Genomic DNA, 144,179 nt, shown 5'->3' with positions numbered 1-144,179 from the left:
CTAAGATTTAAGCACAAAAAGCAAGGAACGCATGCTCATTCGTTTGTTCGCAAGTAGGGCACAAAGCTTAATTTTCAAACACATTGAAAGAGTGACATATATGAGAGCATGACAGAGGTACAAGCATTGAAATCATATGCCGAATGATGACATATCATGCAAATGACACAGGTATAGCATGTTAGGGTCCTTAAGCATTAAAGCTAGTGAAGTACACAACACTAGGGATATACAATACAATGCTCAATGGACTAAACTAGCCCTAAACAGACCTCATGCATGCCAAGACAATGGCCAAAATGCTCTGAACTGATAGCATGAAAGGCAAGCAAATGATGTTCATGCATTGACTCATCAACAAGGCATAAGGGCACAACTCTTAAACACAATTAAAGAGTGATAAACATGAGAGTTTAACAAGGCTATATGCTCTGAAATTATGTGTTTAATGATGCCATATCACATAAACATCACAAATAAGTCATGCTAGGAGGCCTAAGGCACAAGGCTAGTAAGAGGGACTACCCAAAAGGCATGCAATACATGGCACAAATGATTAAACCAGCTATGGACAGAGCTCAATTAGGCCAAAACAAAGACCAAAACATGTTGAAATGGTAGCCCAAAAGCTTAGACAAGCATGCATACGTTTTGGCTCATAAACGAGGCATAAGGCACAACTCACAAAAGCTATGAAAAAATGAAATATGTGAGATTGTGACTATGCTATACACATTGAAATCATGTGAGAAATGAGGCTAAGGCATGCAATCACCACAAGCAAAGCATGCAAGAGGCTTTGAAACTCAAAGCTAGTCAAGGCCACTTAAACTACAACCATGCACAACAAGTCTCACATGGCCAAGACCACTCAAAACAGAGCTAAGACATGCTAAAATAGTAGCAAATACATGCTGAGATAGAGCTAATACAAGCTAGGATTAGAGGCATGAAGCATGATGCATGCTAGGCCAACAAAGAGGATTACACTACAAGTGCAAGAACCAAGCAAGAGGTGACTCCACCAACCAAAATTAGAGTTAAGGCATGTCAAAATAACACCCAAAACATGTTGGAGATGAGCCAATACATGCTAGAATAATGGACCAAAGCATTAAGCATACAAGGCTAATTTGCAAGAATTACACTACAAGAGTAAGAAGCAATCAACCAATGGCCAAACCAACCAAAAATAGAGCTAAGGTAGGCCCAATAAGCCACAAAAACAAGCTTGAGCTAGGTCACAAAAGAGTAAAAGAGCATGCTCAAGTATGAGGCCAACAATGCATACAAGCAAGACAAAAGGAGAGGGGGACCACCCCCTCCTATTTTGGACCACAAGAGCAATTTTTTACCACTAAAATTCCTCTGAGTTTTAGTGGTAAAAATGCCAAGCAAGGGAAGAACCCAAAACTTAGAGAGTTGGCCCAAGAGGCCTAGCATGCCAAAGAGCAAAAGAGAGGGACCACCCCCCTAACCCCACAGGGTTCAAACCAACACCGTAAAGTCTTAAAATCAGAGTTTTTGAGAGGCTAAATCCAGCCTTTAAATAGCATGCAAAGGTGGTAAAAGACTTAAGCAAAACAAAGCTTAAAAGGGGCTAGTCTCTTACCCTTGAAGAACAAAGGCAAGACAGCAACTTTAGCCACAATTTTTGGACCAAAACCAATCCAAAGTCCTTAAAACAAGCTCCAAAGGACCTCAGTTCCAAAGTTATGGTGTTTGACTAGATGTTTATGTGCAAAAGTGTGAAGAAATAGCACTTCTAAGCATAATAGCACAATATAGTAAGAGAGAGTGAGAATTCTTGAGAGAGGCGATATTTTCTTAGCTCTGGAAATGCTGACTCTCAAGGGGGAGGAGGCTCTCCTTATATAGGCCAAGCAAGCCAAGTGTATGGAGGATGAGTTTAGTGAGCCACAGTTGGCTCAAAAGATCTACAAATATCAAAAAAGGAGAAAAAGTGGCTGCCAGCCAGTTAAGTTTCCGGCCGGCCACTTAAAGTGGCCTACAATGGAGAAAAGTGGGCGGCAAGGCCCTCCTCTCCCCAAGGCAAGAGGCAACAAGGGTTGGCACAAAAAACAAGGCCAAAACACAAAGTGTTAAGAGGCTCAAAGACAAGGTACTTAGTCGAGACCTTCGGGCGCACGAAACAAGCACAAACATGTGCAATCATCGCGTATACAAACGATGGCGTCTGAGTCTTAAGGTCGGTCAAAAATGGGGTGTCTACAGTTGCCCCTCTTTGACAGAACTCGAAAGTCATGAAATGAAGGGAGTGAATGTCAAAGCCTAGAGACGACCCATTTTTGACAAGGCCGAAGACTTAGACAAACAGGCAAGATAACAAAATAGATGTGCCCGCAGGCAGGGGCAAAATGCAAATGACATGCACAATGCAGAACATAACTTATGATTATGCAAAGAGGGCTGTAATGAAACATCTAGATGCAAATGTTATGCAAAGAAATACTATGGAAAACTTGTACATAAGCAAGTAAGTAAACATGCCACGCGTGCGAATTACAGACCGAACTACATTTCATGCAGAAAGGATGTAAGAAAATTATACAATCTTAGCGAACGTGTGATAGATACACAAGGTGAGCATGTGTGATAGATACACTAAGCGAACATGTGCGATAGATACACAAAGTGAGCAAAGTGTGATAGATACACAAAGCGAACGTGTGATAGATACACAAAGTGAGCATGTGTGATAGATACACTAAGTGAACAAAGTGTGATAGATACACTAAACGAGCATGTGTGATAGATACACGAAGTGAACGTGTGGTAGATACACAAAGTGAGCAAAGTGTGATAGATACACTGCGTGAACAAAGTGTGACAGATACATAAGGTGAACAAAGTGTGATAGATACACTAGGTGAACAAAGTGTGATAGATACACTAGGTGAGTAAAGTGTGATAGATACACTAGGTGAACAAAGTGTGATAGATACACTAAGTGAAGAAAGTGTGATAGATACACAAAATGAAGGAAAGCGTTCTCTTACCGAGACATAAACAATCTTATCTGAAACTTCTCTGAATGAAATGTACATGCAATATCGTGCTTGTACAAGAAAGCAACTTTGATAGGTACCAAAATGCATGCTCTATGCAAGAGTGCGACGATGTTAAGGCATACTTTATGCAAACATAAGAAATGCATATTCTATGCAAGGGTAAGAGGTGCATACACTATGCGAGTGAAACATGCATAACAATGCAAGTGAAGTGGTGCATAGCAATGCGAGTGAAAAGTGCATAGCAATGCAAGTGAAAAGTGCATACACACACTGTACACAATAATCAATGCATATTCGATGCAATATGCTCAATGAAGAAATGCACGTCTTGGCAAGACCAATTCAGTTGTGACCTTCGATTTACATCTCGGAGGAGTTACAATGCACTCTAAAAGGATACACCTCGTGCATGCCAGCTAGCGATGAGTTACCCATCGAAGACATGAGTTGAAACGTCCACAGAAACATTTTGAGCTGAAAAAGTGGGCTCGTCTTGCACTTTCTTGGGAACCAGGGACTCAAAACAGTCTGAAAACACTCACAGAGAACACTGGGAACCTGCCGGCCACTTCTCAACCTTGCCGACCACTTTTCTCAACTGCCGGCCAGTTTAGTGGACGACCGGCCACAAAAACTGGATGGCCGGCCAGTTTAGGAAAATCGGGGCAGTTTTGACCTTTTGCGCACTAGTCTTTATAAACTCAAACTCGAAACACTTTTTCTCACACACCCACTACTGAAAACCTTCATTTTTCCGTCCTAGACCCATTTTCCCCCTCAGATCCACACTTTATACGCATATTCCAACGCCCTCGCGAAGTTGATTCGCGAAAAACTTTCGATTCTCTACGTTTTGAAACGAACAAAAGGCGTTTTCGGAGCCTTTTTCTCCATTTCCACCATTTGAGATTTGTTTCTCCCAAATTTAACTTGAGTTTTGCACTCTTTTCCTGGGCCTTGACTTTTTTGACTTTTTCTCTTCCTGAGGGTTGACTTTTTGTTGACTTTTTGCATTTTTGCCATTTCGCTCATTTTTGCCTATCTTTCACCCTCTTTCCAGATGTCAGATGACGTACCACACGGCAGGTGTCCTCCAGGGGTGGAGGGAGAGCCAGAGCATGTCCCGTTGTCGCCTCGAGTTCGGCCATTTGATCCAGCAGCCTACCACCCTAAGGTACACGTGCTGCCACCGAGCACGGTGCCTCACATCACTGGATTTGCGTGGTGCGCGCCCGTAGATCTCTTGCTACGGGAACCAGAGTCCCATTTATCCCATGATGCCCCAGAGGTACACACTGCACTTTTATACGTTGTACGACATACTTTACATTTCTCTCATAGTTCGCACTTTTACACTGTACTTGACCTGCTCATTCTGAACACATTTACATACTGTAATCCTGCTCATTTTGAACACTTTCACCCACTGTATTTCTGCTCATTCTGAACATTTTCACACTATACTTCTACTCATTCTGAACATTTGTACATACCGTATTTTTGCTCATCCGTGTAGGCTGACTCCCGCTTCACCTGCCGGTACGAGGCCACCACGGCGAGAGAGTGGTACCTGGAGCTCCCTGGCGGTGTCCAGCAGATCATAGACGAGGCGGGGTTCGGCCTGTTCTGTACGGGACTCTCGTATCTCTTTGGGCGCTGGACTGTCTTGGGTGGATTGGTAGAGAGATAGTGGGACACCATCAACTCCTTCTATTTCTCTACCATGGGGGATATGACTATGACCTCGTTCGATTTTGCGATGTTGACAGGCCTTGAGGTGGGAGGCCAGCCAATCCCATATGATGCCGATATGGGTGAGTGGGTGGCAGCTTGGACCTACTTATTGGGAGTATATCCGCCCATCTATCGCGCATCAGGCTCCGTTCGGTATTCTTGGTTTGTCGACCACTTCAGAAGGAGAGAGCCCACGACGATCGCAGCGACGGAGCAGTACGCTCGTGGTTTTCTCATGTTCCTTTTTGGCATGACTTTGTTCGCCGACAGGTCGAACACTGTGGGGCTGTATTTGCTGAGTGCCATAGTGGACCTGTCCCAGGTGCGACACTACGATTGGAGAGGCGCCGCCCTAGCCACTCTTTAATCCTATATGAGCTCGGTCTCCCGCAAAAGCGGGAACAGAGTAGGCGGCTGCTGGAGAGCCTGTGAGGTATGCTTTAATTTTCAGCTTACATTCCTGATGTGCCTTCTGCTTTGCACATTCTGCATACACTGCACGCGGCACATGCAGTGTCATTTTTATTCTGCACTTGTACTTTCTGCACGCTGCATCATACTCTGCTTTCTGCATTATCTGTATGCTGTATTTTCACTGCCACCCTTCTGTTTTTCACAGCTATGGGTATACGCCTACTTGTCATTGTTTGCACCTGAGCTAGAGGTCGAGACACCTCCGGAGGTACCTTACTCACGTCGCTACGACGGCTGGTGCCAGCCGAGGGCCCAGGAGACTCTTCCTTATCTGCTCTAGTTTTTTGACACAGTGAGACCAGCTGAGGTAATTCAAAACTCACGGTTTTCCCTTTGCTTTTAGCTTTACTTCATTTGTATATCTACTGGCAACTAATCCACTTGTTGTTTGCAGATTACATGGCAACCCTGGGAGGTAATGCCAGAGTTCGCCCGATTCCGTTTCGCTGGAGCCCGGGGCATCTGTCGATTTCGGATCTTGTTCGAGGGACCGGTGGGCCGAGCTTGGTTTCTTGGAGAGCACTTCAGGCGCCAAACATTGGGCTTGGAGTTTCAGTTGATCCCCTTGGCACCTCCACCATCCATGCGGAGCACAGAGAGTATCTCTCCCTAGGAGCTCACTGATGTTATGCAGGGCATGGATGCAGATCGGTTCATTGAGGAGGGGGACTACACAGCCTACATCGAGGCATACCTCATGCCTCCGTTAGCTGGTGCTCGCGCTCCCACATGGAGGACAATTACTACTGCTTCGTCGAGCAGGGCTAGAACGGCGGGTACCCCCTCGACGAGCAGATCTCTAGCACAGAGAGACAGAGCTAGGGAGATGCCTACCAATAGACAGAGTGCCGGGTGGCTAGACTTGCCTACATCACTGAGTTACCGGAGACATTCAGGGGAGACTTGCCAGATCCCCATCGAGCCTGCACCGGCCGGTCATGCACTTGCTGGAGTTCGAGGTCGGACCCCGGTATGTACCAAAGTTTACATTCTGCAGATTTACGTCATTTCAATTATGCCTTGTAGCATACTAATCTCTTCAATGCACTTGCAGGCACCGATTGAGTACACAGGGCAGGCTCTTGACTTAGTAGCTTCATTGACAGAGATGACGTAGAGGAGCCTGGATCTACTCTGCCTTTACGGGATCCGGGTAATCTTTCTTTAATTTGCATTTCATGCCCTGAAACTCTCCGCTAATGCATTAGCATTTACACAGTTCCGTACTACACTAATCTGATACTTTGCACTAAAACACTGCATTAATACACTGTTCCCATACACTGCTCACAACTTACACATACTGCAATCATTTACTGCTCACAGCACATCGACTCTTGCATCTAATATACTGCATCTGCCATATATCGCAATTAGTACCTTCTAACAAACTCTTTCTTCTTTTCAAGTTCCCTTCGAGACATCAGCTCCATCAGGTGCCCCAGCAGGAGTGGCGGCAGGACCTTCAGTACCACGTCGAGCAGCACACAGCCGAGGGAGACGCCGAAGGCCTACCAGGCGTGGTGATGATGACGAGTCCATTGAGGATGAGGAGGCAGCGAGTCCTCAGTCAAAGTCAGCCGAGGAGAGGGCTCCGAGGATAAGAGTGGAGATGGCTCTGGCTCAGATAGGGGTGCTGACGGTGACGATGCCCTAGAGTCCTCTCGAGCAAGGAAGAGGGTGAAGAAGGCCTCTCAGTCTTGAGTTGGATGGCACCGATTCAGACACTCTTGTTTTTTGCTTTATTTCTCTTTTCGCTTTAGAATTAGCACATTGTACAACCTTAGGCAGTTTTATTTTCTTTAAAACTTTGTACTTTTGTAAAGAGAAACCATGATGGAATGAAACCAGCTTTTTTGTTCAAAAAGTGTTGCATTTGTATTCTAAGCATTCGCATTGCACCATTTTACGCAAAAATGAGATTGATGGAAATTGAACATTTGTTTATTGTAAAGTCAGGTAGTGAACTGACACAACAAGAAAAACAAAACAACTTAAAGAATAACTCGATAAGCAAGACAATGATTCGATAAACAAATTACAACAACTCGATAAGCAAAGCTCAAAAACTCGGTAAGCAAAACTTAACAACTCAATAAACAAAACTCAACAACTTGATAACAACTCGATAAACCAAGATTAACAACTCGATAAACAAAAGTGATAAAATTAAAGACAAGTCGCCAAAACCACAGCAGAATGCGTCCAGAGTGGAACAAAACACAAATTTTTTAGCATTCCCAGCACATGGACAAACTAAGACAAATCTGCTAGGGACAAACAGTGTCTGCCGGCCACTTATAGCCATTGCCGGCCACTTTTTGCTGCTGTGAACCACTTAAGTGGTCGGCCGGTCAGTTAAGGTGGTCAGTCGGCTACTTAAACTGTCCGGCCGGCCAGTTTTTCTAGGAATCTCTAGATTTTTGCCATCTGTCCTCCACTCAATGCTCTATCTTCTATAAAGGTTCCAACTTCGTGGTTCTTTCATTTGAACTCCATTTCTCCCCCAAATGGAAGCATTTCTTGTCCAAAACCTCACGAATTAGATTGCAAACTTGGATGGCTCAGAAAAGTTGAACTTCTGGAGTTTTGGAATAAATGCACTATTCACGTTGAGCCGCAACCCGCTGCATTTTCTATTCCTCCATACCGCAGCAAGGTGTTGGAATCTGGCAACTCATGTTTTTAGCTTTGGCGGACAAGAGATGTGCCCCACTTTTGAAGACTTCCAAGCTTTGATGAAGTCCGAGCATGAGGAAGAGATCTTGCCCCAATTCTGCTTTGGCCACGTCCAAGCTCTAGGACGGATGTGTGGGCTTACTTCGCATGACGCTCGGTCTTTGATTTGCGACGGGGATTTGGACATCCCCAGCTTGATTCATCGGTTTTCTAACGCAGGTGACCGCGGCGACCATCACTAGCAGGATTTTCAGCAACATGCCCTTTGTCTGTGCATGTTGTCTCATTTTTTGCTTGTCCCAGGCTCCGGGGGGTCTAGCGTCCGTTTGATTGGGGTTGCCCAGGGCTTGAAAGAGGGCAAGAGCTGCATTACCATGACACTAGCTGAGACACTGATGGGTTTGGATGCGTTCCATCGCCGGGAGACGACTAGGTTCGCGGGAAGTCCACTACTACTGCAGGTAATGCTTCCCACCCTATCTAACATGTGTATTCCTCACATCACTCGGCCCTCAGGCTCTATTTTTTTATCTCAAAACCCTTTTCTTTCTTTTCTCTCCACGTACACCTCTCTATTCTTTAATCTCTCATTTTTCATTCCTCTCCAGATATGGTTGATGGACAAGTTGAGGGTGGTGGACTCATGCCCAGCATATTCATCACGCGGCTATTTCTTCCGACGACGACTAGTTGATGCCCCAGATGAGGGATGGTGGGGCGAATGGATGTGCAGTCTGTCCGTTGTCAACATTGCTTGGCGCTGCCCCTGGTTTAATTTACCGGCAATGAGCTACAACATGTCTTGCCAGCCCGGGATTCAATTGATCGGTCTGACACACTGTGTCTTTTACTTCTCGTTCTGAATCCGGTGCCAATTTGGACATGATCAGATTTGCCCGAAAGATGCGGTAGAGTACCCTGCTGCATTTCCAGTCCGAGGCTTACATCTGGCTCTGTATGCCATAGCATGGAGGACGAGAGTGCTTCTGGCCCCCGCTCCTGCTTTCAGTTGCATTCTTTCTGATGAGTGTATAGCTTGGCTCGATGAAGAGGCACAGGTTGGGCGCATTGGCATTAGAGGCTTCCACAAGCTCTAGGAGGGGGCATAGGAACACCTGACTTATCCATGTCCCGAGTTTATTGCTTTATCAGTACTTTCAAGTTTTCTTTATGAATGTAATAAAAAGTAGCTTCAATTTGTATTGAAGAGTAGGAGAACTCTGTACTAAAACCAATGTAATTGAAGGTTGTGGGTACTGAAAATTTTTCGTTTGGTCCAAAAATGGTCTAAGTCGTAAAAAGATTAATTTGAGCAAAATCAACTTTTATTAAAACTTTTCAGAACCATTTTTGATATGGATCAAAACTGGACACGCCCGAGATCTATCACTGAGATGTACAACCCCGGATCTAGCAACTGGAAAGTTGCCCCTTGTCTGAATAGCACCGCACTGGAGATCACAACCGAGCTCTTGAATGCAGAATAGACAAAGATGACCAACATGATCGCATGGACAAAGTTGATTGGGGGAATGTTTATGGCTGGACTTCAGAATGAAGTTGCTTACGTATCCCAAAGATGGAAATCAAGCCTTACATAGTTTGGTTTAGGTTCACTCGTGTATTAACCCTCTCCTTTTGCGCTCTAACTTTTGCCAAGGCCGCCCTTTCTAGGTTTTCAACCTTGCAAGCTCAATTTTTCTTATTTCAAATTTTCTATGCTCTAACTTTTGCCTAGGTCGCACTTTCGGGTTTTTGGCCTAGCGAGCCACTCAGGGATAGTATTTCTTCAACTTGTCCATGTTGATCGATTGGGAGAACTCAAGGCCATCTAAATCCATCAGAACAACAGCTCCACCCGACCAGATAGACTTGATGATGTAAGGACCAGTCCAATTAGGTTTGAACTTGCCCCTAGGGTCGTGGATGGGAGCCCGGTTGTCTTTGAGCACTAGATCCCCCTCTTTCAAATTCATGGACTTAACCTTCTTGTTGAAAGCCCTGGCAATTCTTTGTTGATAATCCTGGACGTAATACAATGATTTCAGCCTTCTTTCATCAAAGAGCATGAGTTCTTCGAACCTGCTTCGCTGGCAATCTGCCTCATCTATCTGACACTCAACCAATACCCGTAATGACGGAACCTCAACTTCGATAGGCAAAACAGCCTCCATCCCATAAACCAAGGAATACGGAGTTGCCCCAGTACAAGTTCGAATTGAAGTCCGGTAGCCCCAAAGAGCAAATGGCAGCTTATCTGGCCAGTCCCTGTAGGTTTCCACTATCTTTTGTAGAATGCGTTTGATGTTCTTATTGGCGGCCTCAACAGCTCCGTTGGTTTGTGGCCGATATGTAGATCACTTATGAAAAGCCACGTTGTATTTCTTTAACAAGTCGATCACCTCCTTCTTGAAGTGGGAACCATTATCCGAAATAGCCTCATTTGGGACCCCATAGCGACAGATAATGTTGTTCCTGATGAACTTAGCAACGTGTGATGCCTTCAACACCGCGTAAGATTGGGCCTCAACCCACTTTGTAAAATAGTCTATCGCTACCAGAATATACTCATGCCCGTTGGACCCCTTTGGAGTGACAGCCCCAATTACATCAATCCCCTAGACTGAAAGAGGCCATAGCGAAGTCATGTTGTACAGCTTCGACGGTGGAATGCTCATGCGGCTTACGAGGATCTAGCATTTGTGGCATCGCCGAACAAAGCCAATACAATCCTCCTCCACGGTTGACCAGTAATAACCCTGTCTAAGGATCTTCCGAGCTAGCATCACCCTACTCATGTGCGCTCCTCCGCACTCTCCTCCATGGATGGCCTCCATCAGGCGCTTGGACTCTTCAGCATCAACACACAACTTATGCATCTCGAGATGACCCTTCTTGTACAGTTTACCCCTGCAGACGATGAACTGAGCAACCATTCTTCGAATTGCCTTCTTATGTTTGGCATTTGCCCCTGGTGGATACGTTTCCTTTTCCAAGAAGTTCCAGATGTCGTAATACCTGGGGTTTCGATCTTGTACCTCATCTATGGTAGCAATCAGCTCATAGGCCGGCACGAACTTCTGTTCAATGATGATCGGACGCATCCGGACTCCAAAAGGGATGTCTATCATAGAAGATAGACTTGCTAATGAATCGGCGAACCTGTTGTTCTCTCTTAACAAATGGGCGAAATTCAATTTCTCAAACCGAGGAATCAGAACGTCTAAGGTCTGGTGATAGATTCTCATCTTTTCTTTTTTAACTTTCCAATCCCCTTTAGCTTGAGATACAACAAGGTTCGAGTCCCCGATGACATCCAACCGTTTTGCCCCTAGTTCTAGGGCGGCCTCCAGTCCAGCAATACATGCCTCATACTCTGCCTCATTGTTCGACACTTTGAACTAGAGTTTGAATGCTAAGGGTATACAGTAATTGTCGGGTGCTATCAGCAATACCTCTATCCCATACCCGTATTGGTTTGATGCTCCGTCAAAGTACATCATCTAAGTCTCTTCTTCGACATGCAGAATGGCCTTGTCTGGGAACAGATATTCTACTGCTTTATCCCCTTCAACTGGGTGGTCGATTAGGAACTCCGCTACCGCTCTCTGTTTCACTGACTTGCACGTCATGTACATCAGATCAAATTCAAAAAGCAGAAGCAACCAACATGCTAGCCTACCCGTAAGTGTTGGTTTCTCAAAGAGACATTTGATGGGATCTAATCTTGAAACCAGTATTACAGAGTGAGCTAACAGGTAGTGCCTCAACTTCCTGGTTGCCCATACCAAGGCCATACAAGCCTTCTCCAGCGGAGTGTAGCGGGTCTCGTAATCCAGCATTTTCTTGCTCAGGTAGTAGATAGCCTTCTCCACTTTGTCCTCAGACTCCTGTGCAAGCATGTAGCCCATTGTCATTTCAGTCACTGATAAGTACAGAATCAACAGTTTCCCCGGCTCAGGCGGTGACAACACATGTGGGTTCTGTAAATATTGCTTGATATGCTCGAAAGCAACTTGGCATCGGTTGTCCCATTGGAACTTCTTTCCTTTCTTCAGGAGACCAAACAGTGGTTCACAAGCCAAGGTTAATTTTGCAATAAACCGTCTTATGAATTGCACTTTACCCAGAAAGCCTCGCACCTCCTTTTCAGTTCTCGGTGGTGGCATTTCTAAGATGGCCTTGATTTTGGAAGGATCGACCTCGATACCCCTCTGTGTGATCAAGAACCCCAGTATTTTCCCTGCTGTAACACCAAATGTACATTTCTGAGGATTCAGCCGTAACCGATACTCTCTGATCCGTTGGAAGAATTTTTGTAAGGCAGTGTAGTGGCCCTCTCTTTCCTTGGACTTGAAAATCATGTCATCCACGTACACCTCAACCTCTTTATGGATCATATCGTGCAAAATCGTGGTCGCAGCCCATTGATACGTAGCCCTAGCGTTCTTCAAGTCGAACGGCATCACTCTATAATAATAGGTTCCCCACGGGGTGGTGAAAGTAGTCTTCTCCCTGTCTTCGGGTGCCATCAAAATCTGATTGTAGCTTGAAAAACCATCCATGAACGAGAGCAACACATGCCCAGCAGTGAAATCCACTAATTCGTCGATATGCGACAGAGGAAAGTCGTCCTTTGGATTGGCTTTGTTCAAATCCCTGAAGTCCACACATACCCGAATTCTACCGTCCTTCTTCGGCACTGGAACTATATTGGCCAACCAAGTAGGGTATTCAGATACCAATAGGAACCCTGCGTCAATTTGCTTGGTGACCTCTTCTTTGATCTTCAGAGCACAGTCCAGGCAAATCCTTTAGAGCTTCTGCTTAACAGGTCGGGCCTCTAGGTCAAGAGGGATCCGGTGCTGTACAATCGCAGGATCGATTCTAGACATGTCTTCGTAGGACCACGCGAAAACATCTTTGAAATCTTTTAATAAAGTGACTAAGCGCTCGTGCTCCTCCGAAGACAACGTGGACCCGATTTGGACCCGCCGCGGATCCTTTTCAGTACCAACGTTAATTAAGATGATTTCATCAACCAAAGGTTTTACAAACCTCTCATGCTCTTGATCAATCAAACGTTGTAAAACCAAAGGAATTTCTTCCTCATCGTTTTTATCAAAATTTTGAAAATCCTGAATAATGTAATAAATTAAAGGCACAGAAAAGTACTCGGAAGCCACAGTCGTACCATTCTCATTGATAATATCCAGTTCGTCTGATCCTTCGATTATAACAGACTCAAAGGAAAAAGAAAAAGACGACCTGGACAAGACAGTGGCATTCGGGTTATCACCCCCAAGAATACCGGACTCAGACTCAAAAGAGCTGGAATTTGATTCCGACTCCACAGACTCAGTGGAATAAGATTCCGGCTCACTACCTGACTCGGAACTGCTCGATAAAAAGCCCTCCTCGTATTGCCAGATGAGGGAGGGTGCGATGGATGCATCGAGAATGCTTGAAGATGGGCCCACAGCTGCATCATCCCTAATCGTGGAAACTGAGAAGTTATCCCCCAACCACTCCAGTACGATCTGAGGATCTGAGAGGAGACAAGCCAGCACTATCCCCATCTCAATTTCTATGCTCTCAGAATCCTCCTTCTTGCACTGCTCAGCCTCAGCTAGTGGGTTTATCTGTTCTTCGGCAACTTCATCCCCGGACAATTGAAGATCAAAAATATTTTGAAGCTGGGCAACCGCTGCCTCCCTATATTTAGACATGGCACTGAAAAGCCGCACAACGGGAAGTCTTCCCCGTCCCGGACAAAGCGTCCGTTCAGGGTCCCTTGGATAGGTCGGTGCACCAACTCATAATGCTTCCCAGCTTGGTTTGTCCTGGCTCTTCCGGCCATCTCGCTTCATTTCCTCGTCCAATCCTCTTTTAGTAGGCAGATAACTTAGGCCAAAGGTATATGGGTTGTGCGGCACTTCGGCCGATGCTACAACGCCCTTCCGGCCACTTCGCCCTAGTCTCATTCGGGCATGTGCTGAAGCTTGTTCATAAGGTAGACAGACTGTGCACTGACATATAGCCCCTCATCAATAGCTAACATATCCTGTACAACCTTGGGCTCATCGAGGGTAAATCCTGACAGAAATACATCCTCTGCACCATGCTCAATATGCAGAACTGGTGTAGAAACCTCTAGCGGCGGATGTATTGAAGAATTTCCAAAAACGATTGCTACCCCCTTCCCGTGGGGGTACTTCAACATTTGGTGTAGGGTGGAAGAAACGTCCTTCACTTGGTGCAGCCACGGCCACCCAAGGAGTAGATTGAAGGTTGCTGGTACATCCAAGACATGGAACTCAATGTCCTGTTGCCCCGGGCCAACCTAAGTCCAAATTTGTACAGTATCCATCACGTCTCGGCTGGTATTATCATAGGCCCGTATCACCTGGGCCGTAGGCACGAAATCCGCGGGCTTCAACCCGATAGCATACGCCATTCTTGACGGACATACATTGATTGCAGATCCCATGTCGACCAGGACCACCGGTATCCATTTCTCTCTACACTTCACAGAGATGTATAGTGGTTTGTTATGATCTGAGCCCTCGGGCAGGTAGTTCTTTGTCGGTGAAGATCAAGGTCGGGAAAGCTCCTCCCGGGAAAACCAGCCCTACCAACTGCTTAGGTATGGTATCAATTGAAAGTTTCGCCTTGTCCATGGCAGAAAAGACCGCTTGTCTGTGAACCCTCGAGGTCATAAGCAGTCCTCAGATGGAGATGTCTGCTTGAATTTTCTTTAGCTGTTTCAGTACAGCCTCCTCCTCCAGTAATTTTTCTTTCTGCCTCTTTGCCTCTTTGTCCTTCCCGGACACTTTTGGCTGATCCAAAAGTGGGGGCCTTAAATACCGCCCACTCCTGGTCATATGGTCGACCTTCTCAATATACCAAGTGTCATCTGGTTGGTTCCGCAGGGGCTTTGGCCTTCCTAGCCCTCTTAAGATCCTCGATCTTTTCTTACTTAAGTTGCTTCAATGTAACATGCTGTTCAGTGTTTTCCATACACAATTTGCCCACGTCCCGAGCAAAATTCTTCACATCGGTGCTCTCCAGTGATTCCTTTTGATTTTCGGCCATTCTGGCCACTACGGATATTCCGTTTCTGACGGTTCCTGTTCTGACTGAGGCACCTCAACAGCATCTAGCTCGTCGCAGAGCCACCCAGTATTTTCTGCTGACCCATCCAAGTTGAACCAGTTGATGTTCACATCCCCTGGGTCTTGTTCATTGAAGAACTGCAGATTGGCAATATCCTCTTCTAGCTCTGCTAGGTCATTTAACCCCTAGCCAGGTCCATCCTTCCGAACCACACTGATCTTTGCCCCAGCTGGCAACCCTACCCTCGGCTTAGCCTGGTCTGTTGATGTGATATAACCACTCAGGTTGTATGCAAAGCTCCCAGACCCCTCGGGCTCTGAATCAACATTCTCATCTGCCTCCAAAGTTATCCCGGATCTGTATTTGACGGTCACCACCACCGGTTCAGGTTGGGTTTGAGAGATGCTCAACATACACAAGTTCGTGCTGTCTGGGATGAACACCTCAGGCTTGGGTAGGTGGGAGGGTGTGATGTATATGCTTGGGTCATACGAAATGGTCGCGGTTTGGATCAGGTTGATGTGCTTGGGTGGTGGAGCTTGGTTATGTGGTGGGAGTGGGTTGGTGGTGACATTTGGTTTGTCGGGAGGTGCAATCACCTTGTTGTCAATGAGATCTTGAATCTCATGACGTAGCCGAAAGCAGAAGTCGGTGTTGTGACCTTGCTGTTGATGGAATGCACAATATTTAGTCGGGTCATGCTTTGAAGGAAGGGGATCGGGTAAAGGCCGTTGTTCTAATGGTTTCAGATGCCCTTTCCTGAGTAGGATCCCTAGAGATTTAGACAAAGGCATATAAAGTGGGGTAAAAACCCTCTTGCCTTGGGGTGGATAGTTTGCTGGTTAAGAGGTGGTTCTGGATATACCGGTGAAAGGTGTGGCTATTTTTGGGGTGGTGGTGGTGACCATGCCCACATCAGAAGTTTTAGCAGCTGCACTACTGCTGGTAGCTGCATTCAAACTGCGGGTAAACGCCCTCTTGGGCTGCTCTCTCTCGTGGTCAATCAGACCTTGCTTCATAGTGTCCTCAATCTGTACCCCAATCTCATGTAAGTTCGCAAAGGTGGGAAGGGGTAAGATGATCATTTTCTGCATCAGCTTGGGTTGGAGGTTGCGCACAACCATTCTTATTTGATCCTTCTCCATTGGCCGAGTTGTCATCATGGAGGCCTTGGCCCTCCATCAAGTGACAAAATCAGAAAAGCCTTCTTTTGGCTCTTGCCTGGTTGCTTCAAGATCACAGGTCGTGACCTCAATCTGGGTGTTATATAAATATTGTGCGACGAAGGCCTCAGCCATTTTCTCCTAGCTCCTTTTCACTGAGTCCTCCAGCTTGGCGTACCAAATGGCCGCAATACCCGACAGGATCCAGCCGAAGAGTGATAGTTTCTAGAGTCTTGTCAAGCCCATCGGGCACAAAATATCTGAGAACAGCCTCAGATGAACCATAGGGTGGCCCGAGCCGTCAAAACGGTCTATGTGGGGCATCTTCAATCTGTCCGGCAATGTTACTGCCGAATCAGTGTAACCATCCTCTATATTTGGGATGGAGTTGACTCCCTGAGCCCGTTTAAATAGCTTTTCAAGCTTACTGACTTTCAGGGCGGTCGGATCCACCTCAAATTCAAATGGTGTATCCACTGGATTAGTTGGTGCTTTAGACAGCTGAGGTAGGATTGGGGGTGGAACTAGCCCCGTTGGAACGTCTGTATTCTCCTGAACGTGAGTTGTTTCCCCAGGTGTTGGAACCCTAGGTGGGGGTGGAGGTGGATGCGAAGCAGATGCTCTGGCTTGTTGTGGTTGCTGCTATTGTTGGAGCCTAGCAATCAGTTCTGTCTATTGGGCTACAACCTCTGCCTGGCGGGCAGCATCCCGCTGTATGGCCTACATAGTCTTTTGGAGTTGACACATCATATCCTCCATTTCGACTGTAAAGTGTGGATCTGACTGAATTGGTGTATGTTCCCTTTCTGTGGTAGAAATAGAAATCTGATCCCTACTGTGCACATGTGGGGTAGACAAAGACCTCTGAACTGACTGTTGTACTGATACTCTCTGCCTAACTGCCCTCTACCTTGTAACTGGGGATAATGAAAAGAACATTGCTTGTCTGTCAACTAGATCCTCGGATCGATGAAGCCTTCTACCTCTAACCCATAGTGCTTTGGGGGAAATTGCCTTCTCGGAAGCAATGATGCTATACTACCTTGCAAAAATATAAATAAAACAAAATAAGGAAATAACAAGCAAAAAAATGGATAACATTTCGGCTTAAATAAACACAACACACAGTTGATAATCACAAGTTGAAAGAACTGTTCTCAAACACTGATTGCTGCCCCCAAATCACTGCATCAAATCTGATACCCCCAAATATTGATGTCCTCAGACTGATACTCAGACTTGCAAACTGATACATGTATTCCTATAGAGACACACTCTAAAAGCACATAGCAAGCAAGTAAGAGCCAAAACACCCCTATAGAGGGGTAGGGTTTCCCTGTCCTATCTTGTCAGGAGCTAGGGTTTCACTACGCATACAGCGGTTTCAAACAACCTACAATCGGGTAAACAACCTGTCCTAGTTTGGAATGGTCACTATAATTTCTGGTATGCAACTAGGTCGAATGGTCAAAAAAGGGTGCCTCAGTAAAAAAACCAAGATTTGTGTTCCCATCGTGGCAGAGCCCGTAACCGGTCAGCCTTATGGCATGTTTTTCCAAGCAAGCCTCCGGCAAACCGTTCAGGAATAGCAGATGGTAGACACAGTCTCCTAGGCGCACCAGTGCAAATGCAATGCAAAGAAACACATAAGTGTAGATAAAACAACATATCATGATGTTCGAGTCAAGTTCTCTAAGTCCCCAACAGAGTCGCCAGAAACTATAGACCGCTCGAACTCCGCTCTGCATGCGAGGGCGCGAATTGGGTTCTAGCTACTACAGTTCAGACTCCTGTCACGGTTCTGAATCTAATCTCACAAAGTGCAATGTAAGACTGATAAATCACCAAAGAGTCCAAATCCAGCAAATCGTTTTGACAAATCAATTTTAATCAAAAAGCGCCAAACATGGACTGCTTTGCCAGATTTCAGAGTAGCCACCTAAATATTTTGTTTTTGGGAAATTTAGAAAACCCTGACTCGTGCCTAAGGCCACGTGTCTATCATCACCAATGTTGCCTCGGCTCGAGAACTTGGGTACGAGAGGGGAAGGTCCTGAAATGAGCACCCCCGTGTAGACACCCCATTTTTGACCGTCCTTAAGACTTGGACGCCATCGCTCGAACACTCGGTGATTACTCATGTTTGTGTTTTGTTTTGAGTTCCCGGAGGTCTCGGCTACGCGCCTTGCCTCAGGATCTCTCAACTCGACTGTTCTGTGTTTGGTTTTGCACCAAACACTTGTGTTTGGTTTTGCACCAAACACTTGTGTTTTTGCTTCTGAGGGTAGAAAGTAGCTTGTTAGCTACCCATGACACCCACCGGCCTTGGTTTGAGGCCACCGGCCATGCTTTGAGGCTATCGGCCATTGGTGAATTATACCATTGGCCAATCGGCACTTAGTATGGCCGGCCGGCCATCTGTTTGGCCGGTGACCTCCTTTTCTGGCCGATAGCACCTTTTTACCTTTTTCAGGCATTGTGCATGCCAGCTGTGCCAGTTGGAATACACCAAACCTGCCCCGGGGCATACATGTGGCTGTTTTGCCCTTTTTGCACCCATTTGGTCAAAGCTTCTTGAGGAAGCTTGACCCTTTGTCAAAGCTTCCTCAAGAATCTTGCCAGTTGTCCTAGCTTCCTCAGGAAGCCTTGCCCCCTTGGCCCCCTTTGACCCCTTTTTTTGTTTAGCTTCTTTGAGAAGCTTCAAACCTTTCCCTTGTCTATATAAGAGACCTCCCTTCTCCTTTGATTGGGGTTCAACAAAAAACCAGAGCTATACACATATATATCTGATATATATCATCCTCTCTCTCTATATCTCCCTCTCTCTCTTCATTTTGTGTGTGTTTGAGGGCCTAAAGTGTGTGTTTGTTCTTAGTTTTGCACTAAAACACATAGCATTACACCTTACTTCGACTTTGAGAGACTTTGTGGGTTTGTTCTTGAGGTTTTGGATTGATTTTGGTCAGAAGAGAGTGGCTGGGCCTGCTGTTCTTGAAGTTTTCTTCAAGGGTAACACTTTTGCTTTATTTTCCCCAATCTTGCATTAGCTTTTGACCTATCTTGCATGCTGGTTTAAGCTTTGAGTATAACATAAAAATGTTCTATTTTTTTTTGTGTTTAAGATAGTTCATTAAGGTCACTTTTGTGTTTGGGGTCGTTTACCCCCTCTTAGGCCTTGTTTGGCCCCATTTTGTGCTATTTTTGGTGAGCTCCGAGACCACCTTGTTTGGGCCTCCTCACCACTGAAATCTTGAGGGATTTCAGTGGTGAGGATGGTGATTTAAGGTCCTAAGAAGGAGAGGGTCATCCCCTCTCCTTGTTGTCTTGTTTGCTTGCATTTTTGGCCTTACAAAGGGGCCTATATTTGCAAACTTCTTAAGCTCGGTTTAGGCATTTTTTAGTGGGTTTTAGGACCCCCATAAGCCATTTCTAGAGTTGTTTTGGTCATGTTGAGTGTCCTTCTTGCATGTGCAGAGTAACCCTCTTATTGGCCTGTCAAAGGAGCACCTTATTCTTGCATGTATTGGACACATTTCAATGGGTATTTGGTCATATTTTGGCATGCCTTAGATCTGTTTTTGCTTGGTTTAATGGTCTCTCACACGCATCATATGCTTGCTTTGCAATCCTATGTTTTGGCCTAACATGCATCATGTTGTGAGATGACATTTTAGCATGATTTTGGTTAGGTTCCAAGAGGGTTTTAGCATTGTTTTGCCATGCTTAAGGTCTGGTTATGGTTGTTTTGATCATGTTTGCCATGATTTGTATAGTCGTCTTGCATTCTAGCTTACTAGCCTTGGGTGTGTGGGTCACTAGTATGCTTTACTTGGCTTGTTCTCATGATTTGGCATCATTGGAAACCACATTTCAGTCCATGTTCCATGTTTGCATACTTGCATTTTCCATCCCTTTCATGCCTTGAAGAGTTGATGGCTTACGCTCCATGTTTAGGCCCTTGTGCATGCATGCTTGTGTGTGCGTTTTCATGCTTTTGTTGCATCATTTTGGCCATTGATTTGGGCCTATTTGAGAGCTGCCTATTTTGGTTTAAGACCATTCCCACATGTCGTTGCATGCTCATCCATCTTGAATGCTTGTTAGTTTGCATAACTTGCATGCTTGCATATTTACATTGCTTGTTCGCATGCTCATATTGCATGCTTAGCTTCCATGCCTAGGTTGCATAACATTAAGCATGCATGCTTTGCCTCTTGAATTGAGTATGATAGAGGTTGAGTTCATTGTGTGTTTGTGTGCATTATATTTGACATTAAAATGCACAACTTGATTTCTTGGGCCATCACGCATTGAAATACGCGATTGGTAGTCCGAGAATCGAGCACCATACCCCTTTGAGTCTTAAATATGATAAGGGATGTGGTGGTGCATACATTTGCTTGAAATGTATTGCCATGCCATGTTTTGCCCTCTGCTGCTGTCAAAACAAGTTCTGCAGGAATATTTGGCCGGTCGACTACATGGAGTGCCGACCGGCCAATTATTGATGGCCGAGAGCTCAACAAATGGCCGATGACCATCCGGACATGGCCGGTGGTGTTCCCACTTGGTCGGTGGTGCTCCACAGTGTCCATGGAGCATACCTTGGGAGTTATGCAATTTTCAAAAGAGCAGAGCAGGGAAAACAGAGGCAAACTTGTGCATGGCGTTGGATTTCTGAGCAAACCCGAGCACGCACGCATGGGACCCTCTTCCCGAGGCCTTTTACCACATACTTAGCTTAGTTAATTTTCTTAATTAATTAGGTGGACTGTAATATTTAATTAGCTTGTAGGTTAATTAATTTGTATTATTCTTTTGGTCCCTCCGGGCGAAGGGCAAATGTGTAATAAGTGTGCGTGAGTGTGTGCATATCTTCTAACCCCACGTCTTTCTTCCCTTTTATTTACTAGCTTTCGATGGTTAGTCTAGGGCATGTTTCAACTAGGATACAGTATGATAGCATGTTTTCATCCATTCATTCGTTTCGCATGCACCGGGCTCGGCGCATCATTCTAACTGCATTTGTATTTCAATTCCAAATTGAATACATGTTATCTGTCGCATTTCACATGTCATTGTAGATTAGCCGAGCCTATCATAGTTGCATTTTGCATGTGTTGCATTAGCCATCTTAACATGAACTAGGACCATGCATATGATTACTAACTAGTTTCTGTTTTGGCTTGGAGTACTAGGTAAGTTCTTATGCTTTAATATCCTTGCATGTGTGTGAGCGTTGCCATGACAGCATGATTACCATGAGGCTAGTTGCTTATGTGATGTAACTGCTTGAATGCCTGTGGATGGAGGTTGAATTACCTAAATTGGAATAATGCATTAAAAATGTGAGTTTTAAGCCCACTAGATAGTGGCAAAACCATCTTTTCTAAAGCCCACTTGAGGGTGGCAAAATTTGCATTTTAGCCTACTTGCGAGTAGCAAACCATTTTGAAAATAAACATGAAATGTTTTGTTCCGATTTAGGCGATTTGGTCTATACTTGTTTGCTGTGCACATAACATAGTAAATCTAGGCTAATAACCGGAATAAGAGCATATAATGTTTTCAAAACAAGATATCACGGTTAGTAGAGGCCGATCCTTGATCGGGCGAGAGGGGTTGCTCATAGCTGACCTTCCCCAATCGTACCCAAGTTCCCGAGCTGAGGCAACTTTGGTGATGATGGACACGTGGCCTTTGGCACCGAGTCAGGGATTCCTAAATCCCCCAAAATAAAATATTTAGGTGACGACTCTGTATCTAGCAAAGCAGTCCATGTTTGGCACTTCTTTCAAATATCTGTTTTTTCTCAAAGCGATTTGCCGGATTTGAACTCTTTGGTTCATATTAAGAACCGTGACAATTTGAGAGTCCTGAACCATAGCGAGCCCAAAACGAACAGAATGGGACTCGTCCTCCCGGGGTGTTCGGGAACGTCTACACCCCGCTCAGCCGATCAAAGATCGGCCTCTACTACACATGATATGTTGTTTTTATAAACACATACGTTCTTGTTCCGATTATTAATCTAACTTATTATGTGATGCGCACATCAAACAAGTATAGACTAAAACTCCTAAATTGGAACAAAACAATTCAATCTTTGTTTTCGAAAATGGTTTGAATTTGCCACCCTCAAGTGGGCTTAAAAGCATGATGATTTTGCCACTTCGCAAAGTGGGCTCAAAACACACATTTTGATGAATTGTTCCAATTCAAGCAACGAAGCCTTCATCCGCAGGCATTCAGACAGTTATAGCAATTAAGCAAATAGCCTCATGGCAAGCATGCTACCATGGCAGTCAGTTACACACATGCAAGGATGCTAAAGCATAAACACTTACAGTGTACTCCGAGCCAAAACAACAACTAGTTAGAAATCAATGTATGATCCTAACTATGTTAAGTGCCTAATGCAACACATGCAAAATGCAACTAAATGGGCTCAGCTATCTAAGATGGCATATGAATGCAACGAGTTGATATATGTATTCGAATAGGTATTGAAGTATAATGCAGTTTGAATGATGCACCGAGCTCGGCGCATGCAAGACAAATGGATGATGCACGCATGCAAGCATAAGGTATGCTAATTGAAAATATGCCCTAATCTAACCACTGAAAGCAAATAAATAAAAGGGAGAAAGACGTGGGGTTGGAAGACATTCACACACACACGCACACTTATTACAACATTTGCCCTCTCGACGGAGGGTCCGAATAAATAAGAGCTAAGCTAAGCCACTTATTACAGATCAATTAATTAACTATGCTAAGCTAATTAATTGCAAACCAAATTGAAACTAGCTATGCTAAGCTAATTAGAATATTACAATAATGAATTGAATTAGCTAAATACATTAACTAATTAATTACAAAAACTACAAACTAACTAGCCAAATAAAGTAGTTAAAATGGCCTCAAGGGGAGGGAGATATGCATGCTCGGTTTACTTCGCCCGAAAATGCATCACCTTGCCATAAGTTGTCTCCATTTGCACTCACGGTGACCTCGGAGCATCGAACACACTTTCAGGTTGCATCTGCCTCAAAATAGGAGCATTTTGGAAAAATTTGCTGCAAGTGGCCGGCCGGCCGCTACAACTGGCCGGTAGGCTAGTGCAAGTGGCCAGCGCCACTTCCTTTTCCAGAACCTCAATGCATTTACAAGGAAATGTGTGTGCAACTAGTCTCCTTATCATTTCTCAAGCTCAAAGGAGCGTAGTACTCGACTCTCAAGCCACCAATCACGCATCTCAATGCATGATGGCCAAAGAGCCAAGCTCGCACAATATTAGTGAATGTAGAAACAACACATAAGAGCCTCCACCTCTATCATGCATGATCAAGAGGGTTGGCGACCAAGAAACGCAACACGTTTCATCACTTTGAGTATGAAACGTGCAACATTCCTTGTGTTTGGATTAGTGTCAGATCCAAACACGATGCAAAGCATACAACATGATTATCTATCAATGCTAAAGTGGCATGTACAAGACTCTATCAGGCAAGCAATGCATGTAAGACATGTTTAGAAGCTAAGGCATCAAAGCTAATGAAGTGCATTACACATGAGGCATGCATTACAATGCTTAAGTGATCAAACCACATATGGACAGACCTAAGATGCTCCAAAATAGTGGCCAACACACACTAAGACTTAGGCACAAAAAGCAAGGAACGCATGCTCATTCGTTTGTTCGCAAGCAGGACACAAAGCTTAATTTTCAAACACATTGAAAGAGTGACATATATGAGAGCATGACAGAGGTACAAGCATTGAAATCATATGCCGAATGATGACATATCATGCAAACGACACAGGTATAGCATGTTAGGGTCCTTAAGCATTAAAGCTAGTGAAGTACACAACACTAGGGCTATACAATACAATGCTGAATGGACTAAACCAGCCCTAAACAGACCTCATGCATGCCAAGACAATGGCCAAAATGCTCTGAACTGATAGCATGAAAGGCAAGCAAATGATGTTCATGCATTGACTCGTCAACAAGGCATAAGGGCACAACTCTTAAACACAATTAAAGAGTGATAAACATGAGAGTTTAACAAGGCTATATGCTCTGAAATTATGTGTTTAATGATGCCATATCACATAAACATCACAAATAAGGCATACTAGGAGGCCTAAGGCACAAGGCTAGTAGGGGGGACTACACAAGAGGCATGCAATACATGGCAGAAATGATTAAACCAGCTATGGATAGAGCTCAATTAGGCCAAAACAAAGACCAAAACATGTTGAAATGGTAGCCCAAAAGCCTAGACAAGCATGCATATGTATTGGCTCATAAACAAGGCATAAGGCACAACTCACAAAAGCTATGAAAGAGTGGAATATGTGAGAGTGTGACTATGCTATACACATTGAAATCATGTGACAAATGAGGCTAAGGCATGCAATCACCACAAGTAAAGCATGCAAGAGGCTTTGAAACTCAAAGCTAGTCACGGCCACTTAAACCACAACCATGCACAACAAGTCTCACATGGCCAAGACCACTCAAAACAAAGCTAAGACATGCTAAAATAGTAGCAAATGCATGCTGAGATAGAGCTAATACAAGCTAGGATTGGAGGCATGAAGCATGGTGCATGCTAGGCCAACAAAGAGGATTACACTACAAGTGCAAGAACCAAGCAAGAGGTGACTCCACGAACCAAAATCAGAGTTAAGGCATGTCAAAATAACACCCAAAACATGTTGGAGATGAGCCAATACATGCTAGAATAATGGACCAAAGCATTAAGCATACAATGCTAATTTGCAAGAATTACACTACAAGTGTAAGAGCCAATCAACCAATGGCCAAACCAACTAAAAATAGAGGTAAGGCAGGTCTAATAAGCCACAAAAATCAGCATGAGCTAGGTCACAAAAGAGTAAAAGAGTATGCTCAAGTATGAGTCCAACAATGCATACAAGCAGGACAAAAGGAGAGTGGGACCACCCCCACCTATTTTGGACCACAAGAGCAACTTTTAGTGGTAAAAAGGCCAAGCAAGGGAAGAACCAAAAACTTAGAGAGTTGGCCCAAGAGGCCTAGCAAGCCAAAGAGCAAAAGAGAGGGAACACACCCCCTAACCCCACAGGGTTCAAACCAACACCTTAAAGTCTTAAAATCAAAGTTTTTGAGAGGCTAAAACCAGCCTTTAAATAGCATGCAAAGGTGGTAAAAGACTTAAGCAAAACAAAGCTTAAAAGGGGCTAGTCTCTTACCCTTGAAGAACAAAGGCAAGACAACAACTTCAGCCACAATTTTTGGAGTAAAACCAATCCAAAGTCCTCAAAACAAGCTCCAAGGGACCTCAGCTCCAAAGTTATGTTGTTTGACTAGGTGTTTATGTGCAAAAGTGTGAAGAAATAGCACTTCTAAGCACAATAGCACAATATAGTAAGAGAGAGTGTGAATTCTAGAGAGAGTGGATATTTTCTTAGCTTTGGAAATGTTGAACCCCTCTCAAGGGGGAGGAGGCTCCCCTTATATAGGCCAAGCAAGCCAAAAGGCTTGCTCAATCCCTCCATACACGTGTGTGGAGGATGAGTTCAGTGAGCCACAACTGGCTCAAAAGATTTACAAATATCTAAAAAGGAGAAAAAGTGGCTACCGGCCAGTTAAGTGTCCGACCGGCCACTTCCTCTAGCCAACCGGCCACTTAAAGTGGCCTACAAGGGAGAAAAGTGGCCGGAAAGGCCCTCTTCTCCCCAAGGCAAGAGGCAACAAGGGTTGGCACAAAAAACAAGGCCAAAACACAAAGTGTTAAGAGGCTTAAAGACAAGGCACTCAGCTGAGACCTTCGGGTGCTCGAAACAAGCACAAACATGCGCAATCATCGCGTGCACAAACGATGACGTTTGAGTCTTAAGGTCGGTCAAAAATGGGGTGTCTACATACCTGGTAGCTCACTGTGTAATAGTAGTTTCGAGATTAGATCCCATCAAATATCTCTCTGAGAAACCAACACTTACGGGTAGGCTAGCTTGTTGGTTGCTTCTTCTCTTCGAATTTGATTTGATGTACATGACGCGCATGTCAGTGAAAGGGAGAGCGGTAGCGGAGTTCCTAGCCAACCACCCAGTGGACGGGGATGAAGCAGTAGAATATCTGTTCCCAGATAAGGCCATTCTGCATGTTAAAGAAGAAATCTGGACTATGTACTTTGATGGAGCGTCAAACCAATACAGGTATGGTATAGGGGTGTTGCTGATGGCACCTGACAATTCCCACATACCCTTAGCCTTCAAGCTCCGGTTCAAAGTATCGAACAATGAGGCAGAGTATGAGGCATGTATTGCTAGACTGGAAGCCGCCCTGGGACTAGGGGCAAAACGGTTGGATGTTATCGGGGACTCGAACCTTGTTGTATCTCAAGCTAAAAGAGATTGGAAAGTTAAAGAAGAAAGAATAAAAATCTATCACCATGCCTTGGACGTTCTGATTCCTCGATTTGAAAAACTGAACTTCACTCATCTATTAAGAGAGAACAAAAGGTTCGCCGATTCTTTAGCAAGTCTATCTTCTATGATAGACATCCTTTTTGGAGTTCGGATGCGTCCGATCATCATTGAACAGAAATTTGTGCTGGCCTACGAGCTGATTACTACCATAAATGAGGTACAAGATAAGAACCCCTGGTATTACGACATTTGGAACTTCTTGGAAAATGAGGCTTATCCACCAGGGGCAAATGCCAAAGATAAGAGGGCAATTCGAAGAATGGCTGCTCAGTTCATCATCTGCGGGGGTAAACTGTACAAGAGGGGTTATTTGGGGATGCATAAGTTATGTGTTGATGTTGAAGAATCTAAGCGCTTGATGGAGGCCATCCATGGAGGAGAGTGCAGAGCACACATGAGAAGGGTGATGCTAGCCTGAAAGATCTTTAGACAGGGTTATTACTGGTCAACCATGGAGGAAGATTGTATTGGCTTTGTTCGGCAATGCCACAAATACCAGATCCATGCAAACTGCATGAACATTCTGCCGTCGAAGCTGTACAACATGACTTCGCCATGGCCATTTTCAGTCTGGGGGATTGATGTGATTGGGACTGTCACTCCGAAAGGGTCCAACGGGCATGAGTACATTCTGATAGCGATAGACTACTTTACGAAGTGGGTTGAGGCCCAATCTTACGCAGTGTTGAAGGCGTCGCATGTTGCTAAGTTCATCAGGAACAACATCATCTATCGCTATGGAGTCCTGAATGAGATTATTTCGGATAATGGTTCCCACTTGAAGAAGGAGGTGATCGACTTGTTGGAGAAATACAACGTGGCTTTTCATAAGTCATCTACACATCGGCCGCAAACCAACGGAGCTGTTGAGGCCGCCAACAAGAACATCAAACACATTCTACAAAAGATAGTGGAAACCTACAAGGACTAGCCAGATAAGCTGCCATTTGCTCTTTGGGGCTACCGGACTTCAATTCGAACTTCTACTGGGCCAACTCCGTATTTCTTGGTCTATGGGATGGAGGCTATTCTGCCTATCGAAGTTGAGGTTCCGTCATTGCGGGTAAAGGCTGAGTGCCAGATTGTTGAGGTAGATTGGCAACAGAGCAGATTCGAAGAACTCATGCTGTTTGACGAGAGAAGGCTGAAAGTACTGTATCACGTCCAAGGTTATCAACGAAGAATTGCCAGGGCTTTCAACATCAAAGTTAAGTCTAGGAATTTGAAAGAAGGGGACTTGATGCTGAAAGACAACCAGGCTCCCATTCACGACCCTAGGGCAAGTTCAGACCTAATTAGACTGGTCCCTACATCATCAAGTCTATCTGGTTGGGTGGTGCTGTCATTCTGATGGATTTAGATGGCCTTGAATTCTCCTAACCGATGAACATGGACAAGTTGAAGAAATACTATCCCCGAGAGGCTCGCTAGACCGAAAACCCGAAAGGGCGACCTAGGCAAAAATTATAACATGAAAAATTTGAAATAATAAAAATTGAGCTCGCAAGGTTGAAAACCCAGAAAGGGCGACCTTGGCAAAAGTTAGAGCACAAAAGGAGAGCGTTAATACACGAGTGAATCTGAACCGAACTACGTAAGGCTTGATTCCCATCTTTGGGATACGTAGGCAACTTCATTCTGAAGTCCAACCATAAACACTTCCAAATCAACTTTGTCCATGTGATCATGTTGGTCATCTTCGTCTTCTCTATCTTCAAGAGTTCGGTTGTGATCTGCAGTGCAGTGCTATTAAGGCAAGGGGCAGCTTTCCAATTGCTTGGATCCGGGATTGTACATCTTAGTGATAGATCTCGAGCATGTCTAGTTGTAATCCATATCGAAAATGGTTTTGAAAAGTTTAAATAAAAGTTGATTTTGCTCAAATTAATCTTTTTATGACTTAGACCATTTTTGGACCGTAACGGAAAATTTTCAGTACCCACAGCCTTCAATTACTTTGATTTCAGTACGGAGTTCTCCTACTCTTGAATACAAATTGAAGTTGTTTTTTTATTACATTCAGAAAGAAAACTTGAAAGTACTGATTAAAGCAAATAAACTCGGGGCATAGTCAGGTGTTCCTGCGCCCTCTCCCAGAGCTTGTGGAAACCTCTGATGCTAATGTAAGCCCAACCTGCGCCTCTTCATCGAGCCAAGATATGCACTCGTTAGAAAGGGTGAGACTGAAAGTGGGAGCGAGGGCCAAAAGCTCTCTCGTCCTCCATGCCATGGCATACCGAGCCAGATGTGAGCCTCGGACTAGAAATGCAGCAAGGTACTCTACCCCATTTTTTGGGCAAGTCTGATCATGCCCAAACTGATGCCGAAATCTGAATGGGAAGTAGAAGACACAGTGTGTCAAGCCAATCAGTTGAATTCCTGGCTGGCGAGACTTGCTGTAGCCTATTGCTGGCAGATTAAGCTAGGGGTAGTGCCAAGCAATGTTGACAGTTGATAGACTGCACATCCATTCGTACCACCATCCCTCGTCTGGGGCATCAATTAGTCGTTGTCGGAAGAAATAGCTGCGTGTTGAGTATGCTGGGCATGAGTCCACTACTTTCAACTTATCCATCAGCCATATCTAGGGAGGGATGAAAAATAAGAGAGATTAAAGAATAGAGAGGTGTACGTGGAGAGAAAAGAGAGAAAAGAGAGAAAAACTGAGCCTAAGGGTCGAGTGATGTGAGTCACACATTTGAGAAGGATGGGAAACATTACCTGCAGTAGTAGTGGACTCCCCGCGAATCTAGTTATCTCTCGGCGATGAAAGGTATCCAAACCTATCAATGCCTCAGCTAGTGTCGTGGCAATGTAGCTCTTGCCCTCCTTTAAGCCTTGGGCAACCTCAATCAAATGGATGCTGGACCCTCCAGAGCCTGGGACAAGCAAGAAGTGAGACAACATGCATAAACAGAGGGCGTGTCGCCAAAAACTCTGCCAAAGATGGTCGCCGCAGTCACCGATGTCAGAAAACCGATGAATCAGGCTGGGGATGTCCAACTCCCCGTCGCGAATCAAAGACAGAGCGTCATGCAAAGTAAGCCCACATATCCGTCCTAAGGCTTGGATGTGTCCGAAATAGAATTGGGGCAAGATCTTTTCATCGCGCTGAGATGCCATTAAAGCTTGGAAATCTTCAAAAGTGGGACACATCTCTTGTCCGCCAAAGCTAAAAACATGAGTTACCGGGTTCTAACACCTAGCCGCGGCATGGGGGAACGGAAAACGTAGCGGGATGCGGCTCAGCGTGAATAGGGCATTTATTCTGAAACTTCGGGAATTTAATTTTTTCGAGCCATCCAAGTTTGCAATCCAATTTGTGAGGTTTTGGGCAAGAAATGCTTCCATTTGGGGCAAAAATAGTGTTAAAATGGAGAAACCACGAAGCTGGAACCTTAATAGAAGATAAGGTGTTGAGTGGAAGACATGTGGCAGCATTCTGGAGGTTCCTGACATTAGTGGCCGACCGGCCAGTGATGGTGGCCGACCGGCCATGTTAGTAGCGAAACGGCTAGTGTTGGTGGCCGAGGGTCATTTCTTGTGGCCGATGTCCTCTCATTTTGCTCTCTAAGTTGTCCATGTATTGGAAGTGCTGAGAACATATGTCTGATTCTACTTTTAATACCCTTTTGTGTCTCTTTTGCTGTTATTTTCTTATCGAGTTGTTGCAATCTTGTTTATTGAGTTGTATTTACGCTGATTATTAAGTTCTTGTCGTGTTTATCGAGTTGTATTCACATTTGATTAGCTTGTCAAGTCTCAGTTTTGTTTATCGAGTTGTTTTGTTCTCTCAGTTGTTAGTCGGTTCATCACCTGATTAAGACAATGCATCATATACAGTTTTCTACAAAGTTCAATCTTATTTTCACGCCGTGCGATGTTATGCGATGCTTTGAATGCAAAATGTAACACTTTTTAAACAAAAGCTGTTTTCATTTCATCATGGTTTCTTTTGCAAAAGAGTACAAGTTTTAAAGAAAAACAAAACTGCCTAAGGCTGTATAATCTGCAAAAACTACTAGCAAAAAAAAGTGAAATAAAGAAAAAAAGAAAAAGCATCTGAATCATCCCCGGCCACCTCAAGATCGAGAGGCCGTCCTCACCCTTTTCCTGGGCATTGCCTCAGAGCTGTCACCAACAGCATCGCCGTCTGCATCTGAGTCGGAGTCGGCACCAGAACCATCTCTACTTCCCTCCGCGAAGCCATCGCCAACCTCATCTCCGCCCTAAGATGACACTAACTATGGGCTCACTGGCTCCTCGTCAAACTCATCATCATCTGGGGCAGGCTCCCAAGAACTACTCCCGGCGTGAGTACGCCTAGCTCTACTTCGGCTGTGCGCCGACGTCCCTCTTCTCTCTCTTCCTACTGCTTGGGGAGGCACTGAAGGTCCCGCTGGGGCACCCGCTGTGACTGACATCTAGAATGGGACCTGAAAAGAACAATTTGGCAAATGCATCAATTATGATACGCGAAACTGAGTATGGTATCAAATGCAGTATATGAATGTCGTGAACAGTACATGATTATAGTGTATGAATGCTGTGAGCAGTATATGAGCGCTGTGAGCGGTGAATGATTGCAGTGTATGAAGGCCGTGGCCAGTATATGGGATACAGTGTATTGGGGCCGTGAGCGGTATATGAGTGCGGTCTATAAAATGCAGTATTGATAATGTGATGCATCAGATTAGTATAGAGCAGATTATAGAGGGCTTTGGAACGGAGGTTAAAACAACTTATCGGAATACTGTAAATGCTGAGCAGATCCATGCTCGTCTGCACCATCCCTATCAGAGAAGCCGACAACTCTAAAGTCTGCCCGGTGTACTCTATGGAAGCCTGCAAAAATGTTGAGATGATTAGTAATTTGCGAAGCATAAACTAAAATGAATTGAATGTGCAGAATGCAAAGTATGGTACATACTGGGGTCGGGCCTCGAACTCTGATGAGCTCGTGATCAGCTGGGGCAGAAGCGATGGGAATCTGATAAGCCTCTCCAGCACGTCCTCGGCATGTCACAGTAGTGGGCAGGTCTGGCCACCCCGCCCTCTGTCTCCTATGGGAACCTCTCCTATCACGTGCCTGAGTCACCCTGGATCCTCCCACTCATCCTGCTGCGGCTACAAGTCTGTCTCTCTCACCTTGGCGAACACTGGCCAGAGGCGGCATAAGATATGTCTGGATAAAGACGGTATAGTTGCCGTCGAGCCTGAAGAAGTCGGTATCCCAACCTCTGGTGAAGTCGATCATCTCCTGCTCAGTGTATCTCTCTATAGTCCTCATGTAGGTGGGGGATGGCATTGGGACTATCTGCTCAGGCAAGCCGAGGCTCTGTCACAAGAAGCGCTCTCCCAAGTACCATGCCCGACAGACCGGGCCCTCGAATAACATCCGGAAGAGTGAGGCCACCCGAGCGCCAGCAAACTGATCCCTAACCGCGTCAGGCAGTACTGCCCAGGGCTACTAGGTGATCTAAAAATGACGGGTATATAGGTTGTTAGCTGCTATTGAAAGTGCAATATGAAGCAAAGCTCAGATAAACAGTAAGGTTTGAAATACCTCCGCTACGGCTACAGTGTCAAAATATCGGTGAAAAAATGAGAAAGACTCTCGGGGCCTCCGCTTACACCTCACATCGTACCTATGTGAATATGGGACCATGGGAGACGTCTTTACCTCTGGCTATGGGGCAAGCCTCGGGAAGTAGGCATATACCCATAACTACAGAATGTGAAAGGGTAATAATGAGTATGTTTATCAATAAAGCAGCATACGGATAAAGCAGAAATCAAAGAATGATGTGCAATGTCTTGTGCAGTGTGTGTAATGTACAACTGGTGTAAAGTAGATTGCGTGTTATGCAGTGTGTGTGGTGTACAGATGATGTAAAGTAGGACTGTAAAGCAGAAGGGAAAGATGTACCTCCCAGGCTCTCTAGTAGCCTCCTAATAGGTGCCCACTCCGGCGGGAAGAAGAACTCATGTATCCGTACAAGGTGGCCAAGCTTGCACCGCCCCAGTCATAGAGTCGGACGCTAGACAAGTCCACTAGCGCACTCAAGAGGTAAAGGCCAACGGTGTTCGCCCGATCGGCGAAAAGAGTGGTGCCAAGCAAGAACATGAGAAATCCTCGGGCGTAGTGCTCGGTCTCCTCGTGGGTCGTTGGCGTCTCTCCCCTGAAGTGGTCGACGAACCACGAATATTGCACCATCCCTGGTCGGGAGAGAGGTGGGCGAGTCCCTAGCTAAAAGATCTGAGCAGCATCCCATTCCCCCATATCAGTGTCGTAAGGGATCGGATCACCCCCTACTCCTATGCCGGTGGGCATGGAGAAGTCGAAGGGAGTCATCATCATCTCCCCTATTGTAGAGAGATGGAAGGAATCAGTGGTATCCCCCCACCTCTCCACCAGAGTACCTAGAAGAGACCGACTCACAGTGAGGCGCAAGAGTCCCATACAGAATGCAGCAAAACCAACCTCATCGACAATGTGTCGAACAACATCGGGCAGCTCCATGTACCAGTATCGAGCAATGGTGTTCCCATAGCCCCGGAAGGCATGAGAATCTCCCTGTGTCCAAGATAAGATGCAAGGCAGTGTCAGTAATATAGTGTATGCATGTGTTTTGAATTGATAGAGGTACAATGTGTGAATGTGCTCAGAATGAACAAGGCATGTGGTGTACAAGTGTGTTTAGGATAATCAGATAAAGAGCAGTATGACATATCCAAGACATACGACATACATTGCAGTAAGTAAAGCGGAAGAGTATACCTTAGCGGCGCCATAGGATAAGTGTAACTCCGGCTCGCGTAGCAGGAGGTCCTCTGGTGCACCTCGCGCGAATCTCCTGAACTGGCGGATGCCGTCAGGGGGCAACACGTGTACATCAAGGTCATAAGAGGCTGGATCGAAGGGTCGAATGCTGAGCGGCAAAGGCTCAAACTTGGGATCCATCTCCATCCCCGAAGGAGCCCCATAATGTGGAATGTCATTCGTCATCTCAAGATGAATGAGAAAATGGTCGAAGATGTGAAAAATGGGCGAGAATGCCAAAAGTCAACAAAAAGTCAACTCTGAGGGGTGTAAAAATGGAAGAAAAGGTCAAGGCTCGAAAGAGGGCACGGAAATCAAGGGTGATTCAGGGGAAACAAACCCCAAATGATGGAAATCAAGAAAGAGACACCGAAACCACTTTTTAATCGGTTCAAAATGTTGAGAACAATGAGGGTTTTGCGATTTGAATGTTTGTGGGATGTGTGAAAACACGTAGAAAGCACGGATCAGAAGGAAGAAATGGTCTAGAATGAGAGGAGAAATGTTTTTCGGCTTTGGGAAAGTGAAGAAATGGGGTTTCAAACCCCATACTTAAAGACCCGAGGAAAATGGACCAAACTGCCCTGAATCTACCATGTTTGACTGATCGGCCACATTGTTGGCCGATTAACTTATTTGGTGGCCGATGGCATTCTGATGGCTCCATGTGGTGGCTGATGGACCTCCCATACTCTTCTTTGAGGTTGTTTTGTTGATTTGTTCCCTCATCCCTCAAGAAAGCACACGAAAGTACACTTTTGAAGCATAAGTGGCTTCTGTGGCAGCCCCGAACTGTGTTTTCAGTGTGTGGTGCTCGATATGCACAAAATGTATCCTTTTCGTATCCTTTTGTATATCGCAAGATTCAAAAATTTCTTTTGAAAATGTTACATTCCAATGTCCTTGTCACGTTTACAATGTCGGCATTTGTCATATAGCTTTTTACTCTCGCATTGAATGCGCATCAACTCGTTTTGAGGTTGTATCTTGATATTGCGGAAAACATGCCTTTACCATGCTTGTATTGAATATGTGCATCTCTATGTCATTGCGTGGAACATGTATTTTGCATCATCGCATGGAACATGTATCATCGCGCTTACATAGCATGTGCATTTTTGTATTGAATATGTATTCATGATTATATTGCATAAAGTATGCATGTTGCGTTGAACATGCATTTTTGTTGTTTCACATAGAATATGCATCGCTCACTTTTGCATAGAATACATGTCTTAGTATGGCATGGAACATGCATTCGCCACATTTGCATAGAATTTGCATTTCTCACACTTGCGTAGACTATACACCTCTTATATTCGCATGGAACGTGCATTTGGAAGTTGGCATAGGAGATGCTGTTGATTTTGCATGGAACGTGCATTCTTATTGCATTGTACCTATGAAGCTTCTTTCATTTGCAGGCACGATATTGTATGTATGGTTCGCTTGAAGCTAGCGCAACCTGACGATATTGTATGTACAGTTCATTCGAAGCTGATACGTACGGTTCATTCAGAGAGGTTCCGTACAAGATCATTTATGTCTTGCTCATTTTGTGTATCTATCGCACGTTCACTTTGTGTGTCTATCACACACGCTCACTTTGTGTATCTATCGCACGTTCGATTTGTTTATCTATGACACATGCTCACTTTGTGTATCTATCGCGCGTTCGCTTTGTGTATATATCACACATGCTCACTTTGTGTATCTATCGCACGTTCGTTTTGTGTATCTATCACACATGCTCACTTTGTGTATCTATCGCGCGTTCGCTTTGTGTATCTATCGCGCATGCTCACTTTGTGTATCAATCGCACGTTCACTTTGTGTATCTATCACATGTTCGCTTTGTCCATCTATCACACTTTGTTCGTTTAGTGTATCTATCGCACATGTTCACTTCGTGTATCTATTGCATTGAATCTTGTATGCCCTGGGCATTGTTGTTCTTTCTCCTTACGCGCGTGGTGTGCTAGGCTATCTCTGGTTAAAAGCATTTGGAACGTATTCCAATGCTTATACCACTCCTTTTCCTTTCGCGTGGAATGCGTCGGAATCTTGTTTGAGACCTCGGGTGTGTTCGATGGTCGCTTTTAGTCTTTTCTACGCGGTACGTAGTTAGGATTACATAATGTTTTGACATCCTTTCTGCATGAGATATAGTCGGGTTTATGTTTACTTGCTTATGTACGAGTTTGTTGTAGCATTTTGTTGCATGGTGTTTGCATGTAGAAATTCCATTACAGCTCTCTTTACATAATCATAAGTTATGCTCTTGCATCGTGCATGTCGTCTGCATTTTGCCCAGGCCTGCGGGCGCATCGTTGTGTTGTTATCTTGTATGTTTGTCTAAGTCTTCGGCCTTGTCAAAAATGGGTCGTCTTTGGGCTTTGACATTCACTTTCGTCATTTCATGGGTTTCGAGTTCTGTCAAACAGGGGCAACTGTAGACACCCTATTTTTTACTGTCCTCAAGACTTGGACATCATCGTTTGAACACTTGGTGATTATCCATATTCGTGTTCGTTTTAAGTACCCAAAGGTCATGGTGGATTGCCTCGCCTTCAGACCTCTTAACTTGTCTGTTTTGTGCTTGGTTTCGTACCAAGAGCTCGTGACTTTGTTTCTGAGGGAAGAGGGTGGCCTGTTGGCCAGCCCTACAGCCCATCGGCCAGGCCTTATACCCATCGGCCAAGCTTTTTTTCCATCGGCCATCAGTTGTGGCCGGTCGGCCTCACTAATGGCCGGTAGGCCTCGTTCATGGCCGATCGGCCACATGTGTTGGCCGAAGCCTTTTTTTCTGCTTTTGCAGATATTTTTGGTGCCAGGTGTTCCAGTTGTTGGGCATTGAGGCCATCCTCTATACACGTGTATGGAGGGATTGGAACAAGCTCTAAGCTTGTCAAACAAGCTTGAGGCTTGTATTTCTATATAAGGGGAAGTCCCTCCCCCTTATTAGAGGTTCAGATGTTTTAGAAGCAAATTGGACTCTCTCTCTCTAGAACTCTCTCTCTCTCTCTATATATATATATATATATTGCTTGAAAGTGAGTGTTATTCACATATTTTGCCTACAACCCCTTAGCCAATTATCTTGACCTTGGAGCTGAGATTCCATAAGGCTTGTTTGGACATCAAAAAGCTAGTTTTGGCTCAAAAGTGGTGCTGTTGTTGCTGTGCTTCAAAGGTAATGCCTTAATCCCTCTTAAAAGCTCTATTTTGATCATTAGTTTGGCCCTCTTTGCATGCTATTTTAGGCCTAACTTGTAACTACAAAAAGTTCTATTTTTGAGTGTTAAGAATGGTTGTTTGAGGCCTTGTTTGAGTTAGGGGTGGTCTACCCCCTCTTGTTGCTTGTTTTGCTTTTCTTTGAGCTATCTTTTAAAACCTTTGAGATCACCTTTGTTTGGCCTTTTCACCACTGAATTCCAGAGAACTTTCAGTGGTGGAAAATGTGTTTTGGGACCCAAAATAGGTGGGGGTGATCCCCCCCCTTTGTACCTTGTTTACATGTGTTGATGGCCTACCAAATAAGTATGTGTTTCTACTTCTTTGTGGCTTTGTTCAAGCATATTTTTGTGACTTTTTAGACCTGCCATAACTCTGTTTTTGGCTTGTTTGATCATTGGTTACTTGCTCTTCGCACTTGTAGTGCAATCTCACTCATTAGACTTGTGTGCTTAGTGTTTTGGCCTATTGTTCTAGCTTGTTTTAGCTATATTTCAGCATGCATTTGGCCATGATTTAGCTTACTTAAACTCTATTCTAAGTGGTCTTGGTCATGTATGGTTTGTTTTGTATAGCTGTGGCATAGTTGGTTTTACTAGTCTTGAGTTTTGAGTCTATTAGCATGCTTTACTTGGGTTGTTTGTATGATATGGCATCATTTGATATATGATTTCAGAGCTTATATCTTTGTCATGCTTCCATTTAAATCACTCTTTAAGTGCTTTTTGATAGTTGAGCTTTGTGCCTTGCTTGTGAGCCATCAAATGAACATGTTTTTCTTGCTTTTGAGCTTAAGATTCAACATGATTAGGCCACTGTTTTGGCATGTTTAACCTCTGTCCAGGGTTGGTTTGATCATTTGTGTTTGGTATTGCATGCCCATAGTGTTATGCTTTTTGTTTGCTTTAGTGCTCTTGGTCTCTTAGCATGACTTGTATGTATTGCTTACATGATAGAACCTTGTGCATGCCACTTTAGCATTGGTAGATAAGCATGTTGTATGCATTGCATTGTGTTTGGATCGGACGTTAATCCAAACACAAGGAATGTGGCACGTTTCATACTCAAAGTGATGAAACGTGTTACGTTTCTTGGTCGTCGTCACTCTTGATCATGCATGATAGGGTGACGACACTTTGAGTCTTATGTGTGCATTCACTAACATTGTACAAGCTTGGCTCTTTGGCCATTATGCATTGAGATGCGTGATTGGCGGCTTGAGAGCCGAGCACTACACTCTTTTGAGCTTGAGACATGATAAGGAGTGTGGTTGAACACACATTCCCTTGCAAATACACTGTCATGCCTTTGTTTGTGCTCTGTTGCAGCAAAAGGAGAAATTACAGGAAGTAGTGGCTGACCGGCCATCAAAGCCAGCCGACCGGCCATTAGAAGTGGCCGTTGGCCACCACCTCTGGCCGATGATCCCCCAGAGTGTTCTTAAGATCAGACAGAAGCATTCTGAAAGTTGGCATAATTTTTAGAAGTCCAAAAGAGTGCAAACAGAGGCATCTTGAGGCAAGGTAGTGGATTTCCGGGATGGCGCCAAACGAGCATGCATCTCTCCCTCGCTCGCGAGACCATTTCATTGCTTATGTTTAGTTCGTGTAACTAGTCATTTGATTTGTTTTGTAATATTCTAATTAGCTTAGCATTACTATTTGTTTCAATTTTGATTGTAATATTTAATTAGCTAGAGTTAGTTAATTAATTGGTTTGTAATAATTAGCTTAGCTTAGTGTAAGCTTAGCTTAATTATTCGGACCCTCCTTTGCGAGGGCGCAACGTTGTAATAAGGGTGTGTATATGTGTGCATGTCTTCCAACCCCACTTCTTCCTCCCTTTTTACTTATCAGCTTTCGATGGTTAGTTTATGGCATATTTCAATTAGCATCCTTATGCTTGCATGCGTGCATCATTCATTTGTCTTGCATGCACCGAGCTCGGTGCATCATTCAAACTGTATTGTATTTCCAATACACTTACTTGAATACGTGTTTCAAAGCATGTTATCAAGTGTTAGTTCCATTTTTGCATGTGTTGCATTACGCATCTTAACATAGCTAGGATCATGCATTGATTTCTAACTAAGTTTCTGTTTTGGCTCGGAGTACATTGTAAGTGTTTTCTCTTTAGCATCCTTGCATGTATGTAAGTGACGGTCACGATAGCATGCTTGCCATGAGGCTATTTTCTTAGTTGATAAACTGCATGAATGCCCATGGATGAAGGCTTCATTACTTGAATTGGAACAATTCATCAAATGTGAGTTTTAAGCCCACTTGATTCTGACAAATCATGTTTTAAGCCCACTTGAGGGTGGCAAATCCGCATTTTAACCTACTTGCGAGTAACATCTTCAAACCATTTTTGAAAAAATAAACATGAGATGTTTTGTTCCAAATCGAGCGATTTAGTCTATACTTGTGTGTTATGCGCCTCACATAGTAATTTAGCTAATAATCAAATAAGAACACATGTGTTTTCAAAAACAAACATATCATGAGTAGTAGAGGCCGATCCTTTGATCGGTCAAGCGGGGGTGCTCATTTCAGGACCTTCCCCTCTCGCACACAAGTTCCCGAGCCGAGGCAACTTTGGCGATGACGGACATGTGGCCTTAGGCACGAGTCATGGTTTCCAAAATTTCCCAAAACAAAATATTTAGGTGGCGACTCTATAATCTGTCTAAGCAATCCATGTTTGGCACTTCTTGATTAAAATCGATTTTCCAAAACGATTTGTTGGATTTGGATTCTTTGGTGATTTATTGGTCTTACATTGAATTTTGTGAGACTAGATACGGAACCGTGATAGGAGTCCGAACTGTAGTAGCTATGAACCCAAATCCGCGCCCTCTCCGAAAAGGGTGGCACGCGGAAGAAGTTCAGGCGGTCTACACTAGGGCTTAGTTTTTTTTACTCAAAAGATGCACATTGAGATTCTTTTAGTTTTAAAAAGATGTGTATAGAAAATATTTTGATATAATAGTATGGGTATTGCTGGATGTCCATTTTAGTCATTTTAATTTAGGGTATAATTGTCATTAAAATAATATTTCGTTAAGTGTGTGAATTGAGGTAACTAGGTGTGTGGAAATAGAATTTCCCCTAAGAATATGCCTCATTAAAACGTTACCTAGGAAAACATAGTAGGAAAAAATCCTTCAGCGAAGGAAGAAGAGTATAATAGTCTTGTATGACGTTTTACTTAAATTGCCTCATTCAAACATTGTCATCGAAAACCTAGTGGGAAAAACCGTAGATGAAAGAAAAATAGTACAATTTAAAAATCTTCTTAAATTGATGACTCCCTCCTCAATATTACATAGTTGATATTTTGAGTTGATGCATTCCAATAGGATGAAATAGTTTCTTGAGACTCCCTTCAATATTGAATAATTGATATTTGAGTTGATGCATTAGTTTCTTAAACGTTGTTGTAGGTAGTGTCTGTGAGTAATTCTGCTAGATTTTCACCTGACTGTATTTACTAATTATCAATATCTTCGCTATTCTAAAGTTGTAGGTATAAAAGAATTTTGAAAAAATATACTTAGTTCGGCCATCTTTCATATAGTCTCCCCTGATTTGTGTGATACATGCAACATTATCTTTATATAATATGATTAGTTATCTTTTATTAAAGATTCCACACATTTCTTGAATATGATGGATCATGGATCTTAGCCAAATATATTCTCGACATGCTTCCTGAATTGCAAGTATCTTCGAGTGATTTGAAAAAGTGATAGTCAATGTGTGCTTCACATATTGGTGGGAGATAGCTATACCACCATAGGTAAATGTGGGAGCCGAATAATGGGCAGAGTCAGAAGCGTACATTTCGAAGGATGGACATTTGTTCGGCTTTAACCTACACGATTAGGAGGCCGACTACAATTAATAGGCCGAGTAACTATGGAGCCGAATAAATAAGCAGTTTGAGAGCAGAAAGTGGACCAGGCCCCGAGGCCCTGGAAACGAGTATAAATAGAGGAACAATAGTCAAAGAAAGGTATGTGAGAATTATTGTGCTTAACTTAGAATACAAGTAGCCCTGAGTGCAGAAACTAACTTGCCCGTCAGAGTGCTAATTCCGGCACCCCCGACTGGAGTGTTTATTCCTTTTCAGGTGACTTTCAGAGGATCACTAGCGTCCCCCAGGATCAGAAGAGTATTTCTAAACCACTTCTCCACAATTGGTGCCATCTGTGGGAATACTCAAACACATCCATGGCGGGCGTAACAGAAGACCCTCCGATAGTCACTGATGAAAATTCGCAGAGAGACGACCTCACTCCAACAAACATGCTTGGACCAGAGACTATCCTTGTAAGACGCACTTTGAACTTCGCCTCACCTTTGACTCCAGAGCATGAGGCAATGCAGGCGATCATGGAACAAGCAAAGCAAAACGAACAGAGGTTAGAGAACATGATCGTAGAGAACGAACGTCTCCATCAGGATTTGGCCTTGGAAGTGGCAAAGTCCAAACAAGCTGTACGCCAAGATCCGAAACGACTGGTGAGGGCAGGTGGTCGACGATCTCGAGCCCGACAACAAGACACTGATAGCGACTCCGACTCATTATCCCCAGAGCCCAAGAAGAAGGGACAATCTGAAACTTCTAGTTCTTCTGAAGAGAGTCCCCGTATAAGGCATAAGCGAAGAAGAAACAGTTTGGATAAAGATCAACACGATCTTTTTGTCCGACAGATTGCAAAGGTAGTGCTACCCAAGAAATTCAAAGCGCCGTCATTCACCTTGTACGACGGTAAATTAGACCCCACCGATCACATCCGCCATTACCAGCTAGCCATGACACTGCATGCAGATGACGAGGCTTTGATGTGCAAAATATTTCCGAGCAGTTCGGGACCACTAGCTGTCAGGTGGTTTTACAAACTGGAGCTGACTTCGATTAAAAGCTTCCACCAACTCCAAAAATCCTTCAAGGCAAGGTTTATCACTAATGAGGTCCAGCCAAAGCAAGCCGATTCCCTCTAGGCAATGCAGATTCAACCAGGGGAAACCCTTCGTGCCTACTCGGCGCGATATTGGGAATGTTTCAATCTGGTAGACGATGCTTGCAATGACTCCATGGCCATCACCGCCTTCAAGATGGGGCTGCATCCTAACAGTGCCCTCTGCAGCTCTTTGACCAGACGGCCCCCCAAAACAGTTTGGTCGTTGATGAAGAAAGTTGAAGAATACTGTAAAGTGGAAGATGATGCCTTAAGGGTTAAAACCGAAAATGTGACCAGCAAGACAGCTCCTGCTGAAGTTGCTCAGTCGTTAAACTCTATAGCACCTCAAAGCCTTGAATCACGTCATCGGCAAAACGAGATAAGAGACTGGATTCCCTCCGATCAAGCGACCACTGCTCCCACCGAGAAAGTGAACAATTGCAAGTTGACACCAGGCGCACGAGACGCGCCGACAAGAAATATATGGAGTTGACAAAGCCGATCAGTGTGGTTATGTCCAAAACCCAACACCTTCCGTTCTTCAAGTGGCCGTCGAAAATGGTAGGACCTCCCGACACGAGAAGACGGGATAGACGGTGTGAGTATCACAGGGACCATGGCCATGATACTGACAGTTATTGTGAATTGAAGCATCACCTGGAGGAATTGGTACAAGATGGCCGCCTACAACAGTACGTCCGAAAAAGTAACCCAACCAAAGCAATAGCCTTAAGACAGGATTCACCTCCGCTCGGCGTGATCCACATGATATACAGCTTGCCAATGTCATCGGCGGTGCATACGATTTAGTCGAAGCCCGACCCTTAAAGTCAACTCACTCTGGCTAAGCGGTCCCATGAAGCTGCAAGCATTTCTTTTGATGATTCAGATCTGGCCAGAGTGACACTTCCTCACATCAATTCCTTGGTAATTGAGTTACGCGTAAAGCGATTCACTGTTGAGCGCGTCCTCATTGATTCGGGGAGCACATCAGAGGTTATGTATTACAAGACATTCACCAAACTCGGCTTCTCAGAATCAGATCTCTTTCTGGCTCCTTATCCATTATTCGGCTTCAACGCCAATTCAGAATACCCATTGGGAAAAATCACACTACCAGTTCGAGCCGGCTCCTGAACAGTGGACATAGAATTCTTGGTCGTCAAGCTGTCATCGCTGTACAATCTCATTATGGGGCGAACTTGGTTGCACACCATGCAAGCCGTGCCGAGTACATATCATCAGCTGCTACGTTTCCCGACGGAGCGGGGCATTGAGTAAATCCGTGGCTCCCAGAAATTGGCACAAGCATGTTATATCCTTGCTGAAAAAACACCATAGGAGCTGCAGGTGAATTCTATTGAGGTGCCAGATCGAGAGAGCCTCGACGACGTTGGGTGGCTCCCAAATGAAAAGGCCACAGAAGGCTTAGACCGAGTTGAAATCGACGGCAGCCCAGACAAATTCTTCATGGTCGGCGCACCCCTGAATCAGGCCGACAGACAACAGTAATCTCTTTCCTGCTCAGCAACATCGATATCTTTGCGTGGACTCCGTATGAGATGCCGGGTATAGATCCGTCCATTTCACAGCAGCATTTGAATGTTGATCCTAAGTGCAAGCCAATCATTCAGAAAAGCCAGCTATTAGCCACAGAGCACACTGTCGCCGTCATTGAGGAGGTTGACAGGCTGCTTGAAGCTGGGGCAATCAGGGAAGTGACCTACCCTACATGGCTCTCTAATACAGTGGTGGTGAAGAAGAAAAACAGGACTTGGCGAGTGTGCGCCGATTTCACGGACTTGAACAAAGCCTGCCCCAAGGATTGTTTTCCCCTTCCTAGAATTGACCAACTTGTAGGCGCGACGGCACGCCATCAGCGTATGAGCTTCCTTAATGCTTACAGAGGCTACCATCAGATCGCCATGCATCCTGAGGACCAAGAAAAAACTGCATTCCTCACCCCAAGAGGAACCTACTACTATAAGGTTATGCCTTTTGGGCTGAAGAATGCAGGGACAACTTACCAAAGACTGGTCACGGCTACGTTCAAGGAATAACTCGACCGCACTATGGAAGTGTACATTGATGACATGGTGGTCAAGTCCAGAGAAGAGCAATCCTATCTAGCCGTTCTAGAAGAGACGTTCGGCATCTTATGCAAATACAAAATGAAGCTGAATGCTTCCAAATGTCCGTTTGGGATCGGCTCTGGCAAATTCTTGGGGTACATTGTCAACCACCGAGGAATCGAAACCAACCCAAGGTAAATCACAACAATCCTAGAACTTGGCTCCCCTCGATCGGTCAAGGAAGTTCAGAAGTTAATGGGGATGGTCGCCGCACTGAACAAGTTCATCAGTCAGAGTCCACAGATCGCTGCCGACAATTCTTTATACACTACGGTGGGGCAAGGCTTTTGAATGGACCACCGAATGTGAAGCCGCTTTCAACGGCCTCAAGACCTACCTTCGCTCAGTACCACTCTTGACAACACCTGCTGGTAGTGACGCGCTCATTTTGTATTTGGCAGTTTTTGACAGGGCCGTCAGCGCCGTACTAATAAAGGAAGAGCTGGGGGAGCAACAACCAGTGTAATATGTGAGCAAGGCAATGGTTGACGCCGAAACACGCTACCTTCCGCTAGAAAAACTCATCCTAGCCCTAGTCATGGTGGCAAGAAAACTGATGCATTACTTCCAGGGACATAGCATTGGGGTGCTAACAGATTATCCTCTCCGATCAGTACTACGAAGTGCAGAAGCATCAGGACGTGTTTGAAAGTGGGCACTTGAACTCGGCCAATACGACATTCAGTTTCTACCTAGAATCGCAATCAAGGGACAGGTGCTTGCCGACTTTATTGCCGAATTCACTGGGGGTCTTGCCGATTTCAAGTCTGATGAGATTCGACCGAAGCCGAACTAGAGAATTTATGTTGGGGACATTTGGCAGTCGTATTGTGATGGATCATCCAATCAGCGGGGCAGCGGAGCCGGAGTTATAATCATGGCTCCCGACGGCACAATAATTGAGTAGGCCGTCAAGCTCGGCTTCGAAGCATCAAATAACAAGGCCGAATATAAAGCACATCTTCTGGGTGCTTGGCGTTTGCTTGTATTTTGCGATTCAAAACTAGTGATCAATCAGCTCAAGGGGGAGTATGCGGCAAGAAACGACCGTATGGCGGCTTACATGAAAACGGCCAACTCCTTGCTGGCAAAATTTGACCATCATGAATTGAACCAGATAACGCGTGATTAGAACACACATGCAGATGCCCTTGCTTACCTAGCCTCCACCATTAATTTAGAGATTAAACAGACCATTGAAGTAGGTTTCATCCCGGAATCGAGCATCGGCCCTTCGGAGGAAGTTCAAGTCAACGTTATAGAATCTGGACCGAGTTGGATGGATCCCATTGCTGCATTTCTGTCTTCTGAACAGCTCCCAGAGGACAAGAAAAACCGCACAAGCTGCGAAACAAAGCCCTACGATACTACTTGGATCCACAAGGAAGGCTTTACAAAAAATCCCTCTTTGGTCCATATTTGGAATGTGTGTACCTTGACAAAGTCGAAGAGCTTTTTGCTGAAATACATGAGGGTAGTTGTTATGTCCATTCTGGCGGGCGCTCCTTGGCCCATAGAGCTATAACACAGGGGTATTATTGGCTGACAATGAGATCTGATGCCGAATGCTATGTGAAAAAATAAGAACAGTGCCAGAAGTTCTCCCCGTTAACCCATCTTTCTACTGAAGAGTTGAGCTCTATCACCAGCCCCTGGCCGTTTGTCCAGTAGGGGCTTGATATTGTAGGACTGTTGCCGAGGGCCCTAGGGAACAAGCGATATTTGATCGTCGCCACAGACTACTTCACAAAATGGGTCGAAACGGAGGCATTAACGCACATTCGAGATTCTGATGTCAAACACTTTGTGTGGAGAAATATCATAACGCGATTCGGCATTCCAAGAGCCCTTATCTCAGACAACGGCACCCAGTTTGATTGTGGCGTCTACCGAGAGCTGTGCAGCAAATATAGTATCCGACCTTACTTTTCCATGCCAGTTTTCCCACAAAGCAATGGTCAAGCCGAAACCTCTAATAAACCCATCTTGGACGGCATTAAGAAGAGGCTGGAGAAAGCTAAAGGAAAATGGGTCGAAGAATTGCCGAGTGTATTGTGGGCTCATCGAACTACGCCGAGGCGATCTACTGGAGAAACACCGTTCGCTCTGTGCTTTGGAACCCAGGCGATCATACCCCTAGAGATCGGCCACCCAACCCTAAAATCTCAAGTTTTTGATATGGACCGAAACGACATGATGCTGGCACTGGATTTGATTCTAATCAAAGAACGAAGAGATCGTGCCCTTGCGTCGATGGCGCGGTACCAGCAGCAGCTTGCCAAGTCATATAATCAACATGTTCAGCTGCGCCGCTACACACCAAGAGAGTTGGTCCTGAAGAAGGTACTTCCAGCTGTCAAGAAACCGGCTGATGGAAAATTGGGTCTTGACTGGGACAACCCCTATCAGATTGATTCGATCGCAGGAGTAGGGGCATATCGGCTCAAAGAAATGTCAGGGAGGAGTCTGCCACGGCCTTGGAATTCAACACATTTACGTAAATTTTATCATTAACCCGACTTGTGGGGCATGACACTTTTTCTGAATGGTTCGCCATGTACATCTCATTTTCTGTAATACAAAGATCGCTACTTACTTCAAAATCGAGTTCAAGGGTGTTCCAATAAAAGCCTCCAGATTCGGAGCGCCCTTCGTGGATATCACGATTGGCCAAATAGAGTCTTCAGATTCGGAGCCCCATCGGCGCACGATGTCCTTGGGCCGATTAAAGCCTCCGGATTCAGAGCGCCCTTCATAGATATCACAATTGGCCAAATAAGTCTCAGGATTCGGAGCCCCATCGGCGCACGACGTCCTTGGGCCGATTAAAGCCTCCGGATTCGGAGCACCCTTTGTGGATATCATGATTGGCCAAATAAGTCTCCGGATTCGAAGCCCCATCAGCGCACGATGTCCTTGGGCCGATAAAAGCCTCCGGATTCGGAGCGTCCTTCGTGGATATCACAATTGGCCAAATAAGTCTCTAGATTCGGAGCCCTATCGGCGCACGACGTCCTTAGGCCGATTAATCCTCCAGATTCAAAGCGCCCTTCGTGGATATCACGATTGGCCAAAATAAGTCTCCAGATTTGGAGCCCCATCAGCGTACGACGTCCTTGGGCCGATTAAGCCTCCAGATTCGGAGCTCCACTGGCCAAATAAGCCGTCGGATTCGGAGCGCCCTTTGTGGATTTTCGGGCTGTGCATAACATAATGATGCCAATTAAATACTTAACGTAGAATGCTCTCATTTCGAGCCGGCAAAACCCTTTTATACTTCGAAACATATAAACATTCAGAATGATGTTAATACAATAAAACACATGCAAACACGTGTGTGCCGAATGAAAGTCATAATGAAAGTTATGAAAGTTACAATAAAGCACATGCAAACACATACAAACATTTTATTCAATCAGGCGATGATTACATAGTTTTGAATGTGATCTGCGTTTAAACATTACAATGAATATTTTTATACGGCGTCGCCCTCATCCTCACTCTACTCAACCTCAAAGGCGGAAAACAAAAAATGCTTTCGTCAGTAGAGTGGCGATGCTAAATCAATGCCCGACGCTTGGAGAACTTCCGCAGCTTGAGATGCCTTGATCCAACCGTGCTTAAAACCGCGATTTTCACATCGGCAAACCTCTTCGTCGAGTTTCTCCTTGGTATTCTGAATTCCGATCTTTTGGCCGTCATGAAAACATTTTTCATAGGCCGCGGCCCTCGCAGTCTCAATCACGAAGATACTAGCCGTGTTTCGATCGGCAATAACATCACTTATCAGTCTTTGAGTCACCCTCTCTTCCACAATCGGATTGGGTTGGTTGGCTGATTGAGACTTGGCAGACCTGATTTTCCTTAGCTCATGCTCAACCTTCTCCGCACGAGCTTCTAACTTCCGAATGCGTTCATCTCTTTGCTCTATATCGCACCGAGCGACGCGGAGACGCATGCCGATTTCATAAGCTGTGTACAGCCCCTTCACCGCCCCGTGAACGCCTTCACGAAACACTTCGAAGTCTTGCGGACCTACCATCGACTATTGGGCTTCGAGTGGAAAAATCTGTCGGGCAAACTCGACTGCCACGTTTGGATCTCGAACGATCGGGTCCGCCTCTGTCACTGGTCTATTCCCCACGAAGACCGCAAAACTCAATGGGCACAGAGTTGCGTTAGATTCCCTTCCAGAACTAGGTTGAGGAGCTTTGCCCTGAGGTTGCTTATCCCTCCTGGGCAACCTACTTCGACGACGAGGAGATTAGTGTCTCTCCCGATCCCTCGAAGTCCTACTCTCCGTGCGTGACGGATCACCACTTCAATTCATGGCTCCTCCCAGCTTAGCTAGCGTCTTCGCTTCGTCTCTGCTGTTGAAGAAAAGCCTTTGTGACATTCGCACTTATTTAATCTTCCTCAAAGGGCTAGACGAAGTTGCTGACTGAGCATATAAATAGGACCCTCGTTCACAAAGTACACACCCATTTATTACCTACGTGGGCAGCACCTCCGAGGCAATCTCATTAATATTGAAATATCAACAGCCCGGCGCCGACTGAGTCATATGCCCTGATCGTCCCGTCAGCCGCTGTTATTCGGTGTTTAATGTTCGTAATCCAGCTGGGGCAAGGATAGATTCATCAATCTAGTCGGCTAGAGTGCCCCAGCCGTTCCACGAATCGATTCATTAATACGAGATTTATTACGTGTTATTCGGCATTTAATATTCATGAATCACCACTTCGATTCATGGCTCCTCCCAGCTCAGCTAGCGTCTTCGCTTCACCTCTGCTGTTGAAGAAAAGTCTTTGTGACATTCGCACTTGTTTAATCTTCCTCAAAGGGCTGGACTGAGTTGCTGACTGAGCATATAAATGGGACCCTCGTTCCCATTTATTCCCTATGCGGGCAGTACCTCCGAGGCAATCTCATTAATATTGAAATGTCAACAGCCCGGCACCGACTGAGTCATATGCCCCGATCGACCCGCCAACCGCTGTTATTCGGCGTTTAATGTTCGTGAACCAGTTAGGGCAAGGGCAGATTCATCAATATAGTTAACTTGAGTGCCCCAGCCGTTCCACGAATCGATTCATCAGTACAAAATTCATAAGTTCGTGATATTCGGCACCTCATGAATTCATTTTGTTGACAAAATCAGATCCATAAATTTAATCGGCTTCTAAGTTTGTTGTCTCACGTAATCATGACATTTTGTTCTAATTGCTGATTCTCCTAATTACGTACTCATACAACAAACAATACAAGCAATAACTTGAGTACAATATTAAATTTTCATTCATAAATTGGGCACTAGCAGTAGACATTTTACATATGAAAATCCAAAAATGATGAAAATCTACTAGACAAAAACATACATTGAAATTGAAAATATTTAATAAAACTAGTGTCTCCCAAATTAATCCTCGGGATCAGACTCAAGTGGCTCAACGTCCACTTGCTCGTATGGAATTGCCATGGCCAATGTAACTCCAGCGGCAGCAAGGGCTTTGAGCCACCCATGTTTGAATCCCCGAATCTCAAATTTGGGGACTTCTTCTATGTAGTCCTTAAGGGCGGCGCTCATTCCAGCCTCGAGCGCCGCAGAAGCCTGAGAGTCAGTTTTTTCCTTGGCCTTCCTCAACTCTTCCAACTCGGCCTCCACCTTAGCAAGCGCCTCCTTGGCTAACTTGAGCGATTCCTCACCCGCGTTCACCTTCTCCTCGGCATCGGATCTGAGCCGATTAGTAGTCTGAGCCCTCTCCTTCTCAGCTTCGGCTCGATCACTTTCCATCGCGGCTCTCATCGCCTCGAACTTAGCCCTGCTTCTCTCACCTTCAGCTCCCGACTTCAGGCGGCCAATTCTTTCAATGGCTTCGTGCTGGTGGAAGCCTAGTTCGGCTATCCTTCCAACCGTCTGCAAAACAAGGAGTCAGGATCGTCACATACTAGAAGGGCCGACTGGGTAGCTAAAGCTATAGCTACCAAATCCGACTCTGCTCGAAAGGTGGCCTTGTCAGCCGACAACGAAGTTGAGGCGACCAAGCTCAATGTTACAGCTGGATCCTTCAAGGCAGACGCGTCAGAGGAGATCGGTGTGTTTTTGATCATCGGTTGAATAACGAAAGGAACAACCACATCCGATTCCTCTAGACAAGGCCGTTTGTCAGCAGGGCTCTCTTCTGAGCCGGCCTCTCCCTCGGCGGTACGTTTTTCACCCCGCTCTTGTTGAATCGGCCTTTCTTCTGGGATTTGTTGTTCAGCCACCTTATCCAACTCGACCGAAACAACTTGAGCCATCTCTTTTACCATAACGGGCTGTGAAGATTCAATTGGGATAGGCCCAGAATGGCTGGCCTCGGCTTTCCATCGCGTGGCCATGCGTTCGGCATTTCTCTTTCGCGCCATTTGCGTTAGATTTTCCGCAGCCATGCCTTCAGAAAAATTGTCGGGTAGATCTCCCAAATCTGTAAAAATATCTTCGAAGGAAAACTCTGCCTGACCCGAAGTGGATAGTGAGTCAGGCTGGTTATGATCGACTGCCTCAAACATCGAGTTTAGAGCCTCGTCGACCTCTTCAGCCTTCGCAGCAAACTCTCTCATTGGTTTGACAACTACCTTGACCACCGTCTCTGCATCTTGCTCTGAATCAGAAGCTTCGAAACCAATTTGTCTAAGGGTCTTGAAGCTGGGGAAGATAAGAGCCGTACGGTGGTGTTCGCTGGATGGCATCGGGATGTCGTCTGCAGCCGAGAACGTAGTATAAGTAGGCTCATACCGCAGAGGTATATGGACAGCTCTCCCTTGCTTTTATACGTTTGGACAACCAAAATACTTGAGTGCAGTCTTAATCTCCGCAAGGACTGCGTCGTCAGCTGAAGTCTGAATCTTCTTCAACTTACTGCCTGCAAAAACGAAGGATTAGACTTGAAGAGATAGTCGAGTAAATGAAAGATCATCAAACATAAGGAGTTACTCGGCCACCTGGTTCACCCCTCTTTCTGGGAACAGGGTCTAGGCGATCTTTGCCCTCGCCCAATTCCCAGTTGCCACGGACATTGACCATGACCTCGTAAACTCGTTTGCAGAACTGGCAAGCATGGTTACCAAGTGATGGTCGGTGTCCTTGGCCTTGAGAAAGTAGCGCGCAAGCCAACCGGAGGATTTGGCTAGAGCGTAGCAGTGTCGAATCACCAGAATGCCAAGGTTGATCCTAAGGCGCCGGTTCAGTTCTACGATTCCCATTATGATTTGAAAGAAATTCACATTGGGTTGAGAAGGAATCAGACCCCAATGGCGGAGGACGGCCCTAAGAAATGGGTGCAAGGGAAAGCGAACCCCGCCCTCCGCAATGGATAGGAGAGGAAAGACGATGGTATTTTGGTCCTCCCTCTCCATATCAAGGGTATTGTCCGTCACTAGAGATATATGGACATCATCAGGGATAGAGAAATGTCTCCGGAACCCGGAGATACGACCCTTGGAAAGGAGGTCTTTCAAATGCTTAGACATTCTAGTAAGGATTCGGGTATTCTAAATCAAAAATGAACACAGAAAATAGGATTATAAATAGGAGAAGAAAACTTACGAGAGGCAAAAAAGACACAGAGAGACAGGAAGAAGTTGCAGAAGACGCGAGGTAGAGGAGGAATTTCGGCTGGCAATCCATGAGGCCCTAATATTAAAAAATTATACATTCGAAGAGACTGGAGTTTCAAATCGTAATAAATACAAAAGATGCACGAATGAGGCGGGAACGTATAAAGATGACCGAAAGGCCTGTGTTCTGACATACACATTAGGATAGGTGAAGCCGCCTAATTTATGTTTCTCTTGACTTTTCAAATTCAAAACCAAACACACCAATTAACTGCCGTCAATGGAGAGTTTTGGGGGGAATTATGGGAGCCAAATAATGGGCAGAGTCAGAAGCATACGCTTCGAAGGATGGACATTTGTTCAGCTCTAACCTGCACGATTAGGAGGCCGACTACAATTAACAGGCCGAGTAACTATGGTGCCGAATAAATAAGTAGTTTGAGAGCGGAAAGTGGACCAGGTCCCGAGGCCCTGGAAATGAGTATAAATAGAGGAACAACAGTCAAAGAAAGGTATGTGAGAATTATTGTGCTTAACTTAGAATACAAGTAGCCCTGAGTGTAGAAACTAACTTGCCCGTCGGAGTGCTAATTCCGGCACCCCCGACCGGAGTGTTTATTCCTTTTCAAGTGACTTTCAGAGGATCACTAGCATCCCCCAAGATCAGAAGAGTATTTCCAAACCACTTCTCCACAGTAAATACAAGCCATGTTTGCGATATAATTTTATGTGGACTAGAAAGATAACCAGCATTTGTATATCCAATTGGTTGTAGATTTGATTCCTTTTAATAAAATATACCCATATTTTTTGTTCCAAAAAGTTAATGTCATATCTGTTTCACTCTATTCCAATGTCTTTGGGTTGGTGCAGAACTATATCTTGCGAATAAATTGATTCCAAATACAATATTGGGCCTAGTACAATTTGCAAGATACATAATAGCACTAATTGCATTGAGATATAATACTTCAAGACCAAGAACTTCATCATCATCTTTTGGAGGGCAAGAAAACCATTAGAGTATTTAATGAATGAGCTTTTTTCATATAAAAGTGCTTCATGATTTTTTGATTGACGATCAAAATTTCTATTTGGCAATTGTTCGATTTGGATGCCGATACAAAATTTTATTTTACCAAGATCTTTCATTTCAAATGTTCTATAGTTTATGTAAACCCTTCTGGAGTTCTCACAAAATTCAAATCACAAACACATACTACAACAATTGCAAATCCTTTTGATTACTTAATAAAAATGCATGGGCAAATTGTATCATTCTCATATCCCTCTTTCAATAGATACTTAGTGAGGTGATTTTATCACATGCACCCAGATTTTTGCAATCCATAAAAAGATCTTTCTAGCTTGATAAAATAAACACTTTTGGATTTTGAATGAAATGTTTCAGGCATCTTAAATATATATATATATATATATATATTTATACAGATAAAGATCTTCGTAGCTTGATAAAATTTTGTATCGGCATCCAAGTCCCGATACAAATTCTTGCACGAAAACATCTTTAGTCGTTTTGGGTTTCCTAGAGCCATAATAAGTGATCAGGGTACGCATTTTTGTAACTGGTTCTTTGAGTCGGTGGCAAAGAAATACTCTATCACTCATAAAGTTAGCACTCCATACCACCCTCAAACTAGTGGCCAAGTAGAAGTCTCAAATAGGGAGGTAAAGAACATAATAGAGAAAACGGCGAGGCCAGATAGGAAAGATTAGTCACAACGGTTGATTGATGCATTATGGGCCTACCGCACTGCTTATAAGACACCTATTGGGATGTCACCATACAGGGCATTGTTTGGCAAAGTTTGCCATCTCCTGGTTGAACTTGAGCACCGAGCATTGTGGGCCATAAAGAAGTTTAACTTTGATATGGCCGCGGCTGGGCTCCACCGGAAATTGCAACTTAATGAGTTGGAGGAAATCCGGAATGACGCATATGAGAGTTTGAGAGTTTTTAAAGCTCGGACTAAAGAATTCCATGACAAGCACATTAATAGAAAATCCTTACAACCAGGCCAAAAAGTATGGATTTTTAATTCAAAATTGAGACTCTTTCCGGGTAAGCTAAGATCAAGATGGGATGGCCCCTTTGTGGTTGTTGAGGCATTTGTTCATGGTGCCGTTGAGGTGCAAGATCCAAAGACTAGCCACACTTTTAAAGTGAATGGCCAAAGACTGAAGCCATATATAGAGGAGATTGGGAATAGGGAAATGATTGAGTCCATTGCTCTGATGGACCCGTTTTACTATGATTAATAGGTTAACTTCTTGTTCTTTTTTCTTTCCCTCCTATTCTATTATGTTTTTCTTTATTCTTAATGTGCTTCATTTACGTCTAGGAGACTTTAAATCCTCTAAAGGTGTAATTCCTTTGGTGTTAGCCATCCCCGAATGGCATTTGCCGGTCTGGTATAACCACCTAACCATGTTTGTAGTGAGTTCCTAGGAGACCAACTGAGATGGTGGAAACTAGAGTTCGAATGGCAAAGCCTAAAACACAAAGGTTTGGAATTTCCGAGACTAGAGTCTAGTTTAAATACCCAGGGGTGTGGAGATTGCTTCAAAACTACCCCGGCTTGAACTCTGAATGGCAACCCCATAGGTTGAGGTAGCTTTATGCGCCTCGATTCTGGATACCGAATCAACCTAGTCTGTCACCCTGTTGGAGAATAGGAAAAGTAGTACCCATAGTTTTCGTGTGAAGATTATACCTCTAGTGGGCATTCCGTTATTTTCTTATTTATTTATTCATTCCGAATGTCAAATGAAGGTAGAAATAGTTTAGCATGCTTTGGGTGGTACTCGATTTTTAATTTCTTATCTTTAATCTTTTAAAAATATACATATACATATACATAGAGTTATTTATATATAAAAAAAATAAATGAAATTTCCACACATGCAGCACAACCCACGCACGTGCGGCTCAATTCCAAATCCAACAATTGCACAATGCTTTAAAAGCAGGTGCGGAGAGGCGTGGGTAAACCAAACCGCACGTGCGGCTTGACCACCGCACGTACGGAGCGTCGTTTTTTTTTAAAAAAAAAATTCGGTAGTTTTGTTATGCTTATTTATTATTATTTTTAATTTATTTACTTATTATAAATAAACAAATCAGTAAATAAATTTTAAATAGACATAAATAAATATACTATTTTATTTCTTTATTTATTTTTATTTTCAAAAAAAAAAAGAAGAAGTAATTTTTATTTAGTTATTTTATTATTATTTTTTTTAAAAAAAAATCTGATTAGGTGTTCAAACACCTAACCCACTATCTCACAATCACTCCAAACTTTGTCCCCCTCTCTCTACCTCTCATTATTTATCTCTCTCTCTCTCTCTCTCTCTCTCTTCTCTTCTCTTAACCCCACAACCCACAATCACCATCTTCTTCTTCCTTTTTCTTTCTTCTTCTTTTTCCTTCTCAACCCTCCTTTCTACTATCTCACCGCCGGCATCACTATTTCCTCTCCGTCCGACGAATCTCCGGTGACCACCATTTTTTCTGGCGAATCTCCATTCTTTTTCTCTTGTTCTCTCCTTTTTGAAGGAAAAATTTACTTTTTGTTTAGATTTGTGGGCATAGGAGGAGAGAAGTGGAGTTTTGATTTGATTTGATTTTATTTTTTGTTCAAATCTTGATCTTTGTTTCATACCCAAAAAAAAGGGGGGGATTTTTTTTTTTTTTTATATTGCTTAGCCATGTTTGTTGTTAGTTGTTTATTCTTTCTATTATTTTATTTTATTTATTTAGGCATGTAGTATACTAACTTAGCCATGTTTAATTAGTTTGTTCATCTTACCAAAAAAAAAAAAAAAAAACAAAACAAAAATCTGCGTAGGAAGAAGTTGAGAGTCGCACATGCGGTCTCAAAAAAAAAAAAATTCCTCAGAAATAAAGGTACTAATAATAATAATAATTTAGTTTTTTTTATTTACTATATTTGTTTAGTTTAAATTATTTAGTAGTGATTCTCGTTAGTTTCATTAGTTAGTGGATTGTTGTTTTTATTTTTATTTTACTTGTTTGGTGTCGACCTTCAGGAAGAAATGCTGAGAGACTTATGTTTGAAATAGACAAGGTGGTCGACCCCCAAACCCGTGGTGTCAACCCCAAAAACCAGCAGCTACTTCCAAGACACCGCAGCAAGGTGGTGTTGACCCCAGGAACACTGGTGTTGTCCCCAGAAGCAAAACCAAACATAAAAGGGAAGAAGAACAACCGCTATAGATGTGGTTTCCCGGATTCAAAAGCAATAAATGGATTGGGTCTAAATCAGGATCGCAATAATCCGCACTCCTAAAGAGGTGCTTTAGAAGAGACCATACCTAGCAATCTTGAAGAGGCTAGACCCACGAAAATTCCTAATGCTCCTGAAGAGGTTAGACCCATAAAACAGACTATTATAGTAAGTATAACCAAATCTCTTATTTATAAATCTCTTACAGAGTTATCTCCTCAAGTAGAACCTCCAGAAGAGGAATCTCCTGAAAAGTTATCCTTTGAAGTGGAAAAGGTACCTGAAAATAATGAAATTTGAATACATTATATAACTATAGGAGATATTTGGTACAAAAATTAAATTGTTGTCAACAACATATTTTCGTTTAAAGTTGCTTTTGACATTACCAGAAGTAATAGTAAAAATATTACCCGAAGTAATGGTGAAAACATTAGTAGAGGTGATGATGATAATAAACCATAAACCATAAAAAAATGACGACATAGAAATAATTAGCCAATGTGGAAAGAAGCAATACAAGCAGAGTTAAACTCGCTTACAAAACGTGAAGTGTTTTGACCAGTAGTCCAAACCCTTGAAGAGATACATAGCTTTTATGGTTTAGACCCAACCCATTTGATGTTTTGGATCCAGATTTCATTGTCTTATACAGTTATTCATGTCTTGGTTCCCCTCACTTCTCTTTGAGTTTGGCTATTAGGATGTGTTGGTGGCATTTGGAACAAGTTAGTAACTTGTTTTTCAAACTGTTGCTGTCCAGAATTCTGTTTTTTCGCTTGAGCGGCACTTCTTGCGCTTGAGCTGTCGTTGTGAACTTCCAGTACTTTTGTAGGTCTACATAGATGTGGTTATAGCATATTTATGGATCATTGACACATATCTAAATTTTCTATTATTATCAATATGATTAAAAATCTAAATGTAATTATACTTATTATGGGTGAATATGTGCTTTCATAATCAATACCAAGTTTCTGAAAGAAACCTTATGTAATAAGTCGCGCATTATATCTAACAATTTCATTTTCTCATTGTGCTTTAACACAAATACTCACTTATATCCGACAATGCCCACTTATATCTGACAGGCTGCATCCTGTAACATCCTGAAATAATAACAATAAACCATCCACAATATTAATTACGTAATAACATGAGATGAAACAGTAATATTCCATTAATCCCAATTACTTGTACAAAAGGGTAACACATGCAGGTATACATTCACAAGTCTAACCCTGAATCTATAACATATGTTACAACAAGAGATAAGATATGAGAATAAAACAGATAATAAGTGCCCTAAAGGCTTACGACTTTCTAAGACAGTGCTTGGTTACAGTCAAAACTGGAATTTAAGTCCAATACAATTAAAGACCCTTGGTCTATACAAAACATATACAAATATCAACAAAATGAATCTCTTGCTCCAAGTCCTCCCAAGCTATTGCCTTGGTGGAGGCATATCATTAGCACCTGAAATGTTTTCCCATATAGGGTGAGCCAAAGCCAGTAGAAATAATACAACACAGTGTATAAATCTTAACAAAGCTAACACGTGAATACATATGCAATGCATGTGCCCAAACAATTTATATCTCTGTCCAAAGCTATGCAATGCCAAATTAATATCATGAATCATAAACCATTTCCTTTACAATAGAAAACGAGCCAGTGAATCACACTCTGGGAATCTCAAACAAATACAACCTTTCACGGAAATTTCATCCGTGGAAAACCGTAAACCCCCACCCATGTAAACGTACGGTATACAAGCATTACTATTGCCATTTTATGGATATTTCGTCCGTGGGATCGGCACCCATGTATACGCACGGTTTTTAGGACTTTCACCATGGACACTCAGGCCAACTTATTTCAACGAGACCATACATGTTTCCTAGATTTACCTATTTTTCTCAAAACGATAGACATTTCTAATATATGAAATATGAAATAATGCCCAATGTAAATGGATGAGAAAATAGTTTCAATTTTCCTAATTCTCATGCAATTTCTACAACAATCATAGTTACCCTCCATCGATAGCCCAAAACAGATATTTCTAAACAGATAAACAATTTTCAATAAAGATAAACTTTTCAAATTTTCAAGATGTGAGTGATAATACATATCCAACTCCACAATCCTCATCGGTATCAACCCAATTTCACTTTTCCAACATCAATTTCATTATTTACATAAAGCCAACATTGAGGCATTCAGGGCAAAATCTCTTTTATTTTCAAAATCAATCCCAAGTATCTAAATCAACCATTTCATCCCAGCTCAACTTTATTTTCAACATCACAATCATTTCCAAGAATCCATTGTAAAAACCACTCTTTTGATCTTTAACCCCAAACCCTAGATTTGTTTAAAAAATCCCCAAAATCACAATATTGTTTAGAAACCACAAATAACTAAGTTAAAACTCATAGAAGGTACGAAGAATCCCTACCTCAAGTTTAGAAGATGAGAGAAAGAGTGATGGAACTTTCACAATGCCCAAAACCCAACTTCGTTTGGATCAAAATGAAGCCCAGAGCGTGCTCTATCTTTTTAACAAAGGGACACGGGTGAAGAACTCGACGGATCTAGGTATATTTGTAAACAAAGTGAGAGTTTTAGAGAGAGAGGGTGTAGATCTGGGGTTTTTAAAAAGTTTAGAGAGAGAGAGGTGAAAAAGTGACTCAAAAAAGTGACCTTGCAAATTGATATACGCACTTAATCCAAATAAGTGTCGCTCGAGTGTCCAAACACAAAAACATGGGACTGCTCAAACGCAGGAATTTTTGCTCAAGCAAAGAATACAAACTCCCAGAAGTTTTGCAGAAAGAAGACTATCGCTCGAGCTCCACAAAGACCGCTTGAGCCAACACTACTCGAGCGCAAGAAAGACCACTCGAACGGAAAATGCCAACTTCCAGTATCTCTGCAGACCTACAAAAGTACTGGAAGTTCACAAAGACAGCTCAAGCGCAAGAAGTGCCGCTCAAGCGAAGAAACAGAATTCTGGACAGCAACAGTTTGAAAAATAAGCTACTAACTTGTTCCAAATGCCACCAACACATCCTAATAGCCAAACTCAAAGAGAAGTGAGGGGAAACAAGACATGAATAACTGTATAAGACAATGAAATCTGGATCCAAAACATCAAATGGGTTGGGTCTAAACCAGAAAAGCTATGTATCTCTTCAGGGGTTTGGACTACTGGTCAAAACACTTCACGTTTTGTAAGCGAGCTTAACTCTGCTTGTATTGCTTCTTTCCACATTGGCTAATTATTTCTATGTCGTTATTTTTTTATGGTTTATGGTTTATTATCATCATCACCTCTACTAATGTTTTCACCATTACTTCGGGTAATATTTTTACTATTACTTCTGGTAATGTCAAAAGCAACTTTAAACGAAAATATGTTGTTGACAACAATTTAATTTTTGTACCAAATACCTCCTATAGTTATATAATGTATTCAGATTTCATTATTTTCAGGTACCTTTTCCACTTCAAAGGATAACTTTTCAGGAGATTCCTCTTCTGGAGGTTCTACTTGAGGAGATAACTCTGTAAGAGATTTATAAATAGGAGATTTGGTTATACTTACTATAATAGTCTGTTTTATGGGTCTAACCTCTTCAGCGTTAGGAATTTTCGTGGGTCTAGCCTCTTCAAGATTGCTAGGTATGGTCTCTTCTAAAGCACCTCTTTAGGAGTACGGATTATTGCGATCCTGATTTAGACCCAATCCATTTATTGCTTTTGAATCCGGGAAACCACATCTATAACGGTTGTTCTTCTTCCCTTTTATGTTTGGTTTTGCTTCTGGGGACAACACCAGTGTTCCTGGGGTCAACACCACCTTGCTACGGTGTCTTGGAAGTAGCTGCTGGTTTTTGGGGTCGACACCACGGGTTCGGGGGTCGACCTCCTTGTCTATTGCAAACATAAGTCTCTCAGCATTTCTTCCTGAAGGTCGACACCAAACAAGTAAACAAAAATAAAAAGAACAATCCACTAACTAATGAAACTAACGAGAATCACTACTAAACAATTTAAACTAAACAAATATAGTAAATAAAAAAAAAACTAAATTATTATTATTATTAGTGCCTTTATTTCTGAGGAATTTTTTTTTTTTTTGAGACCACATGTGCGGCTCTCATCTTCTTCCTACGCAGATTTTTGTTTTTTTTGTTTTTGGTAAGATGAACAAACTAAATAAACATGGCTAAGTTAGTATACTACATGCCTAAATAAATAAAATAAAATAATAGAAAGAATAAACAACTAACAACAAACATGGCTAAGCAATAAAAAAAAAAAAAAATCCCCCCTTTTTTTTTTGGGTATGAAACAAAGATCAAGATTTGAACAAAAAATAAAATAAAATAAAATCAAAACTCCACTTCTCTCCTCCTATGCCCACAAATCTAAACAAAAAGTAAATTTTACCTTCAAAAATGAGAGAACAAGAGAAAAAGAATGGAGATTCACCGGAAAAAATGGTGGTCATCGGAGATTCGTCGGACGGAGAGGAAATAGTGATGCCGGCGGTGAGATGGCAGAAAGGAGGGTTGAGATGGAAAAAGAAGAAGAAATAAAAAGGAAGAAGAAGATGGTGATTGTGGGTTGTGGGGTTAAGAGAAGAGAAGAGAGAGAGAGAGAGAGATAGATAAATAATGAGAGGTAGAGTGAGAGGGGGACAAAGTCTAGAGTGATTGTGAGATAGTGGGTTAGGTGTTTGAACACCTAATCATTTTTTCTTTTTTAAGAAAAATAGTAAAATAACTAAATAAAAATTACTTCTTCTTTTTTTTTTGAAAATAAAAATAAATAAAGAAATAAAATAGTATATTTATTTATGTCTATTTAAAATTTATTTACTAATTTGTTTATTTATAATAAGTAAATAAATTAAAAATAATAATAAATAAGCATAACAAAACTCCGGAATTTAAAAAAAAAAAAAAAAAAGACGCTCCGCACGTGCGGGGGTCAAGCCGCACGTGCGATTTGGTTTACCCACGCCTCTCTGCACCTGCTTTTAAAGCATTGTGCAATTGTTGGATTTGGAATTGAGCCGCACGTGCGGCACGCACGTGCGGAAATTTCATTTATTTTTTTTATATATAAATAACTCTATGTATATGTATATGTATATTTTTAAAAGATTAAAGATAAGAAATTAAAAATCGAGTACCACCCAAAGCATGCCAAACTATTTCTACCTTCATTTGACATCCGGAATAAATAAATAAATAAGAAAATAACGGAATGCCCACTAGAGGTATAATCTTCACACGAAAACTACGGGTACTACTTTTCTCCCTAACTGCGTTTGTAACTTTTCCTATTCTCCAACAGGGTGACAAACTAGGTTGATTCGGTATCCAGAATCGAGGCGCATAAAGCTACCTCAACCTATGGGGTTGCCATTCAGAGTTCAAGCCGGGGTAGTTTTGAAGCAATCTCCACACCCCTGGGTATTTTAACCAGACTCTAGTCTCGGAAATTTCAAACCTTTATGTTTTAGGCTTTGCCATTCGAACTCTAGTTTCCACCGTCTCAGTTGGTCTCCTAGGAACTCACTACAAACACGGTTAGGTGGTTATACCAGACCGGCAGATGCCGTTCGGGGATGGCTAACACCAAAGGAATTACACCTTTAGCGGATTTAAAGTCTCCTAGACACAATGAAGCACATCAAGAATAAAGAAAAACAGAATAGAATATGAGGGAAAGAAAAAAGAACAAGAAGTTAATCTATTAATAATAGTAAAACTGGTCCATCAGAGCAGTGGACTCAATCATTTCCCCATTCCCAATCTCCTCTATATATGGCTTCAGTCTTTGGCCGTTCACTTTAAAAGTGTGGCTAGTCTTTGGATCTTGCACCTCAACAGCGCCATGAACAAATGCCTCAACAACCACAAAGGGGCCATCCCATCTTGATCTTAGCTTACCCGGAAAGAGTCTCAATTTTGAATTAAAAATCCATACTTTTTGGCCTGGTTGTAAGGATTTTCTATTAATGTGCTTGTCATGGAATTCTTTAGTCCGAGCTTTAAAAACTCTCAAACTCTCATATGCGTCATTCCGGATTTCCTCCAACTCATTAAGTTGCAATTTCCGGTGGAGCCCAGCCGCGGCCATATCGAAGTTAAACTTCTTTATGGCCCACAATGCTCGGTGCTCAAGTTTAACCAGGAGATGGCAAGCTTTGCCAAACAATGCCCTGTATGGTGACATCCCAATATGTGTCTTATAAGCAGTGCGGTAGGCCCGTAATGCATCAATCAACCTTTGTGACTAATCTTTCCTATCTGGCCTCACCGTTTTCTCTATTATGTTCTTTACCTCCCTATTTGAGACTTCTACTTGGCCACTAGTTTGAGGGTGGTATGGAGTGCCAACTTTATGAGTGATAGAGTATTTCTTGACCACCGACTTAAAGAACCGGTTACAAAAATGCGTACCCTGATCACTTATTATGGCTCTAGGAAACCCAAAACGACTAAAGATGTTTTCATGCAAGAATTTGATTACAACTCTATGATCGTTTGTTCGGATAGCTATCGCCTCCACCCACTTAGACACGTAATCGACTTCTAAGAGAATATACTCAAACCCGAATGACGACGGGAAAGGTCCCATAAAATCAATCCCTCAAACATCAAATATCTCTACCACAAGAATAGGGGACAATGGCATCATGTCACGCCGAGATATCGAACCCATTTGCTGATAGTGCAAACAAGTTCTACAAAATTGATGGGCATCTTTAAAAATTGTGGGCCAATAAAACCCACTCTGTAAAATCTTGGCGGCCGTTTTATGCTTGCTAAAATGACCGCCATATGCAGAAGAGTGACAAAATGTGAGAATGCTACGCACTTCACTCTCCGGCACACACCGTCGGATCACTTGGTCGGAACAATATTTAAACAACTCCGGATCTTCCCAAAAATAATACCTGACCTGTGAAAAGAATCGGTCTTTGTCTTGCTGTAGACACCATATTTTTGACTGTCCTCAAGACATGGACATCATCGTTTGAACACTCGATGATAATCCATGTTCGTGTTCGTTTTGAGTTCCCGGAAGTCTCGGCTGCACGCCTTGTCTTAGGATCTCTCAACTTGTCTGTTTTGTGCTTGGTTGTGGACCAAGGACTTGTGGTTTTGTTTCTGAGAGAAGAGGGTGGCTTGTTGGCCATCCCCTCAATCCATCGGCTAAGGCATGATGCCATCGGCCTTGTTTTCTTGCCATCGGCCAAAAGTGTTGACCGATCGGCACTCTCTTTGGTCAATTGCCACTTAGTTTGGTCAATCGGCCTTGTTTTCTGGCCGAGCCCTATTTATCTACTTTATACAGATATTTTATGCCAGTTGTCATAGCTGGCATGCACAATTCACATCCTCTATACACGTGTATGGAGGGTTTGATTCAATTGCTTAACTTGCACAACAAGCTTAGGAATTGAACTTCTATAAAGAGGGAGCTCCTCCTCCCTTTCCACGGGCTCAGAAAATTTAGGGTTGAGTGATACATATAGTTTTGTATCTACATTCTCTTGTTTGTTCTTATTTTGTGTTCAAAAGTGTCATTTTGTCTTACTTTTGTACACAAACATACTGTAGACACCCCATTTTTGACCGTCATCAAGACTTGGACGTCACCGTTGGAACACTCAGTGATCACTCGTGCTTGTGTTCGCCCCGAATTCCCAGAGGTCTCGGCTGCGTGTCTTGCCTCAAGATCTCTCGACTCGACTTTTCGGTGTTTAGTTTTTCACCTAACACTTGTGTTTTTGCCTTGAGAGGCAGGGAATGGCTTGTTGGCCATTCCCACACCCCACCGGTTATCCCCTCACATCACCGGCCATTTATTGGTGCATTGGCAGTGGTTTCTTAAAACCAATGGCCGATCGGCACTATATTTTGCCGATCGACACTTTGTTTTGGGCCGGTGACCTATTTTGCGGGCCGGTGTGCCTCTTTTGCACCCTTGAGGCTTGGTGCATGCCAGCTGTGCCAGCTAGAATGCACCAACACTCCTCCCCGTGCACGAAGTGGCTGTTTTGCCCCTTTTGCCCCCCTTTTGGTCAAAGCTTCTTGAGGAAGCTTGACCCTTTGTCAAAGCTTCCTCAACAAGCTAGGCCAGCTGTCTTAGTTTCCTCAAGAAGCCTCTACTCCTTTGCCCCCTTTGCCCCTTTCATTTAGCTTCTTTGAGAAGCTTAAATCATTTCCCTTTTGCCTATTTAAGCACCTCTCTTCTTCCTTTGTTGAGGTTGAAGTTTTGAACATAAAAAAACCAGAGCTTATATACATATACATCTTATACACACACTCTCTCTCTATATTTCCCTCTCTCTCCTCCCTTGTGTGTGTTTGCTTGGCTTAAAAGTGCATTTTGACCTTACTTTTGCACTAATACACACACCATTACACCTTGCTTCGAGATTGAGAGGCATTGAGGGTTGTTTTTTGAGATTTTGGACTGATTTTGCTCAGAAGAGTGTGGCTGGACCAACTGTTCTTGAAGTGTTCGTCAAGGGTAAGATTTTCACCTTAGTTTCCCCAATCTTGCATTGGCTTTTGACCTGTCTTGCATATTGATTCAAGCTTTGAGTATAACATAAAAAAAGTCTTATATTTTCCTGCTTAAGAACTTTCATTAAGGGTGTTTTGGCATTGGGGGCTCGAACTCACCCTCTTAGGCCTTGTTTGGCCCTTTTGGTGCTTCCATTGTTAGGCTTTATTTTCTTAAGTGTTTGGTTCTTTTCACCACTGAAATCCAGTGGATTTTCAGTGGTAAAGAAGAGGGTTTGAAGTCTTGCATAAGGGAGGGACACCCCTCTCCCTTGGTCTCTCTCTTGTTTGCATATTTGGCTCAATGTGGTAGCATGCATGTCTAATCTTGTTTAGCTTCATTTCAAAGCATATTTGGTGTTTATACAACATGTTTTACCTCTGTCTCATGTGGGTTTGTTGTTCTCTTTCATGCATATTATACTTGCTTCATATCTCCTCAAGGTTGCCTAGAGGTATGCCATACATTAAGGCCATGATTCTCGCATGATCTAGCCTAATATTATGAAGGTATTAGCATCATTTTGCCATGTTCAGGATCTGTTGGCCACTGTTTCAGTCATGCTTTCCATGTTTGGTGTCACCTCTTTGCATTTTGGCTCAAGAGCCTTAGGGGTATGGGTCATGAACATGCATTGGTTAGGCTATTTCGGTGATTTGGAATCACTTAGCATATCATTTCAGTCCCTAAACCATACTTGTATACTTGCATTCATCGCTCCTCTCATGCTTTGAAGTTGTACCCTCTTTTGCCTTGAAACGTGCATTGTGTATGCCTAGGTGTTTGTTTCATTTGGGATGCCGTATGTGTGGGTTTTTGGAGCTCTTTTGCATGCTAAAATTCTGTTTTTGGTTGTATAGTTCATGCCATGTTTGTTTGGGTTAGTGGTGGTAGAATGCCCTTCGTTATGCCTTAGCTTTGACCCCTCTTTTGGCTTACATGTTTGTAGTGCATTTTGTCCATCACTTGAGGCACTTTTAGCCACTGTTTTTGGGGGTGTTCGAGGCCTCCCATTTTAGTCTAAGTCCCTTCTTGGACATGGTTGTATGTTTGACTTGTTGCCTCTAATTACATGAATGCATTGTACCATATTAGCATTACGTGATGAGTTGCATTGTGGCATTGCATAGTAGGAACATTGTGTGCTTGCCATGATATGTTGCATTACATTTGGCATGCCTTGTTTTTTTTTTTTTTTGTGATATGTTGCATTTTCGAGCCATGTTTGCATAACATGCATTGCATTACTTGGTTTGGGGTGTCAAACCAAGTGTGAGGGTTAAGAACTGTTCGTACTACAAGTGATGTAACGCGTCTCAACTCTCGGTCACCGAGGCCCTTAACTTTGGCATGATTGGGTCTTGGTCTTCATTTATATGTTGCATGCATTTTCATTGAATTGCAACCTTGGCTCCTTAGGCCATCACGCATCAAAATGCATGATTGATGGCCCGAGGGTCGAGGGTCATGCTCCCTTGAGTCCCTTGCATGATAGGGAGTGTGCCCGCGCATACATTTGCTTGAAATTCCATGCCATACACTGTCTGTCCTTGTTGCTGTCAAAAACCAGTTTCTGCAGGGAGTTTCTGCCGACCGGCACTGTAGAGTGCCGACCGGCCATGTATTTGTGGCCGATAGTGTGAAACCCCAGCCGATGGATAAGTTACATGGCCGGTGGGCATTGCCTTTAGCCGATGGTGTCCTACAGCGTTCAGGGAACCTATCCCAGGATTTTGGTAGTTTTCAGAGAAGCAGGGCAGTGTAAACAAAGGCAGCAGTGGTATGGTACGGGCTTTCGGGGCAAGATAAATCCGAGCATGCATCATTCACGCATCCCGAGGCGGGGGGCTGCAGCCATCTTCTCTTTGCATTTAATTTGTTAATGAGATTAGAAATTTTGTAATATTTAATTTAGTATTATTTATTCGGACTGTAATATTTATTCGGACCCTCCGAGCGAGGGCAATTGTGTAATAAGTGTGCGTGAGTATGTGTATGTCTTCCAACCCCACGTCTTTCTTCCCTTTTATTTACCCGCTTATTATGGTAGACTAGGGCATATTTAAATTAGCATACCTTATGCTTAGCATGCGTGCATCCATGCATTTGTCTTACACGCACCAGGCTCGGTACATCATGCTAACTGCACTCGTATTTCAATTCCAAGTTGAGTATTTGTTAGTTGCAGCATTTCACATGCCATGTTTAGGATAGCCGAGCCTGTTTGGATTGCATCTTTGCATGTGTTGCATTAGCCATTTCAAATATGAATTAGGATCATGCATGTGATTACTAACTGGTTTCTGTTTTGGCTTGGAGCACTAGGTGAGCTTTTATGCTTTAGCATGCTGCATGTGTGTGAGCGTTGCCATAATTGCATGATTACCATGAGGCTAGCTGCTTATGTGATATAACTGCTTGAATGCCTGTGGATGGAGGTCGAATTGCTTAAATTGGGATAACGCATTAAAACTGTGAATTTTAAGCCCACTAGACAGTGGCAAAACCATCTTTTCTAAAAGCCCACTTGAGGGTGGCAAAACCTGCATTTTAGCCTACTTGCGAGTGGCAAACCATTTTCAAAACAAACATGAAATGTTTTGTTCCAATTTAGGTGATTTGGTCTATACTTGTTTGCTGTGCGCATAACATAGTAATTCTAGGCTAATAACTGGAATAGGAACACGTAATGTTTTCAAAACAAGATATCACGGTTAGTAGAGGCCGATCTTTGATCGGGCGAGAGGGGGTGCCCATAGCTGACCTTCCCCACTCGTACCCAAGTTCCCAAGCCGAGGCAACTTTGGTGATGACGGACACGTGGCCTTTGGCACCGAGTCAGGGTTTCCTAAATTCCCCCCAAAATAAAATATTTATGTAGCGACTCTGTATCTGGCAAAGCAGTCCATGTTTGGCACTTCTTTTTCTAAAAAAAAAAATCTATTTTCTCAAAACAATTTGCCAGATTTGGACTCTTTGGTTCAAATTAAGAACCGTGACACAAATCGAGTCTGAACTGTAGCGAGCCCTCATGCGGGCGCGGCTACAGTTTCTGGCGACTCTTCTGGGGAGTTTAGAGAGCTTGACTCGAACTCGTGATATCCTATTTTGATTTCATTTCTGTGTTTCTTTGCATTGCATGTGCATTGGTGCGCCTTGGACACCGTGTTTGCCATCTGCCATTCCTGAACGGTTTGCCGGAGGCTTGTCTTGTCAAGGCATGACCATAAGGCTAACCGGTTGTGGGCTCTGACATTATGGGAACAAAAACCCCGGTTTTACTGGGGCACCCTTTTTGACCATTCGACCTAGTGCATATTCGAATCCATAGTGACCATTCCAAACTAGGACAGGTTGCTTACCCGATGCTAAGTTGTTTGAAACCGCTACGTGCGTAGTGAAACCCTAGCTCCTGATGAAATAGGACAGGGGAACCCTACCCCAACATAGGGGTGTTTTGGCTCTCACTTATCTGCTATGTGCTTTAGAGTGTATCTCTACAGTAACGTACATATCAGTTTGCAAGATTGAGTATTAGGCCCGAGGGCACCAGTATCAGTGTTGTTGAGAAATCAGTTATCTACGGGTATCAAGTTTAGTTTTGGGAACGGTGATTTGAGAACAATGATCAGTATCGAGGAACAGTGTGTTCAGCTTACGAACTGTGTGTTATAAATATCCAACTGTGCGTAGTGTATGTTTATTTTACGCCGTTATGCTGTCCAATTGTCTGGTTATTTATTGCTTTATTTATCTTTTTGCTAGGTAGTTTAGCGCAATTGCTTCCAACCCGGTAGATATTCCCCAAGCACTCTGGATTAGAGGTCGTCGGCTCCATCGATCTAAAGATCTGGTAGACGGACAACCAGTGTACCGTTCTCTACCGCCGGTTACTAGACGGAGGATAGCTAGGCAGAGGGCATCAGTTCAACAGTCAGTACAGAGGGCTTTATCTACCCCACCTATGTACAGTAGGGATCAGGGTTCTGTTTCACCCACAGAGAGGGAACATATATCGATAATTCTGTCAGAACAGAACAGTATGGCTAGTTTAGAGGAGATGGTGCGCCAACTCCAAGAAAGCATGAAAATGATGCAGCAGGATGTTGTCCGACAGGCAGAGTTCGCCAAGCAGCAGGCCACAATTATGAATGACCAAGCAGAGTTAATCTTAAGGTTACAGCAGCAAACCGGAGCATCTGCTTCGCAACAAGTTCATCCCCCGCCAGGAATTCCCGCCCCCGGGGAGACATCTAATGTTCAGAATGACACGGACATTCCCACGGGACCACCTCCACCCCCGATCCTACCCCAAATGCAACCCCAGTTATCCAAAACACCCACCAACCTACCGGACTCTCCCTTTGAGTTCGAGACAGATCCCACGGCATTGAAGTTGAGCAAGCTCGAAAAGCTATTCAAAAGATCCCAGGGAGTCAAGACCATCCCTGACATCGAAGATGGGTATACCGACACAGCTGTGACGCTGCCTGACAGATTCAAAATGCCACACATTGATCGATTTGATGGGTCCGGGGACCCCATGGTGCACCTAAGATTGTTTTCAGACATTTTAAGGCCAATGGGGCTCAGCAGACTTCAGAAGCTGTCTCTATTTGGCCGAACCCTGTCGGGTGTAGCGGCCATATGGTATGCCAAATTGGAGGATGACGTCAAGAGAAGCGGGGACAAAATGGCTAAGGCCTTCATCTTGGAGTACTTATACAATACACAAATCGAGATTACGACCCGGGATCTCGAGACAACGAGGCAAGAACCAAAGAGGGCTTCTCAGAATTCGTGACTAGATGGAGGGCCAAGGCTTCAATGATGACCCTAAGGCCTATAGACAAAGACCAGATTCGGATGATTGTGCGCAATCTTCAGCCGAAATTGATGCAAAAGATGATTGTACTCCCCTTCCCTACCTTTTTTGATCTACATGAAATGGAGGTGCAGATTGAGGATGCCTTAAAGCAAGGCTTAATTGATAATGACCGGGAGCAACCCCGCAGAACTTTCAATCGTAACACTAACGCAGGCCTGAGTGGCGCTACAACTACCAGGACCTCCGAAGTGAGTATGGTCACCACCAACCCTCCCCCAAGAACTATGGCGGCCGCACCATTCTCCGGTGCGTCCGGAAGCAACCCATAAACAGTCAAATACCCACCTGTAGACACCCCATTTTTGACCGACCTTAAGACTCAGACGTCACCAATTGAGCGCTTGGTGATGTTGCATATCGCGCTCGTTCAGAAGTCTCAGAGTCGCGGCCGTGAGCCCTGCCTCCGGATTTCCGAACCCTCTTCTGTGCCTTGCCTCGGTTTGCGAACAAGACTCGGTTTTCTCTGTTTCTTTTCCTGAGGGGAGGGAGGTCCCGTAGACCATCTCTCAGTGGCCGTGGGCTACATTTTGTGGCTGTAGGCCATTTTTCCCATTTCGGAGCCTGGTTCCCGGTTTTCGGAACCGTCAGGCCGTGTGCCTCGGTTCGGGACCGCTTAACCATCTCCATTTGCTTTGATTTTTGGCATGCATATTATTTTCTCCCTTTTGAGGGACACTGAGGTCTGAGAGACCCACTTCGTGGTCGAACACCACTCCCGGTGCCTAACAGCCAGTTTTCAGGACCTCGGGTTGCGCGTTTTGGCCCCCGAACCTTCATTTTGCATCGGTTTGGGCTCATTTTTGGTGGACACCTTATTTTCACTGTTAGAAATCTTGTAGGAGGGTGGGAGGCCAGCAATTTTGCTGAAAAGCCAAATTTTTTTTGGTCAAAAGTGGTTCAGCATGAATCCGGGAAGGAGAACAATTTGCGCGGCTTCACCGAAACGGGCGTAACTCTCTGCACAAGAGGAATTAAGATATGAGGCCACCACCATTGGAAAGCTTAATTCCGGGGCTTCATTTTGCACTCAAGAATCTCCCAAGTCCAAGTCCGGGGGGGGGGAGATGTGGTTGGTTGAAGTCTGGTTGGACCGAATCTGCGCGGCTTCACGGAAAAGGGCATAACTTTTTCTAAAGGAGGAATTTTAATGCAAGGTTTGCGCCATTGGAAAGCTAACTTCTGGGGATTCATCCTAGGGGGTGGCCGGCCACTTTTTCCCTTTGACCTAGCCGGCCGGCTAGGGGAAGTATCCGGCCGGCCACCTGCAGCTCAAAAAGTTGGCCGACCTGTTTCTTCAGGTTGAGTGCATTCCAGCTGTGCCTTGGTTTTCCCCCAAAAATATCTACATCTGGGGGACCCTTTTGGAGGGAAAAAGAGGTCTCATTTCCCTCCACTTTTGCCTAGACTCTTCTCTCCCTCTCTTGCATATATTGATGGCCTCCCAACTCAAGAAAAGGGGGTTACAAGAATTGGCTTGAGGATATACATACATATCACTCCATTTCCTTCAAGTTTTGGCTCCATTTTCTTCATCATCTCCAAGCTCTACCATCACCACTCCATTCCAGTAGCAAAGGAAGGGATTCCAGCAGCTTAGAGTCATCAAATCTGGTCCAAGAAGCAACAAAAGTGTTGGTCTTCAAGGGTAAGTAGACTTTTCCCCTTTTGTAGCTCATTTTTGTGCCAATTTCTTAGCCAAGTTTCTTATTGTTTTGGGCTCTGACCTTAACTGAAACTAGGTCTATTTTGAGCTATTCTACATGTTTGTTGAAGGGTTCAACCCTATTTGAGAACCCCATCTCACACTTGTTTCAATATCTCTTTGTATGTCAATATTCTTGCATGCTTCACTAGCCTATCATTTTTCTATTTTTGGACCATGATCAGAACTGAAAGTGGCCTTATTTTGACCTTATTAACATGTTTTATTCAGGGTCTTTGCTTGTTTGGTGAATGCTTTGTATACCTCATGTTATAGCCATTTTTGAGCCTCATTTTGCATTGCATTTCTAGCATGCTTGTATACTGATTTTGGGGCTTCCGTAAACTGTAAATGTGCATATTTTTGGTCCCTCTTCAATGTTGTAGAAGGGAATTTTTCATTTTGGGCTTTGCATATACCACTTGCCTCTTTGGCCACCTTTTGGCCCATTTTCTTGCATAAGAGCTTAGCCATATCTATGTTTGTTTTTGGGGTTTTTACAGTTCTGTAAAGTGGCTTATTTTGGCCCCCTCTTCAATGTTGTTGAAGGGCCCTAACCTATTTGGAGTCAGCAGCTGTGAGTTGCTTCATAATCTCATGTTTAGGGCCATTTTTGCATGCCATTGTTGCCCTAGCTTTGCTTGCTGTTTGGCCATGATTTGTACTAGTAAAATGCTAATTTTGGGTCTGCCTTGCTACTGTCTATTCATTGCATGTCCATATTGTGCATATTTGGTATAGCTATAGGCCATTTCGAGTGCCAAAGTCCATGTTTCGGGACTATTCCATGCATCAGGTGTGTTTTCGCCTCATTTCGGGGCTGTTTTCCCCCACATTTCAGTGCTGAAATTCCATTAGCATGTTTGCATATCATTTCCATGCTATTGCATTGCGTATGCCATTGCCTCGGTTTGCGTGCCCGTGTGCACGCATTTCGAGGCACTTCATTTTCATCCACCGGCCTCTTATGTGATTGTGGCTGAGGCTCTCTCATGTTAGTATAAGTCCATGTTGCATTCTATATGCCATTTTAGCCCTATTGCATTGCATATGCCATTGCCTCGATTTGCGTGGCCGTGTGCACGCATTTCGAGGCACTTCATTTTCATCCACCGGCCTCTTATGTGAGTGCGGATGAGGCTCTCTCATGTTAGTATAAGTCCATGTTGCATTCTATATGCCATTTTAGCTATATTGCATTGCGTATGCCATTGCCTCGGTTTGCGTGCCCGTGTGCACGCATTTCGAGGCACTTCATTTTCATCCATCGGCATCCTATGTGAGTATGGCTGAGGCTCCCTCATGTTAGTGTAAGCCCATATCATATTTCATGTCATTTGCATTGCGTATGCCATTGCCTCGGTTTGCGTGCCCGTGTGCACGCATTTCGAGGCACTTCATTTTCATCCACCAGCCTCTTATGTGAGTGTGGCTGAGGCTCTCTCATGTTAGTATAAGTCCATGTTGCATTCTATATGCCATTTTCGCCCTATTGCATTGCATATGCCATTGCCTCGGTTTGCGTGCCAGTGTGCACGCATTTCGAGGCACTTCATTTTCATCCACCGGCCTCTTATGTGAGTGCGGCTGAGGCTCTCTCATGTTAGTATAAGTCCATGTTGCATTCTATATGCCATTTTAGCTATATTGCATTGCGTATGCCATTGCCTCGGTTTGCGTGCCCGTGTGCACGCATTTCGAGGCACTTCATTTTCATCCATCGGCCTCTTATGTGAGTGTGGCTGAGTCTCTCTAATGTTAGTGTAAGCCCATATCATATTTCCATGTCATTTGCATTGCGTATGTCATTTTCTTGGTTTGCGTGCCCGTGTGCACGCATTTCGAGGCATCTCATTTTCGCAGCATAGTGCATGCTAGGCTGTATCTTAGATCGCATTCATGCATTTCCTCGGTTTGCGTGCCCGTGTGCACGCACTTCGAGGCATCTCATTTTCATAGCATTGTGCATGCTAGGCTGTATCTTAGTTGCATTCATGCATGTCATGCATATTGCATTGTGTTCGGAATAGGAGTTATCCCGGGCACGGGAAACGGGTTGCGTTTCGTACTCCGAGTGACGGAACGCGTCTCAATTCCCCAGTCACCGACACTCCGAATTATCCATGATGGAGTTAGGTTTTAGCTGTGTTTTCATGTGCATTCATCCTATATTGAATTGTGCATTTCGACTCCTCGGCCATCATGCCTCGGTATGCGTGATTGGTGGCATGAGGATCGAGGCATGCATATATTTGTGAAAATACATTGCTATGCCGCTTTCCTGCTCTCTGTTGCAGCAAAATGAAGAATCAGCAACTTTTCGGAGCTTGGCACGCTTTCCAAGAATAACTGCTAAACAGAGGCTAATTGGGGCATCCCGGTGGATTTCCGCGCAAGACAACCCGGACATGCATCATCCATCAGAAGCAAGGCAGTCCCTGGCTTGCATGCCAGTTTTATTTATTTTCTTAGTTAATTTGTTAATTAATTAGGAATTTGTATATTATTTGGACTGTATATTTATTTGGACCCTCTGCGCGAGGGCATAATTGTAATAAGTGTGCGTGAGTGTGATGTATGTCTTCCAACCCCACGTCTTTCTTCCCTTTTATTTACCAGCTTACGATGGTTAGATTAGGGCATGTTTCAATTAGCATACAGTATGATAGCATGTTTGCATTCATTCATCTATTTTGCATGCACCGGGCTCGGCGCATCATACTAACTGCATTGTATTTCAATTTCAAAGTTGAATACGTGTTAGTTGTAGCATTCCATATGCCATGTTTAGAATAGCCGAGCCTGCTATAGTTGCATTTTGCATGTGTTGCATTAGGCATTTCTGTATACTTAGAATTCATGCATGATTTCTAATGAGTTTCTGTTTTGGCTTGGAGTACTCGGTAAGCTTTATGCTTTAGCATCCTTGCATGCGTGTGAGTGACTGACATGAATAGCATGCTTACCATGAGGCTATGTGCTTATATGATATAACTGCCTGAATGCCTGCGGGTGAAGGTTGGGTTACTTGAATTGGAATAAATCATCAACTATTTGTTTTCAGCCCACTAGATAGTGGCAAAACCATCTTTTCTAAGCCCACCTGCGGGTGGCAAAATCTTCATTTTAAGCCTACTTGCGAGTAGCAAACCATCTTTCAAATAAACAAGTATGAAATGTTTTGTTCCAATTCGGGCGACCCAGTCTATACTTATATGTTGTGTGCATCACATAGTAACCTAGGCTAATAACCGGAATAAGGACACACAAAGTTTTCAAAAATAGATATCATGGTTAGTAGTGGCCGATCTTTGATCGGGCGAGCGGGGGTGTTCACGAAGTGACCTTCCCCAATCGTACCCAAGTTCCCGAGCCGAGGCAACTTTGGTGATGACGGGCACGTGGCCTTTGGCACCGAGTCAGGGTTTCCTAAATTTCCCATTAAAAAAACATTTAGGTGGCGACTCTGTATCTGGCAAAGCAGTCCATGTTTGGCACTTCTTTCAAAAACTGTTTTCTCAAAACGATTTGCCGGATTTGGACTCTTTGGTTCAGACTTAGAACCGTGACAATTTGAGAGTCCTGAGCTGTAGTGACCCCAAATGAACAGAACGGGAGCTCGTTCCTCCCGGGGCGTTCGGGGACGTCTACACCACCCAAAAACACCAGAACCTTCGCTCCGCTTTATATGCCCCTGTCCAAAGCTTTGGGGGTTTTAATCAGAAAAGGACATCTGAAGCCCCTAGAGCCGCGGCCCTTACCAGAAAGACTCCCCGCTACCCACAACCCAGCCAAATATTGTGCATTTCACCAACAGCACAGTCATGACACCAACCTATGCTTCCGATTACGTCATGAGATTCAAGATCTCATCGATAACGGGGTGATTTTGCCTCCTGAGAAACCCAACGTTACTACAAACCCTCTCCCCACACATAACCAAGTTCCACCACCCAAAAGAGTCAACCTCATCCAAACTGGGGTCATGCCTTACGATCCTAGCATCTATATCACTCTTTCCCACCTGCCTAAGCCGGAAGTATTCCTTCCCGATTGCACCAATTTGTGCATGATGGACACCTCCATAACCCGACCTAAGCCAGCGGTGATGGCTGTCGAGGACAGGAGAGAGAAGATTCCAAAGGGGAAGGGGGTTGTTGAGCCAGAGTCTGCGGAATCTGGGAGTAGTGTTGGGAATGCTTATAGTCCAGGTGACTACATTTTGTCAATAGGCCAGGATAGGCCAGATATGGAACTACCAACAGAGGGGGAGCTGTGTGTGATCCAAGGGGACAGTCTGGGACATGGAACAGATGATTTAACGGCTGTGGAAGAGGACTTTGCCAAGCTCCAGTTTTACAGTAACCAAGACCCAGGAGACTCAGCCGTCAACTAGTTCGATTATGAGGAATCAACAGAGGCTACGGGATGGTTGGACGATTAACCAGATGTGGTAGGAGAGTTCCAACCAGGACAAGGCCCGGCGGGGGCAAGAATGTTAGTAACAGCCGGGAGGGTTGAAGAACAGAGTGCATCGTCGGAGAGCGCCGGTGTCAAGAATTTCGCTTGGGATTGGAGCATTTCGAGTACGGGGATTACTGAACAGTCGGCTGCGTTGACACAGTCGGAACAGGAAAGATTCGAAGATTCCGAGAGAATCAGGAAGGCAAAAGCCCATGTGGGGACTGAGACTGCTGTGAGCACAGAAATGGAGAATGCCACGAGCATAGGGATAGAAGGTACTACGAGTATGAGAACAGCCATGCCAGAGCCGGACAGGTGCCTGTCGGCTGCAGATGGAATGTGGTGGGAGGATGATGATCTATGTCTTGCCCACACAGACAAAGATTGGGGGAGTAACCAACCAGATGATACCTGGTATATCGGCGAAGTCGATCACATGACTAGAAGTGGACGGTATTTCAAGCCTCCACACCTAGATCAACCAAAGGCGTTTGGAAAAGATAGGGAGGCAGAGAAGCAAAAAGAAAAGCAACTCGAGGATGAGGCCGTATTGAGACAATTGAAAAAGATACAAGCAGATATCTCCATCTGGGGGCTGCTTATGGCTTCTCGAGTACATAGACAGACTGTCCTTTCAGCCATGGACAAGGCCAAACTCTCGATAGAGACTACGCCAGAGCAGTTGGTTGGATTGGTTTTTCCAGGAGGAGCTACCCCGATGCTAACATTTTCCGACAAGGAGTTACCACCCGAGGGGGCAAACCATAACAAGCCACTCTACATCTCTGTGGAGTGTAGGAATAAATGGATACCGGTGGTCCATGTTGACACGGGGTCCGCCATCAACGTCTGCCTGGCAAGGACAGCCTGTGCGATCGGTTTGAAAATCGCAGACTTTGTGCCAACAGCCTAGGTGATTCGGGCAAATGACAACACAAGCCGGGAAGTAATGGGAACAGTTAAGATTCAAACAAAGGTTGGGCCGAGACAGCATGAAATAGATTTCCATGTCTTGGAGGTTCCTGCTACTTTCAATCTACTCTTGGGGTGGCCGTGGCTGCATCAAGTCAAGGCAGTCTCATCCACCCTACATCAAGTGGTGAAATACCCCTATGGGAAGGGAGTAGCCATTGTTTTCGGAAATTCATCGATTCATCCGCCGTCGGAGGTATCTACGCCTGTTCTAGAAATTGAGCACGGTATGGAGGATGTGTTCATATTGGGTTTTACCTTGGCTGAGGCTCAGGTTGTACAGAACATCATGGCAGCTAATGAAGGGGTATATGTCAGTGCTCAAGCAGTCTATCTCATGAACAAGCTCCAACACATCCCCGGGATGGGATTGGGAAAGAGCGGCCGGAAGGGCATCGCAGCGTTGGCCGAAGTGCCACACAACCCTCATGCCTTTGGATTGGGTTATCTACCCACCAAAGAGGACTGGATGAGGAAGGGAAAGGAAATGGCTGGAAGAGCCAGAGCGAAACAGATGGGGAAGCCTTGTAACTTAATGCACCGGCCCATTCAGGGTACCCTAAACGGACATTTCGTCCGGGAGGGGAAGGATTTTCCGTTCTGTGGCTTCCCAGAGCCGTGGCTGAACGCGGAAAGGAAGCGTGTACCGGGGTTTGAGATTTTCTTTGACCTGCAGCTACCTGAGGATGATGTTGCCGAAGGGCAGACAAATCTATCATCTGAGGTTGAGCAGAGTAAGGAAATGCAATCTGAGGACGCTGAAAATGAGATGGGGGTAGCGCTGGCATGTCTACTTTCAGTTCCTCCGATCGAACAGAAGTGCTTGGGGGATAACTCCTCGGTATGCATGATCGGGAATGAAATGGCTGCGGGCCTACCATCAACTATTTTCGATGCATCCATCGCACCCTCTCTCATTTGGCAATACGAAGAAGGATTTTTATCAAGCAGCACCGGGTCAGGTAGTGAGCCGGAATCTAATTCCACCGAGTCTTGTGAGTCGGAATCAAGTTCCAGCTCGACTGAGTCTGAGTCCGGTATTCCTGGGGGTGATAACCCGGATGCCACAGTCCTGTCTAGGTCATCTTTTTCTTTCTCTTTTGAGTCTGTTGTAACAGAAAAATCGGACGGCTTGGAAGTATTTAATGAGAACGATGTGGATGTGGTTTCTGAGTATTTCTCTGTGCTTTTGATTTATTGCTTAAATCAGGATTTTCAAAATTTTGATAAAAACGACGAGGAAGAAATTCCTCCGGTTTTGCAACGATTAATTGATCAAGAGCAGGAAAGATTTGTTAAACCATTAATGGATGAAATCACTACTGTGAATGTTGGTACTGAGAAGGACCCGCAGCTGGTCCAGATCGGGTCCACGTTGTCTTCGGAGGAACGCAAGCGCTTAGTCGCTTTATTAAAAGATTTCAAAGACGTTTTCGCGTGGCCCTACGAAGACATGCCTGGAATTGATCCTGAGATTGTACAGCACCGGATCCCTCTTGACCCCGAGGCCCGACCTGTCAAGCAGAAACTCAGAAGGATTCGTCCAGACTGGGCCATCAAGATTAAGGAAGAGGTCACCAAGCAATCGATGCAGGCTTCCTGCTGGTATCCGAATACCCGACTTGGTTGGCCAACATTGTTCCAGTGCCAAAGAAGGATGGCAGAATCCGAGTATGCGTGGATTTCAGGGATTTGAACAAAGCTAGTCCGAAGGACGACTTTCCCTTGCCACATATTGATGAGTTGGTGGATTTCACAGCGGGGCATGCTTTGCTCTCGTTTATGGATGGTTTTTCAGGCTACAATCAGATAGTGATGGCACCCGAAGATCGGGAGAAGACTGCTTTCACCACCCCATGGGGGACATACTGTTACAGAGTGATGCCGTTTGGGTTAAAGAATGCTGGAGCTACACATTAACGGGCCGCGACCACAATATTGCATGACATGATCCATAAAGAGGTTGAGGTGTACATGGACGACATGATTGTCAAATCCAAGGAAAGAGAGGGCCACTACACCGCCTTGCGAAAGTTCTTTCAAAGGATCAGAGAATTCCGGTTGCGGCTGAATCCTCAGAAATGTACATTTGGTGTTGCAGCGGGAAAAATACTGGGGTTTCTAATTACACAAAGGGGCATCGAGGTCGACCCTTCAAAAATCAAGGCCATCTTAGAAATGCCACCACCAAGGACTGAAAAGGAGGTGCGAGGCTTTCTGGGTAAAGTGCAATTCATAAGATGGTTTATCTCGAAATTAACCTTGACTTGTGAACCACTTTTTGGTCTCCTGAAGAAAGGCAAGAAATTCCAATGGGACGGCCGATGCCAAGCTGCTTTTGAACAGATCAAAGAATATTTACAGAACCTGCCCGTGTTGTCGCCGCCAGAGCAGGGGAGACCGTTGATATTGTATCTTTCAGTAACTGAGACCACGATGGGTTGCATGCTTGCGCAAGAATCAGAGGACAAGGTGGAGAGGGCTATCTATTATCTGAGCAAGAAGATGCTAGAGTATGAGACTCGCTACACACCATTAGAGAAGGCTTGCTTAGCTTTGGTATGGGCTACTAGGAAGCTGCGGCACTACCTGCTAGCTCACTCCGTAATGTTGGTTTCACGACTCGATCCCATCAAATATCTTTTCGAGAAACCAGCACTTACGGGTAGGCTAGCTCGTTGGCTGCTGTTGCTCTCCGAATTCAATCTGAAATATGTAACACGCAAGTCAGTCAAGGGAAAAGCAGTGGTAGAATTCTTAGTCGATCATCCAGTGGAAGGAGGTGAAGCAGTTGAATACTTATTACCAGATAAAGCCATTTTGCACATCGACGACGAATATTGGATGATGTACTTTGACGGAGCGTCAAATCAGTACGAGTATGGGATAGGAGTGTTGCTGATAGCACCCGACAATTCCCGTATCCCTTTAGCCTTCAAACTCCGGTTCAAAGTCTCGAACAACGAAGCAGAATATGAGGCATGCATTGCCGGTCTAGAAGCAGCCCTGGAACTAGGAGCAAGACGATTGGACGTCATCGGGGACTCGAACCTTGTTGTGTCTCAAGCAAAAGGAGATTGGAAAGTCAAAGAAGAAAAGATGATAATTTACCACTAGACCTTGGATCTGTTAATTCCTCGGTTTGAGAAGCTAACTTTCACTCATCTAGTAAGAGAGAACAACAGGTTCACAGATCCACTAGCAACTCTATCTTCCATGATAGACATCCCGTCTGGAATCCGGATGCGTCCAGTCATCATCGATCAGAAATTCGTGCCAACCTATGAGTCAATTGCTGCTATAGATGAGGTTCAAGACGAAAACCCCTAGTATTACGACATTTGAAATTTCTTGGAGAAGGAAGCATACCCGCCAGGGGTAAGTGCCAAGGATAAAAGGGCAATCAGAAGAATGGCCGTCCAGTTCATCATCTGTGGGGGTAAGCTGTATAAGAGAGGTCATCTGGGAATGCATAAGCTATGTGTTGAAACTGAAGAATCGAAGCGCCTGATGGAGGCCATCCATGGGGGAGAATGCGGTGCGCATATGAACGGAGTAATGCTAGCATGGAAGATCCTCAGACAGGGTTACTACTGGTCCACCATGGAGGAGGATTGTATCAATTTTGTTCGGCGATGCCACAAATGTCAGATCCATGCAAACCGCATGAACATCCCGCCGTCGAAGCTGTACAACATGACTTCGCCATGGCCATTTTCAGTTTGGGGAATTGATGTGATCGGGGCTGTCACTCCGAAGGGGTCGAATGGGCATGAGTTCATCTTGGTTGCGATAGATTACTTTACAAAGTGGGTCGAGGCCCAATCATATGCAGTGTTGAAAGCGTCGCACGTTGCAAAATTTATCAGAAACAATATCATCTGTCGCTATGGGGTCCCAAACGGGGTCATTTCGGATAATGGTTCCCACTTTAAGAAGGAAGTGATTGACTTGTTGGAGAAATACAACGTGGCTTTTCATAGGTCATCCACATACCGGCCGCAAACCAACGGAGCGGTCGAGGCCGCCAATAAGAATATCAAACACATACTGTAGAAGATGCTGGAAACCTACCTGGATTGGCCGGATAAGCTGCCGTTTGCTCTGTGGGGCTACAGGACTTCAATTAGAACTTCTACCGGAGTGACTCCGTATTCATTGGCTTATGGAATGGAGGCCGTTCTACCTATCGAAATTGAGGTTCCGTCATTGCGAGTATTGGCTGAGTGTCAAATAGCCGAAGCAGATTGGCAGCAGAGCAGATTTGAGGAACTCATGCTCTTTGATGAGAGAAGACTGAAAGCACTGTACCATGTTCAAGGCTATTAGCGTAGAATTGCCCGGGCTTTCAACAAGAAAGTTAAGTCTAGGAATCTAAAGGAAGGAGATTTGGTGCTCAAGGACAACCGAGCCCCCATCCACGACCCAAGGGGCAAGTTCAGACCCAATTGGACTGGTCCCTACATCATCAAAGCTATCTGGTCAGGTGGAGCTGTGGTTCTGATGGACCTCGATGGCCTGGAATTTTCCCAACCGATCAACATGGACAATTTGAAGAAATATTACCCCTAACAGGCTCGCTAGGCCGAAAACCCGAAAGGGCGACCTAGGCAAAAGTTAGAGCACAAAAAATTGGAAAATATAAAAACTGAGCTCGCAAGGTTAAAAACCCGCAAAGGGCGACCTTGGCAAAAGTTAAAGCGTAAAAGGAGAGTGAAAATACTCGAGTGAACCTAAGCCTGAACTACGTAAGGCTTGATTCCCATCTTTGGGATACGTAGGCAACTTCATCCTGAAGTTCAGCCATAAACTTTTCCCCGATCGACTTTGTCCATTTGATCATCTCGGCCATCTTTGTCTATTCAGCATTCAAGAGTGCGGTTATGATCTCCGGTGCAGTGCTCTTCAGACTAGGGGCAACTTTCCATTACTGCGCAGTGCTGCGGTACTCTTCAGACTAGGAGCAACTTTCTAGTTGCTGGGATCCGGGGTTGTACCCCTCAGTGACAGATTTCAGACATGTCCAGTTCTGATCCATATCGAAAATGGTTTTGAAAAGTTTTAATAAAAATTGACTTTGTTGAAAATTAATCTTTTTACAACTTAGACCTTTTTTGGACCAAAGTGGAGAATTTTCAATACCCACAACCTTCAATTTCATTGATTTCAATACAGAGTTCTCCTACTCTTGCATACAAATTGAAGTTGCTTTTTATTACATTCATAAAGAAAACTTGAAAGTTCTAATAAAGCAATAAATCCGGGGCATAGCTAAGTCAAGAGTTCCTGCGCCCCCTCCCAGAGCTGGTCGAAGCCTCTGATGCCAAGCTGGGCCCTTCCTGTGCCTCTTCATTGAGCTAATCCAAGCACTCATCAGACAAAGTGCAACTGAAAGTAGGAGCGGGGGCCAGGAGTTCTCTCGTTCTCCACGCGGTGGCCTGCCGAGCAAGCTGTGCGCCTCGAGCTGGGAATGCAGCAGGATACTCTATCCCCTCTGGCGGACAAGTCTGATCATGGCCAAATTGGCGTCGAATCCGGAATGGAAAGTAGAATACACAGTGAGTGAGACCAATCAATTGAATCCCAGTCTGCCGGGACATGTTGTAACTCATTGCCGGAAGGCTGAGCCAAGGGCACCGCCAAGCAATACGGTCTGCGGACAAGCGGCACATCCAAGCGAACCACCATCCCTCATCAAGGGCATTGACTAGACGGTGCCGGAAGAAGTAGCCGCAAGCTGAATATGCTGGGCAAGAGTCCACAACCGGCAGTTTGTCCATCAACCATACCTGGGAAGGGATGAAAAATGAGAGAATAAAGAATAGAGAGATGTACGATTAGAGAAAAGTGAGAATAGGGTTTTTGTGAGAAAAATCGAGCTTGAGGGCCGAGTGATGTGAGCGATACATATATGAGAATGGGTGGGAAACATTACCTGTAGTAGTAGTGGACTCCCTGCTAATCTGGTCGTCTCACGATGATAAAAGGCGTCTAAGCTCATCAACGTCTCAGCCAAAGTCATGGCAATACAGCTCTTGCCCTCCTTCAAGCCTTGGGCAACCTCGGTCAGCCGAACACTAGACCATCCGGAGCCTGAGACAAACAGAAAATGAGATAGCATGCACAAATAGAGGGCGTGTCGCCGGAAGCCTTGCCAATGATGGTTGTTGCGATCACCGGCATCAGAAAACCGATCGATCAAACTCGGAATATCCAGCATCCCGTCACAAATCAGAGACCAAGCGTCACGCATAATGAGTCCACACATTCGCCCTAAGGATTGGGCATGGCCAAAATTAAGTTGGGACAGGAGCTCCTCGTCGCGCTCGGACACCATTAAGGCTCGGAAGTCTTCGAAGGTAGGACATATCTCTTGCCCAGCGAAGCTAAAGACATACGTCACTGGATTCCAAAACCTCACCGCGGCATGGAGAAACGGAAGGTGCAACGGGGTATGACCTAGAGTGAATAGTGCATTTATGCCGAAACCCCGGAAATTCAACTTTTCCGAGCCATCCAAGCTAGCAATCCAAGCTGTGAGATTTTTAGCAAGAAACTCTTCCATTAGAGCAAATCAGTGTGGAATTGAGAAAAACTATGAAGCTGAGGTCTTTTGTAGGAGATAAGGTTGAGTGGAGGACAGGTGTCAACATTCTGGTGATTCCTTCATTAATGGCCGGTCGGCCAAATTTTGTGCCGACCGGTCATCACTTTTTGCCGACCGAACAAATTTTTGGCTGATGGCCATCTCTTGTGGCCGACGGCCTCTACCCCTGGCCGATGGTCTTCCTCTTTGTTCCCTGAGCTGTTTATGCTAGGGATTGGAGAACTCCACCACCTCCAACCCCCCCCCCCCCGGTGATCGATTCTTGCGAAGTCACATCTGTCTACTTATCGAGTTATTGTACATTTGCTTATCGAGTTGTATTTCACTCTCTTTAAGCCTTTGATTTGTTTATCGAGTTGTACTCACGCTTGATTGGTTATATCATGCCTTTGTTTTGCTTATCGAGTTGTAAGTCGGTTCACTGCCTGATTATTACGATGCAAGTACTCAATGTTCTAAACAGGTTCAATTTTGCTCACAGTGTGGTGTGATACCTTGCGATGCGATGCATAGAAAATTTACAAATGCAACATCTTTTGAACAAAATGGTCGTTTCATTCCCATCACATGTTTTGCAAAATATGTAATTTTGAGAAAGAATAAAACCTGCCCGAGGCAGTGCAACATGCTTAGACTACCAGTAAAAAGGAAAGTAAAGCGTAAAATGGCAGGGTAGGAAAGTGTCGGAATTGATACCAGTAAAACTCCCCTTGCGGTCAACGCACCTTCCGCACCTTTGTTCGGGTCAACTACATGGTTTGGCACCTTTATCACTCAATACAATGCGGGAAAGCACACTTTTGAAACGTGAACCTTCGAGTTGACCTCAGGCCACAACTTCTATGAGCGATGCTCGGTACGTACGAAGAACGTCCCTTCCCGTATCCTTTTCATGTCTTGTGGATTCCACAAATCGTTTCAATTATGCTGTGTTACAGTACTTTACATTCCAGCATCGTGAATAACATGTTTTTACTTACATGTGTACATTCAACTCTTCTCATACACTATTTGCGTAGACCACATGTTTGTAATCAATTTTATTACTTGCGTAGACCGCATGTTTTGCTTGCGTAGACCGCATGTTTATAATCAATTTCATTACTTGCGTAGACCGCATGTTTTGCTTGCGTAGACCGCATGTTTGTAATCAATTTCATTACTTGCGTAGACCGCATGTTTGTAATTAATCACGTTACTTGCGTAGACCGCATGTTTTGTTTGCGTAGACCGCATGTTTATAATCAATTTCATTACTTGCGTAGACCGCATGCTTGTAATCAATTTCATTACTTGCGTAGACCGCATGTTTTGCTTACGTAGACCGCATGTTTGTAATCAATTTCATTACTTGCGTAGACCGCATGTTTTACTTGTGTAGACCGCATGTTTTGTTCGCATAGACCGCATGTTTTACTTGCGTAGACCACATACTTTACTTGCGTAGACCGCATGTTCTGCTTGCGTGGACCGCATTATTATGTTCAAATTCATTACTTGCATAGACCGCATGTTCTACTTGCGTAGACCGCACGTTTGAAACCAATTTCATTGCTTGCATAGACCGCATGCTTATGATCAGTTTCGTTGCCTGCGTAGACTGCGTGCTCCACTTACATGTCTGTGCCTTCACAACATTGTTATTCTTCCCACTTACTTTGCGTTGTCACGCATTTTCAAGTACATTAATATGCATGTTGTTAATCACATTGTGCCTGTTAAGTTTGTTTTCTTTGCAGGCACGATATGGTATGTACAGTTCATTTAAGGCCGGTACAACCCGACGAACCGGACAGGTATGGTATACTCCAAGTGAGACATATCGAGAATCGCATAATTCTCTTACATCCTTTCTGCATTATAGTGTAGTTTGGTGTATGCTAGCTTAAAACTGTCGCGTGTTATGCTTCGTTACAGCTTTCTTTGCATGATCATAAGTTATGTCCGGCTCTATGCATTGTCTTGCATCTTGCCCCCGCCTTCGGGCGCATATCTTGATTGTCTTGCATGTTTGTCTGAGTCTTCGGCCTTGTCAAAAATGGGTTGTCTCTAGGCTTTGACATTCACTCCCGTCATTGTTATGACTTCCGAGTTCTGTCAAAGAGGGGCAACTGTAGACAACCCATTTTTGACTGTCCTCAAGACTTGGACGTCACTGTTGGAACACTCGGTGATCATCCGTGCTTGTGTTTGCCCCGAGTTCCCGGAGGTCTCGGCTGCGCGCCTCGCCTCAGGATCTCTCGACTCGACTTTTTGGTGTCTGGTTTTGCACCTAACACTTGTGTTTTTGCCTTAAGAGGCAGGGAATGGCTTGTTGGCCATTCCCACACCCCACCGACTGTCCCCTCACATCACCGGCCGTTTATTGGTGCCATCGGCAGTGGTTTCTTAAAACCAATGGCCGATCGGCACTATATTTTGCCGACCAGCACTTTATTTTGGGCCGCTGAGCTATTTTGCTGGCCGGTGTGCCCCTTTTGCACCCTTGAGACTTGGTGCATGCCAGTTGTGCTAGCTGGAATGCACCAACACTCCTCCTCGTGCATGAAGTGGCTGTTTTGCCCCTTTTGCCCCCTTTTTGGTCAAAGCTTCTTGAGGAAGCTTGACCCTTTGTCAAAGCTTCCTCAAGAAGCTTGGCCAGCTGTCTTAGCTTCCTCAAGAAGCCTTGACTCCTTTGCCCCCTTTGCCCCTTTCATTTTGCTTCTTTGAGAAGCTTAAATCATTTCCCTTTTGCCTATTTAAGCACCTCTCTTCTTCCTAGTTTGAGGTTGAAGTTTTGAACATAAAAAAAACCAGAGCTTATATACATATACATCTTATACACACTCTCTCTCACTATATTTCCCTCTCTCCTCCCTTGTGTGTGTTTTCTTGGCTTAAAAGTGCATTTTGACCTTACTTTTGCACTAATACACACACCATTACACCTTGCTCCGAGATTGAGAGGCATTGAGGGTTGTTTTTTGAGATTTTGGACTGATTTTGCTCAGAAGAGTGTGGCTGGACCAACTGTTCTTGAAGTGTTCTTCAAGGGTAAGATTTTCACTTTAGTTTCCCCAATCTTACATTGGCTTTTGACCTATCTTGCATATTGATTCAAGCTTTGAGTATAACATAAAAAAAGTCTTATATTTTCCTGCTTAAGAACTTTCATTAAGGGTGTTTTGGCATTGGGGGGTCGAACTCACCCTCTTAGGCCTTGTTTGGCCCTTTTGGTGCTTCCATTGTTAGGCTTTATTTGCTTGAGTGTTTGGTTCTTTTCACCACTGAAATCCACTGTTTTACCTCTGTCTCATGTGGGTTTGTCGTTCTCTTTCATGCATATTATACTTGCTTCATATCTCCTCAAGGTTGCCTAGAGGTATGCCATACATTAAGGCCATGATTCTCGCATGATCTAGCCTAATATTATGAAGGTATTAGCATCATTTTGCCATGTTCAAGATCTGTTGGCCACTGTTTCAGTCATGCTTGCAATGTTTGGTGTCACCTCTTTGCATTTTGGCTCGAGAGCCTTAGGGGTATGGGTTATGAACATGCATTGGTTAGGCTATTTCGGTGATTTGGAATCACTTAGCATATCATTTCAGTCCCTAAACCATGCTTGTATACTTGCATTCATCGCTCCTCTCATGCTTTGAAGTTGTACCGTCTCTTGCCTTGAAATGTGCATTGTGTATGCCTAGGTGTTTGTTTCATTTGGGATGCCATATGTGTGGGTTTTCGGAGCTCTTTTGCATGCTAAAATTCTGTGTTTGGTTGTATAGTTCATGCCATGTTTGTTTGGGTTAGTGGTGGTAGAATGCCCTTTGTTATGCCTTAGCTTTGACCCCTCTTTTGGCTTGCATGTTTGTAGTGCATTTTGTCCATCACTTGAGGCACTTTTAGCCACTGTTTTTGGGGGTGTTCGAGGCCTCCCATTTCAGTCTAAGTCCTTTCTTGGACATGGTTGTATGTTTGACTTGTTGCCTCTAATTACATGCGTGCATTGTACCATATTAGCATTACGTGATGAGTTGCATTGTAGCATTGCATAGTAGGAACATTGTATGCTTGCCATGATGTGTTGCATTACATTTGGCATGCCTTGTTTTTTTTTTTTTTTTTTTTGTGATATGTTGCATTTTCGAGCCATGTTTGCATAACATGCATTGCATTACTTGGTTTGGGGTGTCAAACCAAGTGTGAGGGTTAAGAAGTGTTCGTACTACAAGTGATGTAACGTATCTCAACTCTCGGTCACCAAGGCCCTTGACTTTGGCATGATTGGGTCTTGGTCTTCATTTATATGTTGCATGCATTTTCATTGAATTGCAACCTTGGCTCCTTAGGCCATCACGCATCAAAATGCATGATTGATGGCCCGAGGGTCGAGGGTCATGCTCTCTTGAGTCCCTTGCATGATAGGGAGTGTGCCCGCACATACATTTGCTTGAAATTCCATGCCATACACTGTCTGTCCTTGTTGATGTCAAAAACCAGTTTCTGCAGGGAGTTTCTGCCGACCGGCACTATAGAGTGCCGACCGGCCATGTATTATTGGCCGATAGTGTGAAACCCCACCCGATGGATAAGTTACATGGCCGGTGGGCATTCCCTTTAGCCGATGGTGTCCTACAGCGTTCAGGGAACCTATCCCAGGATTTTGGTAGTTTTTAGAGAAGCAGGGCAGTGTAAACAGAGGCAGCAGTGGTATGGTACGGGCTTTCGGGTCAAGATAAATCCGAGCATGCATCATTCACGCATCCCGAGGCGGGGGGCTGCAGCCATCTTCTCTTTGCATTTAATTTGTTAATTAGATTAGAAATTTTGTAATATTTAATTTAGTATTAGTTATTCGGACTGTAATATTTATTCGGACCCTCCGAGCGAGGGCAATTGTGTAATAAGTGTGCGTGAGTGTGTGTATGTCTTCCAACCCCACGGCTTTCTTCCCTTTTATTTACCCGCTTATGATGGTAGACTAGGGCATATTTAAATTAGCATACCTTATGCTTAGCATGTGTGCATCCATGCATTTGTCTTACACGCACCAGGCTCGGTACATCATGCTAACTGCACTCGTATTTCAATTCCAAGTTGAGTATTTGTTAGTTGCAGCATTTCACATGCCATGTTTAGGATAGCCGAGCCTGTTTGGATTGCATCTTTGCATGTGTTGCATTAGCCATTTCAAATATGAACTAGGATCATGCATGTGATTACTAACTGGTTTCTGTTTTGGCTTGGAGTACTAGGTGAACTTTTATGCTTTAGCATGCCGCATGCGTGTGAGTGTTGCCATAATTGCATGATTATCATGAGGCTAGCTGCTTATGTGATATAACTGCTTGAATGCCTGTGGATGGAGGTCGAATTGCTTAAATTGGGATAACGCATTAAAACTGTGAATTTTAGGCCCACTAGACAGTGGCAAAACCATCTTTTCTAAAAGCCCACTTGAGGGTGGCAAAAACTGCATTTTAGCCTACTTGCGAGTGGCAAACCATTTTCAAAACAAACATGAAATATTTTGTTCCAACTTAGGCAATTTGGTCTATACTTGTTTGTTGTGTGCATAACATAGTAATTCTAGGCTAATAACTTGAATAGGAACACGTAATGTTTTCAAAACAAGATATCACGGTTAGTAGAGGCTGATCTTTGATCGGGCGAGAGGGGTGCTCATAGCTAACCTTCCCCAATCGTACCCAAGTTCCCGAGCCGAGGCAACTTTGGTGATGACGGACACGTGGCCTTTGGCACCGAGTCAGGGTTTCCTAAATTCTCCCCAAAATAAAATATTTACGTGGCGACTCTGTATCTTGCAAAGCAGTCCATGTTTGGCACTTCTTTTTCTAAAAAAAAATTTGTTTTCTCAAAACGATTTACCAGATTTGGACTCTTCGGTTTAGATTAAGAACCGTGACACAAATCGAGTCTGAACTGTAGCGACGCCTCATGCGGGCGCGGCTACACATACACTAGAACACCATCCTCTTGGAGCTGAGGTCCCTTGAGGTTGATTTTAGTGTTCTTGGAGTGGTTTTGATCAGAGAAAGCTGCTGGAGTTGTGTTCTTGAAGGTGGTCTTCATGGGTGAACTTTTTGCTTTTAAACCCCCATTCTTGCTTAAGCTTTTAGACATACTTGCTTATTGTTTTAAGCTTGACTCTTAACTGATAAAAGTTTTGGTTTTTGATGCTTTAGATCTTTGTTTCAGATCACTTTTGGGTTTGGGGTTGTTTACCCCCTCTTAGGCCTTGTTAGGCCTTGCTTGGAGCCATCCCTTTTGGCCTTTGTTCTTGTCTTTGCATGACCTTTCTACCACTGAAATCCAGAGGATTTACAGTGGTGGAAAGGTGGTCTTGGAGTTCTAAATAGGAGAGGGTCATCTCCTCTCCTTGTTGTCTTGTATGCTAGTATAAATGGCTTATATTGGTAGCATGTTTGCTTAGCTTATTTTAGCTCCATTTCAGCAAGTATTTGGTGTAATTTTGCCATGTTTTACCACTGACTATGGTTGGTTTAATGGCTTCTTGGATGCACAATGTACTTGTCTTGTAATCCTCTCTATTGCCTTAACATGCGTCTTGTGTTTAGACCATTATACTTGCATATTTTGGCTCAACTCAAAGGAGCTTTTAGTCATGTTTTACCATGCTTCAACTCTATTTCATGTTGTTTTGATCATATATGCCATGCTTTGTATAGCCATAAGGCATCCTAGCTTGTTAGCTTCAAGTGTCCAAGTCACTAGTATGTATTACTTGGCTTATTTCAATGATTTGGCATCATTTGTTATGTTATTTCAGTCCATGTTTCATGCACATACACTTGCACCTATCACTTATTTAATGCATTAAAGAGTGGATGTTTTATGCCTCATGAATGGATCATTGTACATGCCTCCATGCTTAGGTCTTTTGGATGCCATCTAAGCGGGTTCTTGGTCTTGTTTTACCATGCCATAACTCTGTTTTTCATTGGATAATTCATGCCATGTTTGGTTTTGATAGGTGTAGTGTAACACCCCTTTTGTAGCCTTGCATGCCTCGTGCTTTTGGTGTTGTGTTCTAGCTTGTGTTGGCTAATTTCGAGCATGTTTTTGGTGTTGTATTGACCTACCTTGGGACTATTTTGATAGCCCTTGGCCCTTTGGGGCTTGCCTCGCATGGCCATGGTTTGAGTCCCTTGGCTAGTTTCAAGTTTTGGGCCTTCTTGCATAATTTGCTTGCTTTATTTGGTTGGTTTGGCACCTTTCCATGCATGATTTCAGAGCTTATCATGTTTGTCACATATCCATATTTGTCCCCTTTTGACTGTTCTTGAATGTTGCCCTCCCATGCCTAGGTGATAGGCCATCACATGTGCATCTTTGTATGTGCTTTTGTCTATTATTTCCTAGCATTTTTGGCCATTGATTTGGGCACGTTTAAGAGTTGTCCACTTTAGTTTAAGTCCATCTTTGCATGTTGTTACATGCTTGTCTTGCATATTGTTGCATGCTTGCTTCATTTTGCATGTTGTTGCATGCCATGTATCTTCACATGTTTAGGTAGTATGCCTATTGCACATTAGTTGCATTGCATGATCTAGTTGCATACTTGTTGCATGCTTGAGTTGTTCGCATCATGCTTGCATGTTTGCATTGCATTATGTGTGCATCCCTTATCTCTTGATCAAGCATGATAGAGGTTGAGGCACCCTTATGTGTTTTTGTGCATTTCATTTGACGTTGAATTACACACTTGGCTCCTTTGGCCATCATGCATTGAAATGCGTGATTGGTGGTCCGAGGGTCGAGAACTACACTCCTTTGAGTCTCAAACATGATAAGAGGTGTAACTGCAAACATTGTCTTGTAAATGTATTGCCATACTCTGTTTGTCCTCTGCTGCAGCAAAAGGAGTATTTTACAGCAATAAATGGCCGATCGACCATATTCAGTGCCGATCGGCTAACAATGTATGGCCGAGAGCTTTATTTTTGGTTGATGACCTTCATCTTTTGGCTGATGGCCTTTCCATTTGGCCGACGGCCTCTCAACATGACCATGAAGTGGTTCTGGAGCATCACAGAGACTTGTGCAGTTTTCAGAAGTGCAAAACAGTGCAAACAGAGGCAACATGAGGCATGGCAACAGATTTCCGAGCGAAGCTGACCAAGCATACATTTGTTCCTCTTCTCAAGGCTGCTTTACTGTTTTCGTAGCTTGATTAATTTGTTTAATTAGTTAAAAGTTGTGTAATAATTAATTAGCTTGTAAGTGAGTTAATTAGTTGATTTGTATTTTTCTTTCGGTCCCTCCGTCGAGAGGGCGCAATTGTTGTAATAAGCGTGCATGTGTGTGATGCATGTCTTCTAACCCCACTTCTTTCTCTCTTTTACTTAACTGCTTACGATGGTTAGTTTTAGGGCATATTTCATTTAGCATCCTTATACTTGCATGTTTGCATCATTCTCTATATTGCATTCACCAGGCTCGGCGCATCATACTAACTGTATTGTATTTCAATTCCTACTTGAATACATGTATCGAGTTGTTGCATCTCATATGCCATCTTAGAATAGCCGAGCCTATTTCTAGTTGCATTTTGCAGGTGTTGCATTAGCCATCTTAACATGAACTAGGATCATGCATGATTTCTAACTAGTTCTTTATTTTGGCTCGGAGTACACTGTGAGTGTTTACGCTTTAGCATACTGCATGAGATGTGTATGTTGCCATGTTAGCATGCTTGCCATGAGGCTATTTGCTTATGTGATATAACTGCCTGGATGCCTGTGGGTGAAGGTTGGATTGCTTGAATTGGAACAATTCATTGAATCCTCAATTTAGCCTACTTGCGAGTAGCAAACTTCAAATCGTTTTTCAAACAACAAATATGCAATACTTTGTTCCAAATTAGGCGATCTAGTTTGTACTTGTGTGTTGTGCGCATCACATAGTAATTCTAACTAATAACTGGAATAAGAACGCATGTGTTTTCAAAAACAACATATCATGCTTAGTACAGGCCGATCTTTGATCTTGCGAGCGGGGGTGCTCATTGCATGACCTTCCCCAATCGTACCCAAGTTCCCGAGCCGAGGCAACTTTGGTGATGACGGACACGTGGCCTTAAACACGAGTCAAGGTTTTCTAAATTCTCCAAAATAAAATATTTAGGTAGCGACATTGTATCTGGCAAAGTAGTCCATGTTTGGCACTTCTTTATAAAAATCAGTTTTCCAAAACGATTTTCTGGATTTGGACTCTTTGGTGATTTATCAGTCTTGCATTGTAGTTTGAGGGATTAGATTTAGAACCGGGACATTGAGTCCGAACTATAGTAAGCCTAATGAACCGTAGCTACAGAAGGCTCCAATATCCCTAAGGTTCATTAGATTTGTGCTGATAGACTTTGTCAGGTCAGAGATTCAGTTCAGCACAACCAATGTTTTCCTTCGCTGAGGCAATGCAGAGAAAGGCCAATCAAGGCTCACCGGTTCATCAGATCCGTTAGTCACCAGTCACATCACCTCTGTTCAATTCAGAAGACCCATGATGACGCAAAATTCAGAAGAAATTATGGTCATGGCAACAGCATTAAACCAAGGAATCGCCATGCAAGGTGAGACCGCTGTTGAAATGCAACACCAACCCAGGTCATCTGTCGCACATCCAATCTGGGAACCCCAATTATTCCAAACCCGTGAGCCCAGCACTTTTGAGCTGATGGGAATGATTGGTGATCTTCAGAGGTCTATGGCTAATCTAGCCTTCGGAATGTCGGCTCCGTCATCGATCATATCGCATACTGGGAACTTCATACCGGAAGAGCCCCCGCTATTGGGGCGAATTGTAATTGAACTTAGTCAACCCGAAGGCATCCCAAGTTCCGGCAATGACATGTCGACAACAACAGGACTTTGCACTGATATAGCAACCCAAACCTTCGACCAAGCTGAGGCGAGCAGTAAGAACATGGTGGGGGCAGACAGTGATCCCTATGAACAACTTCTGCAGGCTGTTGAGACTTTGAAAGCCGGGGCACTGAACAAACAGCAAGTGCTCGTAGTTGCTACAAAAACTGTGGATGACACTTTCGTTATTCAGAACGAGGGCAGTTCGAGCCAAAAGGAAAATCGAGAGAAGGGTCATCGTATCGGAACTGTTCTTTCCAACCCTAATTCTACACCCGGGAAAGATCAGCAGATCAAGCCAGCGCCTGTTGACCCCTTTACTAGTGTATCCAACAAAAATCCACAAACCTCAAAGTATTTACCTCGAGGTCGCAGGGTCTTCGATGCCCTCTACATGCCTTTGTCCAAGGCTCTTCAAATCCTTGCCGAAAAAGGGCATCTCAAACCCCTCGAGCCTCGTCCTCTCCCCAGTTGTCTTCCACCTAGTCATGACGTTACCCAGTACTATGCGTACCATCAACAAACTGGTCATAACACTGACAATTGCTTCCATCTTCGCCATGAAGTACAGGATTTGTTTGACAACGGGGTTGTCCCCCCAGCAAGCTCAGCAAAGTCTATCGTCACTGGATCGGTGAACTTGAAGGATAGTGTAAGTATGTGATCAGAGGATGAACTACCTGCGGGCGGCGCTCAGTTTACTTTAGATGTGGCGTATGGCACGCACTATTTTGAGCATTTACGAATGCTAGTTTTTGTACTTTTTGACGTGGGTATTCAGTCAGTTTTGTTGTCTTGTATATAGTCAGTCCTTTTGTACTATGTCAGTTGGGTCTGTCTTCTTGTATTGAACCAGTCCTGCTGTACAGAAGTCAGGTGATTCCGGGGGTGTTACCTCGGACATCACTATTTTGTTTTGTGTTTGTCTTTTCGCTTTCTTTTGAGTCTGTTTCTGTCATGGAGCCAGTTGTGCCAATAGACCTGAATGAAACAGCAGTAATTTTCACACTCTTGTGTTTGCTTCTGTCTTGCGCTGGTTGTGCCAGAAGTTTGAATGAAACGGCAGTGCATTTTCACCTACTTCTTCTGTGCCTTTAAGTCATTGCATTGACCTAAGTTTTTCAAAACTTTTTAAACATTGTAAAGAAAACGAAAAGGGATGAATGCCTCGGGTTTTGCAAAATTTGATCAACTGAGAGAAAGAGAGGCATGCTAAGTCCTTAATGAATGAAATCATGTTTGTTAATGTGAGTACTGAGAAGGATCCTGGCTTGATCCAAATTGGTTCTACTTTGTCTTCAGCGCGAGCGACTAGTCGCTTTCTTAAAAAGATTTCAAAAAAAATGTTTTGCGCGGTCTTGCGAAGACCTGTGTGAAATCGCTCTTGAGATTGTGCAGCTTAGGATTGCTCCCAGCCTAGAGACTCAACCCTTTTCACACCTTGAACTTGGATTCAGAATGTTCAATGGTCAACCACAATGTGAAACTTGCATGGCCAGATCAGAAGCAACCTTTGAACAAGGAGCAAGTAGATCAGATGTTATCAAAGGAAGCTTACGAAGCTAAATCAGAAGTAACCCTTGAACTAGGGGCAAAAAATGTCAGATGTGCTCGAAGAGTCAAAATTGGGACATTTCTCAAGTCAACGAAGATTGGCAAGAATGCCAAATCCCAGAAGGGAGGAAAGAAGAAAGTATTATTGAAGGATGATCGAGTTCCTATCCGCAACACTAGGGGCAGTTCAGCCCCCATTGGATGGACTCCTACATCACCAGTGAACAACAGCCATTCTCCTAGATTCAAATGGCTTCGAGATCCTAAAACCATTTGACATGGACAAAGCTACACTTTTACCCTTGAGAGGCTCACTGGGCCGAAAACCCGGAAGGGCGACCTAGGCAAAAGTTAGAGCAAGAAAAAGCAAAAAGAAGAAAAGAAGAAAAATGAAGAAAATGAAAAGAAAAGAAAAGAAAAGAAAAACAAGGCTCACAAGGTTGAAAACCCGAAAGGGCGGCCTTGGCAAAAGTTAGAGCGTAAAAGGAGAAGTTAATACCCGAGTGTACCTTAATCGGAACTGCGTAAGGCTTGATTCCTATGTTTGGGATACGTAGACAATTCATTCTGAAGTCCAGCCATAAACAGTTCCAAATCGATTGTGTCCATGTAATAGTTCTGACCATCTTTGTCTTCTCTGTATCCAAGAATTCGATTGTGGTCACCACTTTGAGAACTGGTTACAGTGTGTTGCGGTACTATTCAAAAAGGGGCAACTTTCCGTTGCCATACAGTGTGCTGCGGTACTATTCAAACAAGGGGCAACTTTCCGTTGCCATACAGTGTGCTGCTGTGTTATTCAAGCAAGGGGCAATTTTCCATTGTCATACAATGCCGTTCAGACAAGGGGCAATTTTCCATTGCTTCCAATTCTAGGTTGTGCATCTCAAAAGTAGATTCTGTGCTCGTTGAGCAATGGCCGTTTTCAAAAATAGTTTTTAGAATTTTTACTGAGGTTGATTGATTTTCTCAAAAATTATTCCATTTTTCCAAAACTGGGCCATTTCTTGGACCCAAAGAAGGAAAATTTTCAGTGCTCATAGCCTGACTTGCATGATTTCAAATCAGAAAATCGAACAAGTATGCTAATCTAACTCTCAAATTGGTCAAAATTGTTTTCGTAGAAAGCCAAAACAAAAAATGGTCAAAATGATGAACTAGGGGCACAGTTGAGTCAGGTGTTCTATCATTTCCACATTGTTAACATACTTTCCAGAAGGGCACTCTACTTGCCAGAAAGGGCACCGTATTTGCCAGAAAAAGGCATAGTTGGAGCTAATAACAGAGGGCCGAATGCTCTCACATCCGCTAGGCAGCGAGGTATCAAGCTGAGTGCGAAGCACGAATTGGAATGGATCAGAATATTCCACTCCTTCGTCTGGACACATCTGATCACGTCCAAACTTCCCAATAGAGCATCGTCGACCGATGTCAGCTGCAGATTGGCTACACACCCAGTTGTAGAGCAACCCCTCTATGGAGGAAGTTCATTGTTGTGAACAGAAGAGGAGGAATCTAGCAGAATGCTAGGAGCAAGAGCCCGCAACTTCTTGTTTGTCCATCAACCACCCAGGGGAGGGATAAAAAGAAAAGAAGAGAGATTGAAGAATAGAGAGATGCGCACTGAGAGAAAAAGTGAGGAAAAAGGGCTTTTTCAGAAAAACAGAGCCTAATGGCCAAGTGATGTGAGAATCACAAATGAGAAAGGGTGGCAAACAATACCCGAACGAACTGGCTCCTTGCGAACTGAGAGGTCTCTCGCCTTTGTAATACGTCTGAGTGCCGTGTTTGTTGTTTCATTTGTCTCGTTTCTTGTTTTGAGTCGTTTCGAGTGTTACTCGATGTGTCTAGGTTGTTTCCGTTTTGTTTGTCTTTGTTGAGTCGTTTTGACTGTGGTCAGCTGTAGGCTCAATACTCGGTTGAGAACCCTTTTCTCATTGCAATTTCAAAAATGAATCATTTTGTGCTCAGAGTGCTGTGCCATTCTCCACATTTGTGCAAAACAGAATTCGTTCTTTCATAAAATAGCGGGGTTCAACCCAGGTCATCTCAGAGCAGTAGAATCAGGACCTATCTGAAGCTATAGGTTCCAGGTTGCAAAACAAAAGAAAAGAGGGAAAATTCGGAGCATCTGAATTTGTTTTTATTCCTACAAGTTCTGTCTTTCCATCCCGTATGTTCAAAATGAACCGAGCACTGTGTTATAAGCTATGTGTTCAGAGTGAGCAGTGTATTGTATGAGCTGTATGCCGAATAAATAGAGTACTGTGTTATGGGCTATGTGTTCAGAATTAGCAGTGTTCAGAATGGGCTGTGTGTTCAGAGAAACAGAGTACTGTGTTATGGGCTGTGTTCAGAATGATCAGTGTGTAGTACGAACTGTGTGTTCAAAGTGAATCAAATACTGTGTTGACTGTTTCAGTATCAGAATCATGATTAGAAGTGCTCTCCCTGAATACCAATCCCTGCCAGAGGCATCTTGGTTGTGTTTACAATGAGTTCCTAGGAGATCAATTGCGATGGTGGAAACTAGAGTTCGAATGGTTGTTGCCTAGAACACAAAGGTTTGTAATTTTCGAGACTAAAGTCTGGTTTGATACCCAGGGGTATATCCCCGGCTTGAAATCTGTATGGAAGCCCCATAGGTCGAGGTAGCGGGTATGCATCTCGATTTTGGATACTGATCCAACCTAGTCTGTCACCCCGTTGAAGAATAGGGAAAGTTGTGAGTATGATCAGGAAGAAAAGCGGCATCCGTGGTTTCCCCCGCAGATGTCGCTCCTCGTCAGTATTTCAGCACCTTTGTACTGTGAGTTGAAGATAAGTGTTCGAGGAACACGAGGGGAGATCCCCGTCAGAGTAGAGCGGTTTATCGCCACTCACCCCGTGAGGTGCTTGCTGAAGCGCCGCTTTGTTTGTTTATTGCATTCCTTAAACATCATGCATTGTGTTGCATTTTTTACCTATCTAGTTTCTTTCCCGTTCTTGCACGGTATTGTACGTAATGTTCATTCAGAGAAGTTCCGGTTCAGTTTGACTGATACCTTTCCTCTCTCGTGTGTGCTACGCTGAGAGATTTTACCTTTCCTCTCTCGCGTGTGCTACGTTGAGAGATTTTCTTTTTTTCCTCTCTCGCGTGTGCTACGCTGAGAGGTTTTCCTTTTCCTCTCTCGCATGTGCCACGCTGAGAGGTTTTCCCCTTTTCTCTCTTGTGTGTGATACGCTGAGAGATTTTCCTTTTCCTCTCTCACGTGTGATACGCTGAGAGGTGTGCCTTTCTTCTTGTTGCATTGTTATGCACGCTCCCTCTTTCTGAAACACAGGGATATGTCCCCATGTTTCTCTTATTCTGGAACACGGGGATATGTCCCTATGTTTCTCCCTTTTTAGTTTAGAGCATTTGGAATACGTTCCAATGCTCGTACCATTCCGAAACACGGGGATATGTCCCTATGTTTCTCCCTCTTTGGTTTAGAGCATTTGGAATACATTCCAATGCTCGTGCCATTCTGAAACACGGGGATACGTCCCTATGTTTCTCCTTCTTTCTGAAACACCAGGATACGTCCCTATGTTTCTCCCTTTTAGGTTTAGAGCATTTGGAATACATTCCAATGCCTGAGCTATTCTGAAACACTGGGATATGTCCCTATGTTTCTCACTCTGCCTTTTTCCTCACACGATTTTAGCGTGTTTGGAATTTATCTCAGGTTATGTCGTGTACGCGCCTGGGCGGGTTGTTTTGGACCACCTCTCACGATTTCAACGTAGTTTGAGTGTTCCCATTTCTCACACGATTTCAGCGTGTTTGGAATTTATCTCAGGTTGTGTTTTGAACACACCTGGGCAGGTTGTTTTGGACCTCCTCTCACGATTTCAACATGGTTTAAGTGTCCCTATTCCTTACACGTTTTCAACGTGTTTAGAATTTATCTTAGGTTGTGTTTTGAACACACCTGGGTAGGTTGTTTTGGACCTCCTCTCACAATTTCAGCGTGGTTCGAGTGTCCCTTTCCTCACACGATTTCAGCGTGTTTGGAATTTGACTCAGGTTGCGTTGTATATGGGCCTGATTGTTTGTTTTTCCTCCTCTCATGATTCCAGCATGGTTAGAGTATGTCACCCTTTTTGTATCTACTATCTATCATCGCATCGCGCTATCTTGCGCACCTCATATGCACCTGTTAGTGCATTGCATTTCATTCGTGCTATTTTGCGCATCGCATTATTTTGCGCACCTCATGCACACCTGTAAGTGCATTGCACTTCATTCATTCTATTTTGCGCATCGCGCTATTTTGCGCACCTCATATGCACCTGTTAGTGCATTGCATTTCATTTGCGCTATTTTGCGTACCTCATATGCACCTGTTAGTGCATTGCATTTCATTTGCTCTATTTTGCGCATCGCGCTATTTTGCGCACCTCATATGCACCTGTTAGTGCATTGCATTTCATTCGCGCTATTTTGCGCACCTCATGTGCACTTGTCAGTGCATTGCATTTCATTCGTCCTATTTTGCACATCGCGCTATCTTGAGCACCTCATGTGCACCTGTTAGTGCATTGCATTTTATTTGTGCTATTTTGCGCACCTCATCACACTGTTTTGTGCATTACATAGTATCATTCGCGCTATCTTGCGTACCTTACCTACACTTATTAGTGCATTGTTCGTGCTACCTTACGCACCTCACCTGCACTTGTTAGTGCATTGCATTATTATGCGCACTTCACTCGCGTTGTTACGCACTTCTCACTTGCACTGTTATGCATGTTTCTAACTATATTGTACCTGTTGAGTTTCTTTCTTATGCAGGGCACGATATTGTATGTATGGTTCATTTGAGGCTCGCGCAACTAGACGGTACTATTTGTACGGTTCATTCAGAGGAATCCCAGGTTAGACCTTTCCTGTCCTTTGAGTTTGTTTTGTTTCAGCTAGAAGCACCCTGGCGCGCTCGGTGTGATGCACTTAGAATTGTTTCCCTTCTCTTGCGTGTGATGCACTAAGAATTGCTTCCCTTCTCTTATGTGGGATACGCTGAGAATTGCTTCCTTTCTCTTGCGTGCGATACGCTGAGAATTGCTTCCCTTCTCTTGCGTGCGACACCCTGCGAATTGCTTCCCTTCTCTTGCGTGCGATGCCCTGAGAATTGCTTCCCTTCTCTTGCGTGTGATACCCCGAGAATTGCTTCCCTTCTCTTGCGTGCGATACGCTGAGAATTGCTTCCTTTCTCTTGCGTGCGATACGTTGAGAATTGTTGTTGCTCCTTTCCTCTCTTGCATATGCTACGTTGAGAGATGTTGTGTTTGAGACTCCGGGCGTCCTCAGAAGTCGCTTTTAGTCTTCTTTGCGCGAGACGCAGTGAGAATTGTATAATTTTCTTACGCCCTTTCAACATGAAACAATGTTTGATTCTTATTTGCTTGCTTAAAACTGTTGCATGATATGCTTCGTTACAGCTCCCTTTGCATGATCATAAGTTATGATCGGCACCGTGCATGTCCTTTGCATTTTGCCCCCGACCGCGGGCACATATCTTGCTATCTTATATGCTTGTCTAAGTCTTCGACGTTGTCAAAAATGGGTCCTCTCTGGGCTTTGACATTCACTTCCGTCATCTTATGACTTTTGAGTTCTGTCAAAAAGGGGCAACTGTAGACACCCCATTTTTTACTGTCCTCAAGATTTGGACGTCATCACTTGAACACTCGATGATCATCCATGTTCATGTTCGTTTTGAGCTCTCGGAAGTCTCGGCTGCACCCCTTGCCTTAGGATCTCTCAACTTGTCTGTTTTGTGCTTGGTTGTGGACCAAGGACTTGTGGTTTTGTTTTTGAGGGATGATGGTGGCTTGTTAGCCATCCCCTCAATCCATCGGCTAAGGCATGATGCCATCGGCCTTGTTTTCTTTCCATTGGCCAAAAGTGTTGGCTGATCGGCACTCTCTTTGGTCGATCGGCCTCATTTTCTGGCCGAGCCCTGTTCATCTACTTTATGCAGATATTTTATGCCAGCTGGCGTAGCTGGCATGCACAATTCACATCCTCCATACATGTGTATGGAGGGATTTGATTCAATTGCTTAGCTTGCTCAACAAGCTTAGGAATTGAACTTCTATAAAGAGGGAGCTCCTCCTCCCTTTCCACAGGTTCAGAAAATTTAGGGTTGAGTGATACATATAGTTTTGTATCTACATTCTCTTGTTTGTTCTTATTTTGTGTTCAAAAGTGTCATTTTGTCTTACTATTGTACACAAACACACACTAGAACACCACCCTCTTGGAGTTGAGGTCCCTTGAGGTTGATTTTAGTGTTCTTGGAGTGGTTTTGATCAGAGAAAGCGGTTGGAGTTGTGTTCTTGAAGGTGGTCTTCAAGGGTGAGCTATTTGCTTTTAAACCGCCATTCTTGCTTAAGCTTTTAGACATACTTTCTTATTGTTTTAAGCTTGACTCTTAACTGATAAAAGTTCTAGTTTTTGATGCTTTAGATCTTTGTTTTAGATCACTTTTTGGTTTGGGGTTGTTTACCCCCTCTTAGGCCTTGTTAGGCCTTGCTTGGAGCCATCCCTTTTGGCCTTTGTTCTTGTCTTTGCATGACCTTTCTACCACTGAAATCCAAAGGATTTACAGTGGTGGAAAGGTGGTCTTGGAGTCCTAAATAGGAGAGGGTCATCCCCTCTCCTTGTTGTCTTGTATGCTAGTATAAATGGCTTATATTGGTAGCATGTTTGCTTAGCTTGTTTTAGCTCCATTTCAGCAAGTATTTGGTGTAATTTTGCCATGTTTTACCACTGACTAAGGTTCGTTTAATGGCTTCTTGGATGCACCATGTACTTGTCTTGTAATCCTCTCTATTGCCTTAACATGCATCTTGTGTTTAGACCATCATGCTTGCATTTTTGGCTCAACTCAAAGGATCTTTTAGTCATGTTTTACCATGCTTCAACTCTATTTCATGTTGTTTTGATCATCTATGCCGTGCTTTGTATAGCCATAAGGCATCCTAGCTTGTTAGCTTCAAGTGTCCAAGTCACTAGCATGTATTACTTGGCTTATTTTAATGATTTGGCATCATTTGTTATGTTATTTCAGTCCATGTTTCATGCTCATACACTTGCACCTATCACTCATTTAATACTGTAAAGAGTTGATGTTTTATGCCTCATGAATAGATCATTGTACATGCCTCCATGCTTAGGTCTTTTGGATGCCATCTAAGCAGATTCTTGGTCTTTTTTTACCATGCCATAACTCTGTTTTTTATTGGATAATTCATGCCATGTTTGGTTTTGATAGGTGTAGTGTAACACCCCTTTTGTAGCCTTGCATGCCTCATGCTTTTGGTGTTGTGTTCTAGCTTGTGTTGGCTAATTTCGAGCATGTTTTTGGTCTTGTATTGACCTGCCTTGGGACTGTTTCGATAGCCCTTGGCCCTTTGGGGCTTGCCTCGCATGGCTATGGTTTGAGTCCCTTGGCTAGTTTCAAGTTTTGGGCCTTCTTGCATAATTTTCTTGCTTTATTTGGTTGGTTTGGCACCTTTCCATGCATGATTTCAGAGCTTATCATGTTTGTCACATGTCCATATTTGTCCCCTTTTGAGTGTTCTTGAAAGTTTCCCTCCCATGCCTAGGTGATAGGCCATCACATGTGCATGTTTGTATGTGCTTTTGTCTATTATTTCCTAGCATATTTGGCCATTGATTTGGGCACGTTTAAGAGTTGTCCACTTTAGTTTAAGTCCATCTTTGCATGTTGTTGCATGCTTGTCTTGCATGTTGTTGCATGCTTGCTTCATTTTGCATGCTGTTGCATGCCATGTATCTTCACATGTTTAGGTAGTATGCCTATTGCACATTAGTTGCATTGCATGATCTAGTTGCATACTTGTTGCATGCTTGAGTTGTTCGCATCATGCTTGCATGTTTGCATTGCATTATGTGTGCATCCCCTGTCTCTTGATCAAGCATGATAGAGGTTGAGGCACCCTTATGTGGTTTTGTGCATTTCATTTGACATTGAATTGCACTCTTGGCTCCGTTGGCCATCATGCATTGAAATGCGTGATTGGTGGTCCAAGGGTCGAGAACTACACTCCTTTGAGTCTCAAACGTGATAAGGGGTATAGCTGCAAACATTGTCTTGTAAATGTATTGCCATGCTCTGTTTGTCCTCTACTGTAGCAAAAGGAGTATTTTACAGGAAGAAATGGCCGATTGACCATATTCAGTGCTGATCTGCTTACCATGTTTGGCCGAGAGCCTTATTTTTGGTCGATGACCTTCATCTCTTGGCCGATGACCTCTCAGCATGACCATGAAGTGGTTCTGGAGCATCACAGAGACTTGTGCAGTTTTCAAAAGGGCAAAACAGTGCAAACAGAGGCAACATGAGGCATGGCAACAGATTTCCAAGCGAAGCCGACCAAGCATGCATTTGTTCCTCTTCCCGAGGCTGCTTTACAGTTTTCGTAGCTTGATTAATTTGTTTAATTAGTTAAGAGTTGTGTAATAATTAATTAGCATGTAAGTTAGTTAATTAGTTGATTTGTATTATTCTTTTGGTCCCTCCGTCGAGAGGGCGCAATTGTTGTAATAAGCGTGCGTGTGTGTGATGCATGTCTTCCAACCCCACTTTTTTCTTCCTTTTACTTTACCGCTTACGATGGTTAGTTTTAGGGCATATTCATTCAGCATCCTTATGCTTGCATGTTTGCATCATTCATCTATATTGCATGCACCGAGCTCGACGCATCATACTAACTGCATTGTATTTCAATTCCCACTTGAATACGTGTATCGAGTTGTCGCATCTCATATGCCATCTTAGAATAGCCGAGCCTATTTCTAGTTGCATTTTGCATGTGTTGCATTAGCCATCTTAACATGAACTAGGATCATGCATGATTTCTAACTAGTTCTTTATTTTGGCTCGGAGTACACTATGAGTGTTTACGCTTTAGCATACTGTATGAGATGTGTATGTTGCCATGTTAGCATACTTGCCATGAGGCTATTTTCTGATGTGATATAGCTGCCTAAATGCCTGTGGGTGAAGGTTGGATTGCTTCAATTGGAACAATTCATTGAATCCTCGATTTAGCCTACTTGCAAGTAGCAAACTTCAAACTGTTTTTCAAACAACAAATATGCAATACTTTGTTCCAAATTAGGCGATCTAGTTTATACTTGTGTGTTGTGCGCATCATATTGTAATTCTAACTAATAACTGGAATAAGAACGCATGTGTTTTCAGAAACAACATATCATGCTTAGTACAGGCCGATCTTTGATCGGGCGAGCGGGGGTGCTCATTGCATGATCTTCCCCAATCGTACCCAAGTTCCCGGGCCGAGGCAACTTTGGTAATGACGGACACGTGGCCTTAGGCATGAGTCAGGGTTTCCTAAATTCTCCAAAATAAAATATTTAGGTAGCGACTTTGTATCTGGCAAAGCAGTCCATGTTTGACACTTCTTTATAAAAATCAGTTTTCCAAAACGATTTGCTAGATTTGGACTCTTTGGTGATTTATCAGTCTTGCATTGTACTTTGCGGGATTAGATTCAGAACCGTGACATTGAGTCCGAACTGAAGTAAGCCTAATGAACAAAACGGATTCCGTGCCCTCGCAGCGCAGAGCCGGGACGTTTCGAGCACGTCTACACTTGCTTAGACCAATTTTGCGGAATTTGCCCAATGGCCAAGTAATTCACAATATGTGCAAACCACAGGGGCTCGCTCGTGACAACTCAAGGAGTTGTTCGTCCGGAAATGAATCATGCAAAAGAAGAGGGTCACTAGTATACTCAACGGGGATTCTGGAGAGGTGATCTACCACCACTTTCTCAGATCCTTTCTTATCTCGGATCTCTAGGTCAAATTCCTAAAGCAACAAAATCCATCTAATTAACCTGGGTTTGGCCTCTTTCTTTGATTGTAAATACCGCAAAGCGGCATGATCAGTGAAGACTATGACCTTGGAACCTAGGAGATAGGACCAGAATTTATCTAAGGCAAAGACCACAGCTAGCAGCTCTTTCTCGGTGGTAGTATAGTTCAATTCTGCATCCGAGAGAGTGCGAATAGCATAGTATATAGCAAATGGTGCCTTATTGACCCTTTGGCCCAACACAGCCCCGACAGCATAATCGGAGGCATCACACATGATTTCAAAGGGAAGTGACCAATCTGGTGATTTCATGATTGGGGCGGTGGTCAGGGCCATTCTTAGTGTTTCAAATGCCTTTAAGCATGCCTCATGAAAGATAAAAGGCGCGTCCTTAACCAGTAAACTACACAAACGACGTGATATGTTGCCAAAGTCTTTGATGAACCTACAATAAAAACCTGCATGCCCTAAGAAAAACCTAATTTGACGCATGGAATTGGGTGGAGGAAGGCTGGCAATGAGGTCAACCTTAGCCTTGTCTACCTCTATACCTCGAGGGGACACAATGTGTCCCAACACTATACCCTCACGAACCATAAAATGGCACTTTTCCCAACTCAAAATTAGGTTTGCCTCAGTGCATCGTTCCAACACTCTAGTCAAGTTCCTAAGGCATTCCTCAAAAGACGGTCCAAACACTGAAAAATCATCCATGAAAACCTCTAAGAATTTATCCACTATATCGGAGAAAATGGCCATCATACACCGTTGAAAAGTCGTCGGTGCATTACATAGCCTAAAGGGCATGCGCCTGTAAGCAAAAGTGCCAAAAGGGCATGTGAATGTGGCCTTTTGCTGGTCAGTAGGGTACACCAAGACTGGATTATACCCCGAATAGCCCAAGAAAATAGTAGAAACCCTGCCCTGCTAACCGCTCTAGGATTTGGTCAATGAAAGGTAAGGGAAAATGATCTTTCCTAGTCAAGGAATTCAGTCTCCTATAATCAATGCACACTCGCCACCCAGTAGTGGTTCGTGTGGGGACTAACTCTCCTCTCTCATTCTCAACAACAGTGATGCCCGATTTCTTGGGCACCACTTGTGTGGGACTCACCCACTTGCTATTCGAGAGGGGGTATATAATACCCGCATCCAACAATTTCAATACCTCATTTTTCGCCACCTCTTTCATATAAGGATTTAGTCTCCGTTGCATTTCACGAGAAGGTTTGGTGTCCTTCTCTAGGTGTATATAATTGTAGACACTCCATTTTTGACTGTCCTCAAGACTTGGTTGTGCTTGCAGGTACACGCAACAACTAGTTCGATTGCTCGCCGAGTACTCGACTGCCACGGCGGAACGTCACTGGTTTGAACTTTCCAAACCCTGTATCCTTCCTGCCCCATTTTTGGACCTTGTATTGGCCCTTTCTGCATGTTTTGTGGAAGGCACTGCTGGCCCCTTTTTGGCCCTGCCAACCATGCCTTTGCCACTGTCGGCCATTGATGATGCCTGCCGGCCATCAATGAGGCACTGCCGGCCACCACTGATGGCCGGCAGACCCCCTATCTCAGCAGGTTTCACGCCAGATCTTTTGAGCCAGCTGGTTTTCACTCCTCTCCCCTCCATATGGAGGGATAAAGCTCTTGCTAAGCTTGTTTAACAAGCTTCTTCTTGTATTCTTCTATATAAGGAAGGAGCCTTCTTCTATATCAGAGGTTGAAGAAAGTTTTGAAGGAGTTGTATCTCTCTCTATATATATATTTCTCACTTTCTCTCTCTATATATTGCATAGAATAGTGCTCTAAAGTCCATTTTTCTTGCACTTTTGCACTACAACACATAGAGATACACCACCATCTTTGAGCTGAGGTTCTTGAGGCGGTTATTTGAACTCTGAAACATGGTTTTTGGCCCCTGAGATTACAGGTTTCGAAGTTGGTCTTCAAGGGTGAGTTTCTTCCCCTTTTTAGCATTTATTTCTACCTCATTTTGGCCATCCTTTCGTATTGTTTTAGGCCTTGCTTTCAACTGAAAAACGTTCTGTATTTAGGTGCTTTTGAAGTTTTTTTAAGGCCTTTTTGGTGTTAGGGGTGTACAACCCTCTTGTATGCTTTGTTTGGCCTTGTTTTGAGCCATGCTTTAAGGCCTTTGAGCTAGGATTTGTTTGGCCTTTTAGCCATTGAAATAAAGTGCATGTGGTTTTGAGGTCTCAAATTAGAGGGGGTGGCCCCCTCTCTTCTTGTTTTTGTTTGCTTGTATTATTGGCCTATCAAAGGAGCATGTATCCCTTTACTTTTGAGGCTTGATTCAGGCCTCTTTTTGTGACTTTGAGGACCTGCCTTGACTCTTTCCATGGCTGGTTTGGTCATATTTTGCATGCTTCTTGTATGTGTAGTGTAATCCCATTTGTGGCTCATCAAAGTAGCATGCTTTCCTAGCTTATGTTAAGTCCATTCCAGCATGTTTTTGGTGATGTTTTGCCATGAAATAACTCTGCCTAAAGTGGGTTTGGTCATCTTTTACATACTCCATATGCTTGTAGAACAAATCTTGCTTACTAGCTTTATGTGCATGATGTTTTGACTCATCATTCTAGCATGTTTTGGCTTTGCTCTAGCATGATTTTATTCTTATTTTGGGCTGTTCTAGGACTGTTTTGGGCTTCTATGGTCATATCACTCATGTTTTGTGTAGCTATAGTGTAAATGCTTTGGCTAGCCTTGGGTTTTGAGGCCCCTACCATGCCATGCATGTGATGTTTCCATGCTTTACCATCATTTCAAATGTCATTTTAGTCCATGTAATGTGGTCATATACTTGCATTTGACATGCTTTCAATGTCTTAGAGAGTTTGTGTTTTATGCCTCATGAATGGATCATTGTCCATGCCTCCATGCTTAGGTCTTTGGGATGCCATCTCAGTGGGTTTTTGGGGTTATTATACCATTATATAACTCTGATTTTTGTTGGTTGAGTCATTCCATGCTTGGCCTTAATAGGTCTAGTGTAATCCACCCTATTTGCCTTGCACATTCCATGTCTTATGCCTCCCATGCTAGCACATTTTGGCTTCCTTCCATACATGTTTTAGTATCATTTTGACATGTTTTAGGACTGTTTTGGGTTTTCTTAGCCACATGCTTCATGTTTTGTATACTTGTAGTATAAATGCTCTTACTTGCCTTAAGGTTTGAGCACCATTGCATGCTATCTATGAGCTATTTAGATGATTTGGCATTATTTAATATTGCATTTCAGAGCTTTTAGCATTGCCATGTTCCCACTTCATTCACTCTTTAAGTGTCTTTGAGTGTTGTGCATTTTTGCCTAGTTTATGGCTTAGCTTGTATGCTTGCATGCCTAGGTATTTGAGCCCTCATCTCAGCATGTTTAGGTCTTTGTTTTGACCTATTTGAGCTCTGTCCATGACTGGTTTATGCATTTGTGCCATGTATTGCATGCCTTCTTTGCAGTCCTCTTTGATAGCTCCAGGCTTTAAGGACCTTTGCATGCTTTACTTGTGTTTGTTTGAATGATTTGACATCATTTCTTACCTCATTTCAGTGCACTTAGTGTTGTTACATTTCCATACTTTTCACTCTTTAGGGGTTCTTGAGGGTTGCACCTTTATACCTTAATTGGTGAGTCAATTGGCATGCATGTTTGCCTTGCCTTTTCATGCTTTTCATACCGTCATTCTAGCACTAATGGCCACTGATTTGGGATATGACTAAGGTCTACCCCTTTTGGTTTAAGTCCATTTGGCATGTTCACTTGCTTGTTGCTTGTATGCTTATTTTGCATTGTATTGAGTATACATGTCCCTAACATTGCTAATTTATACTTGTAGCATTGCATTGTGCATGCACACATTAGCATTGTTCGTATGTCATTAGCTTTGTTAAGTTAATCATATTACATTGCATTGAGTATGCCATGTAGTTGCATGTTTGCATGCTTAAGTCACATTGTGTATGCCATGCTTGTGTTGCATTGTTGTTTGGATTAAGTGTTAATCCGAGCACGAGGAACGAGGGACGTTTCGTACTTCAAGTGATGAAACATGCCTCAATTCTCGGTCGCCGACGCTCTTGACAATGCATGATAGAGTTCTAGGCATTTATGTGTTTTTGTGCATTCATTTTACATTGAATTGCACAAGTTGGATCTTTGGCCATCATGCATTGAGATGCGTGATTGATAGTCTTGGATCCGATTATGCCTCTCCTTTGATGTTTCGAGGTGATATGGGATGGCATAGTGCGTACATATGCTTGGGAGACCCTCCCTTTCCTCTGTTTCGTGCTCTGTTGCAGCTTGGTGTCACAGCACACCAGTGGCCAGCAGTGCCTTGCAGATGGCCGGCAGCCCTTCATTCTTGGGCGGCAGGGTGGTCGGCAGCAGCTCCTCATGGCCGGCAGGCCACTGGTGCACTCCTCAGCATGGTTTTGGTAAGATTCAGTAGCTAGTTCTCAAGGACACCCTGCAGACAGAGCCCTCAAGAGAGCAACTGGAAGGTGTTTCGAGGCGAGAAATTGAGGGCAAGCATGCATCATTTCCTTCTTCAAACAGAGCTGGAGCAGCTTATTTTAAATGCTTTACTTGTTAGTTAGCTTTGATTTGTAATTTAATTAGTTAATTTGTTAATTAATTAAGTTTTGTAATAATTAGTTGTAGCAAGTTATTCATTCGGTTATGTAATAATTAATTAGCTTGTTAGTTAGTTAATTAGTTGGTTTGTATTATTTATTCGGACCCTCCGTCGAGAGGGCCAATTTTTGTAATAAGTGTGCGTGAGTATGTGAATGTCTTCCAACTCCACGTCTTTCTCCCTTTTACTTACCTGCTTTTGATGGTTAGTTTTAGGTCATTTTCAATTAGCATCCTTATGCTTGCATGTTTGCATCCATTCATCTGTATCGCATACACCGGGCTCGGCGCATCATACTAACTGCATTGTATTTCAAATTCTAAATTGAATACATGTTATGTAAATTGCATCTGATCTGCCATCTTAGAATAGCCGAGCTTATTTCTAGTTGTATTTTGCATGTGTTGCATTAGCCATCTTAACATAGCTAGGATCATGCATTGATTACAGACTAGTTATTGTTTTGGCTCAGAGTACTAGGTAAGCTTTCGTGCTTTAGCATGCTGCATGTGTGTTATTGACTGCCATAAAAGCATGCTTGCCATGAGACTAACTGCTTAGTTGATATAAACTACTTGAATGCCTGTGGGTGAAGGTTGGATTACTTGAATTGGAACGATTCATTGAAATCTGCGATTTGGCCTACTTACGAGTAGCAAACTTCAAACCATTTTCAAACAAACGAATATGCAATGTTTTGTTCCAAATTAGGTGATCTAGTCTATACTTGTATGCTGTGCGCATCACATAGTAAGATTAGCTAATTAATCGGAATAAGAACGCATGTGTTTTCAAAAACAAGATATCATGTTTAGTAGTGGCCGATCTTTGATCGGGCGAGCGGGGGTGCTCATAGAGGACCTTCCCCAATCGTACCCAAGTTCCCGAGCCGAGGCAACTTTGGTGATGACGGACACGTGGCCTTAGGCAATAAGTCAGGGTTTCCTAAATTTCCCCAAAATAAAATATTTAGGTGACGACTCTGTATTTGGCAAAGTAGTTCATGTTTGGCACTTCTTTACAAAAAATCAGTTTTCCAAAATGATTTGCCAGATTTGGACTCTTTGGTGATTTATCAATCTCACATTGCACATTGTGAGATCAGATTAAGAACCGTGACAATTTGAGTCCGAACTGTAGCATGAAGCTTGAGGGCGCGTCTATAGTTTCTGGCGACTCTGCTGGGCAGTTAGAGAACTTGACTCGAACTTATGATATCTTGTTTTGATTATGCTTATGTGTTTCTTTGCATTGCATTTGCATTGGTGTGCCTAGGACACCGTGTTTGCCGTATGCTATTCTTGAACGGTTTGTCAGAGGCTTGCTTTGAGAAGCATTCCATAAGGCTGACCGATTGCGGGCTCTGCCACAACGGGAACACAAATCTCGATTTTTACCGGGACACCGTTTTGACCATTCAACCTAGTGCATGTCGGAATCCATAGTGACTATTCCAAGCTAGGACCGGTTGCTTACCCAATTATAGGTTGTTTGAAACCACTGTGTGCGTAGTGAAACCCTAGCTCCTGACAAGATAGGACAGAGAAACCCTACCCCTCCATAGGGGTGTTTTGGCTCTCACTTACTTGCTATGTGCTTTTAGAGTGTGCCTCTATAGGAATGCATGTATCAGTTTGCAAGTTGGAGTATCGGCCTGAGGGTATCAGTTTACAGGCAGAATTTTGGGTAGAATTCAGTAAAGAGTGTAGTCATTCAGCTATGCTCATATCTATTTTGGTGAAATCAGGCTGAAATGCTGTATGTTTTCTTCTTTTGCAAGGTAGTCTCGGAACCATAGCTTCAGAAGGCTCCAATATCCCCTACGTATACTGGACTTGTATTGATAGACTTTGTCAGGTCAGAATTGGTTCAGAAGCAACCTGTGTTTGCCTCACCCCCACCGGTTACAAGACGAAGGAGGTTCGGGCAGAATTCACCAGTACAGTTTCTACAGCAGTTACACCCCAGTTCACCCGAGTTTAGTCTAGTTTGGGAACAATTGTCTGTATTCAGCTCAGCACGAGATCAATCACCCATTCCCATGGGTTAGTATCCCCCAGCCAGTGTGGAAGAACAGATACAACACCTACAACAAACAATCGAGACACTGCAGTAGGACGCAGTCCGTCAGGCTAAAGTCATGGCTCGTTAGGTCGAAGTGATAACCCAGCTACATCAACAACAGCCACAGCAAGCTGCAGCTTTTACATCTCATGCACCTCCCACGGGTAGCCCGACACCCAGAGCCACTGCCTATACTGCTAATGTCCAAGAGACTCAAGGCAATCTGGCGGAGCCAATCCTAGAGCAGGTCTCTAAAGCTCCTGTCCATCAAAGCGAAGCTCCATTTGAGTTTGAGATTGACTCAACTGCACTTAAGGTCAATAAACTGGAGAAGTTATTCAAACGAGCACAAGGAGTGAACTTCATCCCGGATTTAGAGGACAGGTATACTGAATCTGCAGTTACCTTACCGGAACGGTTTAAATGCCGCGTATCGACTGCTTCGATGGCTTTGGAGACCCAATGGTGCACCTCCACTTGTTTTCTGATGTCTTGAGGCCAATGGGTTTGACCACAGCCCAGAAGCTGTTACTATTCGGCCGAACCTTGTCTGGGATAGCCGCAATCTGGTATGCAAAATTGGAGAACTCTGTGAAACAGAACTGGGAACAGATGGGTAAGGCCTTCGTTGCTCAATACTCCTACAACACACAGATCGAGGTCACAACTCATGATCTTGAAGTCACTCGCCAAGAGCCAAAAGAGGGTTTTTCAGAGTTTGTGACGAGATGGAGAGCAATGGCCTCGATGGTGACTACAAGGCCTTCCAACAAAGATCAGATAAGGATGGTTGTACGCAACCTCTAACCCAGGCTGATGCAAAAAATGATAGTCTTACCTCTTCCCACCTTTGCGGACCTACACGAGAGTGGGATACAAATTGAAGACGCAATGAAGCAAGGTCTGATTGACCACGAAAAGGAGTCACCCAAGAAGGGTTATACACGCGGTTCGAATGCGACCACTAGTGGTGACACAGCTGCAAGATCTTTTGAAGTTGGAATGGTCACCATCACTTCGAAAACAGCCACCCCCTTTGTTGGTACATCCAATCCAAACCCCCGAACTTCGAACTATCTACCCCGAGGTAAGATGGTTCTCACCCTACTTTATATGCCTTTATCTAAAGCTCTAGGGGTCCTACTCAGGAAAGGACATCTGAAACCGTTAGAACAACGGCCTCTATCCGATCCTCTCCCTCCAAAGCATGACCCGGCTAAGTACTGTGCTTTCCATCAACAAACCGGTCATGACATTGATAGTTGCGTCCGTCTTCGCCATAAGATTCAAAATTTGATTGGCAACAAGTTCATCACCGCACCAGTCTTGCAAAGTCTATCGGCACTGGATCAGTGAACTTGGGGGATAATGTGATGTGATTGGGAGATGAACCACCTGCGGGCGGTGCCCAGTTTACGCCAGATGTAGCGTATGGCATGCACTGTTTTGAGCATTTTGTGAATGCTAGCTTTTGTGCTTTTTGACTTGGGTATTGGGTCAGTCTTGTAGTTTTGTATTGAGTCAGTTTTTTCATACTGAGTCAGTTGAGTCTGTCTTGTTGTATCGAGTCAGTCCTATTTTGTTAGAGTCGGGTGATTTTGGGGGTGTTACTTCGGATATGACTTGCTTGTTTTGTGTTTGTCTTTTCGCTTTCTTTTTAGTCTATTTCTACCATGGAGCCAGTTGTGTCAACAGACCTGAATGAAACAGCAGTAATTTTCACACTCTTATGTTTGCTTCTGCCTTGCACCAGTTGTACCAGAAATTTGAATGGAACAGCAGTGCATTTTCACCTACTTTTCTGTACCTTTAAATCATTGCATTGACCTAAGCTTTTCAAAACTTTTTGAACACTGTGACGAAAACGAAGAGGAAGGAATTCCTCGAGATTTGTAAAATTTGATCAATTTGAGAGAAAGAGAGGCATGCTAAGCCCATTAATGAATGAGATCATGTTTGTTAACGTGAGTACTGAGAAGGATCCTAGCTTGATCCAAATTGGTTCTACACTGTCTTCAGCACGAGCGACTAGTCGCTTTCTTAAAAGATTTCAAAAAATATTTTGTGCGGTCCTACGAAGACCTGTGTGGAATTGCTCTTGAGATTGTACAGCTTAGGATCGCTCTCAGCCTCAAGACTCGACCCCTCACTTTCAAACCTTGAACTTGGATTCCGAATGTTCAACAATCAACACCAAAGGAAGCCTGTGTGCCCAGATTTGAAGTAGCCCTCGAACTAGGGCAAGAAGATCAGATGTTATCAAAGGAAGCTTGCAAAGCTAAATCAGAAACATCCCCTGAACTAGGGGCCAAAATTGTCAAACGTGCTCGAAAAGTCAAGAATTAGGACATTTTTCAAGCTGACAAAAATCGACAAGAATGCCAAATCCCAGAAGGGAGGAAAGAAGAAAGTATTGCTGAAGGACAACTGAGTTCCTATCCACAACACTAGGGGCAAATTCGCCTCCTATTGGCTGGACTCCAACATCATCAGCGAACAGCAACCATTCTCTTGGTTTAAGATGGCTTCGAAATCTCAAAACCATGTGACATGGACAAGCTACACTTTTACCCTTGAGAGGTTCGTTAGGCCGAAAACTTGGAAGGGCGACCCAGGTAAAAGTTAGAGCAAGGAAAAGAAGGAAAAGAACAAAAAAAGAAAAATGCAAAGAATGAAAAGAAAAAAAGAACAAAAGAAGAAAAGAAAATAAATTAATAGAAAAGAAAAACAAAGCTCGCAAGGTTAAAAACCCGGAAGGTTGGCCTTGGCAAAAGTTAGAGCGCAAAAGGAGAGGTTAATATCCGAGTGTACCTTAACCGGAACTACATAAGGCTTGATTCCCATGTTTGGGATACGTAGGCAACTTCATTCTGAAGTCCAGCCATAAACAGTTCCAAATCGATTGTGTCCATGTGATGGTTCTGATCATCTTTGTCGTCTCTGTATCCGAGAGTTCGGTTGTGATCTTCACTATGAGAACTGGTTACAATATGCTGCGGCGCTATTCAAACAAGGGACAACTTCCGGTTGCCATACAGTGTCCTTCAGACAAGGGGCAATTTTCCATTTGTTTTGGATCTGAGGTTGTGTATCTCGAGAGTAGGTTCCGTGCTCGTCGAGCAGTGGCCATTGCAAAAACAGTTTTTGAGAATTTTTACTGAGGTTGACTAATTTTCTGGGAAATTACTCCATTTTTCCAAACTGGACCATTTCTTAGACCCAAAAAAGGAAAATTTTCAGTGCTCATAGCCTAACTTGCATGATTTCTGTGACACCCCTGTTCCGTAGTATGTTAATTGGTCCTTAACATGATGTGATTATGTATTTTGATATGATTTTGTGTTCCACTATGTGAAAATATGTGGTTTGAAATTTTATCTGTTCATCGTAGGAATATCTGTTTGAGTAGTCTGTTTTGGAAATTTAATTGAGGGCCTTATCGGCCACGGAACCCGAAATTGATTACGCCATTGTGGTTGGCATAATTTTTAGGGCCTACGGTGAAATTTAATTGAAATTTGATTCTGGTCAATTTAAACTGATTAAATTGAGAAATTAAGTACCCCATTATTTTATATTAAAATATTTGTTAGTGGGGGCTTGTTGTATATTGGTATTGCACTCTCCTTTAGCTCTCTTAAAACTCAAAATCTGAGTTAGACAATTGAGAGGGAGAGAGAGGCCGGCCATGGAGAGAAAAAGGGAGAGATTTGTGTAATTAGGGCTCAAGACTTGGGAATTTGAAGATCTAGCTCAAGATTTGGCTAGGGCTTGAGTGTTGAAGCTCTTAGGTAAGTGATTTCATGAACTCTTACTTGTAATTTGTAAGTTCAAGGGTTGTTTGTGATCAAGAACATGTAATGAGTTGATTTTTGTTGAGATTGAAGTCTTAGAACTCATGCATGTAAGAAATTACTTTGAAGTTGCATGTTTGAGCTTGAAACACATGATTCATGTGGAGTTTTGGGTAAAGCTCATATTGTAGTCGCCATTTGTACCATCTAAGTTGAGAATGATGAGCATCTCCCACATGCATGTACAAATCATGGGAGTATAAGTCTTGAATGTTGAATTTGAGCATGTTGATGATGGGTTTGAGACAATTTGGGACATGCATGTAGATAATTCATGTAATTGAGCTTCCTGATGTTGTAACCTGCATTAGTAGCATGTTAGCATGTGTAAATGTGTAATTTGAACCATTGCATGCAAGAAATGTAGATGGAAAACTGATTTGGAGCTCAAGAACACGATCTGGGAAACCCAGATTTTTGAGGTCCGCTCGAGCGGGGTAATGGCCGCTCGAGCGGGAAAATCGTGCTCCCAGCATTTTTGCAGAGTTGGATGCCCGCTCGAGCGGGACATTTCACGCTCGAGCGTGGATTTTTGTAGACGGACCTTCAGCTCGAGCGCATCTTTTGTGCAACCAGTTCCTCGCAGGCCTTAAGGGTCCGCTCGAGCGGAGAATCTTACGCTCGAGCGGGGACCCTGTTTCCTGGAATTTTGTTCATGCATTTTGTGATTCGTTTTCCGTTCTCTTTCACTTGTAAGCACTCCTAGGCATGTGATAAGCATTGTAAATGAGTTAATGAGATAAGAACAAAGCCTAAAGAGGAATATGTGAATTAAAGAACGGATTGAACTGTTAGTGACCCTTTTGTATTCATGAAATGTGTAGGGTCAAGCTCCAGGGCGCATCCACAAGCCGATCACTGTGAGTAATATCAATATTTGAAAACTTGTCAATGTCCAATTGTTATTCCCCTATAAATATCATGAGTTGTTAATTGGGATTGTGGACAAAAGTTTGACATGAATGAATGGGCCAAAGGCCGTTTGACATGAATGAATGGGCCAAAGGCCGGTTGACATGAATGAATGGGCCAAAGGCCGTTTGACATGAATGAATGGGCCAAAGGCCGTTTGACATGAATGAATGGGCCAAAGGCCGTTTGACATGAATGAATGGGCCAAAGGCCGTTTGACATGAATGAATGGGCCAAAGGCCGTTTGACATGAATGAATGGGCCAAAGGCCGTTTGACATGAATGAATGGGCCAAAGGCCGTTTTGCCATGAATGGAAACCCGGATGGGCCAAAGGCCAGAATGTTTGGAACTACAGTTACTTGACTTGCATTTCGTATAGTTATATATATATATTTTGCTGTTAAACAGAAGTATGAATTGGGCCCAAGGCCGTTTGGAGCATGTTGATCTACATATTGTTATGTAACTGTTATATTTGATATTATTCACTGGGCTATCGCTCACGCTCATTCATGTATTTGTAGGTGAGCCAGGGGAAGTCCAAACCCAGCCCCAGTGAAGTCTGCTAGGAACAACAGGAGTTTTGGGAGAGTCAGCCTTGTGCCTCGCGCATGAGACCATCCTTGCCCTTTTACTATGTACCTATGTTTTGTCTTGTTGGCAAGGACCCAGTGCATGTCTGTACATAGTCTGTTATAGGTTGACTCGTTTTGGACGATCCTGTCTGTAATGAATTTTGTGAAGCTGTACTTTCGATGTGAGTTATTAACGTATCTGAGTATGGTTTGTTTGTTGTGCATATAAGCACGGCTCTATGGACAAAGTTTTTAATTTTGCTTCCGTTTGGCCCCCATTAACTCTGTTAAAATACGTTTACAACAGTTTGAGGCCGTAGGTAATCTCATGATTACTGGCCGGTTACGTCCTTAACCCACGGGGGCGGGTTCGGGTCGTGACAGAGTGGTATCAGAGCACGAGTTAATAACTCACACACTTGTCCAAAAAGAGCAATAAGCGTCTAGATAAGATCTAGGATGCATTCATGTGATAAATACGAGTTTGGAAGCATTGATTATATGCTTAAATGTTTTGTTATGAATAATTATATGTGTAAGTTGTGAACTACTTGCATTACGAATTATCTGGAAATATGTGCTCCTTAGTGTATGTGTACTTGTGTACCTTTGGTATGGAATATAATGCAAGTTTAATTAGATGGTGAGAACCAGAGGTGATGAGTTAGAGGAATCCTCTGCTGCCAGACTGGACAGAATGGAAAGACTGATTCAGGAAATGGCAGAAGCTTTGAGACAGCAACAGGAGTGGCAACAACAGTGGCAGCAACCACATCCGCCACCTCCACCTCCGGCACCACCTGTGCCAGATAATCAAAATGATGATCGGATAATCGCTCTCACCAAGGAATTCAAGAAAATGAAACCACCACAGTTCCATGGTGGACTAGATCCCTTAAAAGCCGAAGCTTGGGTACTTGGGATTGAAAAACTGTTTGAGGTGTTTCCGTGCTCGGATACACAGAAAGTGCTTCTAGCCACCTTTATGCTAGAAGATGAAGCGAGAAGATGGTGGATGTTGATGAGGGAAAACCACAGAGATATTGATTGGGCGAAATTTTTGGAAATCTTCTATGACAAGTACTTCCCGCAGTGTGTCCGGGACAGGAAAGTGGCAGAGTTCATGGAACTCAAACAAGACAGTATGACTGTAGCTGAGTATGAGGCCAAATTTACTGAGTTGGCCAGGTTTGCACCACACGTAATTGACACTGATTATAAGAAGGCAAGGCATTTTGAAGGTGGGCTCCGAAGTGACATCCTAGAGCGGGTGAATGTCCTGAAATTGGAGACCTACATTGGGGTGCTTGACCGGGCCATCATATCAGAGGCTAATATAGCTAGACAAGCTAAGCCAACAACCGAATGGAGAGGCAACAAAAGACAAGGCTTCTTTTTGAAGAAGAAATTTCTGAAAAAGCAAAACACGGGCTCCTCAACTACCTCAAGTTCTTCCCGAGACACGACTCCCATGTGCAACACTTGTAGCAAAAGGCACCGTGGAGTTTGTTACCGTGCATCGGGAGCCTGTTTTAAGTGTGGGAAACAAGGGCATATAGCCCGAGATTGTAATCAGAATAGTGGGAAGATGGCTGCTAGCTCCACTGCATCGATCCCGAAGCCGGGAAACACTTTGAGATCTGCTACTACTGGGGATACAGTGAGACAAGGGAGAGTCTTTGCACTCGTTCCGGGTGATACACGGAATGCCAATGCCGTTGTCTCAGGTACTATCTCGATATGTAATCAGGATGCTTTTGTGTTAATTGATTCTGGATCAACGCATTCATTTGTGACATATGCATTTGCATCTAGACTGAAAAGACCCCTAGAATTGTTGCCATATTTGTTATGTGTGTCTGCTCCATCGGGGGAATCTGTGTTATGTGACTATATATATCGGTTTTGTGACATGCATATTGAGGATGCTACCCTGTATGTAGATTTGTTGCCCTTAAACTTTAGACACTTTGATGTAATTTTGGGCATGGATTGGTTGACCAAATACTGTGCCACTATAGATTGTGTGACAAAGAGGGTTGTATTTAAACCACCAGAACAGAAAGAAATTGTGTTTGTGGGAAATGGGGTAGTACCTCCACCATATTTGATATCTGCAATGAAAGCATGTAAATTGATCAGGAAGGGATGCCAGGGTTATTTGTGTTATGTATTGACTGAACAATCCGTGAATGTTGAATTGAATGATATTCCCATCGTTAGAGAATTCCCAGATGTGTTTCCAAATGAATTACCAGGGGAATTGGTAGACAGGGAGATAGAGTTTACTATTGAAACTGTGCCAGGCACCCAACCTATTTCTAAAACTCCCTACAGGATGGCTACAGCCGAAATGAAAGAATTAAAAGAACAGTTGCAAGACCTTCTTGATAAAGGGTTTATCCGGCCCAGTACTTCGCCTTGGGGCGCACCAGTGTTATTTGTAAAGAAAAAGGATGGTACCTTACGCCTATGTATTGATTACCGGGAATTGAACAAGGTAACGATAAAGAATAAATATCCCTTACCCCGTATTGATGACTTATTTGACCAGTTGCAGGGATCACAGGTGTTTTCTAAGATTGATTTGAGATCCGGGTATCATCAGCTGAAGGTTAAGGCAGAAGATGTTGAGAAAACCGCATTCAGAACGAGGTATGGTCATTTTGAGTTTCTGGTTATGCCATTTGGAGTGACTAATGCTCCGGCAGCATTTATGGACTTAATGAATAGAATTTTTAAAACCTACCTTGATGAGTTTGTTGTTGTCTTCATTGATGATATTTTAATATACTCTAAAGATAGACTTGAACACGAACATCATTTGAGGACTGTTTTACAAATACTTCGGGAAAGAAAACTATTTGCTAAGTTAAAGAAATGTGAGTTTTGGTTGGATGAGGTTATTTTCTTAGGGCACGTGGTCAACAAGGAAGGAATTTCAGTGGACCCACAGAAAATAGAAGCAATTGTGAATTGGCCTACACCAACTAATGTGACAGAAGTTCGCAGTTTCATGGGCTTAGCTGGGTACTACAGAAGGTTTGTAAAGGACTTTTCGAAATTAGCTGTGCCTCTTACCCAATTGACACGTAAAGGACAACCATTTGAGTGGAATAGTGAAAGAGAATCAGCCTTTCATGAATTGAAGACAAGATTGACCACTGCACCAATTTTGACACTACCTTCAGGTACGGAAAATTTTGTGATTTTCAGTGACGCATCTTATAAGGGTTTGGGTTGTGTGTTAATGCAGAACGGAAAGGTTATTGCTTACGCCTCCCGACAGTTGAGGCCACATGAGAAGAATTATCCAACACATGACCTAGAATTTGCCGCAGTTGTTTTTGCTTTGAAAATCTGGCGGCATTATTTGTATGGGGCAAAGTGTGAAGTCTACACAGATCATAAAAGCCTAAAATACTTCTTCACGCAGAAAGAGTTGAATATGCGTCAGAGAAGATGGCTGGAATTGATAAAAGATTACGACCTAGAAATTCAGTATCACCCCGGAAAAGCTAATACAGTGGCTGATGCCTTGAGCAGGAAATCAACAGGGAGTATGGCTTGCTTGCTTACTGAACAAAGGGAGATTTTGCAAGACTTTGAAAAGTCTGAAATTGAAGTGGTAGTGTGCGAACAGGGCGGATTGATAGCCGCTATTACAGCCGAGCCGGCAATTGTTGATGAAATCAAGCAAAAACAGAAAGAGGATGAGTTCCTCAGAAAGGTAATTGATGAATTTGAAGTCAGCCCAAAAGCAGAGTTCAGTATCGAGAATGGAATGTTGAAATTTCGAAACCGAATATGTGTTCCAGTTATTCCGGAGCTAAAGAAGAGGGTCTTAGATGAAGCCCACAGATCCGTATTTGCTATGCATCCGGGTAACAATAAAATGTATCGGGATTTGAAACAAACCTATTGGTGGCCTAAAATGAAGAAAGAGATTGCAGAACATGTGTCCAAGTGCCTTCAGTGTCAGCAAGTTAAGGCTGAACATCAGAAACCAGGCGGTCTACTTCAACCTCTCCCCATTCCTGAGTGGAAGTGGGAACATGTGACCATGGATTTCGTTGTTGGCCTACCTCGGACTTCCCGCGGTATGGATTCTGTTTGGGTTGTAGTTGATAGACTGACTAAATCTGCACATTTTCTGCCTGTCAAAACTACATTTACTGCTTACAGGTTGGCTACTATTTATGTTGATGAAATTGTCCGCTTACATGGAGTTCCAGTATCCATTGTGTCGGATAGAGATCCGAAGTTTGTATCTAGATTGTGGAAGAGTTTGCAGGAAGCTATGGGAACAGAACTAAGGTTCAGCACTGCATTCCACCCACAGACAGATGGGCAGTCAGAACGAACAATACAGACTTTAGAAGATATGCTTCGCATGTGTGCTTTGGATTTTCAGGGGAGTTGGGAAGATTACCTGCCACTTGCAGAATTTGCCTATAATAATAGCTTCCACTCTAGCATCGGTATGGCACCATACGAGGCTTTGTATGGTAGGAGGTGTAGATCACCTATTTGTTGGACAGAGGTTGGGGACAGAGCTTTGCTCGGGCCTGAAATTGTACAAGACACCTCTGAAAAGATCAAAACTATTCGGCAAAGGCTCAAAACAGCTCAAGACCGACAGAAGAGTTATGCAGATGTCCGGAGAAGACCTCTTGAGTATGAGGTCGACGACCATGTGTTCATCCGTGTTTCTCCAATGAAAGGCCAAGTCAGGTTTGGGAAAAAGGGCAAGTTGACGCCCCGTTATATTGGGCCGTTTCAAATTTTGGAGAAACTTGGTCCAGTTGCTTATAGAGTTGCTTTGCCACCGGGATTTGAGCAAATCCACAATGTGTTTCATGTGTCAATGTTGAGGGGTTACCTCCGAGACCCGTTGCATGTGATTGATTATCACCGGATTGCTATTGATGAAAATATGGAATATGGTGAATGGCCGGAAAGAATTGTTGACCGACAAGTGAAAGAATTGAGAAACAAATCCATTCCAATGGTGAAAGTGGAATGGAAGGAACACTATGGGACAGATGCTACATGGGAAAAAGAGGAGGAAATGCGTCTACGTTATCCACATTTGTTTCCCGACGAAGGTAAGTTAAGTTTGGAGGACCAAACTTCCTAAAGGGGGGAAGACTCTGACACCCCTATTCCGTAGTATGTTAATTGGTCCTTAACATGATGTGATTATGTATTTTGATATGATTTTGTGTTCCACTATGTGAAAATATGTGGTTTGAAATTTTATCTGTTCATCGTAGGAATATCTGTTTGAGTAGTCTGTTTTGGAAATTTAATTGAGGGCCTTATCGGCCACGGAACCCGAAATTGATTACGCCATTGTGGTTGGCATAATTTTTAGGGCCTACGGTGAAATTTAATTGAAATTTGATTCTGGTCAATTTAAACTGATTAAATTGAGAAATTAAGTACCCCATTATTTTATATTAAAATATTTGTTAGTGGGGGCTTGTTGTATATTGGTATTGCACTCTCCTTTAGCTCTCTTAAAACTCAAAATCTGAGTTAGACAATTGAGAGGGAGAGAGAGGCCGGCCATGGAGAGAAAAAGGGAGAGATTTGTGTAATTAGGGCTCAAGACTTGGGAATTTGAAGATCTAGCTCAAGATTTGGCTAGGGCTTGAGTGTTGAAGCTCTTAGGTAAGTGATTTCATGAACTCTTACTTGTAATTTGTAAGTTCAAGGGTTGTTTGTGATCAAGAACATGTAATGAGTTGATTTTTGTTGAGATTGAAGTCTTAGAACTCATGCATGTAAGAAATTACTTTGAAGTTGCATGTTTGAGCTTGAAACACATGATTCATGTGGAGTTTTGGGTAAAGCTCATATTGTAGTCGCCATTTGTACCATCTAAGTTGAGAATGATGAGCATCTCCCACATGCATGTACAAATCATGGGAGTATAAGTCTTGAATGTTGAATTTGAGCATGTTGATGATGGGTTTGAGACAATTTGGGACATGCATGTAGATAATTCATGTAATTGAGCTTCCTGATGTTGTAACCTGCATTAGTAGCATGTTAGCATGTGTAAATGTGTAATTTGAACCATTGCATGCAAGAAATGTAGATGGAAAACTGATTTGGAGCTCAAGAACACGATCTGGGAAACCCAGATTTTTGAGGTCCGCTCGAGCGGGGTAATGGCCGCTCGAGCGGGAAAATCGTGCTCCCAGCATTTTTGCAGAGTTGGATGCCCGCTCGAGCGGGACATTTCACGCTCGAGCGTGGATTTTTGTAGACGGACCTTCAGCTCGAGCGCATCTTTTGTGCAACCAGTTCCTCGCAGGCCTTAAGGGTCCGCTCGAGCGGAGAATCTTACGCTCGAGCGGGGACCCTGTTTCCTGGAATTTTGTTCATGCATTTTGTGATTCGTTTTCCGTTCTCTTTCACTTGTAAGCACTCCTAGGCATGTGATAAGCATTGTAAATGAGTTAATGAGATAAGAACAAAGCCTAAAGAGGAATATGTGAATTAAAGAACGGATTGAACTGTTAGTGACCCTTTTGTATTCATGAAATGTGTAGGGTCAAGCTCCAGGGCGCATCCACAAGCCGATCACTGTGAGTAATATCAATATTTGAAAACTTGTCAATGTCCAATTGTTATTCCCCTATAAATATCATGAGTTGTTAATTGGGATTGTGGACAAAAGTTTGACATGAATGAATGGGCCAAAGGCCGTTTGACATGAATGAATGGGCCAAAGGCCGGTTGACATGAATGAATGGGCCAAAGGCCGTTTGACATGAATGAATGGGCCAAAGGCCGTTTGACATGAATGAATGGGCCAAAGGCCGTTTGACATGAATGAATGGGCCAAAGGCCGTTTGACATGAATGAATGGGCCAAAGGCCGTTTGACATGAATGAATGGGCCAAAGGCCGTTTGACATGAATGAATGGGCCAAAGGCCGTTTTGCCATGAATGGAAACCCGGATGGGCCAAAGGCCAGAATGTTTGGAACTACAGTTACTTGACTTGCATTTCGTATAGTTATATATATATATATTTTGCTGTTAAACAGAAGTATGAATTGGGCCCAAGGCCGTTTGGAGCATGTTGATCTACATATTGTTATGTAACTGTTATATTTGATATTATTCACTGGGCTATCGCTCACGCTCATTCATGTATTTGTAGGTGAGCCAGGGGAAGTCCAAACCCAGCCCCAGTGAAGTCTGCTAGGAACAACAGGAGTTTTGGGAGAGTCAGCCTTGTGCCTCGCGCATGAGACCATCCTTGCCCTTTTACTATGTACCTATGTTTTGTCTTGTTGGCAAGGACCCAGTGCATGTCTGTACATAGTCTGTTATAGGTTGACTCGTTTTGGACGATCCTGTCTGTAATGAATTTTGTGAAGCTGTACTTTCGATGTGAGTTATTAACGTATCTGAGTATGGTTTGTTTGTTGTGCATATAAGCACGGCTCTATGGACAAAGTTTTTAATTTTGCTTCCGTTTGGCCCCCATTAACTCTGTTAAAATACGTTTACAACAGTTTGAGGCCGTAGGTAATCTCATGATTACTGGCCGGTTACGTCCTTAACCCACGGGGGCGGGTTCGGGTCGTGACAATTTCAAATCAGAAAATTGAACAAGCATGTTAATCAAACTCTTATATTGATCAAAATTGTTTTAGTAGAAAGCCAAAACAAAAAAACAAAAAAATGGTCAAAATGATGAACTAGGGGCACAGTTGAGTCAGGTGTTCTGTCTTTTCCCCATTGTCAACATACTTGCTAGAAAGGGCACTCTACCTGCCAGAAAAGGGCACAACTAAAGTTAACAGCAAAATGCTGAAAGCTGTCTCATCCTCCGAGCAGCGAGGTATCAAGCTAAGTGTGAAGCACGAACTGGAATGGATCTAGATATTCCACTCCCTCGTCTAGACACATCTGATCACGTCCACACTCCCCAGCAGAGCATCGTCAACTGATGTCAGCTGCAAATTGGCTACACACCCAGTTGTAGTGCAACCCCTCTGTGGGGGAAGTTCACTATTAGGAGCAGAAGAAAAGAATCTAGCAGAATGCTAGGGGCAAGAGCTAGCAACTTCCTATTTATCCACCAACCACCTAAGAGAGGGATAAAAAAAAGAAGAGAGATTGAAGAATAGAGAGATGTGCGATGAGAGAAAAAGTGAGAAAATGGCTTTTTCAGAAAAATAAAGATTGAGTGCCAGAGTGATGTGAGAATCACAAATAAGGAAGGATGGGAAACAATACCCGAAGAAACTGGCTCCTCGCGAAATGAGAGTTCTCTTACCATTGTAACACATCCGAGTGGTGTGCGTGTCGTGTCTATTGTTATTGTTTGTCTCGATTCTTGGTTTGAGTCATCTCGAGTGTCAATAGATGTGTTTAGGTTGTTTTACGTCGTCTTTCGCTTTGTTAAGTCGTTTTGGCTGTGGTCAATTGTAGGCTCAATACCCGATCGAGAACTCTTCTCTCAATTTCAATTTCAAAATGATTTGTTTTGTGCTCAAAGTGATGTGCCATTCTCTACATTTGTACAAAACAAGATTCGCTCTTTCGTAAAACTGCAGGGTTCAACCCAGGTCATGTGAGAACAGTAAAATCAGGACCTATCTGAAGCTATTTAGGTTCCAGGCTGCGAAGCAAAAGAAAAGAAGGAAAATTTGGAGCATCTGAGTGTGTTTCACCTTCAACAAATTTCGAGATTATATTCCGAATGCACCTTCTCAGGCCTCACCGTTTCTCTGAAGTATGAGTGTATCTCGACCCCAAGTGCAAGCTTGCTTCAAGTCAGAATGGCAATTTAGGCATCACCTAAGGATTTCACATGCAGATGTTACCTCTCGCCAATATGAACAGGGTATACCCTTTTAAGCTGAGCGTGTTGCCAAGTCCTCCGAGAGGTAAATCGAAGGTTGCGTTTGAATTGGTCTCGTTAAGGCGTATATTTCCTTATTCAGTAGTTTACTTCAAACATGCTGTTGATGTTGCACTGAAAATGAATTGTTATGCACCGTTCTCTTTGCATTGTTATGCACACGCTGCTTGCATTACTATGCACCCTTTCAGTTGCATTATTATGCATACTCCACCTACATTGTTATGCACGTTCCAATTGCATTGTTATGCACCTTTTCACTTGCATTGTTATGCACTTTTCCCTTGCATTGTTATGCACCATCCCACCTGCATTGTCATGCACCGTTATTTGCATTGTTATGCACTTCTTTAACTTGCGCTGTCATGCACGTTACCTGCATTTTCATGCACTTCTTTAACTTGCGCTGTCACGCACATTACTTGCATTGTTATGCACCTCTTTAACTTGCGCTGTCACGCACGTTACTCGCATTGTTATGCACCTTTTCACTTGCATTGTTATGCACACCTCTTCACTTGCGTTGTCATGCACTTTCCACTTGCTTTGTTTTGCCCGCTCCCTTTCTGAAACACCGAGATACGTCCCCATGTTTCTCCTTCTTTCCGAAACACTGGGATACGTCCATATGTTTCTCCTTCTTATTCTGAAACACCGGGATACGTCCATATGTTTCTTCTCCATCTTTCTGAAACACTGGGATACGTCCTTATGTTTCTCCTTCTTATTCCGAAACACCAGATACATCCCTATGTTTCTCCTTCTTATTCTGAAACACCAGGATACGTCCCTATGTTTCTTCTCCTTCTTTTTGAAACACCGGGCTACGTCCCTATGTTTCTTCTCCTTTTTTGAAACACCGGGATACGTCTCTACGTGTCTCCTTCTCATTCCGAAACACCGGGATAGGTCCCTATGTTTCTTCTCCTTTTTCGAAACACCGGGATACGTCTCTACGTGTCTCCTTCTCATTCCGAAACACCGGGATAGGTCCTTATGTTTCTTCTCCTTTTCCGAAACACCGGGATACATCCCTATGTTTCTTCTCCTTTTCCGAAACAACGGGATACGTCCCTATGTTTCTTCCCCTTTTTCGAAACACCGGGATACATCCCTATGTTTCTTTTCCTTTTTCGAAACACTAGGATACGTCCCTATGTTTCTCCTTCTTATTTCGAAACACCGGGATACGTCCCTATGTTTCTTCCCCTTTTCCGAAACACCGAGATACGTCTTATGTTTCTTCTCCTTTTCCGAAACATCGGGATACATCCCTATGTTTCTTCCCCTTTTCTGAAACACCAGGATACGTCCCTATGTTTCTTCCCCTTTTTCGAAACACCGGGATACGTCCCTATGTTTCTTCTCCTTTTTCGAAACATCGGGATATGTCCCTATGTTTCTTCCCTTTTTTCGAAACACCAGGATACGTCCCTATATTTCTTCCCCCTTTTCCAAAGCACTGGGATTTGTCCCTATGTTTCTCATTTTTTCCGAAACACCGGGATACGTCCCTATGTTTCTCCTTCTTATTCCGAAACACCAGTATACGTCTCTATGTTCCTTCCCCTTTTCCGATACACCGGGATACGTCCCTATGTTTCTTCTCCTTTTCTGAAACACCAGGATACGTCCCTATCTTTCTTCCCCTACTCCGAAACACCGAGATACGTCCCTATGTTTCTTCTCTTTTTCCGAAACACTGGATACGTCCCTATGTTTCTGTCCCCTTTTCCGAAACACCGGGATACGTCCCTATGTTTCTTCTCATTCTTTCTGAAACACCGGGCTACGTCCCTATGTTTCTTCTCCTTTTTCAAAACGCCGGGATACGTCCCTATGTGTCCCCTTCTCATTTTGAAACACCGGGATAGGTCCCTATGTTTCTTCTCCTTTTCCGAAACACCGGGATACGTCCCTATGTTTCTTCTCCTTTTCCGAAACAACGGGATGCGTCCCTATGATTTTTCCCTTTTTCTGAAACACCGAGATACGTCCCTATGTTTCTTCTCCTTTTTCGAAATATCGGGATACGTCCCTATGTTTCTCCTTCTTATTCCGAAACACCGGGATGCGTCCCTATGTTTCTTCTCCTTTTCCGAAACATCGAGATACGTCCCTATGTTTCTTTTCCTTTTCCGAAACACCGGGATACGTCCCTATGTTTCTTCACCTCTTCCGAAATACCGGGATACGTCCCTATGTTTCTTCTCCTTTTTCGAAACACCGGGATACGTCCCTATGTTTCTTCTCTTTTTCCGAAACACCGGGATACGTCCCTATGTTTCTTTCCCCTTTTCCGAAACACCGGGATATGTCTCTATGTTTCTCATTTTTTCCGAAACACCGGGATATGTCCCTATGTTTCTCATTTTTTCCGAAACACCGGGATACGTCCCTATTTTTCTCCTTCATATTCCAAAACACTGGGATAAATCCCTATGTTTCTCCTTCTTATTCCGAAACACTGGGATACGTCCCTATGTTTCTTCCCCTTTTCCGAAACACCAGGATACATCCCTATGTTTCTTCTTCTTTTCCGAAATGCCGGAATACGTCCCTATGTTTCTTCCCCTTTTTTGAAGCACCGGGATACGTCCCTATGTTTCTTTCCTTTTTCGAAACACTGGGATACGTCCCTATGTTTCTTCTCCCTTTTCTGAAACACAGGGATACGTCTCTATGTTTCTCCTTCTTTCCGAAACACCGGGATATGTCCCTATGTTTCTCCCTTTTTGGTTAAGAGCATTTGGAATACATTCCAATGCTTATACCTTTCCGAAACACCGAGCTATGTCCTTGTGTTTCTCCCTCTTTGGTTAAGAGCATTTGGAATACGTTCCAATGCTTATACCTTTCTAAAACACCGGGATATGTCCCTGTGTTTCTCTCTCTTTGGTTAAGAGCATTTGGAACATGTTCCAATGCTTGTGCCACTCTTTTTCCTTTCGCATGCAACGCGTCGGAATCTTGTTTGAGACCTCGAGGGTCCCCAACGGTCGCTCTTAGTCTTTTCTGCGTGAGACGCAGTGAGAATTGTATAATTTTCTTACATCCTTTCTACATGGGATGTAATTTGGTTCATGTTTGCTTGCTTGCATAGCATTCGCTTAAAATGTTGCATTTATTTTGCATAATTGCTTCGTTACAGCTCTCTTTGCATGATCAAAGTTATGTTCGGCATCGTGCATATCATTTGCATTTTGCCCCTGCCTGCTGGCGCATCTCTTTGTTATTTTGTTTGTTTGTCCAAGTCTTCGGTCTTGTCAAAAATGGGTCGTCTCTGGCCTTTGACATTTACTCACGTCATTTCATGACTTCCGAGCTCTGTCAAAGAGGGGCAACTGTAGACAACCAATTTTTGACCGTCCTCAAGACTTGGTTATGCTTGCAGGTACACCCAACAACTAGTTCGATTGCTCGCCGAGTACTCGATTGCCGCGGCGGAACGTCACAGGTTTGAACTTTCTAAACCCTGTATCCTTCCTTCCCCATTTTTGGACCATGTATTGGCCCTTTCTGCATGCTTTGTAGAAGGCACTGCCGGCCCCTTTTCGGCCCTGCCGGCCATGCCTTTGTCACTGCCGGCCATTGATGACGCCTGCTGGCCATCAATAAGCCATTGTCGGCCACCACTGATGGCCGGCAGACCCCCTGTCTCAGCAGGTTTCACGCCAGATCTTTTGAGCCAGCTGGTTTTCACTCCTCTCCCCTCTGTACACGTGTATGGAGGGATGAAGCTCTTGCCAAGCTTGTTTAACAAGCTTCTTCTTGTATTCTTCTACGTAAGGAAGGAGCCTTCTTCTATATCAGAGGTTGAAGAAAGTTTTCAAGGAGTTGTATCTCTCTCTCTCTCTCTATATATATATTTCTCACTCTCTCTATATATATTGCATAGAATAGTGCTCTAAAGTCCATTTTTCTTGCACTTTTGCACTACAACACATAGAGATACACCACCATCTTTGAGCTGAGGTTCTTGAGGGGGTTATTTGAACTCTGAAACTTGGTTTTTGGCCCCTGAGATTATAGGTTTCAAAGTTCGTCTTCAAGGGTGAGTTTCTTCCCCTTTTTAGTATTTATTTGTACCTTATTTTGGCCATCCTTGCATATTGTTTTAGGCCTTGCTTTCAACTGAGAAAAGTTTTGTATTTAAGTGCTTTCGAAGTTTGTTTAAGGCCTTTTTGGTGTTAGGGGTGTACAACCCTCTTGTATGCTTTGTTTAGCCTTGTTTTGAACCATGCTTTAAGGCCTTTGAGCTAGGATTTATTTGGCCTTTTAGCCACTGAAATAAAGTGGAATTTTAGTGGTAGGAATGTGGTTTTGAGGTCTCAAATCAGAAGGGGTGGCCCCCTCTCTTCTTGTTTTTGTTTGCTTGTATTATTGGCCTATCAAAGGAGCATGTATCCCTTTACTTTTGAGGCTTGATTCAGGCCTTTTTTTTGTGACTTTTAGGACCTGCCTTGACTCTGTCCATGGCTGGTTTGGTCATATTTTGCATGCTTCTTGTATGTGTAGTGTAATCTCATTTGTGGCTCATCAAAGTAGCATGTTTGCCTAGCTTATGTTAAGTCCATTTCAGCATGTTTTTGGTGATTTTTTTCCATGACATAACTCTATCTAAAGCGGGTTTGGTCATCTTTTGCATGCTCCATATGCTTGTAGAACAAATCTTGCTTACTAGCTTTATGTGCATGATGTTTTGACTCATCATTCTAGCATGTTTTGGCTTTGCTCTAGCATGATTTTATTCTTATTTTGGGCTGTTCTAGGACTGTTCTGGGCTACCATGGTCATATCACTCATGTTTTGTATAGCTATAGTGTAAATGCTTTGGCTAGCCTTGGGTTTTGAGGCCCCTACCATGCCATGCATGTGATGTTTCCATGCTTTGCCATCATTTCAAATGTTATTTCAATCCATGTAACGTGGTCATACACTTGCATTTGACATGCTTTCAATGTCTTAGAGAGTTTGTGTTTTATGCCTCATGAATGGATCATTGTCCATGCCTCTATGCTTAGGTCTTTAGGATGCCATCTCAGTGGATTTTTGGGGTTATTATACCATTATATAACTCTGATTTTTGTTGGTTGAGTCATTCCATGCTTGGCCTTAATAGGTGTAGTGTAATCCACCCTATTTGCCTTGCACATTCCATGTCTTATGCCTTCCATGCTAGCACATTTTGGCTTCCTTCCATACATGTTTTAGTATCATTTTCACATGTTTTAGTATCATTTTCACATGTTTTAGGACTGTTTTAGGTTGTCTTAGCCACATGCTTCATGTTTTGTATACTTGTAGTATAAATGCTCTTACTTGCCTTAAGCTTTGAGCACCATTGCATGCTATCTATGAGCTATTTAGATGATTTGGCATCATTTAATACTACATTTCAGAGCTTTTAGCCTTGCCATGTTCCCACTTCATTCACTCTTTAAGTGTCTTTGAGTGTTGTGCATTATTGCCTAGTTTATGGCTTAGCTTGTATGCTTGCATGCCTAGGTATTTGAGCCCTCATCTCAGCATGTTTAGGTCTTTGTTTTGACCTATTTGAGCTCTGTCCATGATTGGTTTATGCATTTGTGCCATGTATTGCATGCCTCCTTTGCAGTCCTCTTTGATAGCTCCAGGCTTTAAGGACCTTCGCATGCTTTACTTGTGATTGTTTGAATGATTTGGCATCATTTCTTATCTCATTTCAGTGCACTTAGTGTTGTTACATTTCCATACTTTTCATGCTTTAGGGGTTCTTGAGGGTTGCACCTTTATACCTTAATTGGTGAGTCAATTGACATGCATGTTTGCCTTGCCTTTTCATGCTTTTATACCGTCATTCTAGCACTAATGGCCACTGATTTGGAGTATGACTGAGGTCTACCCCTTTTGGTTTAAGTCCATTTGGCATGTTCACTTGCATGTTGCTTGTATGCTTATTTTGCATAGCATTGAGTATGCATGTCCCTAACATTGCTAATTTATCCTTGTAGCATTGCATTGTGCATGCATGCATTAGCATTGTTCACATATCATTAGCTTTGTTAAGTTAATCATATTACATTGCATTGAGTATGCCATGTAGTTGCACGTTTGCATGCTTAAGTCGCATTATGTATGCCATGCTAGTGTTGCAATATTGTTTGGATTAAGTGTTAATTTGAGCACGAGAAACGAGGGACGGTTCATACTTCAAGTGATGAAACGTGCCTCAGTTCTCGGTCGCCAACGCTCTTGACAATGCATGATAGAGTTCTAGGCATTTATGTGTTTTTGTGCATTCATTTTACATTGAATTGCACAAGTTGGATCTTTGGCCATCATGCATCGAGATGCGTGATTGATGGTCTTGGATCCGATTATGCCTCTCCCTTAATGTTTCGAGGTGATATGGGGTGGCATAGTACGTACATATCCTTGGGAGACCCTCCCTTTCCTCTGTTTTGTGCTCTGTTGCAGCTTCGTGTTACAGCTCACCAGTGGCCGGCAATGCCTTGCAGATGGCCGGCAGCCCTTCATTCTTGGCCGGCAGTGCCTACTCTTGGCTGGCAAGGTGGTCGGCAGCAGCTCCTCATGGCTGGCAGGCCACTGGTGCACTCCTCAGTATGGTTTTGGTAAGATTCCGCAGCTAGTTCTCCAGGACACCCTGCAGACAGAGCCCTCAAGAGAACAACCGGAAGGTGTTTTGAGGCGAGAAATCGAGTGCGAGCATGCATCCTTTCCTTCTTCAAATAGAGCTGGAGCAGCTTATTTTAAATGCTTTACTTGTTAGTTAGCTTTGATTTGCAATTTAATTAGTTAATTTGTTAATTAATTAACTTTTGTAATAATTAGTTGTAGCTAGTTATTCATTCGGTTATATAATAATTAATTAGCTTGTTAGTTAGTTAATTAGTTGGTTTGTATTATTTATTCGGACCCTCCGTCGAGAGGGCCAATTTTTGTAATAAGTGTGCGTGAGTGTGTGAATGTCTTCCAACCCCACGTCTTTCTCCCTTTTACTTACCTGTTTTTGATGGTTAGTTTTAGGTCACTTTCAATTAGCATCCTTATGCTCGCATGTTTGCATCCATTCATCTGTATCGCATGCATCGGGCTCGGCGCATCATACTAACTGCATTGTATTTCAAATTCTAAATTGAATACATGTTATCTAAATTGCATCTCTGTAGACGTCCCTGAACGTCCCAGCAGGGAATCTCGTTTTGTTCGTTTGGGCTCCCTACAGTTCGGACTCAAATTGTCATGGTTCTTAATCTGATCTCACAATGTGCGATGTGAGATTGATAAATTACCAAAGAGTCCAAATCCGGCAAATCGTTTTGAAAAATAGAGTTTTAGAAAAAAGTGTCAAACATGGACTGCTTTTCGAGATGCAAAGTCGCCACCTAAATGTTTTATTTTTGGAAAATTTAGGAAACCCTGACTCGTTGCCTAAGGCCACATATCTGTCATCACCAAAGTTGCCTCTGCTCGGGAACTTGGGTACGATTGGGGAAGGTCAGCTATGAGCACCCCCGCTCGCTCAATCAAAGATCGTCCACTACTAAACATGATATCTCATTTTTGAAAACACATGCGTTCTTGTTCCAATTAGTTAGCTAGAATTACTATGTGATGCGCGCAGCAAAACAAGTACGGACTAGATCGCCTAATTTGGAACAAAGCATCGCATATCCGTTTGTTTGGAAAATGATTTGAAGTTTGCTACTCGTAAGTAGGCTAAAACACATATTTCAATGAATTATCCCAATTCAAGCAATCTAACCTTCACCCACAGGCATTCAGGCAGTTATATCACCTAAGCAATTAGCCTCATGGAAAGCATGCGGTCATGTTAACATTCACACTCATGCGAGATGCTAAAGCATAAACACTTACAGTGTACTCTGAGCCAAAACAAGAAACTAGTTAGTAATCATGCATGATCCTAGTTCATGTTAAGATGGCTAATGCAACGCATGCAAAATGCAACTAAGATAGGCTCGGCTATCCTAAGAATGGCATATGAGGTGCGACAATCCAATACATGTATTCAACTTGGAATTGAAATATAATGCAGTTAGCATGATGCGCCGAGCCCGGTGCATGCAATACAGATGAATGATGCAAACATGCTATCATAAGTATGCTAATTGAAACGTGCCCTAAAACTAGCCATTGAAAGTAGGTAAGTAAAAGGGAGAAAGAAGTGGGGGGTTAGAAGAGATGCACACATTCACGCACACTTATTACAACATTGCCCTCTCTCGGAGGGTCCGAATAAATAATACAAACCAAATAAATAATTAACTACTCTAGCTAATTAAATATTTTAAAATTCTAATTAATTAACAAATTAATTACAAAAGGAGGTGGCCGCAGCCTTGCCTCAGAATGATGGGACGATGCATGCTCGATTCACCTCGCTCGAAAACCCGTTGCCATGCCACATGTTGCCTCTGTTTACATTGTTCTGCACCTCTGAGAACTGCACAAGTCCCAGGGATGCTTCTGAACCACCTTCTGAGCACTATGGCAGGTCACCGACCAAAAGGAAAGGCCACCAGCCATTGGAAAATGGTCATCAGCCATAAGTGGAGCTCTCGGCCAACAATACATGGCCGGCCGGCACTGAAGATGGCCGACTGGCCATCTCTTCCTACAGAATCCTGTTTTGCTGCAGCAGAGGGCAAACAGAGCATGGCAATGCATTTTCAAAGCAATGTATGCACAACCACCCTCCCTATCATGTTTAAGACTCAAGGGAGTGTAGTCCTCGACCCTTGGACCATCAATCACGCATTTCAATGCATGATGGCCAAAAAAGCCAAGTGTGCAACTCGATATGGAATGAAATGCAGAAAACACATAAAGGGCCTCAACCTCTATCATGATTGATCAAGGGGCAAGGGATGCACTCACAATGTAATGCAACCTAGGCAAGCAAGCAAGCATGCAAATAACTCAAGTATGCAACAAATCTAATGCAACATGAGCATGTTAACATGCAATATACAATAGGCATACAACCTAAACATGTGGACATGTATAGCATGCAACAACATGCAAAATGAAACAAGCATGCAACAACATGGTGAGATGGACTTACACTAACATGGGTAGCTCTCAAGCATGCCAAAATCAATGGCCAATATGCTAAGGGATGAGGGACAAAGTCACATACAAACATGCATATATAATGGTCCAACACTTAAGCATGAAAGGACAACTTTTAAGGACACTTAAAAGGGACAAACATGGACATATGGAAAGCATTTTAATGCTCTGAAAACATGCAAAGGATGATGCCAAATCAACCTAATAATGCAAACAAGTCATGCACAAAAAGCTTGAAACTAGCCCAAAGGCTCAAACCATGATCATGTGACACATGAAGCAAATGACCAAAGTGGACCAAAACAGTTCCAAATCATGCCAAAGTAAGCCTAAAACATGCAATGGCCAAAGCTAAAACAAGCTAAAACAAAAGGGGCAAGGCATGAGGCATACAAGGCCACCAAAGAGGTGTTACACTACAACTAAGACAACCAAACATGGCATGATTTAGGCGACCAAAATCAGAGATATGACATGCTAAAATGAGCCCAAAAACCCACTTAGATGGCATCCCAAATGCCTAGATATGATGGCATACACAATGACACAATCATGGAGCATAAAACACCAACCTTTTGAAGCATTAAAGGAGTGATAAGATGCGAGCATGTGAGCATGAAACAAGGACTGAAATATCATAACTAATGGTGCCAAACCACTGAAATTATGCAAATAGAGCATGGTAGAGGAGCCAACACTCAAAGCATACAAGCTAGGTTGCATGGTAGCTATACAAAGCAAGTCATGGATGACCCAAACAACCAAAATCAGACCTTTAGCATGGCAAGAGAAGGCCAAAAGCTTCATGGAGTTAGGCCAAAACAAGTAAGCATGGTGGTCTAAATGCTAAGTGCATGGTAAGGAAAAATCGAGGGATTACAAGACAAGTATACATAGCATGTATGGCACGTCTAAACCAACTTTGGACAGAGGTAAATCATGGCAAAATAACACCAAATATCAACTAAGGCATGGCCAACATGAACTTAAACAAGGTGCTCACACATGAGGCAAATATGACAAGTATTGAAGACAACAAGGAGAGGGGATGGCCCTCTCCTTCTTAGGACCTCAAAACACCATCCCCACCACTGAAATCCCTCTAGATTTCAGTGGTGAGAAGGCCAATACAAGGTGGTCCCGAAGCTCACAAAAAAAGCACAAAAATGAGGCCAAACAAGGCCTAAGAGGGGGGAAACAACCCCAAACACAAAAGTGATCTTAAACAAACTTCAAAAAACGTACAAAAATAAAAATTTTATCAGTTATACACTAAGCTTAAAAACAGATGCAAGGTAGGTTAAAAGCTTGTGCAAAAATGGGGAATAAAAGGGTAAGTTTCTCACCCTTGTTGACTTTCTTCAAGAACACCACTCCAGCACTTTTTCTGAGTTTAAATCAACCCAAGAACCCCAAGATCAGCCTCAAGGGACCTCAACTCCAAGGTATGGTGTAACACTAGGTGTCTTAGTGCAAAACTAAGAACAAAATCACCTTTGGAACACTATTACACACACTCAAAGGCAAAGAGAGGGAAATATAGAGATAGATAGATACAAAATCCTCTAACCCTAATTCTGGAACTCTGGAACACTTGAGGAGGGAGGAGAAGCTCCCTCTTTATAGAATTCCAATCTTGTAAAGCTTCCAAAACAAGCTAAGCAAGAGACAAATCCCTCCATACACGTGTATGGAGTGGCTGATTTGTGCGTGCCAGCTGTGCCAGCTAGCTCTAAATATTTGCATAAAGCAGATGAACAAGGGTCGGCTAGAAAATATGGCTGATTAACCAACAAAAATGGTCGGCCGACCAAAAACAATGCCGACCGACCAAAATATTTAGCCGGTAGCAAGAAAACTAGGCCGGTGGCCTCAAGCCAAGGCCGGTGAGGTGTGGGAATGGCCAACAAGCCATTCCCTGCCCTCAGAAGCAAAAACACAAGTGTTTGGTATACAACCAAGTACAAAACAAACAAGTCGAGAGGTCTTGAGGCAAGGCGCGCGACTGAAACCTCTGAGAACTCAAGACGAACACGAACAAGGATGATCATCGAGTGTTCAAACGATGACGTCCAAGTCTTGAGGACGGTCAAAAATGGGGTGTCTACAATCTCATATGCCATCTTAGAATAGCCGAGCCTATTTCTAGTTGCATTTTGCATGTGTTGCATTAGCCATCTTAACATAGCTAGGATCATGCATTGATTACTAACTACCTATTATTTTGGCTCGGAGTACTAGGTAAGCTTTTGTGCTTCAGCATGCTGCATGTGTGTTATTGACTGCCATAAAAACATGCTTGCCATGAGGCTAACTGCTTAGTTGATACAAACTGCCTGAATGCCTGTGGGTGAAGGTTGGATTACTTGAATTGGAACGATTCATTGAAATCCGCGATTTAGCTTACTTACGAGTAGCAAACTTCAAACTGTTTTCAAACAAATGAATATGCAATGTTTTGTTCCAAATTAGGTGATCTAGTCTATACTTGTATGTTGTGCGCATCACATAGTAAGATTAGCTAATTAATTAGAATAAGAATGCATGTGTTTTCAAAAACAAGATATCATGTTTAGTAGTGGCCGATCTTTGATCGGGCGAGCGGGAGTGCTCATAGATGACCTTCCCCAATCGTACCCAAGTTCCCGAGCCGAGGCAACTTTGGTAATGACGGACACGTGGCCTTAGGCAACGAGTTAGGGTTTCCCAAATTCTCCCAAAATAAAATATTTAGGTGGCGACTCTGTATCTGGCAAAGCAGTCCATGTTTGGCACTTCTTTACAAAAAATCAGTTTTCCAAAACGATTTGCCGGATTTGGACTATTTGGTGATTTATCAATCTCACATTGCACATTGTGAGATCAGATTAAGAACCGTGACAATTTGAGCCCGAATTGTAGCATGAAGCCCGAGGGCGCATCTATAATAATGCATGCACAAGGAGGGATCTATCCTTTTCAAATCAGCCACTGACCACCCAATAGCACTCTAATGTGCCATGAGAACACTCATTAACTGACTCTCTTGCTCTATAGTCAAGTTAGATGCAATGATGACTGGTAAAGTATCCTGGGGCCCTAAAAATGCATACTTGAGTGTGGCCGAGAGTGGCTTCAACTCAAGTGTAGGTGGTGTGACCAAAGATGGTATGGCAGGCTCTCTCGACAGAGGAGGAAGTGACTCAAACCGAGCTTTCCACGGAGGAAAATCCGGTGTAGAAAAAGCATTAAGCAAGACATTCACCTCCTCAACTAACCCATAAATATCAAAATTTTCAAACTTAAAATGAGCTAGACAAGCCCTTAAAGGTTCCTCTACAAGAATGGAGGGCAAAACTTCCTCCACAACCTCATCCATAACATCCATAAATAAGCACTCCTCTCTCTCATGGGGTTGTTGGGATGCTTGGAAAACATTAAGTTTCACTTGCATGTTACCAAATGAAACTTCCATAACCCCGGTCTGACAATTAATGCATGCATTGGCCGTAGCCAAGAAAGGTCGACCTAAGATTACCAGGATTTGTTTCCTAGAACTGGTTACCAGTTCCATATCTAAAACCAAAAAGTTGACAGGAAAATAAAACGTATCGACCTTCACTAGCACATCCTCAATCATGCCACGTGGCACTTTAAGGAACCGGTCAGCCAACTAAAGAGTGACAGTAGTGGGCTTCAACTCACCAAGCCCAAATTCCTCCTACACAGAGTACGGCAAAAAATTGACACTAGCCGCTAAATCTAACATGGCCCTATCAATGCAATGGTCCCCTATAATGCATGCAATGGTTGGGGCACCCGGGTCCTTAAGCTTAGGTGGTGTGTCATTCAAGAAGATGGAGCTTACTTGCTCCGTGAGTAGGACCTTTTGGGACACGTGTGTTCTAGATTTACGCTTTTGCGTACAAAGATCCTTCAGAAATTTGGCATAGGAGGGTACTTGCTTAATCGCCTCCAACAAGGGGAGGCTGATTTTTACCTGTTTAAAGACCTCCATCATTGCTCCCATAGATGCCGCCTTCTTATTAAAAGGGGACGGTGTATCAAGGCATTGGAGAAAGGGTACCTTAGGCACATATGGTGCCTTGGGCTCATGTAAAGTGTTAGGGACTAAGTTATCCCTCTTAAGTGTTTCCCCCTCACCCTTGCTCTCATTGAGTGTGCCACCGTGGTCACCCTTCTTAGCTTTAGTTACATCAGACGCAACTGACTGAGGCTCTAACTCCCTCCCACTTCTCAAACTAATCACTGCTTGCACCTGCTCATGGTGCTTTCCATTCCCACCCGAACTCTCTGTCCTATATTGTCCCTTAGAGTTGGCCACAATTTGACTTGGTAATTTTCCCTCCTCTCTTCGATTCATGTTGTCAGCCATTTGACCCAATTGGGCCTCTAGCTTGGCAATAGAGTGAGTGTGGGAGTGAACTACCGGTGCTAACCCCTTAAGTTCTGAGAGAACTTCCAACACCTGACTCTCAAAGGCGGAGTTTCCCTGAGGAATAGGCGAGGGTTGTGGTTGCCGGTACGGTTGTGGGGGTCGATAAGGTTGCGGTGGTCGGTAGGATGATTGGTTGGCAAAATTATTGAAATTCTGCCTTGGTGGTGGAGGATTGTAAGAAGTGCCTTGTGAAGGGGGTCTCCATGAAAAATCAGGGTGATTTCTCTATCCCGGATTGTATGTGTTAGAGTATGGATCATTACACGGGTTGGTGAATCCTTGAGCCGCATTCACATGCACTTGGACTAACTCCGAAAATTGTGATGCCGAAGGGCACTCACTCAAGTCATGAGCAGGGCTCGCACATATAACACATGCCTCGTGAAATTGAGGCTGATCTTGCTGGGTAGGGGCATGTCCCACAGCTAATAATTGGTCCATTTTATGGGACAGTGCCTCTACTTGTTGGGCTAACTCTAGATTTTGCCCGACCTCATAAATGCCCCCTCTTTTCGGGGCTCCAACTACTAGTTTCCGGACTCGCCGGGCTGCGGGGGGCATGGTGAAAAGAATTATCACTTAGGTTCTCAAACAATTGCCATGCCTCAGCATCATTTTTGGACATGAATGTCCCACCAAAGGATGAGTCCACCATTTGGCGGTGCGGCTCAGTTAAGCCATAATAAAATGTTTGAACAAGTTGCCAATCAGGCACTTGGTGGTGGAGACACTGTTAGAGAAGGTCTCGAAGTCTTTCCCACATCTCATGGAATTGCTCGCCATCCATTTGAGCAAAGTTTGCGATGGCTCGCCTAAGTTGGTTGGTTTTACCTATGGGAAAGTACTTCTCCAAGAACCGTTGTTGTAATTGGTCCCAAGTTGTGATTGAATTAGCAGGTAAGGAATTCAGCCAGTGTTTGGCTTTATCCTTTAATGAGAATGGAAACAATCACAACATTAAGGCCTCATTTGTGAAATTCTAGATCCTCACTGTCGAGCAAATTTCCAGAAATTCATTCAAATGTTTGTAAGGATCATCATGAGTTAGTCCATGGAATGATGGAAGCATTTGTATGGTGCTAGATTTAATCTCATAATGAGCAGCAGTGGCGTTGGGTAATTGGATGCATAACGGTAATGTATATGCAGTGGGTGTGAAATAATCCTTAAGGGTCCGGTTAGGCACATTCGGGATATCTGGATTTCCCATCTCTAATGGCTTAATGTATGAATATGAATACTCAAGCCTAGGAAAGTCTCTGAAGAGTCCTTTCTAGTTCAAGGTCCAAACTCCACAATTCAGGGCGACAAGAAAGACGCCCGTGCATACACCGCCCACACACATACAAAAAGTTCCGACGCTATGCACTAAGTTATGAAAGCAAAATACCAAAGGGAGAAATACCCACAGCGATTTAACGAAAACGCTTTACTCGTCTTGCGGGTGCTTGACGTGTAGACGTTGTCTCCAACCTCTAATTAAGCTTCATCTTGCTTTTTAGCACTTTGGTGCTTTACTTGCGAGTGTTTTATTCTGTTTACGCACTTTAGTGCTACGGGTTTTTTTTTTTTTATTTTTAAGGCTCGATTGCGCCCCGCTTGCACTTCGGTGATAGCTCCAATTTCAAACGCCCTACACACTTAACAACACGAAAGCATAAAATCCTAAACTAAAAATTAAAATAAGAATCTAACTTTAAATTAACTAATTTCGCCAGAAGTCCCCGGCAACGACGCCAAAATTTGATGGGTCGTTGAACACACCAAAATTAAACACTAAACTACACCAAATTCTTTTAGAATAATGGCAAGTCCAAGTATCGATCCATAAGGACAAATGTGAAATTAAACTGATTTAATTGATAAATTCCTAAATTAATTTTGATGAAAAAAATGATTGATCATAACCTAATTTAATAACGAATAAATTAAACTAAATAATTAAATTATCAATTATAACTGAAAATGGATTTACTGAATTGGGGAAAAACCTAGAGCAAAGAGTCCACCACTAGTCAGGTAAATAGGGTTTTCAAATTGAAAACAATTATGTTATGGTTCGAATGGAATAATGCTTCGTAACTAGAAGTTCAAAGCATTTAACAAGAAAATCATCACGTTCAATGTACGAGCACGAACCATCTCAAGTAATACGAATCGTTCACTCTAAACTAAGGTATTGATACGACTAGTCTCTCGTAGTATGATTCGTCTCATACCTTGAATGTGAAATAATAGAAAACTCTTGTATGGAAAACACTTAACAATCATAGAAAGCCGAATATTTGAAGAAATAATGGAAAATATATATATGAAACTTCTAAAACACCATACAAGTGTTCAAACCTTTACATAATTCAAAATCAAAAAGAAAAACCTATTACATGGCTAAGGTTTCATCAAAACCCTAGAAAATGAGACTAGCCACTCATGGAGGAGTGGAACGGGGTAGATGGAGAAAAAGCCACCATGGGAGACATGCTTGAAGCTTCAAGTTCCTCCTCTTTTCAAACCCTAGCCTCCCTTTCTTAACAAAACAACTTCAGAAACTTAATCCAGCCTTTTTCTTGCCTATTTATACTTCTGGTGTCTTTCCAAACAGGTTTAAAACATTAGGCATGTTTTTCCATAAAAATTCAACGCACGTGCGAGAAAGTCAATGCACGTGTGGAGAAAGTCAACGCATGTGCGGGAAAGTCAACTCTCTCCAAATTCTGTCTTTTTGCCCATTTATGCACCGACTATGTACAACCTGATTGACATTCAACACACATAAAGTACACATTTTGACAAGCAAGTGAAGTTAAGAGATCCTAATTAACGGCCTTAATAATGTACAATTCGGCCTTAATCACCCTGCAACTTATTTCTAGAATTTTAGGTTCAATTAAGGCCCTACTTTTGGGGATTTTTAACTTATTCTTTTCATTGACATTAGGGCCATTATTCTACCACTATAAATAGACCTCAAACACACTTTCCTCATTCATTTCTCATCTCTCTCTCTCTCTCTCTCTCTCTCTCTCTCTCTCTCTCTATTTTCCCTCTTTGAGTCGTGAATCTCTCTCTTGCTCTCTAAACTCAACTTTTCTCACATAGATCTGTAGATATACTCGACTAGAGACCTCTTTTCACCCTGGTCCTTTGAGAAAGGTTATAGATCTCATCAAGGGCTTTTTCTTTTTTTTTATTATTTAAGAGCTTCGTGTTTTCATCGACGTTGGCCTTTGGGGCTTTTTGGCTTTCTTCTTTTCTGGAGTTGTGGTAGGATTTGTTTTCTTAACTTAATATGAGTTCGGTAGCATATTTGTGGCATATTTTTTTTTTATATTTGGTAGTTATTTGGTTGATTTTGAAATGTTATTTTGGGCTTGAGGGTTTTGTGAAATTTGGGGGGTTTTGGGCTATAGTTATGCTATTATAGTTATTTTCGGTATACAAATTGCATATGGATTTCTAAAAGTGAAAAAGCCCCAATTTGTAGAAATACCCTAAATGATATTGTTTTGGGAGTTTGAATAATTTTTGGTAAATGCTTTGGTTGGAAAGAGAAGGAAATGTAATGGTTATGGGATTTTGAAAATGAGTGTTGTTACTCTTTTGGAAAAATATATGTGTATTGTTATCTATTAATTATTGCATCGGAGATAACTATTTTGGCTATCGGTGGACGATAGCATTTTCATGTGTTAGAAATCTCATGTAGATTAGGCAATTTGAAATCATTCATATCATGGAGCATGTAATGGATTTTTGGAATTTGAAATCGTATATTAGGAAAGAGGTTTTGGAAATTCTCATATTTTGTTTTGGACCATTTGCATTGTTTTGGAAAAATAATTTGTTGAATCACACGTGTTGTGCGATTGGAAAAAGGTAAATAAAGTGGTAAAGCTATGAGTGGCTATTAAAACAGAATTAAGTTAGCCTGTGTGCCCATGGCGAAAGACCTAAACCTGCGCGGTAGGTCTCTAGCCTTCCGGTTAGCACCGGTAAAAATGACATTTTGACTTGTATAGTTACTCATATGAACACTAGCCCTGGAGATTTATCCATTTTATTTATTATCATTTTGGCTTGAAAGGATGATTTGAAAAAAGGTTTTAGCAATGTGTTTGTTGTTATTTAGCAATGTATTCGAATTTGATTTAGCAATGTATTTGCTGGTTGGTATTGAGATACCTAGATTGGTTTTTGGAAAGGAATTTTATATCAAACAGATGCTTTGAACTCGATTTTTTTTTTTAATTAAATGTAAGGTTTTGGTAATTGGAAAGAAAAATTTTGCTGAGAAATCAGATGGATTTGAAAATGCATTTGGGCATATTGTATATATGTATTGCATCATGATCATTTATGCTGGTGGAGCATATTTAGTTTTTGAAATATTCTTTACTAGGCTTTATGCTCACCCTACATGGCTGAAAATGTTTCTCAGGTGTACATGTATGGATATGGATTGAGACGTAAAACTGCGTTTGGAACTGTATAGGGTGGTTCTGTTATTTGTAGGCCATGAATCATTTATGTTATTTATTGGCTGTGTGCCATTCTTGTAAGGGTTACACCCTCTGTGTATGATGTAAGTCTCAGGACGTTCAATTTAATTTATAACATCTATGTATGTTTTTAGTTACAGGACATCCATTCGACTTAGATGTTGTATCTAGGAATGTATGAAATCAGACAAACACATGTATTATGTGACTATATTATATTCATTTGCATCTGAGTCGGACCGTGTAAATCCGAGGCGTGACAACTTGGTATCATAGCTAACCGGATTTGAAAACCTTGGGCTCGCGGGAAGTGGTTAACCATAATGGGTTTCTTATGCTCGGTGAGGATATTTGTATGTTGTGTGCTAAATGATAACATGCTTATGTGTTGCATTTTATGTGGGCATGGTGTTGGGACTCGTGGATATTATTCGATGTTTAGTTGACTAACTTGGAGTCCTATTGGAAACACGCAGCGCTGGAACGAATAACTATCTTTGTAGGCTTAGCTCGATTATGTGTTACATGTTATGTGGTAGCTAATGTATAAGTTGATGAAGTCTAAATGCGGTTGTTTGAGGATTTGCTTATATGATTGTGCTATGTTAACATTTCGGTGAAGGGTACTTGTGTTGTGTATCCTAGGTTGTATGTTTTCTCTTTAATAGAGAAGTTTTGGATGGTGGTAGTAAACGTTGAGTGGGCACCTCGGTATGTGCCATATAGTTGATATGTTATGCATTAGCATAGGTTGTGTGTTAGTGTTGGTTTGTCCTTAGTGATAGTTAGTATGTCCTTGAGAGATGGTGGTGTTTCGAGTCCTTTGTGCTTGGTGGTTAGGTCGAGTTGTTATACTCATTTAAGTGACATCATGTAGGTTTAGCGTTGGTTGTTAGTCTATGGACTA

At 43.3% G+C, this 144,179-nt stretch overlaps 1 pseudogene; it reads right to left on the bottom strand.

The window, feature by feature from the left end:
- Positions 1 to 61,486: 61,486 nt before the first annotated feature.
- Positions 61,487 to 104,879, bottom strand: LOC145799565 (uncharacterized; annotated as a pseudogene).
- Positions 104,880 to 144,179: the final 39,300 nt, after the last annotated feature.

The sequence above is a fragment of the Camellia sinensis genome, chromosome 9 (assembly GCF_055761805.1).
Source record: "Camellia sinensis isolate YWXY chromosome 9, ASM5576180v1, whole genome shotgun sequence".
Classification (NCBI taxonomy): domain Eukaryota; kingdom Viridiplantae; phylum Streptophyta; class Magnoliopsida; order Ericales; family Theaceae; genus Camellia; species Camellia sinensis.
Note: the sequence above shows the minus strand (reverse complement) of the source record. Positions and strands in the feature narration are given on the sequence as shown.